This window comes from Podarcis muralis, chromosome 2 (assembly GCF_964188315.1).
Source record: "Podarcis muralis chromosome 2, rPodMur119.hap1.1, whole genome shotgun sequence".
Taxonomy (NCBI): domain Eukaryota; kingdom Metazoa; phylum Chordata; class Lepidosauria; order Squamata; family Lacertidae; genus Podarcis; species Podarcis muralis.
Window position 1 is genome coordinate 94,809,088 of NC_135656.1, and position 144,179 is coordinate 94,953,266.

At 44.2% G+C, this 144,179-nt stretch overlaps 1 protein-coding gene and 1 long non-coding RNA gene across 2 annotated transcripts; one reads left to right on the forward strand and one right to left on the reverse strand.

Moving 5' to 3' along the window:
- Positions 1-16,992: 16,992 nt before the first annotated feature.
- LOC114592770 (uncharacterized) lies at positions 16,993-22,960 on the reverse strand. Its single transcript, XR_003705533.2, has 3 exons — positions 22,707-22,960; positions 20,168-20,318; positions 16,993-19,865 (listed from the first exon to the last, which is right to left on the reverse strand). It is a non-coding gene; the product is annotated as an uncharacterized LOC114592770 (long non-coding RNA).
- Positions 22,961-47,477: 24,517 nt separating this feature from the next.
- On the forward strand, positions 47,478-95,924 carry RYBP (RING1 and YY1 binding protein). The gene is made up of 5 exons (XM_028719383.2): positions 47,478-48,127; positions 49,481-49,606; positions 86,850-87,026; positions 87,471-87,569; positions 91,635-95,924. The coding sequence occupies exons 1-5, from the start codon at positions 48,096-48,098 to the stop codon at positions 91,885-91,887; spliced, it is 687 nt and encodes a 228-aa protein (XP_028575216.2). The 5' UTR covers positions 47,478-48,095; the 3' UTR covers positions 91,888-95,924.
- The last annotated feature ends 48,255 nt before the right edge of the window (positions 95,925-144,179 follow it).

The window sequence follows — 144,179 nt, forward strand, 5'->3', positions numbered from 1 at the left end:
ACAGCAGACAATCATTCAGAAGTAAATTAAATTGATGCATTAAAGAACTTGAGACACATCAAACTAATATTTAGATTATTGCAGGTTCATGTTGATTTGCATGATGACTCCCCTCCCCATGTACCCTTAAGTGCCCTCAACATTTGCGTGCATGTCCCTTTATCACACTTACAGTATGCAAGATTTGTAAAGACAGCTGATAATATTTTCTACCAAAGCTGATTGCAGTTTTCCATAGAGAGTTGTTACTTCCCGCTTACATAACTCTCACATTTTATAGCTGGAAAAAGTAAGTTGGGCAAGCATACCATTGAAGCCTAAGTCTCCTCTGTTTGAACCTGTAAATCTATACCAAGAAACAGGGTGCATAATCCCATATTTGCCTTGGGAGATATTGCACCATGAGATATGGAAATCAAAATCGCAACAGGTTGTGGATATTTACTCAGTCCTGGTAGATATTTACTCTGTCCCCAAGACAGATAGAGCAAGTCCAGAACACCACACGTTCCATCTGTACTGGATCGGTTTCTATCATTGTGGCCTGAGGAGATGGATAAGCAAGTTTGAAGAACCATGGTTGGCCACCTGCCCCCTTAAACCCTGCCCATGTTTTCTTCTTATAGCTAGCCATAGGGGTCTGACCAGGTGGGTCCAGGGAGTGATCAACGCTTCACTGGGGGAGGAAAAAGCTCCATCTGCCTAGAAGGAGGTGGTGGTGCATCTGCTGAAGAAGACCTCCCTAGACCCAGAAGTGTTAAACAGCTATCGTTCTGTGGTGAAAATTCCCTTTGGGGGCAAAGTGTTCAAGAAGTTCTAGCTTCAGGCATGTTTGGAGGAAACTGATTACTTGAAAGCATTCCAGTCTGGCTTCATTCCTGGTCAGGGCACTGAAAATGCCTTGGTTGCCCTGGTATTTTTCTGGAGCATCTTGGGAAGCTGCATTGTACTTCACTGATTCTGCTCCTACCTCCAGGGCTGCTCCCAGAAAGTAGTTATGGGAGCCTACGGTTCTGCACAATTGGAATCGTCCTGTGGTGCCCATCAGGGTTCCATTTTGTCCTCCATGCTACTGAACATTTATGTTTATTGGATACATTTGTATTAATGTCTTTCATAAGTCTTCTCAATGCAGTTTACAGTCCATACAGTCATACTTCGGGTTACAGATGCTTCAGGTTGCGTTTTTTCAGGTTGTGGACCGCCGAAACCCGGAAGTACCAGAACGGGTTACTTCCAGGTTTTGGCAGTCACACATGCACAGAAGTGCTAAATCGCACTTTGCGCATGCGCAGAAGTGTCAAATCGCAACCCATGCGTGCGCAGACTACCTCTGGGGCATAATTAACTGCTATAGGCCATAATGAAGGGGCACTTCACATTGTCCATGGATGACGCCTGCTGAATATCAAGTTGTAATGCATTCCACAGTTTTGAGTCCAGTGCCGAAAATGCCCTGGTCCATGTACCTGCGAGTCGGATTTCCTTTACATCTAAGGACCTCAGTAGAGCTCCAGAAGAGAATCTTAAGGTATGGGAGCAGGTGGTCCTTTAGGTGACCTGGTCCGCAACCATTCAGGACTTTACAGGTGACCAACATAACTTTAAGTTGAGCCCAGAAATGCACTGGCAAGCAGAACAACTGATATAATATTGGTGTAATATGTTCTGACTGGAGCTGAGTGTATGGGGTAGAAAAGATGGAGGTAGTCATCTGGGGCAACCCATTGCTTGCAAATGGAATTTTTCCCAACTTAAGCCATCTTGTCTACAGGTGTTATTATCAGCATACCCAACAGAAGCCAGCACAGCTTCCCGACCACTTGGTGTTGGGCAGAGCTGTGGCAGTGCTTGCAAATTCTGGCCAAAGAGAAAGAGGACCAAGGCAAAGGGGAAAACAACCCTTGCTTCTTATCATAACAGCCATTCCTCTGGGGTATTGTGGGAGGTAAATGAGGATAATGAGGTGGACCCACCCTTTCACTCAGATGAGTGCAGGGCACAGCAGGCTATACATTGTGGCACCTCCGGCATACCGAAAATGTAACAACAACAGCAGCAGCAACAACAATTTCATTATTTATACCCCGCTCATCCTGCTGGGTTTCCCCAGCCACTCTGGGGTAGCTTACAGCATATATAAGAACATAATAAAACATCAAACATTTAAAAAAATCCGATACAGGGCTGCCTTCAGATGTCTTCTAAAAGTTGTGTAGTTCTTTATCTCCTTGACATCTGAAGGGAGGGCATGCCACAGGGAGGGTGCTCTACTGAGAACGTAATAACATTAGAGCCTCCTGGATCAGGCCAATGGCCCCATCTAATCCAGCACCCTGTTCTCACTGCGGCCACCCAGACCTAATGTTATAATGCTGAATGTTATCTTTGGCTCTCTCCACACCCAGAGCCTTTTACATGTATTTGGGATTTTGTGGGGTGTGCTGCTTATATTTGAAGCTGGGAAGTCCTTGCAGTTCTCCTCCCTCCCCCAATTGTCACTTTCAGTCTTGTTGCCTTTGGAATTCTTTCAGGCTGCTTTGGCACAGGCGTGAGTGGCAGGTGTGTTGCCACCTGGGTCACATTGGCACTGCTGGAAACAAAGGAGACAATAGACTTCCAGCCATAAAAAATAATAAAGGCAGCTGCTTAGCAACTCCGGCTTGCACAATCTCAACCCCCACCCCTCCTTCTCCTCCAAGCAAACAAGCAGGCACGAGCAGCGCAATAAAGGGAATGACAGGGGAAGAAAGAGACAAGAACTGGCTCCGGCCTAGAGTTCTCCTTTTTCTCTCTTAGGGTGTGTGAGGCGAAGGGACATGGGAGAGAAGAGATTGGAGGGAATTGAAGATGGTGGCATCATAACAAAACACTCCAGGGCAAAGTAGGCCAGCGTTTTCTGGGAGAGCTTCTCTTTTCAGGAAAAGGGAAGCAACATTATATGAATTACAGTGGTACCTCAGGTTAAGAACTTAATTCGTTCTGGAGGTCCGTTCTTAACCTGAAACTGTTCTTAACCCGAGGTACCACTTTAGCTAATGGGGCCTCCCGCTGCCGCCGTGCGATTTCTGTTGTCATCCTGAAGCAAAGTTCTTAACCTGAAGTACTATTTCTGGGTTAGCGGAAGTGTCTGTAACCCGAGGTACCACTGTAGTAGCAAGAGTATATGGAGTAACACTATATGAATTAGTGCTGTACTGAAATCTACAACCAATATAAGAACATAAATCATAAGAAGAGCCTGTTGAATCAGGCCAATGGCCCATCTAGCTCAGCATCCTGTTCTCACAGTGGCCAAACTGGGAAACATGCAAGTAGGATTTTGAGCACAAGAGCACTGTCTCCTCCTGTGGTTTCCAGCAACTGGTATTCAGAAGCCTGTTCTCAATCTCATTCTGATGGCGCTTTAGAATTTCCTCAGAATTTCGGTGACTGTGAGGTTTTGAGCTAACCTTATCACTGTGAGGTAGTTAGTGTGCGTTTCTTCCCAGTAAACAGTTATCCAGTACTCTGCCATATCCCTGGCTGTCCATACTTCTTGTTCTGAAAAAGGCCCATGGGAGGAGTTACCTCATGATGACTCCCTCTGGGCTTTAAAGTGAAGTCCAGGCACCCAGGAAGGCTGCAGGGTGTAGGGCACTGGAGAGATAATTTGTGGAATGAAAGAAATGGCACCCACAAGTCCCCCTCAGCTAAGTGCATGAAACATACTGTCCAAGTGCCCTAGGAAAAATGGGACACCCTATTTTTTAATTGTGAGATCTCGGTGGCCGTTTTGGGTGCTGTGGTCTTGTGCGCTTGCACACTGTCGTCTCCCCCTGAAAAGTGCTTTAGGGGGGCAGCGATCCTGCATGAGATCTCGTCTCCCCAAAGTGCTTTTGGGGGGGTGAAGGTGAGGTGCAGGTCACGTGACATTTCTGGGAGCACAACCCAGAAGATGTGCATCCCAGGGGTCCAGTGATGAGAGGGAGAGACCAGCTGCAGATGGCATGGTGACCTCCATCCAGCTGAGTCGCTGTAGCATTCTAGGATGCAAAGAGGGAGCAGCAAAGTCAATGCAGTGGAAATGTGTTGGCAGGAGCACTCTCTTGTGCTCCCTGGAAAATGCACAAAGAGCCACCAGAACACAGCCTTTAAACCTTTTAAAGTCATATTGTTCAAGCTGGCGTGGGGAATGGGTAATTCCCACCAGATTTTATGAATAAGTATGGATGGGGAGGGGAAATGGCTGTACAATACAAGCAATGTCTGGAAAAGTGCTGTTGAAGGCAGGAAGGTTATCCCTTAGCAGGAGGCATCATCGCGAACACATTCATGTCCCACTTCATATGCTCTGTACAAAGCCCTAGCATTGAAAGGAAACGCTGGGTCTTAGCCCAGACTCCCTTAAGCATCCTGGCTAACTGTTGCTGATATCTCTATTTTGCACAAACGGGTCTATTCCTGTCTAGAGACCACTAGCACGGTGTTGCGGCTAGCATGTTTTGGTATGGGAGGAGGAAACTCAGTTTGAGATCCCTGCTTGACATATCAGCCTAGCCCTGTTTCCCAGGATTGAAGACTTAAATGATTGGTTTGAGGCTTAAATGTCACTCTGAGCTATGTGGAGGAAGATATGGATGTAGATGCAGTTAAGTTCAACAGCCATGTTACTTTAGTTCCTAGGAACTGAAGAAAAATGGCAGATCTTTGGTTCGCATCCTTGTAGGGATAGACAAATTTGCCACTTTCAGATTCTCTCATCTCCCCCCATTTTTCTAACCTGAAGTTTCTAACCTTAAGAGTGGCTGGAACAACCTAGCCAGATGGGTGGTGTGTGTGTGTGTGTGTGTGTGTGTGTGTGTGTGTGTGTGTACACACACACACACATACACGAGTGCTTTTTTCTGGGGGTACGCATACCCCTAAACACTTTGTGAATCTAAGTTTGGCCTCATTGAGGGGCAGTATTTCAATATGAGTAGGAAAATGAGAGTATCCCTAAACATTTTTACACAATGTTTCCCTTTAAAAAGTCTGCATTAAAATTTGTATACATTGGGGGGGGGGGGCATTTCTCCTACTATATGAATTGCTCTTGTTTGCCTTTTGATTGTCTTACCCTATCAAAAAGAACATAGGTACAGTGGAGTTCATAATCTGAGTTTTGAATTCTTGATCTTTGAAACACTGGGGCATGATCAAGCCATTTTAGGAACATCTCAGACCTGCTGCTTTCTACAGGAGAATGAAACTGGCGCTTATCTTTCTCCTTTTGAATGCAATGGGATTTAGAATTCCTTAAGTTCAGAAGAATTGTGTTCCTAGGGTGTGACTTTTACTGTTTTATTAGGCTGTTCTTATTGTTTTCAGTTGAAAACAAAAGCATTCTGCCACACAATAAATACTATCGCTTATCAACGATCAAACAATGAATACTGTCACATTTCAATTGTGAATAAATATCAGCTGTCCAATGCTGACAAATATCAAATACCAAGTATTGACATCAAAAAGCAAATATTGTCAAATGTTGAATGCTGGTGTTGAATGAGGACTGTTTGGCAGCTGCATGGACACTTGTGCCATGAACATGGTATCCCACATGTTGAAAACCTATAGATATTATGGTGCTGCGCAGAGAAATTTGGGAGAGCATCCCTATGAAAACTGCAGAGTGAGCTACTGTCCATATGTTGACTATTACAGCAGAAAGGGAACATGCCACTTTGATATTCTATACATTGCTTAGCATACTGAAGAAACCAGGGACGCCAACTACAGGGGACTCTGGGTGCCCAAGCACCCAGAAAACACTTTGTTGTGGGTGCTCAGCACCCACACTGCAAGGCCCCGATGCAACTTCTGGTGCCTCGTGAAGAACTGGAAGTCATGTCTGAGACCTCGTGAGACCTCGGAGATGCTTTTTGAGGTCTCGCGAGTTCTCGGAACCTGAGTGCCACTGGAAGTCAGGTGCCAAGGTCTGATGGCGCGCATGAGGTCATGCTCACTGGGCACCCATAACCCGGGGCCCAAGTCAGCTCCCCTGGAAGAAACTGCAGAGTAGGGTAAGTCTACGAAAGCTTTTTCTTCATGGTTCTCTTTCTCTGCAAAATCTAAAGGAATCCAAATGTGCCACTAGCAAAGGGAACAGCTTACAACAGGTAGCTGGTGATGAGCCATTAAGAGCAATTACATTCCAGCTCCCTCAAAGTCTTCAATTAAGCCCCTTGGTTCTACATGAAGTATTTGCCTCATTAAAACACGTGCCTCGTTAAAATTAAAATACCATTTGCAATGTACATTGGAGTTTACAGTGCAATAACCAAACGGCAGTATGCCTTTAATTTGAGATACACCCCTTTTTGAAAGGGAGGGGATGGGTTTTATTAAATGTGTGCAAGGTAGGCACAGCCTAGAAATGGATCATAGAAGAATGGTTTTAGTTTGTTTTCGGCGAGTTTAGCATATACCACTGAAAGAAATGACATGTGCTTATTTCGTTACACTTGAACGAACTGCTGTACTGGGAAATTTTGTAATGTGAGAATTGGCATTGAATGGAAGCGCTCTGTTCTGCCATTCTGGGTGTTTGGAGAGCTAATTGTGGTGTGCTCAAACTGTTAAAAAAGAGTGCTCCTAACATATCTGTGGCATCTGCGAACAATCACAAGGACATAAGAAGTGCCTTGCTATGTTCTTGAGACTGTTTATTGAGAGGCTTTGCTCTACTTGCAGCCCAGGAAGCAACCAAACTGGGGGCCGGGGGAGGAGAGTGATGCCCAAGGATTTGGCAGAGAACCATTTGCCAAACAGCTTGATAAGAGGCTTTCTCTGTATGGACCTCTCATCATACACATGTGGCAATTCAATGTAGCCGGTTCGTTCATTTCTTAAATTTTATCCAGGCCTTCTACCCAAAGGACCGGGCCCGGGGCAGCAGAACTATACAATTAAAAACATTCAGTAAATACCGGGGAAAAACATTTAAAATTTAACTGCATCTAAAACATTTTGAAAGATTTGACCATAGGCAAGAAAAGCACCTATATTACACCCCAGTGAAAACCAGATACAAAGAAGTGCCTTGCTAGATCAGAGCAAAGGTCTACCTAGTTTAGGATCCAGTTTCTCATGAGACCCCTTTGGGAAGTTCACAAACGGGGCAGTGATAGATCTTTCCTCCATGAATTTATCCAACCCCATCTTTTAAGCCATCTAAGCTAGTGACTATGTGTTATGTACTGAGTTGAATAGGATCCAAAATGCAGTAGACTGATTGGTCCTAGAACAATAGGATTCAGAGTACAGCAGTCTGATTGGTCCTAGAACAACAGGATTCAGAGTGCAGCAGTCTGATTGGTCCTAGAACAATAGGTTTCAGAATGCAGCAGTCTGATTGGTCCGCAGGAGCCACCCAATCCAACTCCAGGTGGAAGTGAATCCGCAACCTGATTGGCCTACAGGAGAATCCCAGAATTAGCCAATCACGTGGGGCCCATTGTGTAAATAATGTATAAAAAGCAGATATTTCCATTCCTCACTACTATAAGCTGAATAAAGAGCATGAAATCCACACTCGATTCCGAGTATATTTCACTATGCATAGTCACCGACTGACAATTGCACCATTAACACCAGCTGCTCACGAGAGCAGTTCACAACAAGCTGTGGATCACTTTGTCTACTGAGAACGAAGTTCTATGTGAGGCTTTGTCCCTGGGAAATGTGTTTAGAATTGTGGCCTGCAGGGGCATGTCTTGGCTTCCTCTTTAGCCACGCACAACCTCTCCAGCTGGGAGAGGCTGTGTGCGAGCTTCCCCCGACCCCAGCCCCCAGAACAGGTTTGGGAGCGGAGGCAAGGTTGCGCAGCCTTGCCGCTGCTCCCAGAGCTTGCGGGCTGGGGGAGCGCTCCGAAGGCTTGCGGATAGCTGCCCAAAGCCCGGATACTCCCGCCACGCTCAGAAGGCTTGTGGATACCTCCTTGAAGCCTGGAGATTGAGAGGGGTCGGTGCGCACCGACCCCCTCGCTCTCCAGGCTTCAGCGAAAGCCTGCATTCGCTCCATAGGAAGCACACACATTTCCCCTTCATTTTTGGAGGGGAAAAAGTGCGTCCTATAGAGCGAAAAATACGGTACGTTGAATGTGCATTAAATGCTATGTTTGTGTGTGTTGTGTATGAAAGTGGTTTGCATTTGCAGCATGTCTGTTTTGCAGAGACTTGTAGCCACTGGGACCATATAACACCGGTCCTGAGAGACCTACATTGGCTCCCAGTAGGTTTCCGGGTACAATTCAAAGTGTTGGTGCTGACCTTTAAAACCCTAAATGGCCTTGACCCAGTATACCTGAAGGAGTGTCTCCACCCCCATCATTCAGCGCCGAGGTCCAGTGCCGAGGGCCTTCTGGCGGTTCCCTCACTGCAAGAAGTTAGATTACAGGGAACCAGGCAGAAGGCCTTCTCAGTAGTCACGCCTGCCCTGTGGAACGCCCTACCATCAAATGTCAAGGAGATAAACAACCATATAACTTTTAGAAGACATTTAAAGGCAAGCCCTGTATCAGGAAGTTTTAAATATTTGATGTTTTGGTGTGTTTTTATATTTTGCTGGAAGCTACACAGAGTAGCTCTGGCAATTTGGTCAGATGTGTGGCATAACAACAACCACAACAAGCTGCAGGACCCAGGCTTGCTGGTATCTAGAGGAGGTCAGTACAGGAGGTGGGGGACCCAAATGGCACTCACTCAACCTGCATCTTGCCAACTAAAAATGGCTGTCCGAGTTGTGACCTTTAGATCCCTGAAGAGCACAAAAACATGCCTAACACAACCAATGGCTGATGCACACAACCTTTTGGCAGGTGTTCTGCCCCACAAGGGCCAGTTGTTTAGTAATAGCAGACCTGTGTATTGCAAGATGTCCACGGTCGAGGCAGCATGCCTCTGAATTCTAGCTGGTGGGAATCACAAGTGCAAGTGTGCTGTTGTGCTCAGGTCCTTTTTACGGACTTCCCATGAGCATCTGGGGTTGGCCAGCCTGAGAGCAGGATGCTGAACTAGATGGGCCTTTGGCCTCATCCTGTAGGGCTTTTCTTATCATACCCTTATGTTCTACTCTTCTTCAATAGGCTACAGTCTGGGCTACAGTCATATCCGTTGGCAAGCAATGTGTCGGTTAGCCCTGAGGACTTTGGCCTGGCGCTCTAAGATTCCCATAGACATTTGGGTTTAATTGTTGTGATTCTGCATCCTGCCAGGAGAAACAGAACAGATATTAATTGCTTTTCATATAACATACTCTGCACATATCTTTACTATTTTATTCTTTGACAAGATACAGCAGTGCTGCTTCTTTCCCACTCTCTCTGAATGTTTGCAATAAATCCACCGGCTTTGGTAAGGTTTCTATGGACACAAGGCTTTTTAGAAGAATTTGTTACACTCAAGTAATTATGTTTTATATCACATTATCCATTAGCTGTAACCTGGCAGTTGCATCCATCATAATATGCTGTTTCAGAGAAACGGATGAATGACTTATCCCCCTTTGAGAGGCCTGGCACAATTTCTTGCTACTGAGCTGGGTTTTTTTAAAAAAATTATTATGTAGGACAAGTACAAAATAGTACTTGAGGTCACATTTATGATACAGACGAGTAGAATGACTCCAGTGTGTTTTAATCTGGTTTTTGGCTTATTGCTGATTTTAATTATTTTTGAATGTTTTAAATAAATTGTATTGTTTTTAACAGGGTTTTAAAAAAAATTACTGATATATATATATATATATATATTTGTAAACCACTTTGAGGTGTTATTACAACCAAGCGGCATATAAAGGTTGCTAAACAAACAAACAAACAAACAAACAAACAAACAAACAAACAAACAAATCTGGTCCCAAAACCAGTTTCTCTGACCTAGCTGCCTCCACAGAACCCTGGAATTGTTGCTGCTGTTGTTTTCAAGGGTGCTGAGGATGCTTTGCTTCAGATACTTTTCAGAAAACCATAATTCCAAGTCTCTAAGCAGGAAAATGTGAAATGCAAACCAGTTCGCGTCCAGTTTAATTTTATGGAGTTGGGGAAACAGCAAGCGCAGACGAGTGAGCAGGCTTGTAGTTACATCCCATTCTTGGGTTTGGCCCTGGAAAGAAATCCCCATGGACACCAGTGAGATTCCCACCCCCTTCCCACTGCAAATAGCCACTTTGAAAGAAAGATTTTCATCAGGACCACAGGTGGGGAGGAAAAGGTTAAACTCTTCCTCTTTGGCTGCAGTGCAATTATCAGCATCCTCCAGCAGCTGCTACTTGCATTTTAGTAAATGTGCATGCTGAATGCATATTGCCCTCAACCCCTTAGCTTTTATGCTACACCCCCAGCCTGCTTCCTCCACTTTCCTGCAGCCTACTGTTTGGTGCGCTTGCCGGAGTCTCCTTGGAGCTCATTCTTTGGTGTGCTCATTCCCTGCTCTGTGATTGCGGCTTTAGTTTAGCGGCAGAGCACGCAGTTTGCATGCAAAAGGTTCCAGGTTCAATGCCTGGGAAAGACTCCTGTCTGAAGCCCTAGAGAGGTCCTGCCCGTCAGTGGGTAGGCAATTTTGAACTAATTGGACCACTGTTGTGATCCGGCATGAGGCAGCTCTTTGTGTACCTGTTGTATGGATTGGTTTCCAGGAGGTGGCTGGCTGGACAGATTAACCTGCTTTGCAGCAGAGTTCTGGCCTTGGTGGCCTTACGCTTCTTTCCCTTTCTGTTGTTTTATTTATCTATCTGAAGCATGTTTACTGTACTCTTCAGCCTAAGTGGTGCACAAATGTCACGGAAAGACAGGCCCAGCCCTCAGGCCTTCAGTTTAAAAGTCATGACACAAAAGGAAAACGGAGGGAGGGAGGGCAGGGCAAACTATTTCTCATTTCCAGAGTTATTGTAATAACCAGCCACCATGGAAAGATTTCAAGAAGAGGATAAGTCAAAAGTTGCTGGTCTTTCAGCACAACAGATGGAGAGACCTTTGGTGGTTTGGCTCCTTGGAGGAGAGGGAGGATATAAATCCAATAAGTAAGTGAAATTAAATTTGCAAGTTGGCCATGCAGACCACACAGTCTATATATGCACTGTAGTGTAGATTTCTGGGGATATATGTGAAGAACCAGCATTTCCACACAATTGTGCAGAAAAGTTTAGAAGTACATTAACAGCATTGCTGAACCTTCTCAGAATCTTATGTGCGGGTTTGCCTTTAGCGATACAACAAGGCAGCAATTTTACTTATTTATTGCATTCGCATAGGTGGCTGCACTTAATTATTCCCTTTCTGTTAATGAAAAGAACACGCAAGGTGGCATTATTTATCAGCTATTTCTGTGACACTTTTACTGTGCAGAGTACTTTACAGCCCTTATTCGCAGAGCATCATGCTGCAACGAGATGAATTAAAAAAGATTTATAAGCATAATGCTGCCTGTGCTGCAATAATGATAATCTAGGAAGCCAGGGAGATGGAACGGTGAAAGGAGGGTGCCATTTGAGCAAAGAAACAGCACGAAATGGGGGGGAACAAAAGGAATGCGGAATCCATCCTCATCTGTGTAAACGCAGGGATCTGGAATAACCTGAGCGCGTTCACGAGACTCCCGTAGAGAGCAGAGGTGACAGGATTCGTCCTGCAGGGATATATCGGGGAAAATAGTTTACAGATAGCAGCTGTGATTTCATTTAATGAGCAGCTCCTCCTCCTCCAATGAACTAATGAATAGATGGGATCTATGTGTAATCTTTTCTTACTGTGTCCACCCTGATTATCCCTGGTGAGACACCGCAGCTCAGCCCCAATTGTCAATCAACCCCCCCCCCCATCCCCTATTACTGTTGCCAACTCTATTATGCGGGGCGCAGAGTGAGGCACTGCTAGAAACAGGCACCTGCTATATAGCTTCTTGGGCGAGCTCGGGAAAGCAAATCAGTAAGGATCTGTTCCATATGCGGCGGCTGAGAGTGACAGCACATCCACCGCTTCTCCTCCCCAGCGGAGCCACCTCACAATTACCTCACGCGACCCTGTCAGTTTCCTGCTCTGCTGAGATGCAACAAGGTTATTAAGCAAATATGATTAATGAAGGGGGATAAAAATAAAATAAAAAACTCTGGCGTGCTAGAAATTACCGTAGGTTTCAAGGCCAGCAGGGAACTAGAGAAATTCTCTACGTGTACCTTTGGAAGTTGTGGCAGGCGTCTGCGGTGAACAGGATTTGTATATGCCACCCGAGGGGTCAAAATAATTTCAGGAGCTCTTGCTCAGAAAGGAGAAAAAAAACATCACACACACAGTAGGATGGATCTGGCCCATTAAAATATGATCGCGTTATTAATACAGCCTTTGGAAAATGGAAATAAATGAACGCAACTGCTACTGAATGTATTCCTGTGGTAATTTCAGAGTAACCTGCTTCACAATTCCCCCCCCTCCCTTAACCACAAGCAGCGTTCCAGTGACTTACTTCGATTTGCTCTGTTTTAATAGCATTCCGTATGCAAATGGAGGCTATTCCAGTAGAAGCGAAAATGATCTGGCTACCTCATACTTCATTTTGCTGTTTTTATCTAGGTTTATGTGTCTTTATTTTCAGGTGCTTTCAGGTTTATTAATAGTCCACAGACCTGCATGTTCCAAAACAATTCTTTTTATTCCATACAGTGGAAACATAAGAATACAGAAAGGCTGACTGTAACAATGTGTTTTTCACTGATTTCAAAATGCTGATTAAAAACCCCAGAACCCCTTAGCAATTCTGTGAAAGTTGCTTACATATGTTACAGAGGTGAGAATACTAAGTTTGCAAGTCAATGAGCGGGAAGGCTATCACATACTGTTCTGGAGAACTTCCTAGAAAGTACAGTGCTTCTGCAGGTGCCCCGCTTGCTCACGGAAGCAGTGCTGGAATCAGTGCCGATTTCCGCCTAGATCTTGCAGCAGAGGCAGTGCGGCAGAGTGGAGTGACACTTCCAGTTCCATGCTGCCCCTTGCAAGGGTGTTGCCTTTGCTGAATCTCCCCCTTCCCAACTCGCAGCAAGGCTTCTGGCAAAAATGGGTGGAATTTGCAGGCACTGGGCCCCCTGCAGAGTGGGTTAAGCCTGCCAGATTGGAGACAAATAGGTCCAGAGGCTCTTATGGGGAAAGTAAGAAGGATTCACTCTCATCCCTAATCCATATTAGGCCAATACCTTTATTAGGCCAACTAAAACTCCAAAAAGTCCATATTTGTATCATATTTCAAGAAGGAGAAGAGAGTGGGAATATGTCTCTTTCTTACCTTAAAACAATTTAGAGGTGGCCAACTAGTGTGTATTATTTCTTGTATTTTTTTTTTAAATACACCAGCCAGTTTAGCTTCTCAGCACTTGTTTCTGTTGGGAGGGCATGTCCTTCAACAGGCATTACAAGGCATTCCTGTCCTGGATGTTGCCTGCAGAGTGCTGAAGAGCTCAGGTGGGGTGGAGTTTGAAGCACAGCAGTAGATACTTTTAAAAAATCAAAAATCAAAGGAAGCTTTTTTTGGAGTGTGTGTGTGTGTGTGTGTGTGTGTGTGTGTGTGTGTGTGTGTGTGTGTGGAATCCTCCACTGTTCTGCTTTAAGAATAACAAAACCACCCTAATTCTTGTGTGTTCCTCAGTCATCATTTAAAGAGCCTCACTTCTTGTTTTTGATTTTTTGTTTTTTAAAAAACACATGAACCCAGATACAGGCAGAAAAACATAGGGCTCCAGTGGACAGAAATGAAGACACGGCAGGAAAAACGCAAGACGTTGTGAGAGTCCTGATCTGATTTGAGGTGCTTAGCTGCCTTCTTCACATTTCAACTCAAAGAGGGATAAAATCACCATCCTTTTTTGATAGGCAGTAAAAGTTTGGAACAGGAGCAGATGGAGTAAGGGGCTCCAGGAGCTGGCACAAGGATTGAGCTCAGTATGCAGAAGAGAGAAAGGAGTTAGATAAGGGGAAAGAACAAAGAGTCCCAGAAGGAGAGAGAGAGAGAGAGAGAGAGAGAGAGAGAGAGAGAGATAGAGATTGTTGACAGTGGCAGCATCTCAGGCGGCAGAAGCAATATGGACAATGAGAATCAAGTAGGAGTCTTGGCAAAAGTAACCAGAAGCTTTGCTGAGAACACTTTTAGTAAAAGGAAACCAGCCATTGCTAGTTTGTGGTGAACAGGGAAAGACAAAGACAAAAAGAAAGAGCGAGGGGCATAGAATACTGGTGAGAAGGCAAGAAATGAGAAGAAGGGCAGCTTAAGCCATTTAAAAGCACAAATTAAGTACTGATCACTTTGGTGCAACCCATACATAGGATTCTACTGGTTTTCAAAAGGTCTCAGGCAACCGGGCACTTCTGAAAGTGAGTCCTTGAACACAAAGGCACACACTCACCCCAAATCGAAGAAACGTTCTTGGCCACAGCAACTCAACAGTTCAGCTGAAATAGCACTGATTTCAGTGGGCTTAACCCTACTGCCCCCTGTATGGGGTTGTAGCTAGTATCTGCAGAACAATGATACAAACACTAGGCTGCTATTCTGCACGTCAGCAAAGGGCAATTGCTGACAATTTCTGCAAAATGCAGAAGTTTAAAAGGTAGGTGTGTTTGTGGGAGATATATATATATATATATATATATGCTTTCGTAGATTTTCACGGGTACAGGAATGCAGGTTTTGGTGTCCTCGGGTATCTTCCCGTGTAAAAGTTGGGGTGTCTAGGCGACGTTTCGACGAGGTCTCACTCGTCATCTTCAGGCTGGTATATATATATATATATATATATATATATATATATATATATATGCAGGTTTTGGTGTCCTCGGGTATCTTCCCGTGTAAAAGTTGGGGTGTCTAGGCGACGTTTCGACGAGGTCTCACTCGTCATCTTCAGGCTGGTGCTTTCGGCTTCTTGTTACTGGAACAGAAAAGCATATATATATATATATATATATATATTTTCTAGCTGGCAGGGACCAAGTAGCTACATTCAGAGGGTGCCTTTCCTCAGCCCAGAGGCTCCAGCTACATCCTTGCCTTCTCCTAATGTAGTTGTGAATCTGCTCCAGCTGGGAGGAGGGAAAAAAGTGTCTGTAAAGCAGATCTGAGAACACATTGCACCCATTTGGGAGAGGGTGGGGTGCTTAGGAGTCAGCCTGTCTGACTCTTCTAGCCCTGAGAACGAACATAAAGAATTTTCATGGTTTGGGAAGAGACGACCACGACGCACTTCCTCACAAGAAAGGGCTTGGTGGGGGGGACACATGGCCGATGAATTTGTCACATGGATCATTATTCATAGTTCGTTTTTAGAGAATCTTTAAGGAAATAGCTTTTTATCATTTTCATTTCAATAGCGCTCTCACAAGAGCTCAGGAAAGATTGATTTGGACATGCCTGCCTGTTTAAGGGCAATAAATTTCATCCCTGCAGATTGAGCAGACTTCCTTAGCATTTATTTTTACAGGAATAAAGAGCGTGGGCTGTGGGGAGAATATTGCGCAGCTCATTGCCTTGTAGTGTGGCTTCGGGTGCAAAGCACCAGACATTCTACTGCTGATGCAGAAAGCCTCCGTGATGTCCCTCCCCCCCCAAGGGGGCAGAGTTTCTCACACAAGACCTATTTAAATGAAGGAGGGCTGCGCGGCAGTAGCACTTGGTGGGTTGCCGGTGGTAATCTTAACAGAGTGGCACTTGTGTCCAAACTGAAATTACACACAGGCAGATGAGCAGACACATGGCTTCATCCAGCCCAGCAGAGGCTGTTCATGGTCTCACACAGGAGCCTTTCTCAGGCTTTTGAAATGAAGGGTGCTGGGGACCGGACCTGGAACCTGAATGCAAGCTAAGGACGCTTGCCTTTCTGCATCCCATAATCAGTGGTGTAGCGTGGGTTGCCAGCACCCAGAGCCACGCGGAAGGGTTGGGTGGGAAGGAGGCAAAGAGAGTACGCATGCGCATTGAACTGCCTAACATCACCCAGGAGATAGCAGCTGCAGAGATAAGAAAAGAAGAGTCGTCCCATTGTCTGGAGAAGTCACTTCATGGTTTGCATGGAGAAGCCGTTTTCAACAGAGCCCAGAGACGGAAGTGCGCATCTGTATTGAGACAGAACCTGGTGTTGAAATTTTGCGCTCCTCACAAATTTGTGCCTGGGGCAACCACCCTTGTGCTCCCCCTACGCTACAAGGGCCAAACTAGGCTAGCCATCATTGGCTCTCTTGACATGTCTCCTTTCCCCCCTTGAAAACACTCATAAGCTGGCCCTTCACACACATGCACCTCTGGATCAGGGCTATGGAAGAAGGGCTTAATTCTTTCTCTTGACTCCAAGTCCCATCCCATAAAGCTGCTCTTCAAACCACACCATCACAGGAACAAGGGTTTGCAGCCACTGACTGGTGGTGCCTGCAAATCCCACTCCCTTTACCAGGGTGGTTTGCATTCAAACTACATAGGCAAAGGCACAAGGGTTTTTTAAGGACCCTTGACTGGCCTACAAACTTCTGGCATGGAGCTGTGTCTTCACCTGCAGGTGGGTGTGGCTTAAGGAAAACTGCCACATTGGCCAAATTAGGACAGTCCTAAATTAGGCCTGCAGGCTGGTGGTTCCTCAACACTGCATTACACTGAGGCATTGTGGGAAATGTAAAACGCTGGGTGGCTTGTAACCACCAGCTACAAATCACAGCATGGTGCCATTCTCTGCCATTGTGAATATTAGGAAGATTGCTGTCCCCACTCCATCCTGCAGACATTCAGGGGGGGACTCACAAGATGGTATGGGCCCCCTCCAACCTAACTGGACCATGTTCTCCTTTCTTGCTCTGTGTACTCTGCATAAGCTAGCCTTGTTGCACTCCCTTGGTTTTTTATACCTTTTGCACACTTAGGGCACTTTTGGGCATCCACAATTAAAAAGGACCACATTATCTAAAATAATAAACTAACTTGCTCATTAAAAAACAACAACAACCAGTGTCAAAAGCTTTATATAAATCAAGCAGGGAGTTGGACTCGATGACCTTTGGGATCCCTTCTAGCTCTACAACTCTATGATTCTATGAAGAACCGGTAAGATACAGAGAGGCCATGCTGGAGAGGAGTGATGAAGACCAAGTTGAGGAAGTCAGTAGTACTCTGATGGCAAGAGGTGAGTGGAGAGACCACTCTGAGGTGGGAGTTCTTTGCCTGGAGTAGATAACAAAAGAACCCTCGAGGAAGAGGACATAAGTGAAAAGTTACAGAAGGGCCTGGGACTTCAGGTGCATTAAAACAGAAGTAGCATCTTTCCCATCACCTTCGAGCCACCACCTGCTTTTGTCTAACAACAATCGCCGTTAATTGGGTAGTTAATCTAATTATCTAATTAGGCAGAATTGCTATTAGCAATTAAGGCTCAGCACTGTGCCTGAGCGCGGACGGCACCTTCCCTTCTGGGCCTTCAGAGGAGAAACAAGGCAGCGATACAACCCCATTCTTCTTCATTACTTTTTTGGATTTGTAAATGGAAACACCTGCAAACTGCACATGCATCCATGCAGTCTGCTTGAATGAAGTGGAAGCAGCCAATAGTGAACAGGGAAGAGTTTTCATTCAGAAGATCAACTGGAAGTCTGCTGTCTATTAGCATCCTATGAATGGAAGCTTTCGTCCATCCTAGCTGCTTTCCAACACAGCCAGGGGAAGTGCACTGCAGCCTTTGCACAATGCGCCTAGTGCTGTATCAAAACCTGACTGAAAAGCACTAACCAATTGAAAACAGTGATGACCTGAGAGTTTGTTGGACCTTGGCTGAGAGCCAGGGTGGCTGGCTGGAGTCCTGGGTGCATGGGTGCATGTACTGTAAAAAGAAGAAGAAAGAAAAAAAGCCACACAAACCCCTCTGGTCGTGAGGAAAGGACCTCAGAAGACACACTATTATCCTAGACAAATTTCAAAGGCAACTGGAGGTATGACAGGCTTTTGTTGGAAGGAAGATCCAAAGCCCAGGCAGAAGCCATGGAGAGACCTTCTCCCTGATCCCAACTAAGGCTGTTTCTAGGGGAGGTTAGGACACACAGGGGGCCTCTGAAGATGATCACAACAGGTGGGTAGGCTTAATGAGAAATGACAGTCCTTCCCAGGCCAGAGGTTCCCTGCCACTCAATCACAAGAGCAGCTTTTCTCTCATCTTTACTGTTCCCACATGTGCTTAGATTAAGGTTTGGGGTTAAAACAAGGATGGGATTCAAATGTAAATGCCCAAGCGCATAGAACAGTAAGAGAACCACGCTGAATGTCACCTTCCATGTCAGAGTTTATGACATGTAAATGCTTCTGCAAGGCACTCTCGTTATCTGACATATCTTATTGGGGAGCTTATTAGGTGCAATTAAGCCTAAGTCAGACATATGCACTGTCAGGCCAGAGCCACTTTGGGAGCCCGGCAGCATCAATGTTTTAGAGAGCAGAGCTGCTGAAACTCTTAATTAGCCAGCCCATAAGACGAATCTAACCTTTCTCTAATTCCTGAATTTATAGCGAGGCCTGACTGGGCCCAAATTGTAATTAAAAATGGGTTTATGAAGTTAACTTCGGTGGCTCCAGGTAGATCCTGAAACTTTGCAAACAAAGCAGGTTTGGGGCCTCTGGCAAGTGTGTGACGAAGGCAGAGGGGCTGGAGACTGACCCAGGAGAAGGGGCCAGTGATTTATGGGGTTTGGGGCCACCTGCAAGGCAGGAGTCAGGGAGGGGGAAGGGGAAGGTTCTGGGTAGTCATCTGTGGGAGCACAGAATGTGTCGGAAGCAGAGGAAGACGTTGTTCAGTCAATTGGTTGAATTCCCGCCATCCCCTGCCCTGCCGCATCCTAGAACCAGGAAGGACTTGAAGAGGGAAGCACAGTTGACAACTTCCATACAGGAGACGTCTCAGGTTGTGTATGCACATAACACCAGGTGAGGGTACATAAGCCTGGAGGCAGAGGGTGCAGCGCAGGGTGGCGGCTGGTCCCACTGTTGCTTCAACTGCTCTGCCAGGCACAAACCTGGAAAAGTTAATGCCGTCTCCATAGAAGCTAAAAGCATGTGTGTTTGTGCATCCAGTGCATCTCAGGAGATTGCTGTAAATGCGTGCTTTTGTCAATAAAAAATTAACTATCAGCTGTTTGCCTTACTTGGCTGGGTGTGCACAGGGCAGCAGACATGGTGATGCCCAGGCACAGAACGTTGCACAATGTGGTAGATGGGATGCAAAGGGTAGATGGGAAGGCTGAAGGTGAAGATGCAATGGCTGAAAGGAGATTATAGAACTGTAGAGTTGGATGGGACCCAAAGGGTCATCCAGCCCAACCACCACAGCGAAAGAATCCCTGACAGATGGCCATCCAGCTTCTGTTTTTAAAAGAACAGTTTTGAAGCAGGAAAACCTGAGCTTGCCATTCATTCTCTTCACACTTTACTACAGAAGCTCTTGAGTCGTAGTGCTAACCACCGGAAGCATAACACTTCATCTTTTAAAAAACATGTGTCTGGAATAGGTGGCTGATAAGAGAACACGCCAGAGGAAATTTCTGACTGGCCGACGATCTTTGTAGCTTGTGGACTTTTGAGGAAATCATGCCTTGCTCCTTGGAGCAGTGAACACGGCCCTTAGGTTGTAACTGTGCCAAAGGTTTTCGTTTGCTTACACTTGCCCGCTGTTCCTTGTTATCCACGCACAGCATGCCTTGTGAGCTTTAAAGTCTGTAACTTTGCTTACAGTATATACATATTTCCCTCTGTCCTGATTACCGTGCCATTTCTTCAGATGGGAAGGTGACTGGGCTTAATCAACTCCAGAATCCAGAACTGCAGTATAATGCTATTGTCCTAGGGAGAAAAAGAAGAAAACATACGAATGGGCTTGGAAGTTAAGGGGGGTGCTGGAGAAATTGGCACCTTGGCCATAACTTGAGCAGGCCCTTAGCCTACAGTGGGCCCAGGAGCGATGTAAAAGCCTTTCTTTTTCTTCTCCTCGCTTGCTTGACAACACTTCTGAGATTATATATATATATATATATATATATATATATATATATGCGCAGTATTATGCTGCAAAAATATTTTTGCAGTATTATATTTGGGCTTTGTCTATGTTCTCATCTTAAATCTCATATTAAGGTGTTTATTACCCTGTTGTGAATATTCCTGTCTGGCTGAAACTTGGCAAGCGCCCGCAGGCTTGGCACTGCACTTGTTAATACGAAAATTCAGTTAGACAAGCTGGAAAGGGATCTAGGAAGCGTGTGCCAAATCTTCAACTTCTGCAGCTTCTTCGGTCAACTATGGAAAATAAGAGAAGATGGATATTTCCCTGTGAGGAATGGGAAACAGCAGCAGGAGACATAAAAGAGGAGGGGTTGGAAATTAATAAAGCCAAACCGTCTTTCAGTTAAGCTGTGTGCATATGTGCTTTAAAGCATATCTCGAGCAAGGACATTCTAGCCAAGTACTATTGGTATTAGTCTTGACCTGTAATAACACCCATCCTGCCCCCCCCCCAGCACAAGTTTTGCCAGACTTTTTAACACCTTGCATTTAGCCATCGCTGAATTTCCTTTGAAACGGGTAGCGATCTTCCTTTGCAAGGGGTGAACAGGAACCTCCCACATCATACCTCTTCCAGTCACTCGTGATGTACAGACAGAAGGCTGCTTTGCTGGAACTGGATCAGTGCTAGCTGGTACATTAAAGGGGGAGGGATGCAGATGGAGTGATCTTTGGCTGTGGGAGATGCCTCTCGGAAGGCTAGCTGTGATCCAATGAGTCTTGCTGATTTCCATGGGTTAAACTAATCATTACAGTGTCAGTCATGCATCTGGCTGGCCAGTTATAAACAGAATGGCCAGTCACGCATTGCCAAAAAAGAGAATTTGCATCACCAAAGAGAGAGGATGAGTTGACACCAATTTGCATACAATATGTGCAAATTTAGAAACCACTGCTGCAATTTAAAGAGAAATACAAGATATAGCTCGCCGTAATAGAAAAGACACCAAATGAGTCGTGTGCTTGCTCAGTCTGGCGGTGGAGGGTTGCTAATAGCTGGTGGGCACTTCAGGGCTCCTGCTTTTTTTTTAGTGTTCCTGATTTTCAAACAGGACTTGATTATTATCAATCCTTAAACAATCAATCAATCCTTAAGCAGAAGAAACCTTCAAAATGGAAGGCTGTCCTCTAAAGTAGGACACACGTTGTTGTTGCTGTTTAGTCGTTTAGTTGTGTCCGACTCTTCGTAACCCCATGGACCAGAGCACGCCAGGCACCTCTGTCCTCCACTACCTCCCGCAGTTTGGTCAAACTCATGCTGGTAACCTCGAAAACACTATCCAACCATCTCGTCCTCTGTCGCCCCCTTCTCCTTGTGCCCTCCATCTTTCCCAGCATCAGTGTCTTCTCCAGGGAGTCTTCTCTTCTCATGAGGTGGCCAAAGTACTGGAGCCTCAGCTTCACGATCTGTCCTTCCAGTGAGCACTCAGGGCTGATTTCCTTCAGAGTGGATGCGTTTGATCTTCTTGCAGTCCATGGGCCTCTCAAGAGTCTCCTCCAGCACCATAACTCAAAAGCATCAATTCTTTGGACCCCTTCATGGATCACTGCCTTGCCGTGGCGAAGGGGCTTGAAGAACTCAGAGAAGCTATGAACTACGCCGAGCAGGGCACACAAGATGAACAGGTCATAGTGGAGAGTTTTGACCAAACGTGATCCACCTGGAGGAGGAACCGGCAAGCCACTCCAGTATCCTTGCCAAGAAAACTCCATGGACAAAGGACACACAGCCAACCTTAATTATAAAAGCAGTGAGTATATATATATATATATATATATATATATATATATATATATATATATAAAAGCAGTGAATAGATATGACTTCAATATCTAAAGGCAGCACATTTAGAGGAGTGGAAATATACCCAGCCACTATTTTGTTTTGCTGGAGGATAATTTAGCAACTGCTGTCTGAGGCATGGCCCACACCAGGGGTCAGCAACCTAAGTCCCATGGGCTGGAAGTGGTCCGCAGAGGTCGTTTGACTGGCCCACGAGCCACCCCTGAACTGAGCTGCCCGCTCACGCGCTGCGCTAAACAAGCACAGTGCGGTGCGGGGACTCGCTTCTGCGGTGCCGAAAATCGCATCTGCGCAGACACAGAAAATCTCCTCTGCGCATGCGCAAACACCGGAAATTGTGGGCGTGGACTCTCATGCGCACGCACAATGCGGCCCACAGAGGGATCTCAGTGGAAATGATCTGCCCCAGACAAGAGAAACTTTGCTGACCCCTGGCCCACACCAATAAGATGAAGCAGAATACCAGGGGGTTCATCCTGCAAGCTGCTGCTGAAAGCATTTGCTGAAATTTAGAACTGCAAGTTTGGACACAGCTACTGACATTTCAAAAGCGTTTTAGGAGAGTGCTTCGGCAAGGAGCACTTTACATTGTGAGTAACATCAAAGTTTCATTGAGAGAGCTGAGCGAAGAGCCTCTGCGATTGTGTTCCTGTCTTGTTTTCAGCTGGCTGAACTGTGTGGTGGAGTCCCACAAGGCTCTACCTCGCTCCCCTTTAGTACTGTACTTTATCCAACATTTATTCTGTTTTAGCATTTTTGCTCCCAGGTATCATTGCTATGGAGATATTTCTCAGACCCATTTATCATTTCCCACTTACCCAGTTGCAGCAATCTATATGCTGTCTTGGTGTCGATCTACACTGAGAGCTTGACTGTCCTACAAATTGTTCAGAGCTCAAAGGCCAAGGTAGTTTTTCTTGGTTGCCAGCATCTGCTGGGAGAGGGAGGAGTCAGAGCTCTTTGTTGTTTCTGTGGATAATAATCAATAAGACCCATTAGTGAGACAACTACATACATCACTAAACTTTGACCTATGATCCCCAGAGCAGTCCCAAGGTACCTATTCATATACTGGCGACATCCAGCCTGCACTATTGCAAATCCAGTAAAAAAGAGATCACAAATTTGCATTACTGTGCCTTTAGCATCCACAGAACAGCACAGTCCAAAGTGTATGTGCTTGTACGCTTCTGAGTGCAAAAGATTCATATTTTAACTTATGGAAGTATAACTTAGGCCAAGTCTAAAAACAAGCCATAAAACGTAAGAATTGCCTTGCTGGGTCAGATCAAGGGTCACCTCGTCGGATATTCTATTTCCAGCGATGGCTAGTCAGACGCCTCTGAAGCCCCCAGGCCAAATTATGATGGCAATGGCTTACTTACTTACTCGTCTCTGAACATGGAGTTCTTCTGTCAAATTGCCAACGAAAGACCACTTTCCCATAAACTTGTCTATAGCATTCCTTGCAACATAATCCTGTCCTCGGATTACTCCCTGCTGTTCAACACCTGCATTAAGATGCCAAATGATGACATCCAGACTCTTGGGATGAGATGTCATAAGTAAGCTGATGGTCTCTAGTATGCTAATGAAATAGGCACAATGAGAGGTTCCTTTGGGTGTGGCAAGGTGAGAGCAGTAAAGCAAATCTTCCAGTCAAAAGATTAGATGTGCACAGAGGCTGTTGAACAACCTGGAAAAAATGAGCTCACTGAAGCTCTGTTTAATCAGCTGGCTTTATCAATTGTCAAAAACACTTTGCAACGACCCTGTTAATTATAGTTTGTTCACTGCTTCTGCATTTAAATGGGGGCTATGGCACACTGTGATTCTGTAAGAGTTCCTTTGGAGCATGGCTCCTTCAAAGGGCACTGCCTCCAAGCACACTTACAATTCTGTGAATGGAGAACTTCACCACATGCCCATATTACCGATAAAAAACATTTGGGGTGGAGGTGACTGCTGGTTGGCTTCCGTCCTGTGACACAGACTAAGAATGCACTGCTGGGTGGAGTGAAATTGCCTCTAAACAATGAATTGGACATTCAAAAGAAGCAATTAAAACTACTGGTCTAGAAGGTAGTTTATGAAGGTAGTGCATCCTAAAGAATACCAAGCTTCAAATACTTGGCTCAACTTCAAATTCAAGTTGAAGTGGTTTTATTTGAAATGTGTTCCATAACTGCTTATACTTCTATTATTAATACTATTAACAGTGATTGCTATTAATAATGGCAAAACTTCCCACTTGAATCATGAACCATTATTTGCTGGCAAAAAACAAATAAATCATCACTATAATGTCAGGTTTTGCATTTTAAGGCCTACAGCTGTCAGGAAATGGGCCATTACTCATCAAAATACAAAAATAAATATAGGTTATTTAAAGTTGCTTAGAAATTTTAAGCTGGCCTCAGATAACAGGATAGTGGACATTTTTTTCATCATTCATCTTTCATTATTAATCATAGCTACCATTTTAAACAAGGGGCGCGGGTGGTGCTGTGGGTTAAACCACAGAGCCTAGGACTTGCTGATCAGAAGGTCGGCGGTTCAAATCCCCGCAATGGGGTGAGCTCCTGTTGCTCGGTCCCTGCTCCTGCCAACCTAGCAGTTCGAAAACACGTCAAAGTGCAAGTAGATAAATAGGTACCACTCCAGCGGGAAGGTAAACGGCATTTCCTTGCGCTGCTCTGATTCGCCAGAAGCGGCTTAGTCATGCTGGCCACATGACCCGGAAGCTGTACGCTGGCTCCCTCGGCTAATAAAGCGAGATGAGCGCCACAACCCCAGAGTCGGTCACGACTGGACCTAATGTCCCTTTACATTACCATTTTAAACAATGGAGTCGAACACTAAGGCCCCCACCCCCTGTCTAAATGTCATGCTTATCATGTTTTTTAATCATTAAACAAGTTTTCCTTAAACCCATGACTGTTGGATATCTGCCTAGGCTACATGTAGCTGTGGAGGGGCGAGGGAGGTATGGCGGCGGGGGCAGATGTCATAGGCGAAGGGGATCGAGATACGGATATGCTCGTACCCCTTCCAATCTGCGCCCCATCCCGAGAGACGAGGGTAGGGTGAGCAAGGATTACTCACCTCCGTCACTGGTGTTGTGCAACGCCAGGTCTATAGGCAACAAAACCGCCACCCTGCGAGATTTCTTCATCTCGCAGGGGGTTGACCTGGCTTGTGTGACGGAGACCTGGGTGCGCGAAGGGGATACTATGACCTTACGAGAGATGGCGCCCCCGGGTTTCTCCGTCCTCCACCAGTCGCGGACTGTGGGCCGGGGGGGAGGGGTGGCATTGTTAATCCGGGAAGATTGTTCTTTCAGGGCTCTACCATTGCCATCGATCCCCGGCATTGAATGTGTTGGCCTAGTGTGGGGCTCCGAGGTGAGCTTGGCTGTCTGGCTGGTGTACCGGCCACCTAGCGCACCAGCAGCCACCCTGTCAGGCCTGCTGGAGGCGGTGGCCGGCTGGGCCTTGGAGTTCCCTAACCTATTGGTATTGGGGGACTTCAACATCCATGCTGATGCTACTCCCTCCTCACAGGCTCTGGACCTGGTGTCTTCCATGGCGACACTAGGGCTCTCCCAGTTTGTTTCGGGCCCCACACATCAAGCAGGCCACACGCTGGATTTGATCTTTGGCGTCGGTATAGATGTGATCATGTTTCCTTCGATGAAGGTGCCATGGTCTGATCACTACGCTCTGAAAGCCAGGATTGACGTTCCACCCCCACCCTGCTTAGGTGGCGAGCCGATTTGGGCTCGCCCGCAGAGGCTGATGGACCCTGATAGATTCCGTCAAGCCTTGCGGGACCTTACTCCCCCTGGCGACTCATTGACTGAGCTTGTTGAGGGCTGGAATACCCAGCTCCTGGCAGCCATCAATGAGATCGCACCTAAGCGCCCTCTGCGACCCCGCAGAAACCGGGCTCCCTGGTTTACCGAGGAGCTCCGGAAAATGAAGCGGGACCTCAGACGGCTAGAGCGAGTATGGCGGGGTGCCCGTGACGGAGCTTCAAGAACATCTTATAGGGTCTTTATGAAAACCTACGAGATGGCAGTGAAGGCCGCTAAGAAGTCTTACTTCTCGGCCTCCATTGCATCCGCCAGCTCTCGCCCGGCGCAATTATTTAGTATAATTCGGTCTTTAACGTCCCTCGAAGGACAGCCAAATTTAAATAACAACTTGACACACAGCTGTGAGGCATTTGCGAGCTTTTTTGCGGAGAAGGTCCTGTTGCTCCGCCATGACCTCCCTGCCAACTTGGATACAATAAAGGAACTGGAGGCCCCTCGACTGTCCTCGGGTCCAGTATTGGACCACTTTGACCGGATATCCCCAGCCGATGTGGACAGACTCCTCCGAGCTGGAAAGCCCACCACTTGTCCTCTCGACCCGTGCCCGTCCTGGCTGATTAGAGCGTGTCCAGACGAGGTGCGGGCCCCCCTGGGGGATATCATCAATTTGTCCCTTGGCACCGGGACATTCCCAGGGGAACTGAAGGAGGCAGTGGTGCGCCCGCTTTTAAAGAAAACATCATTAGATCCCTTAGATCTATCCAATTACCGCCCAGTTTCGAACCTTCCATTCCTGGGTAAGGTGATTGAGAGAGCGGTTGCGGAACAGCTTGGTAGGTTTCTGGATGAAACATCGGCTCTGGATCCATTCCAGTCCGGCTTCCGCGCTGGTCATGGGACTGAGACGGCTCTGGTCGCCCTAACAGATGATCTCCGCAGGCAGCTGGATCGAGGCGGGTCGGGGCTGCTGACTCTTCTAGACCTGTCAGCAGCCTTCGACATGGTCGATCACGAACTCCTGGACCACCGCCTTGCCGACGTGGGGATCCAGGGCACAGTCCTTCAATGGCTGCGCTCGTTTCTCTCTGGTCGGGGACAGAGGGTGGCGCTTGGGGGGGAACTGTCATCCCGCCACTCCTTGGTGTGTGGAGTGCCCCAGGGTGCGATACTCTCCCCAATGCTTTTTAACATCTTTATGTGCCCCCTTGCCCAGCTTGTCCGGAGTTTTGGGCTGGGCTGCCATCAGTATGCTGATGACACCCAACTCTATCTGTTGATGGATGGCCATCCTGACTCGGCCCCAGACACACTGATCAGATGCTTGGAAGCTGTGGCTGGATGGTTACGTGGGAGCCGGTTTAAGTTAAATCCCTCGAAGACAGAGGTCCTCTGGCTGGGACGGGACGATATGAGATTGAGGGGGCAACTTCCATCTCTTGCGGGGGTGCAATTAGTGCCAGCACCGTCCGTTAAGAGTTTGGGTGTAATCTTCGATACCTCCCTCTCCATGGAGGCGCAGATTGCAGCTATAACAAAGGCGGCATTTTTTCATCTCCCCCAAGCTAAGCAGTTGGCTCCTTACCTCTCTCGCCCTGACCTAGCCACTGTGATCCACGCGACGGTCACCTCCAGACTGGATTATTGTAACTCGCTCTACGTGGGGCTGCCCTTGAGACTGACCCAGAAACTCCAGCGGGTGCAGAATGCCGCAGCGAGACTCCTTACGGGGTCTTCGCTGCGAGATCACATTCATCCGGTGCTATACCAGCTGCACTGGCTCCCGGTGGAGTACAGGATCAGGTTTAAGGTGCTGGTTTTAACCTTCAAAGCCCTATACGGCCTAGGACCCTCGTACCTACGGGACCGCCTCTCCTGGTATGCCCCACAGAGGAACTTACGGTCTTCAAATAAAAACATCTTGAAGGTCCCAGGCCACAGAGAGGTTAGGCTGGCCTCAACTAGAGCCAGAGCTTTTTCGGTTGCGGCTCCAACCTGGTGGAACGCTCTGTCGCAAGAGACAAGGGCCCTGCAGGACTTGACATCTTTCCGGAGGGCCTGCAAGACAGAGCTGTTCCACCAGGCCTTTGGTCAGGGCGCAGCCTGACTCCCTCCTTTGGCAATCTTTACAAAACTTTAGTTTATGGTTGCCATCAATTTGTATTTTAATTAATTTTTATAATGTTTTTATAATGTTGCATTGTTTTAGTGTTGTTAGCCGCCCTGAGCCCGGCTTCGGCTGGGGAGGGCGGGATATAAATAAAATTTATTATTATTATTATTATTATTATGTGTGGTAAACCTTGGCTGCCAGGTTTCTACTAGAATGGTATGAAGGCATGAGCTAGTGATGCCTAATTTTAACTGTCTGATGTTTTCCCTGAACATCTGACAATAACTCCGAGCCATCTTTCCTTAGCTTTCCCTCAGAATTGTGTGCTATGGTTTCTGGGAACCTTTAATATATCTTGTTTTGGAGATAGCAATTTGTATCAAGGAACAGTCTGTCACATTATTCTCTCTCTCTCTTTTTTATAATAAATTTTTATTAAAAGTTTCAAAAGTTTTTTATCACAACAAAAACAAAACAAAACTATACAGTAAACAAAACAAACATAAAAACATGTATAATTTCAACCCTTAATTTCTTATATCTTACTTTCTCGACTTCCTCATACCTCCCCTTTCTGTATTCCAATTTCTAATTAATTGTTCAGCAAATCCTTCCCTTATTTTTGACTTAATTTTAATCTTACTTTTTCTCTTTAACTTATCCATTACCACTAATAACCACATGTTTTCAAATCCAGCGTCATTTTAACATTCATTGATTTTGCAATATTTCTTTAAATAGTCCTTGAATTTTTTCCAATCTTCTTCCGCTGTTTCTCTTCCCTGGTTTTGGATTCTGCTCGTCATCTCTGCCAGGCCCATGTAGTCTATCACCTTCATCTGCCATTCTTCCAAGGTGGGTAAATCTTGTGTCTTCCAATACTTTGCGATGAGTATTCTTGCTGCTGTTGTAGCATACATGAAAAATGTTCTGTCCTTCTTTAACACCCCTTGGCCAACAATACCCAAGAGAAAGGCCTCTGGTTTCTTCAGGAAGGTATATTTAAATACCTTTTTCAATTCATTATAGATCATTTCCCAGAACTCCTTAATCTTTGGGCACGTCCACCAAAGGTGAAAGAATGTACCTTCATTTTCTTTGCATTTCCAACATTTGTTATCAGGCAGGTGATAAATTTTTGCAAGCTTGACTGGGGTCATGTACCACCTATAAAACATTTTCATAATATTTTCTCTTAGGGCATTACATGCCGTAAATTTCATCCCGGTGGTCCACAACTTTTCCCAGTCAGCAAACATAATGTTATGACCAATATCCTGAGCCCACTTAATCATTGCTGTCACATTATTCTCTCCCCCCAACAAATGAAAATGTTTTGAAGCAATCCAGGATATCTGGGGGTTGTTCTGACTCTGAGGGGGCCACAGGGTTTGACAGAAGCTATGCCAGCAGACACACAGATGTCACAACTGAAAACTCCATGGGGTGTAATTGTGGACAACAGAATGTGGTATGAGGAGGAGAGTGCAGATTGTACACTAGGCCACTCCGGACCACAGTCACACTCCTGTTGAGAACACAATTTTATACCAGCCCTGAAGAAATTCCCTTCCATTGACTTCAATTGGGAGGGGGCGGAACTTAAAAACAGTTGATAACTGTCCTGTCCATGCTGCCATGACAGATCATAAACATAGCTGTCAACTCTTCCCTTTTCTTGTGAGGAATCCTATTCGGAATAAGGGAATTTCCCTTAAAAAAAGGGAAACGTTGATAGCTATGGCATATAATATGGTGCAATGCAGCACCCAATCCTTCACAGGACACCATCACCATTATATAAAGCCCACACAAGAGACTGTGACTCAGATAACAGGGTGTGTGATACACACTCTCTGTCCCCGCTCCCTCACTTTTGAAATCCCAAGGGAGAACGGAATTAAGGAGAAAGGCTATTTTTTGCAAAGTGCTCCACCTCCAACAACGCACAGGAAAAGCTTGCTAACACTTCTCTGCCTAGAACCCTAAGAGGTTCTTTGCCTTGGGATTCCAGGCAAAGACCCACAACAACCCCCACTCCCTTCTTACAGCCGGGGCTGCCAGGACAGACCACCCCATGCAGATAAACAAGGTAAGGGGCGACGGGGCGACACGTGCTGTAATGGATAACTGCTGAAACTGTCTTTTCTTTGCTATATGTTAATATTCTTCCTTGTCGGAATTGTATTGCAAGTAGGGCCTAGACCAGGGGTCTGCAACCCGCGGCTCCGGAGCCGCATGTGGCTCTTTTACACCTTTGCCGCGGCTCCGGGGCGGATACTAGCGAGGGGAGGAGGCGCATTGTGCGCCCTGACACTCCCCGCTGTGGCGGGCGCTGTACTGGCTGTGACGTCGCATGGGGGCAGTGCGTGCGTTAGTCACGCACCGTCCCGTTGTCACCTTCCCGCCCGCCCGCCCGCTACATTGTAAGGGGCATGTACGCTGGTCACTGCATTGAAAGGGGGCATGTACGCTGGTCACTGTTTTGAAGGGGAGTGAAGAACACACACACCAAAAAAAGGTAACTTGTTAATTTAACGTTTATTTCTATGAGGAGGATTAATTCTGAGGGGTCAAACAAAGAAATAATAAAAAAAGTGACAAAAAAGTTATTTTTATAATGACGAGTTTTGCGGCTCCCAGGTTTTTTTTCCTTCGGAAACGGGTCCAAGTGGCTCTTTTTGTCTTAAAGGTTGCAGACCCCTGGCCTAGATGTTGCTCGAGCCTTACGAAAACAAGAGGGCTTCCTCTGAGCAGCTAGCCTGACTGGCTGGAAAGGCGCTGGGATCATGGGCTCCTCCGGCGCTAGGACTCCTGAAGAAGGAATGTCAAGGCTGGCTCTGAGGGCTGGTTCATTAGGCTGGGTGGGGCACTGCCCCACCAACTTCAGTGTGCCCTGAACTGGCTCCCAGCAGCCTGCCTGAAGAAGAAGAAGAGTTTGGATTTGATATCTCGCTTTATCACTATGCAAAGGAGTCTCAAAGCTGCTAGCATTCTCCTTTCCCTTCCTCCCCCACAACAAACACTCTGTGAGGTGAGTGGGGCTGAGAGACTTCAGAGAAGTGTGACCAGCCCAAGGTCACCCAGCAGCTGCATGTGGAGGAGCGGGGAAGCGAACCCGGTTCACCAGATTACTAGTCTACCTTTCTTAACCACTACACCACACTGGCTCTCTGCCTGCTTACTTACAACCAGTCCAGGGGCTGGGATCACTGCTTGTCAGCTTCCCCCTCCTTAGTCCTGATGTTCCCCTTAGAGAACTCAACAGGGAGGAGGATGGGGACAAAACTAGGATTAATTGGCTCTGCCTGTCATTGGTTCTGGCTTCACCTATTGTTCGTCTCCCTGCCTTCTGTCTCAGTGAGCCTCAGGGCCCTTCTTTAGCAAAAAGACCTTTTCCTTTCTAGGTGGGCCTTGAACCTTTATCCCAGGAAAGCTTTCTCTGTGTGTATGTGTGTATGCGCATGCATGCACACACACTTTGCAGAGCTCCTGCTCAGAGAATGACGTGAGTCCTATGTCATGTGGGATGCTCTTCCTTCCCTTTGGCCGTTGTGTTCCAAAACAATGGCTGTGTGAGCAGGCCCGGCTCAAGGCATTTTGGCACCTGAGGTGAACCACCAAATGGTGTCCTCACCACCACACACCACCCCCAACCCCTGGTTAGGGAAGAAGGGGTGAGTGAAGATCTACATCAGCAACAAGAGAGGAATAAAGATCTACATTTAGATCTGATGCCCCTGTGGACCTTGCTGCCTGAGGCAGTTGCATCACCAGGCCTCATGGGTAGGCCGGCCCTGACATAAGGGGATTTCAAACCCCTGCCCTCATATGCTTGGGGACCAGCTGTTGCTGCTGGCAGTGCCACTAGAGCTAATGGGGTGCCGTCATGTGATCTTGTCTGGTGGTGATGTAGGAAGGTTGTCCCTCCTAGCAGTGAATTCGCTAGCTGCCTCTGTGGGTGGGTGGCATTTGAACCTTCTTGCCAGTGCAGTTCCAACAATTGTAGCAATGTTTCCAGGGGCACTGGGGGAATGTCTACCTCCCCCCCCCCCAGTTTTTGTATTTTATGTTTGTCCTCTTCCTATTCCAGCTGAGCTTGCATTAGATGTGGCAGTTCCACCAGCATAGCAGTGGCATAATCTCCGACCCCAGCGTAATGAAAACATAGGATTGCTCTACCTGTTATTGGGATTGCTTTACATATAGGAAAACTTAATGCAATTTATGTTCCTATATTCCACTTCCAAAATATTGAATTAGCCTCTAAAAGGTCATGAATACGGTATAGTCACTTGTTTGTTTTCTACATGGAAGTTAATATAAATCGATGTAAAACCATCTAAAAACACACATAGTTAAAAATGAAATACAGCCACTTTCACTTGCCAAAGTTCCAGCAGAAATTCAGTGCAATGAATGCGGACGTAAAAGCAAAGATAGGGTTTTAGGCTGCAATCCTAATCCTATGCACAGTCACATGAGAGTAAATCCCACTGGACACATACATGTCTGAGTAGATATGTATAGGATTGTGCGGCTAGTTGCAATTAATCTTAGCTAGATCAGGGCTTTTAATATTTGTTGCTAATTAAAAAGCACAATGATATTGATCTCCTATCTTCTAAAATTTCAGCAGCACATTATGTCATCTTAATAATGTTCCTATTTTCAGTCATTAGTATCCACATTTTAGACATGGGTAGCCAAGGCCGTGAAATGCTTGCTAGGAACATAGGAAGCTACTTTATACTGAGTCAGACCATTGGTCCATCTAGCTCAGTATTGTCTAAACTGAATGGCGGCAGCTCTCCAGGGTTCCAGGCAGCTCAACCTGGAGATGCCAAGGATTGAATTTGAGACCTTCCATATTCATTCATCCATTCATTTTATTGCTATGCTGCTTTTACATACCCACTCACCCCTCATACTCAAAGCAGCTCACAACAAAGAAACAGGGATGCATTTCAAGCAGACATTACAAAAACAGCTTCATAATAACATAGCAAAACAATAACATAGCAAAAAAGTGATAACAAAGCTAAACAATAATAACAATGATTTCATAATAACAGAGCAGAACAGTAGCAAATATAACAACACACTGAAAAACCACATTCCAATACTGTAAGAAGATTACTTAAACAACACGCAGCATCCAATAGCAAAAATAACGGCGGAGCGTCACGCTTTCACCTTATATGCAAAGCAGATGTTCTGCCACCAAACTACTTGGGCCCTTCTGCAGTGTGAGATCAACCTATTAAGGAGATGACATGCCTGATATTTGCTTGCCTGAGGTTCCAATTTCCAGAGACTGCTTAGCAGCCTGCTCTCTTGCTTTTTAAATTTTTTTTATTGCTGGATATGCAGGGTCAGTCTTTGAAGAAAGGATCACAATCATTAAGGAGGGCTCTCTGATGCAAGATCTGAACACCTGAAAGGTAGAAGCAGCATAATATCGAGGGAATGTCTGCAGCTCAGTGGCAGAGCTTGTATGCAGAAGGTCCCTATTTTGGAATGGGAAGAGAATCATTTCTCCTGGGTTGGAGACAGTACTGAGCTCAGCGGACCAACGGTCTGGCTCAGTATGAGGCAGATTCCCACGTTCCTAATTGGTGTGATGCCCCTTCCCACTGCTATTTTTATGGAAGATTCCGTTCGTATTTTTAAAAAATAATTGTTATTCATTTTACAAAAGAAATCTCAGATTTAACACACTGATATTCCAAAATTAAACAAGATTCTTCTGTATCCTAGGACTTCCCTCCTCCCCTCTGTGGGTCCTTAGTATATCTAAGTCAACTGCATATTACAATTTCTCTACATACAAAATTCCTCCAAAATATCCAAAGTCTCTGTAACGCTGCAGCAGTTATTAAAAGTCTGCCAAAGGGCTCAAGTGATTACAGTGTTCTTTTAAATACATTTTGTATTTTTCCCATTCCCTACTGAAGTTTTGACCCTCCTGATTTCTGATTTTCCTGGTGAATCTCGCCTTCTCTGCATAGTCTAATAGTTTCATCTGCCAGTCTGCTTTTGTCGGCATCTTCTCCTCTTTCCATCACTGGGCAAGTAACATCCTTGCAGCTGTAGTCGCGTACATGAATATTCTTCTCGTGTCCTTTGGTATGTCTGCACCTAAAATTCCTAAAAAGGAAAGCTCCTAGTGTTTCAACAAATGTTATTTTAAACATTTTTTTAAAGTTCATTATATATCATTTCCCAGAATTCCTTAATCTTTGTACAATTCCACCACATATGGTAAAAAGTGCCCTCTTTTTCCTTACATTTCCAACATACATTCGAATTAGTCCTATACGTTTTCGCTAAACTACTGGGTGTTAGATACCAGCGGTACGTCATCTTCATATAGTTTTCTTTCAGCATATGTTGCTGTTAGTCCTATACGTTTTCGCTAAACTACTGGGTGTTAGATACCAGCGGTACGTCATCTTCATATAGTTTTATTTCAGCATATGTTGCTGTTGTTTAGTCGTTTAGTCGTGTCTGACTCTTCGTGACCCCATGGACCAGAGCACGCCAGGCACTCCTGTCTTCCACTGCCTCCCGCAGTTTGGTCAAACTCATGCTGGTAGCTTCGAGAACACTATCCAACCATCTCGTCCTTTGTTGTCCCCTTCTCCTTGTGCCCTCAATCTTTCCCAACATCAGGGCCTTTTCCAGGAAGTCTTCTCTTCTCATGAGGTGGCCAAAGTATTGGAGCCTCAGCTTCAGGATCTGTCCTTCCAGTGAGCACTCAGGGCTGATTTCCTTAAGAATGGAGAGGTTTGATCTTCTTGCAGTCCATGGGACTCTCGAGAGTCTCAGCATATAGCACTCTGTAAATTTTAGATCGTCTTTCCATAATTTTCCCCATGCTGCTAACTGTATATGGAAGATTACATTCATATCCCACCTTTTCCCCAAGGACCTTATGACAGTGTACTAGCCATTATGGCTATGCTCTGCCTCCATAGCTGGAGGCAGTAAGCCTTCCAAATACCAGTTCCTGGAAACTGCAGGGGGGGGAGAATGTTCTTGTGATCAGATCCGGCTTCTGGGTTTCCCACAGGCATCTTGTTGGCCACTGAGAGAACAGGATGTGGGCTAGATAGACTGTTGGCCTGATCCATCAGGCTCCTCTTGCGCTCTTACATTCTTTATATTGTAAATTGCCCTGTGATTATCAGATGAAGGGTGCTATGAAAATTTAATAATTAAGATAAATAAAAATAAATAAATGCTCTTGTGTCTTTATGCAATGTATGCGATTCTCCCTCTCGTTTTATCCTTGCTACAATCCTATGAAGATGATTAGACTCAGAGATGGTGTCAGACCCCCAAGGTTATCCAAGCCGTTTCACAGCTGAATGGGGAACTGAACCCAGGTCTCACTGGGCTTAGTCCAGCACTTCGCCACGCTGGCTGTCCAGTGATGAGGAAAACCAAGTTCCTGGATGGATCCTCAAATTTCATTTAAGCAAACGCTTAGTGAGAATACTCACCTGCCAAATCCCTCATTAGCAGCTAGAAAGATGGTGTTTCTAAGAACGCGTGACAGTCTAAGGCAAACATGGAAGCGGGGCTTATATTAACCACATTGGCCAATGAAGCAAAGTGTTCCAAGCTAACATTTATAGTTGGCATCAAACTGCTTGCACAAATACTGGCATTGATTCCTTATATTTCATAGGAGTTTAAAATAGCCTGTGTGGGCAGTCCAGGTGCAGGTAAATAATCCTCGGATCTCTGCAGTCCTGTGCTGGTGAGAATCCAGACACAACACAGAAGCAATTAGCTTGATGTTTGCTTTGAGGAAAGCATGTTTTGAAGGCAAAGAGAAGCCCCCTGCCAGCTGCATTTTCCAGAGCCACATACATTAGACTTGGGTTTTATTCCATCTACTTAGAAGCTGTAGCAAGTGCTATTAGGTGAAGGGACATGAAAACCATGCATTAAATTCTGGGGTGGTGGTGAGGGAGAATCTCAGTGGTCACTATCTTCACATGCTCAAGTAACATTTCCATAATACTGTCCACATGGATCATTACTAAATGTTAGTTAGTCGTTTAGTCGTGTCCGACTCTTCGTGACCCCATGGACCAGAGCACGCCAGGCACGCCTGTCTTCCACTGTCTCCCGCAGTTTGGTCAGACTCATGTTTGTAGCTTCGAGAACACTGTCCAACCATCTCGTCCTCTGTCGTCCCCTTCTTCTTGTGCCCTCAATCTTTCCCAACATCAGGGTCTTTTCCAGGGAGTCTTCTCTTCTCATGAGGTAGCCAAAGTATTGGAGCCTCAGCTTCACGATCTGTCCTTCCAGTGAGCACTCAGGGCTAATTTCCTTAAGAATGGATGTGTTTGATCTTCTTGCAGTCCATGGGACTCTCAAGAGTCTCCTCCAGCACCATAATTCAAAAGCATCAATTCTTCGGCGATCAGCCTTCTTTATGGTCCAGCTCTCACTTCCATACATCACTACTGGGAAAACCATGGCTTTAACTATACGGACCTTTGTTGGCAAGGTGATGTCTCTGCTTTTTAAGATGCTGTCTAGGTTTGCCATCGCCTTTCTCCCAAGGAGCAGGCGTCTTTTAATTTCTTGACTGCTGTCACCATCTGCAGTGATCATGGAGCCCAAGAAAATAAAATCTCTCACTGCCTCCATTTCTTCCCCTTCTATTTGCCAGGAGGTGATGGGCCCAGTGGCCATGATCTTAATTTTTTTGATGTTGAGCTTCAGACCATATTTTGCGCTCTCCTCTTTCACCCTCATTAAAAGGTTCTTTAATCCCTCCTCACTTTCTGCCATCAAGGTTGTGTCATCTGCATATCTGAGGTTGTTGATATTTCTTCCGGCAATCTTAATTCCGGCTTGGGATTCATCCAGCCCAGCCTTTCGCATGATGAATTCTGCATATAAGTTAAATAAGCAGGGAGACAATATACAGCCTTGCCGTACTCCTTTCCCAATTTTGAACCAATCAGTTGTTCCATATCCAGTTCTAACTGTAGTTTCTTGTCCCACATAGAGATTTCTCAGGAGACAGATGAGGTGATCAGGCACTCCCATTTCTTTAAGAACTTGCCATAGTTTGCTGTGGTCGACACAGTCAAAGGCTTTTGCATAGTCAATGAAGCAGAAGTAGATGTCTTTCTGGAATTCTCCAGCTTTCTCCATAATCCAGCGCATGTTTGCAATTTGGTCTCTGGTTCCTCTGCCTCTTCTAAACATTACTAAATACTAACTTGTAAATGTGTCAGATGCTGCCCTTCTAGTTTGTCTGGAAGGTTGTTATGGCATAAGTAATAGCAATATATAATCACAATGATCTGAAGAGAAGTGAGATTCATTAAAGCAATCCCTGACTGTTAGGTCCAGTCGCAGATGACTCTGGGGTTGCGGCACTCATCTCGCTTTACTGGCTGAGGGAGCCAGCGTACAGCTTCCAGGTCATGTGGCCAGCATGACTAAGCCGCTTCTGGCGAACCAGAGCAGCACACGGAAACGCCGTTTACCTTCCTGCCAGAGCAGTACCTCTTTATCTACTTGCACTGGTGTGCTTTTGAACTCCTAGGTTGGCAGGAGCAGGGACTGAACAATGGGAGCTCAGCCTGTTGCGGGGATTCGAACCACCGACCTTCTGATCAGCAAGCCCTAGGCTCTGTGGTTTAACCCACAGCGCCACCCGCGTCCCATTACTAATTGTTAAACTCCTAAGCCTAGCAAACATGCTCCTGCCAGTAGAAATTTGACTGATGAAACACATCACATGCTCACTTATTTTGTAGGACTAACAACACGTTACATAGATAAATTTCAGTTCTGGTGTGTGCTTAATGTTCCTATTTCTTTGCCTTTGTGGAGAAATCATTTTCTTTTAAAAAAAATCTCTTTATTGGAGCTGGGTTTTGTTTCGATACAATGTGTGGAAATGAGGGTGGGGGCATTGTAAGAATTAAATTATCAGTTGGTGCCTGACATTTGGCTGCTAATTACACAGAAGTCTGGTCTGGAAAACCTGGGTTCTTTTAAATACGTACTGAGATAGCGGGTTGCAAAATCACACTTTTGATTGGTTTCCGGGTAGAAATTGTTGGTCACTCATTGGATGGGGAAAGTGGTCTGTGGGGGGAATTCTATACCACTCAACTCTGATTGGTTGAAGGATAGGCTGGCTGGGATATAAATAAGCCTCTTCTGCTACTGTTAGGAGAGACCAGGGGATAGAGGGAGCCAGAGTTGACAAAGTAGAGTGAGCATGGCTAGGAATAAGGTGAGGGAGAAGATTGGTGCTGGAGAAGAAGCAAGATGGGCAAAAGGCTATTTGAGGCTAGGGAAAAGCCTTTCAGTATAGCCTGCCCAAAAGAGCTAAATTGCTGTTTTAAGCTCCAGATTAGTAGTGAAGCCATATAAGGGTGTTGAGCAGTGAGGAGAATTCACTAAGAAGCCTCTGGAGCTGACATGAGTGAGAATTGCCTGGAAGTTTAGCTCCAAGAAAACCAGCTGAGCTCCACAGTACTTGGTAGTGAGATTATCATAGAATTGTAGAGTTAGAAGAGACCCTAAGGGTTGTCTAGTCCAACCCCCTGCAATGCAGAAATCTCAACGAAAGCATCCATGACAGATGGCCATCCAATCTCTGCTTTAAAACCTCCACGGAAGGAGAGTCCACAATCCCCTGAGAGAGACCATTCCACTGGGAAGAAGGACTAAGGATAACTGGCATATAAATCAAATAGGGTTAGGGACTACGTTTTATCAGCCAACCTTATATAAATGTTTGTGACTATTGTTTAAAGTTACAGTAACCTTATCGTAGTAAATCCAAGTAAGGCTCAAATAATCAGTAAAAAATGGAAGTATAGTATTCCCCTTATCGTACCCTTATTGTTTATAATTAAGAATATATTGCTAACTTTAATTATAGAAGCTTTGCTGGCTGCCTAAATTGCAGCAGCTACTCGGATATAGCTAAATACATTGGTAAACAAAAAAGTACTTTATTTGGTGGTAGTAGTTAGAAGGTGAATCAGCTGTGATAAATAAATGCTGGCTCTCCATGTATAAAATAAAAGGTGGACTTGCTGCAGCCCTAGATGTGGCAGAAATCTTACAAGCAGTGACCAGGGTGTCTAGATTTCAAAAATAATCTTTGATAGGTAGCCCAGTGAGTAAGAAAAATATGAGACTCCTGTACCTTTAATACACATGTAAATAGGAAATTTCAGCATGTATAGCTTATGTGATACGCAACACTTGCTGAAATTACTTCTTCTACACATATATTTAAAGGTGAGGGAACTCTGTCATTTTTCATCTGGTCATTTTACTTGGGGCAGTATTCACTAATTGATTGATTTATAACCTATCTCATCCCCATATGTTAATTGTTGAAATTAACTATATCTGAATGTTAAAACCTTCCATTGCACTGATTATGCCCAACTTCCCCTATATGTCTGGCCACTGAAAGCCCATTTAAATATAAATATATTACACTGCTTTCAGAGTAAGGGTTGGAGGGTAGCGATTAAGAATGCCACTCTGTTGCCCACTTGTCCTGACTAGGTACAAAAATAATAAACGTACGTAAGCAACTGTTCCATATCAGTCATAACAGATCATATGTGCTTTGAACAATACATGCTGAAACAGGGGGTTCCTCTTTGGCTAGGAAGACAAGAAAGGAGATTCTGACTAAACATCAGGAAGAACTTTCTGATGGAAAGAGCTGTTCAACAGTGGAACAGACTTCCTTGGAAAATGGTGGACTCTCCTTCATGGGAGGTTTTAAAGCAGAGTTTGGATGGCCAACTTTCATGGGTGCTTTAGTTGAGATACCCATATTTCAGGGGGTCCCTTCAAACTCTACAATTTTATGATTATTGGGTCAGTGGTGTTGTGAACTGACCCAGAAGTGCAGGTGCACTTTGGGACAGACAAAAAAGAAGCTGTTGTAGAGGTAAGCCTGGAGAAAGCTCACTTCTGATACATTCTGAAAGCATTTTGGTGACTGCCAGGAATCTCCTAGGAGGGCGCAGTCTATGGACCCAATACTGTAACATCTGAGATCATGTATGGGTGGATTCACACTAAACATAGATGCTAGTATCCATAACAGTGCAAGCTATTCCATTAAGCATATCTTTAGGATTTAGGTGCCCAACCAAGATCTTGTCGGTCCTTCTTCATGCTTGTATGATTCCATCACACCCTGTTAGTATCCTTGTATTTATTTTTTTCATTAATATTGCCCTCAGCAAGTAAGGAAAAGCACTTGCATGAACTTTGGCAGAATAGGGGAAGGGTTTAAAAGGTCAGCATAAATCAGCAGGAATGGCAGCACTTTATAGTATCCTGTAGTAACTGAAAACCACTGATGCAGAAGTGTGACCTTTGATAACAGCCACATGAGATCACAACAGACCACCTTATACCAGTCTTAGGTCTGTTCTACGATTGCTGGACTTAAACTTACCTGATCAAGCTACCAGTTAAGAAAACAATACCCAGATGGAATGTGCTAATTACACATTTAAAAAGAGCAATTCATAAACAGGAAAATTGCCTTGTTCTGTGCATGTTTTAACATTACACGAAATCAGACTGGTGGGGTGGCTTGGCAAGCTTTCTGTGTGTGACATTATAGTATTTGCTAAGAAACCAAGAGGTCCAGGGAAACTACATAATTCATCTTGCAGATTCAGGGGAGGAATGAGAAAACTGTGAATTTTGTAGGCGAAAACATCAACTTTTGAGAGAATAAAATTTTCTGCAAAGCATCTTTCCAGGCATCTTAGAGCTTATTGCAGTTGCATTGTTTTTGTACAGACTGTCATTGAATATGAAGGAGAGTGTGAGTTACATTTTTAGCTAGCTTCCACCCCCTCATTTGAACAAACAACTTGACATTTTTATTGTTAGAGTGATTCTGTCCAGATCAATTACGGGCTGTGCATTCTCATTGGCGTTTTTCTCTGTACTATTTAGGGAATTTCTTCCTTCTGGTGAGAAAGTCAGTGGACCTTATCGGAGGTCAGTATTCTCCAGAGGACAGACCTGTGGTGTCTTGTGAAAATATGTTTGTTTGTTTTTTACATCTTTATGGGCCACTGAAAATAACATTGGGGTAGCAACCAAAGTGCTATCTCCAAAGCAGAATCAGTACATGCCTTGGATCGTTCCAAGGTCTGTTTATTTCAAACTCCAAATTCTGTTTCGTACAGTGGCTTGGCCACCCAGATGCCCATGAAAATCTTATAAGCAGGACACAATCAACCGTCTCCTGTTATTGGTTGCAAGTACTGACGGGCTGAAGTGTCCTGTCTCCGAATGTGGCTTGAATAGTTTGCTAGAAGTTCTGCATGTTTCTTCTAATGCACTATTAGTCCTAACTCCAGAATTTGTGGGGTGGGTGGGGGTGGGAATAGAAGTGCTAGACTCGGTGCAAATCATATTGCAAGTGATGCCTTCTATTTGCTCATTTATGGCAACCACTGCTTCAATACTATCCAGGTAAAAGATCTCTTTCAAGGTTCATCTTCATCTTTTCCACTTCTAGCACTTTCTCTGCTTCTCCTTCCCGACTGCTCTGGCAAACAACCCTCACCCCACCCCACTCAAAGCAGCTTGAAAAAGATAATTAGCTGCATAGATACGAATAATAACTTAGCATCATACACATAGCAGGAACATTGTGCTTCCAAATGATTTAAAACATTTGATTTACAGTGCAAACTACTTGCAGTGTTTCTAGTTGAGGTCTCCAATGAGTTTTTACTGCTGGGCCAATCCACCAGAATTGTTCCAGGCACTGTTCTCCATAGCTGTCAACTTACAGATTTGAAAATAAGGGGCCAGCAGCCTCGAAAATAAGGGATCAGCAGCCAAAATAAGGGATTTTAGTCAACCAGCTGAAATACGAAGTTAAAAGGGACCAGATAATTTTGGAAAGCAGCGCCGGTTTTTAGCCCTTCGTTTCCATAGGTTGCCGCTCAAGACACCAGCTGATGAAACACTGCAATTAAATAACTACAAGCAGCAACCAATTTTCGCGCAAAACAAAGTCCAAGCTACGAAGATGCTGCTGCAGTTCTGTATCTTTTCTCTCATACTTCATCTGCAGCTCTCAGTTCCATCAGGCGGGGCAGGAGGAAGAGAGGGGGTGGGAAATAGCATCCGAAGTAAACCTGCAGATCAGACCATCTATGCTAGTCTACCACTACAAATCTATGGGAGAAGCGCTTGCGGTCCTTCCTCCGCTTTCCCCCTCTATGGTTAGCCCTTGGAATACCTGCCCGTGCCACCGCCGCCCCCCCCCCCCTCTGAACTGCTTTCTCTATGGTTGCCCTCACTCTCCTCTCAAGGCTTCTCAGTCCTGGCGGGGAGGGGCTCCCAGGGGCCGAGGCTGGTGAGAGGAGGCCAAAGGGGGGGCGGGCCGGGCAGCCAAGCAACCCAGTTGGAGCCTCCCTCCTCCCTGGGCGGTAGGAAGGGAGGGAGAGGAGCTGCTTCCTTTGAAACCCGGGAAATTTAAGGGACATCATCAATAAGGGACAGCAGCGGGACATGGCGTTGGGATAAGGGCGTTTCCCGCCAAATAAGGGACGGTTGACAGCTATGCTGTTCTCCCATCTTGGCTCCCTCTCTTGTCTTGGATGACCCAACCCCTCTCTTACCCCGTCTTCCTTTTTCTTGCCCCACACCATCTCCTCTTTCATAGGTCTTCTACCTTTACTTTTTCTTTCATCACTATGATGACGCTGTTCCAAGACTCTGGGAGCCCACGTGAGAAATCAGGTCCTCTGAGGATCAGTCAGAAGAACTAGCTATATTTAGCCTGGAGAAAAGAAGATAAAGGGCTCTTTGTTGCCCCAGAGGAGCAGAACTAAAACCAATGGGTAAAAATCACAAGGGGAAAGCTTTGGGGTTGAATTTTAGGAGAAAATTCCTAACTTCCCAAGAAATGCCTGACAGGGAAACAGAGTGCTTTGGGAGGTGGTGGGCTTTCCTTTGCTATAGGTACGTAAGCAGAAACTGGATGTCCATCTGCCAGGAATGCTGCAGTTGCAAGATTCCTGCACCGAGAGCAGGTGAATGGACCAGATGACCTCCAGTGTCCCTTCCCTAAAATTAATTAATTAATTTTAGAATGAATGATTTTAGAGTGTTGTTTATGTTGTACTTTTGTACTGTTTTATTGTTGTTAGCCGCCCTGAGCCCGGCTAAGGCTGGGGAGGGCGGGATATAAATAAAATTTATTATTATTATTATTATTCCAACTCTAAAATGGTGTGAATCTAGGACTTTGACTTGCCTGCACTAGTCTGCAGCATAAGTGAGCAAGCAGACCAAGGGCTGCCTGGTATGTTTCTTACAAGCAGGTGCGGTGAATGAGTAAACAGGTTTTGCTCTTCCTCATGCTCACTTTCTCTCTCTCTCTCTCCTCCCCCCATCTTACTATACCTCTCTTCTCTCGTTCCTCCTTACTCATCACCATGAAGACACTTGAGTTATTGCATGCCAGGGCTGTGGCAAGCCAAGCAGCCTCCAGAATTTTGCTAGAAACCAAATAACATTTTATCACGGGAGGCTCAGAAGAGAGGCTTTGTTTCGTACTCAGGATCTAGCTGGTTCTCATTTTTGTGGGTAGGAATAAAATTTCTCACAGATCAAATAGGTTAGTGTGTGGTTTGTTCCATTTCTTTGCATCACGAGGCCTATTATTAAATTTGAATCAGGAAGGTACTTCTAATATGAGGCATAATTGTTTACTCTTTCTCTGTGCTAGGAAAGTGCATGCGGCTTTTGAGAAATGTAAGTGCACAAACTGAGTCATTTCAGATTCAGATGCAAGCTTGTTTTCGAAGGCAGGTATAGAGCTTATTAGCCAGCAACTGCCCTATACTTATTTATTACATTTCTGAGTCACATTTTCCAAATCTTTTCCAAGAGTGCTCAAGGCAACCTGGGCATCTTAAGATGGAAAGGGATAAATGCAATGAAGCTAACTACCTTATTTCTTCCATACGTTCATTTTAAAAATTAGGAAAAGCAAGATAGTACAGCTGTAAAATCTGAGCTTGGGTCTGCCTTTCTTCCTGACTGGTTACATTAACTATTGCAAGAGGAAGGGGAGGAAATGATTGAAGCTTCTTCTTAAAGAAGTTATTGAAACATCCTTTGAAAAATGGGATCATTCAGTTTTGGGACAAGAGTGGCTCCTGTCCTGTTAGCACTTCAAACGGGATGCCTTTTTCCCATATTTGAGCTGTTCCACTTCAAAATTCTGTAGGTAGAGGGTGGGTCCAGTGGAGAGCAAGAGTTCATTGGTAGGTGTCACCTGCCCCACTTCCCCTCGCTTCCTGTCACTGTCCTCATCACTACTGTATTATCCTCCCCAACCCCAGGAGCAGCCCCTCCATTCCTTGACACTATCAGGCGTGAGAAGGAGGCAGTCAGCCCAAAATGGTGGCTGGGTCACTGTTGGTGTGTCTGATGAGGAGCCCAGTCCAGTGTGAGTGACAATAGTGAGAAAGGGGAAGAAGCAACTCCCTCTCTTTCCCTCACCATCTCCTTCCTTCTCTCTTCTCGCTGGTGCTCCTCCTCAGTCGTCGCTGCTGCTGGTCTAGCATGGTGAGGGTCCACCACTGCTTGAGCCCCTCCGCCACCCTGACCTGACCTCTCCTCCCTCCTCCTCCACGCTTGAGTCTCTTCTGCCACCAGCATGGTGAGTCAAGGGGACTATGTGAGTCAAGGGGAAGAGTAGGGCTGGGGTGGTGAGGGAGGCTGGATGTGGGGAACCCCCCTCCACAAACTGGGGGGGGGGGGAGATTTGGTGTCATGGGAGTGTGTGTGCCCTCCAATCTCCAACCCTTCCGACCTGTCCTGTATTTTGCCCGACCAAAGGTGGCAACCCTAATTCACTACTCTTTTTTTGACCTGGTTGAGAAGCCCAGTTTAGGCATCTTTCATAAATTTAGTTTCTTAGTTTGGAGTCCTACACACAACTATTTTGTAGTAAGTCCCACTGAATTCTGTGATATCATGTTTAGCATTGGGATGCATTGAGTTTTTTGGGAGGGAGGGAGATTCACTTGCATTTGTTTTACTTGAGGGGAGTAGGTGAAAGGTATAGATAGACCTGAAAAATAATAAAATGATTATTTCTCCCTTGGTCATCCAAGTAGCCATTTTTCTTTTTCTTTCCAAAAGATGTGAGTCAGTGAGGGAGACATGTCTGCCTGTACATGTCTGCTACTGAATCCCACTTAAAGCAACATTTGGCTGTGGATCTGTGGTCTCAGCCTGCAGCAGAAGCAGACTGAAACCTGAACTAGCCACTCAAACCAAAGCCAAAGGGTTCTTTGGCAACCTCAGAAGGTTACCATGGTGTAGGCCAAATCAGATATGCACAGAAGCCACATATACTGGAATGATGTTGCGCTGGCACAGGAGGCTGTGGGCAGCCTACAGCAATGAGAGCTCCTGCAACACAGTGGGATATGGCAATTTCTGGATATGCTGCTGCTGAAACTCTGACATTTGGTGGGCTTACAGGTGCCCTTTGGATTAATCAAGCCTTTGTGCAGCAGGGGTATGGAGCCATGTGGTTCCTCCCACCTCCTACTGATTTGTGGCAGAGTATCAACCATTGCTTTGTGTAAGTTGTGTACGGACAAGACATATTTTCTTCTCCACAGGAAGAGGATTGTCTCCAGGGTGCTTCAATATGTCTCCAGTGGGCCTGTGCTTCTCTTCTTCTAGAGGGGAATAATGAAAACCGTATTAACATTGCAATGGGAAGCGTATTCCTCAGTCACTGGGACTTTCAGAGGATGAATGCACTTTTCAAAATGTGGAAAGAGCAGTGATGCTCATTATTTCAGCTTCTGGTGATTGAATCAACCTACATATCTAAAAGGAACACAGGCTAGCAGAGCAATCATGTGCTACACCTTTCACTGTCTTTTGCTAAAGGGAAAAACAATTTTAGGATGTAAAAAGGAAGTGCACTGGGGGAGTGGGTATGCGCACGGGGAGAATGTCTGGAATAGTATTTTCTTCTGGGGATGTGTAGCTCACTAAGAAAACATGACACCTGGTGATAATGCTCATTTCCTGTTAGGTATGAAATATACCCAGTGAGTATATCACATTCTCCACTTGCATGTACTGGCAGAAAGGCAGTATATAAATGTGGTAAATAAATACCCATGTATATATTTAAGAGAAGTGGCCCAAGTGCTCTGGTAAACCGAGAAGCATGCTGTTCATATGAGATGCTAGCTTGATGACACACTTTTTATTTCATGTGTGATTTTATGAGGGTTAATTAAGGAATGCATGTAAGTGGCATATTCCTCCTGCAATAGGTGGCAGACTAAAGGGGTTCTGCAAGATTATATTTTGGGCATGGGGCAAGTCTCTCACTTACACCTACTTGGTGTAAAGAGACATTTCCTATGTCCAAAGTGTTAACAAGTCTATAATAATTACTGCAGCCTGGTACCATCTTCAAAATCACTAGTCATGGTGAGAATCCACTCTTCACCTATAGGCATTAGTCTGAGTAGGCACATGTGATCTCCTTGCTTGGGGCAATCCTATTTTGGGGGCCCAAAATAGCTCCCTGGTCATGACGACAAGGTTGTTTGACTTGTTTGTCCAGAATAGGGCTTGTAATTTTGAACGCCACCACACAACCTTCATTTGAAGCAGCTTGCAGTGGTGTGTAAAAGTGCAGGTTTTGCTCAGGATGATGTCCACAGGTTTTGCAGGCAGAAAGAATACTCCTGTTAAGCAAACTGAAGTTGGGAAGGGTGGAGATTTATAACCCTTTAACCACTTCGGGAGTGTGACAAGATGCTTCAGTGGTAATTATTCCACATGTCTGGCACACAATCCTGGGAGGGTTTATTTAGAAGCGAGTTCCGCGGTATTCCATAAGAGTTTGCTCCCAAAGTGTGTTCAGGATTGCAGCCCAAGTAACCTTGAGTGTGCGGCCTCCTGAGAGTGACACACGGAAGGGCAAATGTTGACACGTTCTTCTTGCACTTGATAAGTGGCTGAAGAGACATAAGCTGCCCCTGTGGGTGGTTAATAGACCCCCCTACACCTGAGCATCGTTACCTCTCTCCCACTTCTTTGTGGGCGACTGTCTGAGGGGAGGAAGCAAGAGGCCTGCAGGCGGACCCAAGTTTCACATCGCACACCCTCCCCATAGCCTGTGTTCTCTTTCCCTCTCCGAAAGGGAGCTGGGAGAGGGAGGCACTTAAATGTACACGGGCCATTTCCTACTGCAGTGTGGGTGACGTTATTCTCTTTATTGGACCCCCCCCCCCCCGCCTCGCTGTTCAGGGGGCGACTTTGTTCCCCCAGAAAAACAACCAGGGGGTGAAACACTGTGCGGTTGACAAGGGCGAAGCAGACACGGGGCCACCCTGAGAGGCGGGCGACACATTTCGCACTCCACGCGAGTGGGCGAGCGGCAACTCGGGCGGCGCGTCATGCTTCTCGCGCGCCCACCGCACCCCACCCCCGCGTGACTAATCCACTTATATGCGTGTGTGTGTACACGCACACGTCTGAAAGGGGGGCCGCGCTCGACGCGAGCGGCTACGACCGAGGCGGGGTCACACGCTGGCCTTGTGGGTGGCCAGGCGCCGCCCAGCGACGGCGACACGCTTCCCTCGCTCGCTGGCTTCTTCCACCGCCAAGCCTTGGGAGGGAGCGGCGTCCCTGCAGCATTGCCCTCGTCGCCGAGGGAGCCGTTCCTCCTCCCGGGACGGAGCGGGGTGTGCGTGCGCTGTGTGCACCGAGGGGCTCAGGGGTGGTGGGTGCTTGGAGGGAGTGTGTGCGTGTTTTGGTTGTGGGGTGTGGGGGGGGGGGGGAGAGAAGCTGCACGTTCCCCTTCCCTCGCCCCAGCGGAGCCCAAGGCCGGGCTGCCCGGATTGGCCGCGGAGGGCCGCCAGCTCCGCCCGCTGTAGCCGTGCTCGCCTTGGCTGGGAGGAGGAGGAGCAGCGGCGGCGGCGGCGGGGGGAAGAGGAGCCGAGGAGCCGAGGCTGCGCTCCGTGCGCTGCCTAGTCTGGAGCGGGGGAGCCTGGCAGCGGCAGGAGCGGCGGCGGCGGCGGCTCAGGAGCAGCAGCGGCGGCGGCGGCAGCAGGAGCAACCCGGATCCTGCTGGTCTTGAGGAGGAGCCAGCCCTGCGAACCCTCCGCTTCTTGCGCGCGAGGCAGAAGAGGGGGCCGCCACCCCCGCCGGCGCCCCAACCGATCCATGACCATGGGCGACAAGAAGAGCCCGACCAGGTAGGAGAAAGCGGGGCCAGCGAAGGGGGGGGGGAGTCGGCAGAGGAGCCGAGAGGAGGTGTGTGGGGGGGGGAGAGGCTCCCTTCCCTAAGATGGAGACGAGGGTGGCGGTGGGGACAGGAAGGAGCGCGCCGCGCGGGTGCCAGCCGAAAGCACCCACCACCACCCACCCCGCTTTCTTAGGCTCAGGGGAGGGGGGTGGGGACGGCTAGGCCCCGGGGTGGCGGAGGAGGTGGTGGTTGTAGTAGTGGTGGGAGTCGTGGTGGAGGGAGGGGGCTTTTTAAGATGGAGGAAGTAGGTAAAGAAGGGGAGAGAGAGCAAGCTTGTTTGCCTTGCCTGCCTCCCAGCCAGGTACAGAAAACTCCTTGTTTTTCCAATTGTGCTGGGAGGCGAAGCTGTAGGGGCAGGAAAGCCAGAGAGAGCTCCTTGTGTGGCTAACTGCTGAAAGGAAGGGGGGGGGGACGGGAGGTTTGTGTGTGTGTGTGTTTTTGTGTGTGTGTTTGCTCTGTTTTGTGCCCAGGGTGGCTCTTAAGATGGAGGGAGTGTGTAGAAGCAAAAAGGAGGAGGAGGAGGAGGGCGAAGTGTTTGTGTTTCTCTCTCTGTTGGTGCCAGGGCTAATCTGGTGTTAGAGCAGCTATGGCGGCTGCTTCTCTCTCTCTCTCTCTCTCTCTCTCTCTCTCTCTCTCTCTCACACACACACACACACACACACACACACACACACACACAGCTCCTCGTCTCCTCACACTGACTTCTTCCAGACAAAGGGAGATTTAACAAGGTAAAGGAGACAGACAGACAGACGAAGGGGGCGCATGGAGGGACACGCCTACAATCCTTTAAAGTACAATCAAGCGCGCACACACACACACACACACGCACACCCCAAGAGGGAGGGTAACAAGCTCGGATACCTTCCACCATCGCCTTTTCCCTGCCCTTCCAGATTCAGTGGGTAGTCGTTGTTGTGTGAAAATTGATTGCCTTGAGATTGAAGGTTGGAGGGGGAAATGTTCCCCTTTCCTCTCTTGCTACTACGGGGGGTATGGCATGGTATGGTGTTGGGGGAAGGTTGCGGGGTAAGGCATGAGAAACGTGTGTGGTGAGAAGAGAGAACAAAGTCGTATTTTTGGCTTGATGGGTGCTTTGTACGCTTTCCTCACTGCTCCATCGAAAATTTGATTACTTTTTAGGCAAGGAGCAAAAAAATAAATAAATAAAAGGCAGGCAAAGCAAAGCAGAGCATAGTATGAAACAGCTTTGCTTTATGATCTCGTTTCTAACATGTTTTATTCTTTCTTTTCCTCCTCCTTCTCTCCCCCCTCCCCTTTCTTCCTACACATACTTCTCAAGGCCAAAAAGGCAAGCAAAACCTGCAGCCGACGAAGGTTTTTGGGATTGTAGTGTCTGCACCTTTAGGAACAGTGCTGAAGCCTTTAAATGCAGCATATGTGATGTCAGGAAAGGCACCTCTACAAGGTACATTGTTCATATTCTAATGTGCTAGTCGTCCCTTTTCCTCCTGTAACTAACTGTAATGCTGCTGACTTGTTGATTTACCATGGTGGTGGGAACGAGAAATGACTCCCTTTGAAAGAATGTTTAAACCTGTGTTTTGTGTTACAAGTGTTCATGTACACATTAAAAACAAGTGTTTGTAGGTACTGTATCCTGTATAATAATTATTTGATGCTATTTGCTGTATGTCATGTTTGTAGGTAAAAAGAGGCCTCTGGGACTTTCAGATCAGTCAGGTTTGATTGGAAGCTGGTTTTTTTCTATGACATAGCCTTTTGGCTATAGTCTGAGGAGTGCCTTTTTTGTTTTCTGAAGGTTGATAAAGAGGCACAACAGAAGCGCAACTTCAAAGTCCTGCTTTGTTCTAATAATAATGACTTATTTTATGTAAAATAAAGGAACTTTGGAAAACCAGTTTCCTGAAGAATACTATGGGTTATGCATACTTGCAGAGATGTTCAAGTTATGTGTAGGAGTGCTGCCATATGACATCTAACACTTGGATTTATGTCACAGAAACATAGCAATAATGCAGATTTATGAGATCCTGAGATAGCTTTTTTGATTAACTTGTATGTATTAGTGATGGATTCCCCCCCCCCCCCCAAAATGTTCAAAGTGTTAAGTATGAGTTAGGTAATTCTTTCAAAGTTTTAGGCTGACAAGTTGTCTTAACTGAATTGGGTGTTCTATTTTGTATGCTCTCCTTAGTACTTTTGGAAAGTTAATCAGCTTTGTCATATGTTGCATGCTTTTTATGTTAGAAAAATCACAGAATTTTACCATGAATAGACTTTCTAATGTGAAGACTCTGCAGAATGGCAGACAGCAGGTTGTGTTGTTGATTGGGAGCAGTTGGTAATGTATTCGTTAAGTATTTTGAGCATGGCAGAGTGAAAGCTGAAAATGCATGCTTCCAGTGAGAAAAACTTTCTGGATCATTGAGGCTTCTTGTGACATGAGCGAGTTAAGTAGGTGTCAAATGTCCACTCGTGTATGTACTGTGCATGTCTTTTGAGTATTTCTACACTTTGTACTGTTTTGGAGGACACTGATTTTAAGTCTAATATATATCACGGTCTAGAACGTGTGTGTGTGTGTGTGTGTGTGTGTGTATGTATGTGTGTGTAGACTTCAGTCACGTTCATTTAGGCTTTAGTATTGTCAGTGAATCCACCTGTGGCTCTTTCATACAAACCTGTTGATTTCTTTTGGGGTTGAATTGTTCTATACCTACTTGCAGTATCAGCATATTGTAGATTGTGTTTAATAAGGATGGGCAACTGGAAGTTTGTGGGCTAGATGTACTTCCTGTGTCAAATTTAATTTAAGGTGTAGTAAAATGTTTCCCACCAGTTTCATTCTTACAGACTAGAACAATGTTTTTAAGTTGCATGAAGTAAGCTTTGAACTTCAGTATTTGATCTCTTTCTGATTTGTGTATATATATAAATTTGTTGTATATAATGCTTGAGATCTGTAATTGGGAAGGCCTGACTGTTAAGAGTAGACTTTATTGGGGAGCTGTTGTAGTGCTCATGAGGGACTCTGTTTTGTGAGGCAAAATTTACTCCAAGCCTTCATTGTACAGTTTGCAGAACAGTCCTCACAATGGATACAGATGCTGTGCATCCCCTTTGTGTAGCGTAATTTGATTAGTATCCTTATTTGTTAAAAAGCATATTTTTGTCTCTTAAGGAAAAACAACCTGGGGAGGGGAAGAGACAATAATCTTAATATAGAAACCTTATCCCATTTAATTACATATTAAATTAAATTATTCAATTAATAATGGAAAACTTTCAGCTTAGGCATAGTTGTCAAGTGAGCATTAGAATTAGAAAAATGTTTCGTTACTTTATTATTATGTGTTCCCTGCAGCAGAAAGCTTATGTTGACCTCTTGTTAGGTTTCTAGCTATATTTCTGCCTCTATGAGTGCAGTTTCACCAAAGTCAGTATGATTGCATTCACTTAAGATATAAATGGGAAACTTGTTGCTCTTCAGTATGTTGGAGTTGGACCATGAAGGCCAGCCAGGGAGAGGGGAGTTTAAATTCAACAACATATGGAGGGCTACTAGTTCCCCACCCCATATTTAAAGTACGCTTTCAGTATGTCACTATATGCTTTTAAAGTAAGTGCTTATCAATGATATTTCATAATAAAATGTAATAAAAATGCATATTTAAGTATTATTTATAAACCAACTCAGTATTGGACATAAATTTGTAAATAACTCAAATGATAGTAACTGAACACTAACTAAACTCAGCAGTGAGTTTTGGTTGTGGCTTGGGAGTTACTGTATATGATGCATGTTGGTGTTTCAGGAAACCTCCTGCATTTTTTTCATTGACACTTAATGTACAACAATTCTATGGTTTATGGTTTGCTATTACTCAGAATATTTGTATCTGATGATACGATCAGTGTGCATGCTTGTATTGTAGAAAATCTCAGTTGCGAATATCTACTAGGATTGCTTAAGGACCAGTAAGTCAGTCCTCCAGAGTATCAGCAGCAAGATACCTGTTTTTGAGTGATACTGTTAGGGATAGAGACATGAGCTGGAATGTCCAACAACGGAAAGCATTTATTATTTATCTAAATACTTGAATAGGGAAGGTAAGCTTTCTTAAAGATGATTTGCACCACCTTCTATATTCCCTCGTCTTACCTGCTCAGTCCAGGGCATCTAAATATTCTAAGAGTATTGAAGGATTTAAGCACTCATTCTGCATCATGTTCTAAGCTAACCGTATGAAATTGTTAGGATAGGATGGTAGCAGTGGTCTTGGTGGTTAGGTTTATTTTTGATCTGGGGTTCAGAATATGTCTTTTGTGCACCAGCTAATAGATTTTGGGTTCAGTTATAAAGGTTAATGTGGATTGTGAGCTGATTAATCTTTGAGATATTGTGTTTTGGGGAAGGAGGTAGGTGGTCATGACCAAAAGTGAAAGTCTCACTTGGTTTTCTCACTCAAGAAATGATTCTGCTGTTTCTGAGTTATTTTCACATGAAATAGTGAATGATGTGGCAGAGGAATAAAATTTACTTGAAACTGCACCTGGAAATGGTTTACTGAATGTACCTGATGCACTTTAAATTTCAGAAGCATGGCTTGGCATGTGAAAAGTATCTTGGGATTGTAGTCAAGCACAACCTGAACATGAGTCAGCAGTGTGGTGCAGCTGCAATAAAAGCTAATGCAATTTTAGTCTGCATTAATAGACTCAGTTTTCAAGTCATGGGAAGAAATAGTTCCATTTTGTTTATTAATGACACTTATATGCTATCCCATAACATAACATAAAGCAGTGTTCCCCAACCTTGGATCTCCAGCTGTTTTTGGACTACAACTCCCATCATCCCTCACTAGCAAGACCAGTGGTCAAGGATGATGGGAATTGTAGTCCGAAAACAGCTGGAGACCCAAGGTTGGGGAACACTGACATAAAGGTATCTGGGCTGTTTACAATAATTAAGAATAAAAACAAATTATATACAAAACCCCCATAAAATCAAAAGTAATGTTATTTTGCACTAGTCAGATCTCATATGGAGTGCTGCCCAGTTCTGCACATTGTTTAGGCAAATAGGAATGAGTAAAGAGGAGTCAAGATGGTAAGTGGTATGGAAAGTAAGTCCGATGAGGCAAAATCAAAGGAACTGAAGGGTGATGCAAAGAACTTTTCAAATACCTAATGGTCTGTCTCACAGAACAGGGCAAAAACTTTTTTTCTGCTCTTCCAGAGGGCAGGACTGTATGTTAACAGGCTCAAGTTGCAGGGGGGTAGATTTTGGTTCAACATTGGGAGAAACATTGGGTAAGAGCATTTCGAACAATAGTAGAACCAGTTACAGTGGTGTGGTAGGCTCTGAATAGCTGAGTCAAGGAGCAAATTCTTAAAAAACTAAAATAAGCAACCTTAAAGGTGTGACTTGCGTAAACTCAACAACTCAGTCAGTTTTAACAACAGTTCACATCATTCAAGGAAAAGTAGGCTCTCTATGGAGTTACCCCAATAATTTTATTGTTTTTCATGTATTTTGTTTTGCCTTTTCATATAGCATTTTCTATACAGCTACATACAGTTCAGAAAAGTTATACTGCAGTTCTGTACCACAGATTTGGAAAGAAGCTCCACTGATTTCAGCGGAACTTATTTCTGAGTAAACTCATACAGGAGTGCTACTTATGACTAAACTTTTGCTTCTATCTTTTCAGCATTCAGTTCTTGTTTTCTTTAAACTCCTTTATTGACCACATTCCTATTGTTAACGAGAACTGCAAATTGTTTTCTGTGATTAGTTTTAATAGCGTCGGCTTGCTTTTTGTGCAGTGTGCATGTTCTTGCTTTTTGTGTGATGTGCGTGCTCTTGCTGTCATATTGTCTTTTTCCTTGCAATCTTATCTTTTGAGCTATCTTGTTTGTAAATTCAGCTCCGTGGTTCTCTGTTGACACCATCAGTGTAAAACTGAATAGGATTCTTGTGTTCATAATTAGTTTCGTATTGCTATAACTATACGTACCGGGAAAAGTGGCACTTTGCAGTTGTTTTTAACTCTGTAGTCCAAACCAGATGCAACATCAGTGGACATGTTTATTTAAATCAGGGGTCGGCAAGGTTTACCTCGCCTGGGCTGGTTCACTACCCCTGATTTAAATCCAGGTCTGCCCCAGCCATATAAAAAAACAAGGGGCAAGAGCTGAAATTCTTTGAAAAATCATGTGTTTGAGAGAGAGACAGTATGTGTGTTTATCCATCTGCTGTCTGCAGCTTGCCTTTCCATAGTCTTCTCTTTCTCACCACATCCCCCCCCCCATACCAAAACTGAACTTCAATTCCAAGTGTGAATTCAGGACAGACAAAAGTGCTTGGGGGAAGAGAGGTGGCTGTGAATAGGTGAGCAGTGTACTTTAGAAGGGGTCACCTCCACTCATCTGTGTCATGCTTTTGCTCTAGAAGTCAGATTTCCCACCCATGATTGAGGCAGATAATTTAACTAAAGCAGGAGTAAGGGACCTCTAGTCTGCTGGCAAATTGCTGCCTTCTAGGTCTAACTGTTTGTTCCTTAGGATTCTCCCCAGTCAATGCCCCTCATCATTCTGCACTCGCCTGAAGTGCTTTTCCCTAGCCCGCAAAACTGGGCAGAGCAACAGATGTGATTCTTACCTTTTACATTCCAGCCATGCAGAAGCTACAATTTTCTATACATCCCCCTCCATTTTTCCATCTTTCTTAAAGAGAAGCAAACAGACAGAATAAAAATTCGAGGGCACATTCCAGTTTGTAACAAATGAGACCTATTTCCCATTTTCCTTCTTCTACATCTTAACCACCTTTTGTCTTTGACCTGGAATGGTTAGGCATTAATTTCCATTGAGTGAATTAAGATTTTTTTGGAAGCTGATTGAATATGCTGAGGGACCTGTCCTTAAAATGGTTGTGACCAACTTCCTTGGTAAGCACAATGTAAGTAAAAGTACAGTACAGTGCTACTTTAACAATCCTTTCCTTTTTATATAATACTACAGTGGTACCTCGGGTTAAGTACTTAATTCGTTCCGAAGTCCGTTCTTAACCTGAAACTGTTCTTAACCTGAAGCACCACTTTAGCTAATGGGGCCTCCCTCTGCTGCTGCGCCGCCGGAGCACGATTTCTGTTCTCATCCTGAAGTTCTTAACCTGAGGTACTATTTCTGGGTTAGCGGATTCTGTAACCTGAAGCGTATGTAACCCGAGGTACCACTGTATAATTGATTGCAGCACAGTTTGCCAATACAGTTGAAAGCACAGAACTCAAGTTATTCCCATGTTCTTGGTGTGTCTTGCATTTTTTATCTCTATAATCAAGACTTCCAGATTATCTTATGTGCACATAAGATAGTTATGCGAACAACTATCTTGGAAATAAAAATTCAAAGGTGGAAAAGCATGAAAGAGTAAAGAATTGGATTTTTAAGCGTGTGGATTTCCCCCCGGAATAATCCTTCTATATGCTTAATAATCAGTAGGCAAGAATGTCCTTTTTGTTTACAGCCTATCTCTGCAAAGATTGCAAAGCTTGCATGCTTCCCCCCCCCCCCCAATAGTAAAATTTAAGCGCATTCCTCTGTGGGGGGAAAAAATACTTTTTAGAATTGGGCCATAACTTGACTTAGGGAAAATAGGCAGAAAACCTTTTGCCTATTTCTAGAATCCTTATGCCTCTTTTATGGGTTTCTTTTTCTAATGAATTTCCCTACACCTTAGATCAGTGTTAGAAACTTCCATTGTTCTAGGGGCATTTTGCAACAGAGAATTTAATAAGCGTGAGCAGTTTTTGAGCTCTGGGCGCAGTATTGCGCTTAAGATTTCAGGTTAAAACTGCAAAGTGGAAGGAAAAAGGAGCACCTTTTTCTGCCTCCCCACTTCCAGCTACTGTCTGAAGACTGGAGAATAGACTTTCTGAAGAATATTATGGGGGTGGGCAGGGGAAGGACTAGACCATGTAAAAAATGAACATAATATTTTAGCTGCCGTTCATTCATTTTCAGCTTTGTATTCTATTCTTGTTATTAATCTGTTGTTTGCGCCTGTAACCTAGGTTTGATTTAGCTCCTAGCTTTCATATCCCATTTTCTAACACTGCCTTAGATGGGGCAGTGTTGGAAAGGGGAGGGGGAACTACCTCAAACAACACCTTGGTGTCCAACGAGGCTGCACTGTCTTGCACAGGAGGTTGGCAGAATGAGTATCCAGAACTACATAGCTCTCTTGGAAGTTATAAAGGGGTGTGTGCTTGACATTTTGCCCCTTCAGGTAGCTTTGGAAATAAACCCCAAATGCCTTGGCTGAAAGCTGTCATGGATGAAATAAAGGATTTCAAAGTTGGAAAGTCTTGAGTGCTGTAGGAGTGGTGTTTTCTTTTATGGACATAAAGTACGGGCAGTTCATCCTTTTTGCTGGTAGTCCTTGTTGGTAGGCCCCTAAATGAAAACAAACTCCTGTGTGTACCTTCCTTTCACTGTTCTGACAGTTTCATTGTTCAGTAGGCTAGTCAGAAAGCCATAAAATTCACCTGTGGAGAACTTAGGTCTAAATAGTCTTTCACTTCAATCCTTTTTTAAAAAAGGAAAATGGAAGCCAGTCATGTGACTTAAAAGATAATAGCTTTTTGTTATGCAATTTGGTTAAAAAACTGCTATATCACTGCATGTGGAGATCCCCTGTGATGTGCGTTTGTCTTTAGATTTAGTCACTGTGTGTCTCTTTCAAAGTGTAATGCTTAAAAACAGTGAAGCCCAGTGACCTACTTTATGAGCTTTCATATGGTTCTGTAGGTCAGTGGGTCTCTTTGCAGAATGTAGGTCATTTGGAAAGGTGTGCGTTTCTTCCATAACAAGTAGCTTTTGACCTGCCGTTGAATTTACACAGGTTAGATGTGCAGCTTCAGGGTTCTCTCCCCCTCCCCCCATAGAGATATTTTTGACTGTCTGGTCCTGACATGTTACTCTGCTGTATGGCAAATAGTTTGGATGTAATCGGATGTATTTTTAAAAGGTGACATGTTCTAGACAAACCAAGAGAACCTTTATGTGTCTATATTTTGCTCAGTAATAAACAGAAAACATATAGGGTCTGTTATACAATACCCTAAGCAAATGCCCAATGTATCTTAGAAGCGGGGGATCAATGATTTTTGTATTGTTAGGTTTTCAAACTTCCTGAACAAATAAACATTGAATCAAATTTATTATAATCTTCAAAGCAGTTTTCAAGAAAGCATAAAAATGTTAATTCAGTTTAAACAAAACCTGATCGGTAAAACAGCAATAAAAATTAACAATAAAACTTCAGAGCGGTAAATAATCAAGGAACAGATGACCAACTTCTAACGAGATTTAGGAATGCCTGAAAAAAATGTTTTCCTTGGTGCTGAAAAGATACAGAATGGGCCTCACTGAAAGGGATTTTCCAAAAACAGAGCACCACATCGGAAAAAGGCTTCTTCCTTCAAGTCTCATGTCTAATATCTGAAGGAGGGTACCAAAATCTTGACATATAGGCAGGCTCTTTAGTTCAGCTTCTTGAAAAGCTTATTTTGCATTGGAAAAATGATCACCTACCAACCTTTCTAGTGGTTTAAAGAAGTTGAAGAAACATGATCTTGTTTCTTTATGATTATTTGGTGTCTTCATCCTTCAGGGATCTGGAATTATACCATGTCAGGTGAAGAAAGACAGGACATGAATGCAAGCACGGTATAGTTTAGTTATCAAAGAAAAGCTCCTGTTGAACTTTGCTGCAGTTCTTATTTGACTGGAATCCGCCCCCCCCCCCCCCGGTATATTTGTGTCCTGTGTTTCTGGGCTAAGTTTCATAAGTTCCTGTATAATATTTGATAAGACCTGGAGAAGTCTAGTCAATAGGCCTTAATTTTGCTTACTACAGTCATAGGTTTCATGTAAGAGACACCAGGACTTAAACTGGAAAACTTAACCTTGGCGGTGTTTGGTAGCTCCATTGCAGGTTAGGTTTGACTCTAGCAAGAGGGTCTAATGTGGCGACTTTTATAATTCGCATGGCTCTGCCGCCAAAGCAAGCAACCGGTCCTTGCTATCACTCTTGCTAGATATAAACTTCAGCAACAGCAGTTTGGAGATCCTTGCCTAAACAGTACAGTAACTTGGCTTCTGACTGCCACTGTTTCTTGCCTTTTTGCACCAATCTCAGTCCATCTTCTGATTGTGTTTTTGGCTTATCTATGCCTGCCTCCCAATTCCTTGTTTCATCCTGCTTTTTGACAGATTATATATCTATGCTTTCATTTTTTTATTCTTGCTTCACCTCCCAAATGAACCTATGGCTATGGGTTTTGGTTCACCCCAACAGTCTCCTAATCTGTTTTTAACAGACCGTTTGGCATCTGACTCCTAACTGCATGGATCACATCTTGCTCCTCTCCTCAGGTGTTCTAGAACAGCTCAGTTCTCAGACTTTTGTTGACAAGCATGTAATAGGTTTTAGTAGCATTTAGTGCCATGGATTCAGTCTGAGAAATTCAATGGGACAGACTAATGTTACCTTTTAAAGATATATCTGCATTGTCCCCTCCCAAATACTTAGTTGTATTCAGCATAGTGCTAACCATGTAATTCTGCTTGCCCAACAGAGCTTCCCCTCTTCCACTTGCAGGTCTTCTGAATCTGTTCCAGGGACTCCTCCAAGTTAACTTGGAACATAGTACAGTATAGATTGAATAGTTTGAGTGATAGCCATTGGTGGTCATACCGAGATTTCAGTGAGTAAATGTGATGAAACATTGGATGTCACCCTTTGTGTTGTTCGTTTGAGGGCTACTTGTAATTCTGTAAAGCTCAGGGGTCCAAAAACGTAGACGCATTGTTCTTAGATTGAATGTACAGTTGTACCTTGGCTCCTGAACGCCTTGGGAGTCGAACGTTCCGGCTCCCAAACGATCGAAAACTGGGAGTGAGTGTTCCTGTTTTTGAACGTTCTTTTGGAAGCCAAATGTCCGGTGGGGCTTCTGCGGCTTCCGATTGGCTGCAGGAGTTTCCTGCAGTCAATCAGAAGCCACACTTTGGTTTCTGAATGTTTTGGAAGTCGAGCGGATTCCGTTCAGCTTCTGTGGTACAACTGTACATGACTTCTGTGCATGGCTGCCAAAGGTAAGTTTTCTGTTTATTCACTTATTCTGTTTATTCTGCTTATGTTGTTTGACCAGCTGCATTGTGACATTATTAATTTTGAAAGTGCTTGCCTAGCTGAGGACTTTCTCTTCCTAAGATTTCAATAGAAGAGGCAATACATTGATGGACGATGGCCCTGTGATGGAGTCAATCAGCCGGCACAGTCTCTTGTCCCTTGGGCATACTTGTATGGAGTACATCATTAGCTGAAGAAAGGGAGGCTTTCCTCTGTAATGTTAATGCTGTGTATTAGCTCTCTTGTCCCTGTGCTACTATTACAGAGCCATTGCAGCTCCATTGGGGACAGGGAAGGAGAGCAAGTACATAACTTCATCTGGTGTCATGATTATTTTTAGTGTTTTATTTAGCAAACCTTATATAAGTTGCTGTTATCTTCCAGACTCCTAAGCAGAACGGAACAAAGTGAAAAATTTAAATTAATATTAATCAGAGATGTTGCTGCGTGGTAGGCAACATTTGCATGTTTCAGCGTGTTTAAGTGGCATTGTGAGCAATATTTTATTTGTCCAAATGTTGCAGGATAAAATAAAAGTGTAAGCCAAGGAAGAGAAATGTTGCCAGCACACTTGTGTGCATTGAATGTTGTCTTGAGAGGCGAGACTGGCAAGCTATTTGCCTGGAAGGACTTGTTATACATTAATTAAGTTGGCAAGGTGCTAGCTAGCTGCAAGACTCAACTGGGCTGTTTTTTAAGAGTAACCACTGCCTTTTAATTTTTTATACTCAAAATGATTTTTTTTTTTAAAAAACCCCTACCTAATTCATTTAAGAGCAAGAGAGTAAATGTCCTGATTATTTAGAATCGGTTGGCAGCCTCATAAGTAAATAGGTTAAAATTTATATGAAAACCCCTTTATTGCATAAGATGATAGGTTTTTCTATTATCTAACTTGCTGAAATGACTATAGATTAAGGATTCAAATTGACCTTGTATGAATGTATTAAATCAGGTTATCTGCCAAAATGGGTTAACTACCATGTACCCACTACCAGAGTTTGAAATTAGCCAATTGCCATACAATTGCTACTGGTGCAGTCCAATTGCACATGGAGGTTTCTGGATGCTAGGTTGGTGACCACAGTTCAAAAATGTCTGCCTTACTCCATAGTTAATAGCATCTCCATTTCCTCTATGTGGGTTTCTTCTTCCTGCGTATTGGGACATGTGAATTGTTGTAAGAGCAAGCTACAGTTAACCAATGTAGTTAAGGTCATAGAATTGTAGCTTTGAAATTGGAGCTCCTGAGGGTCATTTAGTCCAACCCCTTGAATTCCATTGTGGCAACCTAGAACCAAGGAGCCATTTGGTGCCTAGCATATATACCTGAGTTTCTAACACTGCCCACTACAAAATTTCAGTATACCTTCCAGGTGTGTGTAGACAGCAACAGAATAAACCAGTTTGGTGAGTGGTAACAGCAAGGAAGTTTGGTGGATAGGAATTCAGTCATTCACTTAATGAGGAAACAGTTGCTTGAGAACAAATGCTGCTTAGCCCGTAGCTGTTTGGTTGTGGATGAACTTGCCAGACCAGGCTGATGACAGATTTGGCATTTATCCTGAGGAAAAGTTGGTTTCAGATAATACATGCCAAGTTTTTCCTCATTTTTTTAATTTAAAACCTGGGTTTCTAAAAAGCAAAACATTTAAAAATACATTAATCTAAAGCAGCTGTTGTGAATCTGTGACTTTCTGGTCACAGTTGGGACTACAGCACTCATAAACCCTGATGACTGAACATGCTGACTAGGGCTGTGGGGAGCTGGAACCCAACATTTGGAGGGCCATGGAGTCTTGCATCCCAGATAAAGAATGATTTTTACTGTTCTGAACTGTTTTTTGAAATGCAACCCAAATACCGAGGCATTTTAAAATGTAGTATTAAGTCACACAACAAATAGTAATCTTTATGATGGTTTTGCTTGCTGCTCTCTGAAGTGTGAAGGAGCTCACTTTTAAATTTGCCCACCCACCTGTATCATAGCACTTTAAATAGTCATGGCTCCCCACACAGCCGTATCATAGCACTTTAAATAGTCATGGCTCCCCACACAGAATCCTGGGAACCGCAGTGCATGCATGGAGGGTGCTGAGAGTTGTTAGGAGACACACACAGCAACTATTTTCAGGGTTCCCTGGTAAAATGGAATGACCACCAAACCAGCGTTAGAAATTAGCCAGGCTCATTTTGCTACTAGCGCAGGTCCAGTTGCGACCACGTGGAGATCTCTGGATGCTAGGTTGGCCAACCAACATCTCCATCTGGCTGGCCCCTCCAGCTTTCTTAAGCTTTCTTTTGCATTTCTATCCCACCCTTTTTCCAAAGAGTACATGGAGTTCACCCCCCTCCTCAGTTAATCCCTACAAGTGACCCTGTGAGATAAGTTAAGAGGCTGTCACTGGCCCAAGGTCACCCAGTGGGCTTCATGACGGAGTGGTGGTTTGAACCGTGATCTCCCAGGCCCTACCTAGTCCGACACTCTAACCACTACACCACACTGGCTTCTTAGAGTACTTCTTCTGTGAAGCAGCTGTATAAATTAAGTAGGTAAATAAATAGGGGGAAAGCAAAATGTCACTTAGAGAAGGATCTGAAATATTTTCCTTGAAGCTTGAATTTTCTTTATTCTGGATTGTTTTATTTGATGTTTTAATTTGTTGTAAACAGCTTGCTGAGATTTCTTCCTTTAAACTATAAAACAGTATAGAAAGGAAATTGATAATAATAATACAGTCTTACCTTTGATCCCGAACACCTTGCAAGTCGAACGTTTTGGCTTCTGAACGTCGCAAACCTGGAAGTGAGTGATCCGGTTTGTGAACACTCTTTGGAACCCGAACGTCCAACAGGGATTCCGCTGCTTCTGACTGGCTGCAGGAGCTTCCTACAGCCAGTTGGAAGCATTGCCTTGGTTTTGGAACGTTTTGGAAGTCGAACGGGCTTCTTGAATAGATTCCGTTCAATTTCTGAAGTACCACTATAGTAATAAATTCCACTGCAAAAAGGCGCTTGAATATTTGATTGTAGTGCTCGTAACCTAGGTTTAAGGTGGCATTTGGCGATTAGCTTATACAGTATATCTATATTTTAACACTGCCTTAAACCTCCCTGGCTTAATGTACCTCTGTGGCAGGAACATGAGTCTCCTGTTGAAACTACCCAGACAAAATGGAGGGGCTGCAATTGTGTGGTTATTGCAGGTGGGATTTGGGAAGTCATCCTATTCCAGAAGAGGTTGCACTACACTTGCAGAAGCAGGTTCCTAGCTTCAGAATACTTCTGGAGTCACTCACTTGAACCCCAAGTGTCTTCAGTGTATGGGAGAGCTTATAGTGATAGATAAAACCCTTATAGTGATAGATAAAGCCCTTGGGCTCCAAATATCTGAAAGAGTGCCTCTTCCTGAACAACTTGCCCATGCATTAAGATCTGCCGAAGGGACCCTTTTTGTGGTTGTCCCACTGTAATGGGGGGGGGGGCGTCTTGTGAGAGGGTCTTCTCTGCTATGGCTCCAGGCCTGACCTCCCTTCAGATGTGTGACATGCTTTATCCTTACTTTCATTTCAGGCAAGCACACTATAGATTGAGACACTTGTGTTGTGTCCTGCTACCAAGTTAACTTCATTGACAGCAAATATGTGTATTCATATGCTCTTAGTTTTGAATATTGTTAAACAGTTGATTTGAATATTTTGGTATTTACTTCCCTGGGAGCGCTGAGGGAAAATGGTTTATAAATATCATTAAAAATAATAATGAGTGACTGATAATCCCATTTTTATATGTAGGAAGTGGGACTTGAGACAGTGACTTGTTCAGAGCTATGCAGTGAGTCCTTTGAAGAGGTGGGGCTTGAATATGTCTCTCTCACTTTATTTTGTGCTACTTTCATAATTAGTGTATGATGCTTTTAATTTTTCTTGAAAATACTAAGGTCCCAAACTAGGGCTAATTAGCTTTTCCTTTTGGGAAAACATAATTAATGACTCTAGCTGTGATAGCCAGTTCTGCCTCTATTGTTGTTATCAGTATACCTCCCAAAATAAGTTGCTGGGAATCACAAGTGGGGAAAGTGCTGTTGCACTCAGGTTCTGCTTGTGGAATTATTGCTATCTTTATTGTTTTCATTTAAATTTGTATACTGCCATTCATCTGAGGATTGCAGGGTGAGTTACCAATATAAAAACACAAAAATACATAACATAGTAACAAACAGAAACACCCCCCCCCCCCCAGTTTAAAAGGCTATTGGTTATTTAATTAGCCAAAGGCCTGGGAGAAGAGGAATGTTTTTGCCTGCCGCCTAAAGGAGGAGGCTCATGAAGAAGGCTCTCAAATTATCATTGCAGGGTCTGGGATAATTTGTATGGAAAAAGGAGGTCATTGAAGTAATTAGCAGCCAGTTCCAGAATTGGCAGTATATATGCAAACTATCTTGCACCGGTGAGCAACCTGGCCACTGAATTCTTCACCTGCTGAAGTTTCTTGAGAGGCAGCCCCACATATATATAGCGCACAGCAGTAATTTAACCTAGAGGTGGCCAGAGCTTAGGTGACAGATGTAACTTATCCCTTTCCCATAGGCACTTGTTTGGCCACTGTGAGAACAGGATGCTGGACTAGGTGGGCTTTTGGCCTGACCCTGTAGGGTTCCTCTTGCATTCTTAATATAAAGCAAGGGTGGTGAGCCTCCAGCCTGCAGGTAAATTTTGGCCTGCCAGGAGGTGTAGTCTAGCTTGTAATGAAATTTTCCTAAACCCTTCTCACCTGTCCCATCAGCTGTTGTCAGCACAATGGATAAATGATATTAGCTGATGGGTAGGGTTAATTTTTTTGTTGGCTGTGCCCTCCCCATGGGGAACTGGTACATGCAGCCAAAGTAGCAGAATTTAACTCAACGGTTCAATCCAGTGGTTTCCATTATTACCCCCTTCCCCACATCTCAAATTTCACAGGTGGGTGGGATTCCCTGCACACCTATCAGTGTCACAACATTATGATGCCCAAAGGTTGACAGGTGAGTGGCCCTGCCCGTGTATCAGAGTAGGCCTGTGCGGAAGGGGGAGTGTCATGCCAATGCAGTGATGCCTCCTTTATTTCTGCAGCCAGTGGGAGGCTGCTTAGCCGGTGGAGTTGAGTGGAAGGAGACCTCTGCTCAAACAAACACCCCCTCCCCAGTACAGGGTTGTTGTTTTTTTGATTGCTCCTTTAGCTTTATTATTTTTTCATTTTATAAAATGTATATTCAGTGTCAATTGGCATTCATGGGGTAGCTAAAAATATATACAAGAAGGTGGTAAGCGTATTGCTTCAAGCAATTATTTAATTATTTATTTTGGCACAAACCGTTAGCACATCTGCATTCATTGTCTGTGGAAACTTCTTTAAAGTATTAGGACAATTGTTCTGTGAGAAACGATGCAGTCAGCTGGTGTTGATTTATATTATAATTGCTACTCAAGTCTAACAGTTGAGTGGTAGAGAAACTTACAGTGACAGATTGTGGCATAGCGTAATTCATTGGTCCCCTTCCCCCAACAAATGCTGGAGAAAATCATGCACAGAATTACTGTTCTTCATGTGGTTGGTTCTCAGAGTTGCAGCCAAGTCTCTATTGCAGTTGTGATGCATTCTGTAACCATTATGTCAGGATAGGTGTAGGGTTGTCAGTTCTTGTCAAAAGCCTCTGTTCTCGTTACATGATAGGAAAACATCATGTCATGTCATATAGTGTGATGTGAAACAATCGTGTCACAGTATGACACCTTCTATAGCTAATCTATTATAGTACAATATCGGCTAAAGCTCTTGACACCAATTTCTTCCTTGTAATACTTCAAAAGAGATTTCTAAATATTTTCTCATGAGGTGCAAGCCCCCCCCCCCAAATTCAATACCTGTGAAACCCTCTTTTTTTGTTTACTTTAGAGAGTCCAAGAGAGTTTCCTATGTCACACTGCACTTTTTGTGCAGGCTTCCTGGCTCATTCTGCTTTTCTCTCCTCCCACCCATTCAAAGAGGGGAATTTCATATTGAACTAGACTTTGAAGCAGGCATGTTCTTGCTTCAAAGTTCAGAGCAACAGGACACACACACTACTAGGTATGCACAAAGGACAAGGGGAAGGAAGGTCTTAACAGCAACCACAAAACTGTTACTAGCTAGTAAGCCAAGCCAAATTTTTGTGGACCACTCTTTGCAAATAGTGATAGAAAGTTAAACATGTGCTATTCACACAGGTAAATTGGATGTCTTAAGAATCCTTCGCAAAATAGCTCCCAAGTATGTATGCAGATCCTTTACTGGATAATATAAGGTCATGATACTTGATTAGTATATAATTTGCAATTCTAAAAAATATATATTAAAATTTCTGTTAATTACATGCTTTTTAGCTTTTGGGCTGGCTACAAAAAGATAATAAACAGCATTGACCACTGCTATTGGTATTCTATAGAACTGAATAAAATCATTTTGAATCTTGAACTATGAGCTATTGCACCATCACTTAGCTTAATTCCAGAGAGAACCATGCTATTTTTAGCCTGCTTATGTCTGTAGGCTAAAATCCTACCAGCTTTCTCTTCTGGCTCCTAGTAATTTTGAACATGAAGTAAATTACTGTCATACTCCCCCCCCCCCGGTCAATCTCTGTGGTACAATCTAAACAACAACTACTGGATGCCTTTGCAGCTTCTTCTCTGCTGAGCTTGTTTGATTCTACCTTTGGGTGAGATATATAGGCAGTATGAACAAGCAAGAGGCAAGGCCCAGCTGATGAAGTGTTTCTGCCCCACTGACAAAGAGTCAAGGTAACAAGGAATGGAGTGAGTTCAGTGGGATGCCAGGGCAAACTGCTTTGCCCCTCCCTTTAGTTTATTTTGGACCTTGGAATTTGTTAGGTCACCACTTCAATAAACTACAGAGATGCATGGAGCAAGCTAGAAGGGGTGTGGGCACTATTCAGTGTACTTCCTGGAATGTCACTCGTACAGTTATCTACCACTCGGACGGAAGTTGTGAGTGTGTGTTCATGGCATTGAGCTCCTGGAACAAGGAAGAAGACCTTAGGCTCATAGTGGATAGCTTAATGAAGATGTTGACCCAGTGTGTGATAGCTGTAAAAAAGATGAATTTCATGTTAGAGGGAGCCTTAAGGGTTGGATTGAAAACAACTGCCAATATCATAATGCCATTATGCCATATTGAGTGTGATTCCATGTTTGGAATACTGTATACAGTTCTGGACACCTCCCTGTGAAAAGGGCATTGTAGAGCTGGGGGAAATTCAGAAATGGGAAACTAGTTATAGCTAGTTTATAAAGCCCCGAACTTTAATAAATGATAGTCTATTTGGTTTCTGATACATGAACAGTAGGAATACAGTGAAGATTTAGAAAGCCTTTGGTTTAGACATCTGGTTGGCCACTGTGAGTACAGGATGCTGGACTAAAAGGACCTTTGGCCTGGTCCGGCAAGATTTCGCTTGGGTTCTTATCGCTGCAAGAAGACATTTTATGCGTGGCCTGAATGGAAGAAACAGCTGGTTGATCTTTATTTATTTGTTGTATAGCACAGTATGGTCTAGATTTTGTTTATCATGAAAACTTCTACTTTACCTTCCTTTCTTTACAAACAATGAAAACATAATGAGTAATGTGGTATTAAAGCAGTCATGCCAATAAGTCCGCACAGGCTACACCCTTACCTGGGAGTGAGTTTCACTGAACTCAGGGGAACTTAACTTCTGCACATAATATTTATGATCACCCCAAAATATTTATTAGTTCATCATTTGTGGTCTGCTATAAAATACCATATTCTTTTGTAGAACTTGCTTGCCTGCCTGCTTAAAGGCAATTCTCAGCTCACTTCAGGCAAGTGGCTATTTTTCATAATGAGCTCCAAAAAACTTGGTGTTTGTGCAAAACTAACAGTTGTGCAAATCTAACAATACTTAATCAGCATGTGCATTTGTATAGTAGGAAATATAGAAGTGTTAGGATCTAGAAATCCCTCTTTTGTTCTTGCCTTTTGGCAGAATCAAGTTGTTTAATAGATTACAGTAGAACATCAACTTACCACCACCCCTACTCGTGAACAATCTGACCTGCGACCGCAGCAAACCTGGAAGTAAATACCGGGTTTGCCGCAATTTGAGCACGCACAGAAGAGGCTTCTGCTGACTGCACATGCGCAGAATGGCGCTGTCGCCAAATGCTCAGAATGGCGCTTTTCCCAGCGACCCGGATAGACTCACGAACGGACCTCCGGAACGGAATCCATATGTGAGGAGAGGTTCCACTGTATTCTATATTCTGTATATGTGTGAAATGGACATAGCGTTTCTTTCAGGCTGATGTGTAGAATACCACTTGAATGGAGAAGCCTGTTTAACATTTTAACTCTCTGGAACAGAGTTCAACAATTTTGGTTGGTTGTGGTTGCTTCCTCTAAAAAAAGGTCAACAAGTTCTGGCAAAAGGGAAGCAAAAAATAACTTTAGAATTTAGAACTTTAGAATACTATCATTTTTCTGAAGAAAATATTAATACTTAAATATAAATTGTTTTCCTGTGAACTTGTAACACACAGAGTGAAGTTACAGTTAACCTAGATATATTTGTAAAAAATTAAAATTTAGACTGCTTATAAGGACTCGTAATGTTTTAGCCTGCTGAAATAAAATGGGATCAAACAGCTTTCATTTATTTACTTAAGTTATGATTTTGCAGGAGACTTGGAAAAATATTTTGTTTCTCATTGTGTTTTGTGCTAAAGCCACTTTTTAAAAATTCTAAACTGCCCTTCTGAACACCCCCCCAAAAGGTGCACAGCATGGTTTGCAAGTAACTTTTAAAATTGTGTTTCCTCATACCATCAATGCAATAAAAATGTTTCAGCCTCAGTTAAGTGTCCAATAAACAGAATTTTAACAGGACATCAGAAGCCAAGGAGAGCTAGGCTGTCTTGGATGGAGGGCAAGGAGCAAGGTCTGATGCTGTTGCACTATTGGTGAACCTTTGAGTGAACATGCTTAGGATTATGCTGCACCAGTCCTTAATTTTAATAGCTAGCCAGATCTGCCTTTTATTTTATTGGTCCAATTTTTTTCTATTAAAAAAACCAAAAATATTGTAGCCCCAAATGCTGTCCAACCCACACCTCTGGTCTGTATGGGCTTGCCCATGTGGGCCATTGTTTCCATTCCTCCTGGTTTGTTGAACTGTAGCATGGCTAATTTGGCTGTAAGGCATGGGTAGAGCATGTGGGTTGCATGCAGAAGATCCCTAATTCAATTACTGGGATCTCCTATTCAAATGATCAGGTACTAGGTCAGGCACCCCCAAACTCGGCCCTCCAGATGTTTTGGGACTACAACTCCCATGATCCCTAGCTAACAAGACCAGTGGTCAGGGATGATGGGAAGTGTAGTCCCAAAACATCTGGAGGGCCAAGTTTGCCTATGCCTGTACTAAGTGTTAGAAAAGATCTGCTGCTTGTGATTTGGGAAAGCCGGTCAGAGTAGACCATGAGCTATGCTTACCAGATTATAATTTGTGATTTTCCTGTTTCAGAAAAGTCTACTAAAGTAACCATTGATAGTTTTATCATTTCTGTATTCTCTAGTTAAATGCTGTATCCATTCTTTGTATATAAATAAAAACCTAAAAAAACCCCACGCAAAACATATAAAAAAAAGTCCTATGAGTGGGAAAATTAGAGTATAAGAGGGACTTCAGTTTTTTTGCATTCTTTTTAACCTGCTTTTTGCAAATAGTAAGAAATCACATTCTTCCTGACTTTTCATCTGTTGCATAACACAGGAGGGAAAATTCATGTTTACTCACATTTAAAAAAAAAACCAAACAAACTAATTTTAATGGAACTTACAAAAACTGCAAAGTTTGTAAGCCTGGAGCTCTTGCTAAGACGGCAACATTTAGTTACGCTTCCCATCAAGGCTCTCCAGATGACATATTTAGGCTGACAATTCCACACGTGTTGTGGGTCAGGCACACTGCCAAGTGCTTAGCACTTAGCCAGCAGGAGAGGAAAAAATAGGAATCCCAATAATCCACACATCAGCCTGTGTTATATTCCTTGGTCAGTGGAGAGGCAGAGCAAGTGAACTGCGGAGAGATTGTGGGTATTAAGTGGGTTGGATAATGAAAGGCTACACTGGCATTGATGTGAGAGTCTTTAAATAGAAAATGTCTATAACTGATGGTGCCAGGATGGTTGGCATGAATTTACAGTTGGCACAGCCTCACAGCAGAACTGCGAGTTCTTAGCGAGAACTCCTCAACTTGGTTTCTAACACTCGTATTGTTAGAACGGAAGAGTTCCTCTGGTATGGTTTTCCATTAGGTTTTTACATATACTGTACAGTACCTTGTTGGAAAAGGTTTTCAAAAAGTGCTAATGTAACAGAAATAAAGCATTTTATGTGCTAAGCTGTTCTGCAGATTAGAGGACAGGAACTGAGAAGTTCCAGATGATATATTCAATTAAGAAGGAAATTCAGTTCATGTTGTGTTAATGGCTTTTTGTGTTCACTTGAGCTCCAAAATGCTGGGAGATTTGCAACTGTTAAGTGCCCATGCCCCTAATAGATGTATTATTTAGGCGGTATGTGTAAGATATGGTATCTTATGTTGAAGTTAGTTCAGTCTTCACCGTTACCTCAAGAGATTGATGGATGTCACTGGCAGAAGGGTAAATTGGTCTGTCTGCTGGAATAGACGTATGGAGTCTATGCAACTGAAACTACCATTCTGCATGACCAGTGCCCAAATGGCAATCAAACCACCCAAATGGGAAATGGAAGGCACCTTGAAGGTCAAATAGTTCAACCCCCTGATAAAGCACTGAAATTCTGGTTTTATTGTTTAACTATAATGATTTGAAATTGTTTTATTGACTGTTTTTTTTAAAAAAAAAAATTAAGGATGCTTTGATGCCTGAATGTAATTGCTGTTTTTCTCCTAAATGTGTCACCAGAACACTCAGTGGAGTAAGTTTTCATTTTAAAGCTTTGTACCTCCTTGCAAGGTTCCCAGTCCCCAAAAGTCCCTGCTGTTTTAGAGAGCAGATTTGCTAATTAAGTATAGAGAATCAATTCTGGTGGACTGCTGTTCATTTCTCATACCTTGTCATATAATTTCTTCCTCTCTGAACTCTATTGCCCCTTCCTCAGGCTTTTTCCTTCTCCCAATGAGGGCAACATTTTGATGGGAGTTCAGGTTTACAACAAAAGTTACGGAAAGGGAAATACTATATAATATAATATAAAGTATGTGCAGTTGTTCAACGTTCTATCCCCAGTCCTTACACATGGCTTGCATTTTACTAAGTTTGCATATAGTTACAGTGCACTTCAGTAACCTAAAACTTAAATCCTTCCTGTGGCATAAACATAGTACTTCAAAGTAACTGACAGTACAGGATTTTACCCTGTGTGAAATGTACAGATGGAGTTAAGAGGAATGTTTCACTTGTGGCCCTGCACTAGGCAGGAGGCTGTGCTAGGTGACCTTGAAGACCCTTCCCATTCTTGCCAATCTGTTTGCCAGTTGGGTGCTTTTAGTGTGGAATTGTAGTTTCTGTTGTGTAGACTCCATAAGTCTATTCACACCAATTTAGGACTTAAGTCTAGCTCTCTTTGACACTGACAGGCATCTACCCCCAAAGTAGTGGTGAAGCTTGAACTAACCACAACACAGGATGTTGTGTCACATCCATATTGCGTAAACAATTTGTAGAATTTCTGCCTGGATTACCCTTACATGTTGCTGTGGTGAAAGAGCACGATGTTCTTCAGATGCATCAGACTGATATTTTTAGCGAAAACTCTGTATTTTATGGGTATGTCAGGCAGAAATCCTTAGTTGTTTACATTTTGAATGTTTCTGAAAGCTGCACCTGTAGAATTATGGGTTTCCTGTTAAATACAAATTTTAGTTGTGCGGGTATTCTGATTCAGCTCCTCATTTTAGAAAGAATTTGTGGTCTAAACAAAGAGGGCATTTTGTTTTATATTTTTCTCTTACCCTCTGCCTCTCAAACCACTTTTACTCATCTCCTGCCATTTCCCTTACCCTTATCATTTTATGCTTATCTCCTTCCCCTAAATTGCAATTTTCTGTCATCCGTCCTATTACATTCACTACAGTTTACTTAAAAAACCCCAACATTTTATTTATCTGTCTAATTCCCTTCAACACCTCCCCTGGTGACTTTCCCTCAGAGGGAGGGAGCCCCCCTCCCCAACCTCTCTGTCTCTTTGCTGGTCATGGCACTGGGTCAGAACCAATAGGCTACTGCTTAGCCAGAAAGTTCTATTCGTTTATCTCCTTCCCCTACTTAACTTTATCTCAAAACAGGTTCATACTGAGCTTGTGCAGGGGACACCCTCATGAACTGTCACCGATTATCAATCATAAAAATCAATTTTCAGTAAAAAAACTCCAAACATGCTACACTATTAGACAAAAGTGCATACTAGGTATTTCTTTTGCCCTAACACAACTTGTTTCTCACAGCATGCAGCACAAACGGAGAGGTCTATCCAGAAAAACCACTCTAACAAAGTCTTACGAAGGCGCACCACCTGTCAGCTTCCAGAGTCTCTCATCAAACATAATAGCTCATTCAAAACAAGCCATTTCTTACCCTTTCTGCCCCAAATTTGGCATGACCATGCCATCGTCAAGAATACTGTCGCCTACTCTGCCAAAATTCAGATCAGTCTATTGAACTGATTACTAACTACAGTGGAACCTCGGGTCACATACCGTCCTCCTTAAGAACGCTTTGGGTAACAAGCTCCACTAACCCAGAAGTAGGTCTCCTAGTAGCGAACTTTGCCCTGGGATGCGAGCGGAAGTCGTGCAACAATGGCATGGCAGCAGCGGGAGGCCCCATTAGCGAAAGCGCCTCAGGTTAAGAACAGTTTTGGGTTAAGAATGGACCTCCTGAACGATTAAATCTGCAAAAAAATTGAGTCAGAAGTCTCCCAGACTTGCACATTTTGAGAACATATTGCAACTTTCTGTTCTGTTAACTTTTCCTAGCATGTGCTCTGTAGTTTATGTTCTGTATATTTGAGCCTGTTTGAATATCACTCCCCCTAACTTCTCCCCACTGACATACCCCCAACTGCCGTGGACTACAATTGCATTCCCTTTTTGCTCATTTTCAACCCAATCTCTTAACTGAGGAAAAACATGAGTGCAAGGTCTGTTCCCAGATTTCTCCCTTGAATAATCCATATGAAGTGTGGATTGGGGTTGACAGGTCTTGTTGCTGAAGATATTTATATCAGCATTCTCACAAATTGATTTGAGAATCTTGTTAAGAAGCAATATATAAATTTAAGACTTATTTTTTAAAAACCTACTATAGAAAACTTGAGATGCAAAGAATGCAGGAGAAATTGAATGTTACACTATATGCATAGGAGACCTGCCTTTATACTTGTTTCCCTTCTATTTGGCAATTGTTGAAGCTTTGCTTTTATATTTAAGGATCATGCTACTGATTATAATTGGTTGTGAATTGCATTACCTAAATTGCTTGAAAAGAAATGTCTTCGTAGCATGATTTGCAAGTGGCGTCCCAAGAGATTTAGACTTTGTCTTTTCTGAAAAGGTAGATTCCTCAGTCTTTCATCTTAATAATGAATTTAGCCACCAACAATGAAAAACAGAGGAAAGGCAAGCATTGTCTCTGCATATCTCTGCAGGCATTGTCCTCATGTTTTGTAATCACAATAATACTGGTGGGATCCGCCTGTGCATTACAGTATGACTCAATCTGCAGGTTTCATTTATTAGTCAGGTAAAGCAAAGGAGGTGGGCTTGTAGTGACATAACATGTTTGCTGTATGTAGCAACACTGGTATGTGAAATGTTCAAGGAGAAGATTTTAGTGGCAGATAAATGGTAATTCAGTAGCCTAGTTTGGCGGGAATTCCCAGAACGTATATGAAGCAGTAGTGGCCAGTGAGGAGAGCAGCTGTTGCACACCTTGTCTTCTGCCAGCAAAGTTTCTACAGTTACCAAGAGACAGAGAGGTGAGCCAGTGGGAAGGTTGGCACAGGCCTTCTGGCCACCTGGCCCCTGCCCTGTCAGTAAGTGGCAGCAGCTCTGCTGACAGGAGGCTGGTGGGTGGTGTTGCCTCCCCCCCCCCCAATGCTTTGCAGATACTGACTTTCCTCTTTAAAAGGTAAAGGGACCCCTGACCATTAGGTCCAGTCACGGACGACTTTGGGGTTGCGACGCTCATCTTGCTTTATTGGCCAAGGGACATCTTCCGGGTCATGTGGCCAGCATGACTAAGCCTCTTCTGGCGAACCAGAGCAGCGCACGGAAATGCCGTTTACCTTCCCGCCGGAGTGGTACCTATTTATCTACTTGCACCTTGACGTGCTTTCGAACTGCTAGGTTGGCAGGAGCAGGGACCGAGCAACGGGAGCTCACCCCATCGCGGGGATTCGAATGTGGGTGGCACTGTGGGTTAAACCACAGAGCCTAGGGCTTGCTGACCTTCCTCTTTACTTTGGCTTAATTTGGTTGCTCATACAACAACTGGAGGCTCCTGGATTCTGAGAGGTGACATGTTCTTTCCCCTGCACACCAACCGTTGCTACCCTTGTGATGAAACAGAACTTTTCTGGCAGATCACCTTTAAGAGATTTAGGCTGAAGCACAGGTCCACCACTCTCTCCACAAAGTGGGCTTTCAAGAAAACTAGTTAATGTCTAATTTAACCATTTGCATTAGAATGGCATTCTGTTGCATTGCCTTGAGTTATAGCAAAACTGTTGGTAAGAATGATGGGGTATGGAGTGCTGCCAGTTGTTTGCAACCCGATTCATAAATCAGTTAAAGGCTATCACCTCCTTTCTTGATTTGCTGGTAGTGCTTGCGGGGAACAACGGTGGCAGTACGCAGTGAGCGTGTGGATACCTAAGGAAGAGTGAATGAATTTTACCCTATTCTCTCAATGAAAACCTGGCTTTGGAAGACAGCAGCCTGCTTGGGAGTAGGGCTACTGCGCATGAACACACATCTGTGTAATTGCTGCGTAGGCGACTGGGTGCCCTTTACACCACAGTTTGTAGGCATTTCTTTTGGATCAGTACCCTCTGTTTGCTTTTATGAATTGAGAAGAGTGAATAATTATTGAGCTTGTGGGTCAGGGGAGAGTGAATGTAACAATGTTTAGCTGGTGTTTTGTTAGTATTGTTTTATTGAAGATTTAGGAATCGTGTTGTTTAACCTTCAATTATTATGATCTGTTATTTTGTCGTTGTTGTTTGCAGTAGAAGCATAACATTTCTAAACATTTCCTCCTCAGAATCTCAAAGCCATACACTCTTTCCTGTCCTACACACTTATAAACTGTGGATCACTCAGCAGATCCTAATGCAGTAGTATAGCTATCGCAGAGAAGTTCGGTTTCTGTGCTTGGCTGAATATGTCTCCACTTCTTTCACCAAACCTGGAAGATAGTCTCCCAAAACTCAGACATAATGGAGGTTGACTATGTTTATTTAGTCTGGTGTGATGAACTCTGCACATGAGCAGAGATTATTATTTCACATTTTCAGGACTGAACCAAGCATTGCAGATATGTTCTGCTGTGCTCTGGTGTACCCTGGCTCAGATGAAGAAAAAACAAAACAAAACATTTTTTGTCTGTTGGTTGGAATACTCTGTTCTTTTAATTTAGAGAAAATTTGTTCTGGATAATGAATAATTAAATTGATTTTTTGTGGGAGGAAAATTGTATGTAACTGGAAGCAAGTTTTACTCACATTTTAAAAGTTTTCAGTTTTTTTGCAATGGATGTGTAGATGTAAACAATACATGAATTCAGAAGCTTACGTCATGTGGTATGACTTAATTTCTAAATAAGAGGTATGGAGTCAGTTTTGTCTGAAAATCATACTTAGGCCCTCTCTAAATGGCAGCTTTTTCCCTGCCCACAGATGAGAACAATTGTGTTGTTTGTTCTTTAGAGAGGAGGAGACAATGACATTTTGCACATGTGCTATGCAAATCATATTGTGATGAAAACAACAAGGTTTTTGTTTTTGTTTCTATCCCGCCCATCTGGCTGGGTTTCTCTAGCCACTCTGGGCGGCTTACAACACATCAGACATGAAAAAACAAAATATCCTATACAAGCAACAAATAAATCAATAGAAACCACCAACAACAAACAGTTTACAGTTATACCCAAATTAAAGTAACTACCAACCCCAACTAAACATTTATCCAACACCAACCTGACAAAAACAGAGGAACCAAAATTAGAACCTTTTAAAACATTTTAGCCAGTTGCCTCAACCCAAGAGTTGTTCCAGCAACGTCCGAGTGGCCTCCCAGGAGCCTCTTTTAGCTGTTCAAAGTGAGTGTGGGCCCTGCCCCCTAGGCCAGGTAAAAAGGGAGCGGTCTTTCTTCCAAGACTCAGGCAGCAGCAGGTTAAAAACTTCTCACCCTACCAAGTCAAAATGTTACCAGCTGCCACTTGTAAACCACTTTGGGATTCACTTGAATGGAAAGTGGCACAGAAATACACTTAATCTGAAATACTAAATAAATGTGAGTGTTGGAAGATTCAGGCCAAAAGTATTTCTTTACACAGTGCACAGTTAAATCATGGGATTAGTTCCTGCAAGAGGTGCTGATGACCACCAACTTGGACGGCTTTAACATAGGATTAGACACATTCATGAAGCATGAAGCTATGTATGGCTGCTAGCCATGATGGCCGTGTTCTTACCTCCAAATGTAGTATGCTTCTCAATACCAGTTGCTGGGAATTGCAGGTGGGGAGAGCCCTCTTGGTCTCGGGTTATGCCTGTGGCTGGTTGGCCATTGTGAGAACAGAGTACTGGACTAGAAGGGCTTTTGGCGCCTGATTCAGCAGGGTCTTCCTGTATTTTTGCTCTGCTTGGCAATGAAAAGGGTTTCCCAGAATGATTTGGAACCCGCTAAGCAAAGGAATGAGAGGGCAAGAGATGCGGGATAAAGCAAACTGTTCTCAAGAGTTCCCTCTTTTTATGTTCTGGTTTAGTTGCCATTAACTGTTTACTCCTTTCTCTCCTCCTCTCACACCTGCTGCCGCTGCGTCTAGCTAGACATAGACAGCCACTTACTGCTCGGTTGCAGAGAACTGGCAGTGTTCATTGGTGGCAGTTTGGGCAGGGCTGCATGTGCTGTAATGACTGTGATGAATGCTGTGGGAGCAGAGAAGAAAAGCTTGGCAGGCTGCTGTCAGAGCCTGTGGCGCACATGTGAAATTCTCCAGCAGCAGTCTGTATTGGAGCAGCTGTGAAATCATGGAGAGAAGCCAGACAGCTTGGAAACAGCCATTCACCACTTAACCCTCAGCCGTGGGAGCCCATTTACAGAGGGGATAAATAAGGCAACATGCTACTCCTACCCCCTGCAATGTCTCCCTCCTGTTTCTAAGCCTCTCTTTCCTGATCTATCGAAGCCCCTTGAAGCACCCTTGGAACACTTGAGGAACCTAAAGCAAAGTAATCCAGTTAATAAAATGGACTTAGTTTTCTTATAGAAATGGCTAGAATTTCTGTTACATGCCTTCAGAAGATGACTGTTCAAAAGAAAAATATGCGACAATCCAATTAAAACTGCTTCCTTTTAACTTGATGCATTTTCAAGCTCTGAATTCTCATCATAGAAATTATTGTCCTAATTGTGGTAATAGTGCTAATTATTTCATTGATTGTGGCATCTACACAGTCTCTGTTTGAGTCAGCTCTACCTGTAGCTTTCATTCTGCGTGAGAGCTATAGCTGCAGAGCTGGAATTAGCCTACAGATGGAATTACTTATTTTTCACTAATTTTTAGCTGATAGTAGAAATGTGAGGTGCTATTGAACACATCTGTATTTGCTTGTAGCAATGACGTCTGTGACGGGTTGGCTGAGCTGAAATGTTCATTTGATGAGTTAATAAAGCAGTTCAACATCTGGGAAAGAAGGAAAAGTTCAATTGAAACACACAAGGTGGGGTCTGGAAAGAGAGAATAGGGTTTCCGAGGATCGGAGAGCCCAAAGAAAATGAGGCTTAAAAAATGTGCAGAGTAGGCAGTAGATGGAAGAAGCTTGGGGGAAAGAGGTATACAGCTAAGTGGGGCTAGGTACACAATTAACAGCACTCCCAATAACTTTAAGGAAAAAAGTGAGACAAACACGACTACTTTGAGAGTGGGTGATTTAGAGTAGCAAGGGAAAGGGCATTTGATTATTTCCACTGTTGCATCACACTGTTGACTTATGTGGTCCACCAAGACCCCTAGATCCTTTTCACATGTACTGCTAGTAAGCCAGATGTCCCCCATCCTATATTTGTGCACTGGTTCTTCCTACCTAAGTGCATAACTTTACATTTGTCCTTATTGAAATTCATTTTGTTAAGGTCATTTTGAATTCTGATTCCATCTTCCTCATAAGGTTTTTCTAAATTGTCATGCAGACTAGACTGTAGGTATAATACTAGCAGCATATAAGTCAGGATTCGTGCATTTTTGAAACTTTTGGTCATCTTCCTTTTTTTGAATATCACAGCTGTGGGGGAAATGTACTTTTTGTACAGGGTATTTGTAATACAAGATGCTTGGCCAATTACAAGCGGGTAAGGGGGTGGCTCACCAGGGCCTAGTGCTACTTTTTGCCACGTGCATTTTCTTGGAGCAATCCTGGTTTGTTTCTTGTGGGAGAGGATGATCGCTGAGGCTCCCATTTTGACCAGTAGGGTAATTTTGCATAAATTACAAAAAATATAAATAAAACATGTTCTATTTGCAAACAAAACATTTAAATGACTACTTTTTTACTGGTAGGACGGGGGCATGGATGTATCCAGGATTTTTGTTAGCGGGGATAGGCTTTGGGGGGGGCAGAACCTCAGATTTGTATTGATTTGTATTGATTTTTACTTATTTGGGGGATGGCAGCTGCCCCCCTGCCCTCCCTTGGCTACGTCCATTGGGGAGGGGCACAGGAAGGAAACCAGGTCGGAAGGGGGCCATGGTTGGAAAAAGGTTGGGAAACACTCGGCTAATCTATATTGTGTCCCAAGATGAGAAGTGAATGTAGAATTTCGGTTTTTCAAGATTGGGCTAGAGCTGTAGAATGTACAGTTCTTTACTCATGCTTAAATCAGTGTTTGCTGGAGCTCTGTCCACTATTACTAAGCAGGCTTTGTGTTGTCTCTTTTGTAAAACATATACAAAATAGTATGTGTTTAATTGGCATATATGACAAATGTTAGCTTTTTCTCTATTGTGCAAAATATCCTAACAGTTTTGAGACCACAGTAAGCAAGACCCAAGTGCATGCTTCATAATAACCGCTCTGTAAACTTCTGATGAAAGGTGGGCTACAAATTTAATAAATAAAATAAAAACTACTACTACTCTTGAGTTTGTGACATGTATCTATTTTCTTTTTTTCTGGAAAGCTTCAAATATATATGTATCTGCTCCTGAAGTATACAAAATTGATTTTATTTTGTGCATAACAGAGGTGTAGGAAGAGGGAGTACTTCCTTTCAAAGAAGGAAAAGTTGAAAAACTAGGTCAAAGATTCAGTTTGAGAGGCATGAGGCTTCCATCCCTCCACTCTTCCCTGTTTCCTATCTATGAAACTCTTTCCTCACCCTCACCTGGTTCACTTGATTTTATATACCAGTGAGTGAGAAGCTGCTAATAATAATAATAATAATAATAATAATAATAATAATAATAATAATAATTTATTTATACCCTGTCCATTTGGCTGAGTTTTCCCAAATAACTCATTTGCTCAAAGGTAAAGGACCCCTGACAGTTACGTCCAGTCGCAGACAACTCTGGGGTTGTGGCGCTCATCTCGCTTTACAGGCCGAGGGAGCCGGCGTTTGTCCGCAGGCAGTTTTTCCGGGTCATGCGGCTAGCATGACTAAGCCGCTTCTGGTGCAACGGAACACCGAAACCAGAGCAGTGCACGGAAACCCTGTTTACCCTCCCGCCGGAGCGGTACCTATTTATCTACTTTCACTTTATGGCATGCTTTCAAACTGCTAGGTTGGCAGGAGCGGGAACCGAGCAATGGGAGCTCACCCCATCGCGGGGATTCGAACCGCCGACCTTCTGTTCGGCAAGCCCAAGAGGCCCAGTGGTTTAGACCATAGTGCTACTCGCGTCCAACTCATTTGCCCAGTTTTATCTAAATCACACCTGAGAGAAAGCAAAGCCCCTTTACACAAGAAAGCAGTTTCCTATAAAGAATGAACTATTTTTTACTGAGATTTTCCTGTGTAAGCAACGCTAAGTTTTTCTGCACTCTTATGATGTACTGGAAAAGGCTGGCTGGTGGGGTCAGAGGACTCGCACAGGAGAATAGCATACTATTTGGTCTGGTGTAATTAAACTCTTTTGAGTGGAATCAGTTTGCTTTTTTAAAAGGTTTAGAATCCTATTTGTTGAATTGACAAGTATTTTTCTGTGTTGAATGTGTATCAATTTAGATTTTGTGAGTTTAGCTCAGTTTTTTCAAGAAGATGACATGATTAATTGGGCTCTAAATAATCTAATACAGATCATTAATTGGGCTTTAAATAATCCAATACAGATCATGTTTATCATTCTCAGTACTTAATGCAGCTAGTAATTCTGTCAAATTTTCATTGACATGGGAAGGAAGTTGAAATCTGCAGACTGGTACACATTTAACTGTAGAGATCCTGTCGGGTATGCCTTTCTGTTAGAATCTGTTATTTCTTAATGCTTTTAGACTATCAACTTTTTTGAGCATTTGAATAATGCTAAATTATTGCTGGTGCTCATTCCATTCTGTCAGATATATGTGAATTTCTGCATATCATGATTTTTCTGGGTTTTGTTTTAAAAACAGGGTTTTGCATGAAATGGCAGATGAAGACAAAATTTTGACAAGAAATGCCCATATTGTATAGCAGTATTTAAAGTAGCACTTGCTAAGCATTCTTCAGTGGCACTACTTGCATCAAAGATAGAATGAAGTGAAGTTTAGAATCTCATATCAAAGCATGATTGTATCCATAGGTTTTGGAATTAATACTAATTTATATTATCTAATGTGCTGTACAGTTTTTGAAACAAGCAGCATTAAAAAATTACACTGATTTTTTTCTGAGCAACTGATTCATTTTGACAGCAGCAATTGAAAGATAAACAAAATACTGTATTTCTTATGGTAGATGAGTGTCTTTATGTTAGGGAGGGGGTGGAACTCTCAAAATTGCTTTGTTTCATTCTGGTTTGGCTTTTACAGAGTATTTTATTGAACATGCTTTGTCTGGTAATTTTTATTAGGCCATTCATAACTACAAATAATACATAAAGTTTACTTTTCAAGCACATGGCAAAAGTTTATCTGGTTGTGTAGTACACAATTGCATTGTAACAGAGTTCTTCATGTGGAGCACAAAGTTGGGCGAATGTAGTTCAATTTTCCAAAGTCAATAGGTAAACTTGTGATTTGCTTTGTGCTTTGCGTTACAGGAAGAGAATCGCATTCATAAATGTTTAGGGACCCTTCTTACTAAAATATCTTCATAAGTAGCACTTTGGCAGCTCTGTGTTTTCATGTTTTGTTGCTTCATCTCCGAGGAAGGTTATATCTGTAACATTGCCATTCTGTCTGGTTAAACCCTGTTTGGTGGCTTTTGAACTCTTAGATGAGTGCTGGAATTCTCCAGATCTGTGAAAAGAAAAAATTATAACCATACTTTAAAACATACAGAAGTTAAAATACTAAAACAAGTCCCTTTTAGATTAAGCTAAGCAGAAGCCAGAGGGTTTTCCTCTGACTCTCAGAAATGGCTCCTAGGGTTCTCTGTGATGTTCTTTATAACATACCTAGGAGATGCTGCTGGACTCCAACCCATATCAGTCGCAGCCAGCATGGCAAATAGGGATTATGGCAGTTGCAGCCCAACAACACCTGGAAGGTACCAGGTTAACCTTTCCTAGAGGAGATTGAATAATAATAATAATAATAATAATAATAATAATAATAATAGATTATTTATACCCTGCCCATCTGGCTGGGTTTCCCCAGCCACTCTGGGCGGCTTCCAACAAAATATTAAAATACAATGGTCTGTTAAACATTAAAAGCTTCCCTAAACAGGGCTGCCTTCAGATGTCTTCTAAAAGTCTGGTAGTTGTTCTTCTCTTGTGACATCTGGTGGGTGGGCGTTCCACATGCCGGGTGCCACTACCGAAAAGGCCCTCTGCCTGGTTCCCTGTAACTTGGCTTCTTGCAGTGAGGGAACTGCCAGAAGGCCCTCAGCGCTGTACCTCAGTGTCCAGGCAGAACGATGGGGGGTGGAATATGGTCTGAAATGAGTTGGGCGGCAGCAGCAGCAGCAGCGATTCCCTTTGCAATCTAATAGGCACTCCAGGAAAGAGGCATCAACAGCCCTCAAACAAAATGCTCTTTATAATTAATTCATTATCAGCACTATTATTTATACTGTTCGATGCCAAAACAAACCTCCAAACAGATTTCAAGTAGTAGACATACGTGTTTACATAAGGCAACTAAATTGATAAAGCCTACCTGTTTAATGTGAGGGCAGCGTAATGAACTTGGGGAAGTGTGTACATACATTCAAAATATGGCAGGAGTTATTCTAAAATTAAACATATGGGGAAAGAGGCAAAAGACCTGGTAAATTGTATAGGTTGAAAGTATGCCTGCATTGTATAGGGTGGAATATAATAGAGGGTTATTATGAGATGGTGTCCGGCCCCATTATGAAGAGCATCTGGTTTGGAACAAATTATCCCCCGGGGATGCAGGAGAAATGTATATTATTGCTCAAATGAGGAGGATAGAATTTGGCATTGAGAGTTCAGGGACACATAATAGTAATTCAGAGAGGTCATAGCACCATAGGGTAAAACGTGTGCCAAAGACATTTAGAGAGATACAACATGTACAAGTTATCTATATGCTAATGCTAGAAGCTTCTGAGTCAAGATGGATTTTTGGTCTTAGAGGACTGCACAGATACAGTGGGCATAATGGAAACCTTGTCGACGGAGTGGGGATGAAAGCCCTTTGAAGCAGCTCACTATTCTCCTTTCAGCCTCAAGCTAGTTGGGGAGACAACTCTCCTGTACTCCTCCTCTGCCTCTTCATTTAAAGGACAGGTACAAGCTGCTTCAAGCAAGGCTTTTGCAAAGCACATTAAGGGAGCCTCCAGCACTAAGCAGAACACAGACACCCCAATTGGCCAGTGCAATGGAAGGGGGAGCCAGCTTGTTCTGGGCACGTGCCTGAGCTTACTGCATGGAGGTCTCTGGCACACCCAAACCCAGCACTCAGCAGTCCCCCTGGGCACCAGCTGATGTGACAAGGATCCTGCTAGGTGCAAGTGTATAAGAGAGCTTTCTACAGGGAGTTCTCTCTCACGCACATGAACCCGGCCAGTTTGGAAGAAAGTAAGGCACTACCAATGGGAAGGTTTCTTCCTTTGAAAGGAAGTGGGGGGAGTTCCCATTAGTAGCACCTTGCTGCCTGCTACCTGCCTTGAAGTCCTGACTTTGGGACTTCAAAGCACCAAATCCCCTGAATTCATATGTGACCCACTCCTGTCAGATTTGGCCCGTGACTTTTTTACATTTTGTGGCTAAAACTTGAATTTACATTTACTTTGCATAATAAGGATTTTTATGCAGTGTATTCACTTGGAATTGTTTTCTTCTTTGGAACTTTGCTAGAAATTTGGGTTAGGTTTTTAAACCTTTACTTAATTTTCTAGAGGGGGTCATAGTACTGCCATTTCATTTTAAAATCTACTTTTCTAGTAAAGTGCCCTAGTAGAACCATGATGCACAAAGCAGAAGTAGGGGAGACCAGAGCCTGACTCTATCCTGTGAGTATCTCAATTGGTAGACCATGAGACTCTTCATCTCAGGATCATGGGTTTGAGCCTCACGTCGGGCAAAAGATTCCTGCCTTCTAAGGGATTGGACTAGATGGCCCTCATGGTTCCTCCCAATTCTAGGGTTCCTCAGTGCTGAAGTAGTTTTCAGGTAGTATTTAATGTAGTTTCTTTTGCCAGAAAGTAATGTTTGCAAATAAATCCATAGATGTTATTAGCCCGTGAAATTATCAAGAACGGTTTTCCATGCTAAGTAAATATCTATTTTCGGTGTTTTCTCCAGTAAGCATTGGCCTCATATTGTTGTTGCATATTGTTTCTCTCTGTCAAGTTTTGATGTTTAAAAAGAAAGCACATGTTCTGCTAGGCATTCTGTAGACCTAAGCAGATTAGACTGGTTTCAAATTATATAGCAAGAGCATTGCAAACTGGGTAACACCAGCAAAAGGAAATCAAGGTCCCGTGAAGTGATGAAAATGTTTTGGTCAGCGAGGGAGTGGAAGATTGACACCTTACTTTTCTGCTGATACTTTCACAGTTCATATCTGCATCCTTTACTGGAAGCTCCCATTTTAAATAAGTACTAAAAATAGCCAAGGCTCTGTAAGTTTGGGTAGGATAAGCTAAAAAATGTGGTGTCAGTTCTGCAAGGATATAGTGTTTTGTGGGTGATTTCTCCTTTATTATACAATACTTTATTGTAAAGAACAAGGCTGTGAAAGATCAAACTAGTAATGTCCAGTTAATCCATTTTGCAAAATATGAGGAATATTGCAAATCCTGAGAGCAAATGAGATATTTTCATACTGTTATTTCTTTGACGATGGAAATCTATATGCTTATACATGGCACTTCAGGTGATAAATGCTTAGCAAGGCTCCTAATGCAGCGGCAAGTGAAACCTCATCCAGGACTCAGGAAATCAGTAGCAGTAGTCTTCTCTTAATTGTAATTGGGCCTGTCATTTTTGAATATCAAGCAAATGAAGTGGCTTATTATTAGCTCTTGTTCCAGCTGAGAGCCAGTGTGGTGTAGTGGTTAAGAGTGGTAGACTCGTAATCTGGTGAACCGGGTTCGCTTCCCCGCTCCTCACATACAGCTGCTGGCTGACCTTGGGCTAGTCACACGTCTCTGAAGTCTTTCAGCCTCACTCACCTCACAGAGTGTTTGTTGTGGGGGAGGAAGGGAAAGGAGATTGTTAGCTGCTTTGAGACTCCTTAGGGTAGTGATAAAGTGGGATATCAAATCCAAACTCTTCTTCTTTTTACTTAGAAGAGTAACTGGGGTTTTTTTACTGTTTATTTAAGTGGAATGTACTTATTTAATTTGAGGGGAAGAGGTCACTCCAGGTTTGAGGATACACCCTCTCCAAATGACCATGCCCCTAGTAGACATATCAGAAGAAGAGCAGAAGGAGAAGTGCTGATACAGGTGAGGAAGATGCTACTTCAATTCCCTCAGTGTCCCTCACATTGTTTAGCTCCACGTTAGAAAAGGATTAAACAGAGTGTTATTTTGTTGTTCAGCTTGGAACATCTCAGCACCAAGTGAAGAAGAAAAGCATTCTGAAAGGGGCCCATCCAGTGTACTGCAGCTGCCTTCGTAGTTGGGTGGGACCTTTAAAATTATTTTTTTCCTTCTGCTTGGCACTGTGAAAAGAGCTGTGAGGCACTGCTGCAAGCAAGGGAGTCTTCACCAATGCTCCCACCCTTGTAGTGTTGCTCTTCAGTGACTCTTCTCAGAGGCATTGCTTACTCAGGCGTCTGAGCTTCTCTGGGTGCTCTGCCCTTGCTGCCTGGCGCCTAAGAGTAGTGCTAGATGCAGTGTTGCTCTGGAGAGAGGCTGCACTGAGGAATTTGGGAATGGGTTTGACTGCTTCCTTTGCTGCTGCAAGCTTCTTTGCAGCCCTCTCAACACAATTATAAACAAATTTTTGAGATTTGGTACCCTGTTTTAGTTGCTTAATATATTAACTTATGTATAAATCTGATAAATCACCTAAAGGACATGTGCCAGGTCATGCGATCTTCATTTTCATCCAGGAAAACTAAAAAACTTACAAAGACAGTTCTAGGGTTAGTTTTCTACCCCAGGATACCTTCCAGTGTATCTTGAAGTAGTAGAATCCGCCAAACAGAGCTCATGTGTGTTGTGTCAGGAGAATAGCACTTTAATCTTCTCCCCTGAATCAATTTCAGAGATATTTTTCTACCCAAGCATAATTCAAATGTGTCTCGGGTCTAGTAAAATGTCCCAAAATAAAGCCATGTACAGAATATCAGAAGAAGGACCTTCTGGTTGGGTTTTGGTTGAAAAAACACATGGTATCATTTTTTTTAAAAAAACCACATTATGTTATCAATGAGGAAGAATACCTATTTCTATGTAAATCCTGCAATGAAAAGTGCATCTGAGGTGGATTTTAACCCATTCTTTTTTTTTACATACAAAGGCAAAGTTGTATGCCATTCACCAGATCAATTTCCATTCTCTGAATGCACACTGCCAGAATGATATCTCACACTGCTTTACCTACTGGAGTCTGTAGATGCCTGTGGTTGCAAATAAAAACCACACCATCACCTCCAAGTACTTTGGCTTGAAAATGTGTTGGATCTATAGACTGAAAGATTGCTAGCTGTTATTACAGCAGCTACTTATTAGTCAGTACAACAACAGGCTCCTATCAACTTCAGTACATCTTTTATGTGCAGAACTTGCTAAAAATGCCTTTCATATTTGTTGCTTTCTTGTTGGCCATGCAGGTTTACATGTCAATATGTTATAATGATCATGGAAGTTTGCAGGAAATAATGTTAAGACACAGTGCCAGTTGGAGGCTGGCAGAGACAAGACTGCTAATGGCACACTCAATGTACCATTTGTTTTAGATTTGCTCTGATTGACAATCGCTGTGTTGTAGTTGTCAGGCTTGTAGCTTTAGGGAAGAAGGATTTATTCTGAATAATTACAGTTGAATGAGACATTACTAACTCTGCTTTATATGTTTAACAATTTGCTAGTGTCCATTTAATGAAACAATACAAGCAGTCTGAAAGCTGTCTGTTGGCATAGCACTTCAAAGTGTAGACTGAATGAGTGTGATTTCTTGGCCTTCGGTAATCAGTGTGGCACATCTTCATCCCCAAACTTCTGAAGTGGCAGTTTTTCAGAAACCATGATGGCTAGAAATTTCCTAAAGAAGGAATACAGTGTGGCAGGTTCAAGTTCCAGGGCTGCTTCTGTTTGGGCACATAATGGGCAGGGTTTCATTCATTTATATTCTGTTAAGATCTGTAGAGGGATTTTCACTAAAATCAATGATGACAAGGATCCTCAATTTTATATACAGGGAATATTCAGAAAGTTCTTAAGTACCATGAACCATTCCTTTAACATGTGATTGTACCACTTAGAAATACTGCTTGTTTTGATAGGTTTGTTTTATTGATGTTTGGTTACAGTCACACACACCCATTTTATAAATAAAGTCACTGACTTTTTTCTCCCCATCTCACCTCTTAGGAAACCTAGGATAAATTCTCAGCTTGTTGCACAACAAGTTGCTCAGCAATATGCTACACCACCGCCTCCTAAAAAGGAGAAGAAAGAGAAGGTGGAAAAGCAGGAAGAGAAAAAACCAGACAAAGAAAAAGAAATTAGTCAAAGTGTTATAAAGAAGAGTACCAGCAAGAAGACCAAGTACGTTTCTGGACCTTCCTTTCCCCCCTCTGTATCCTCATGCAAATGATCTCATCAAATACGTTATGCTTAATTCCTAGAAATGTACACTTTTGTTCTCTCAGCCTTGAAATATCACTCAGATCCAGAATACCTTTAATTTCCAGGCACATTTCCACTGACGCTCAGATGATTTTATTCATTCTTCCCTTGCCCGTGTCACCACAATCTCTTGATTCACTTGACATGTTTTGTCCTTTTCCAGGGTGGGTGGAGAGGAAAGTATATTATTATTGTCTGTAACTGTAGCCTGTAGCTTTATTGACTAGTGGGAGGGTTGCATGCGTTCATTGTATCGTGGCTGGGTGTGTGAAGGCACACTCTGGCACAAGTTGTCAAAGTTTCAGAGTTGATATTTTTACAGTATAAAGCCCTTTAGCATTTCTTCTTGTCTCCTTCTTTCAGGCCAAAGTCCGATATTGTGAAAGATCCCCCAAGTGAAGCAAACAGCATACAGTCTGGGAATATGACAACAAAGACCAGTGACTCAAATCATACCTCAAGGTAACTGTTTTAAAGTAAAGAACTGCGTGATTATAGGCTTGCTGAATTAGCGTTTCTATTTGGAGTGGGAAAATATTTAGGTTCCATGCTACTGAACGGGGAGTGGGGTGGTAATTTTTCCCTGCAACCCATGCATTAGCTTACTTCCTTGAATCACTAGGTTCAGGGAATGGAGTGTGACAAGGGGTTGTGCCTCAAATTATTATTACTTTGCACTGCCATTGTCTGGTAGTTGTGGTGTTATAATTAGGGATAATTTCAGCTCACCAATTCAGATACTGTATACTAGATTGTGGACACTGAATGTTGGGTCTTTCTATAACTTGTGTGTGCTGGGACCTGCAGGCTGTCAGGCAGGCTAAAACCTATATAGTGGTAATTGCAGTTTCCCTTTCACAAGATCACCCCCACAGTAGAGGCTGCAGCCTCCTTTGCGAGGTCTGATTCCATTGCCCATCAATAAGCCTCTCATCAAAATGGGAAAGAAAGGATAGTTCCTTTGAGGCTTGGGTGTCAATACCCTAGAACAAAATGTACATGTGGTAAAACAAATAGGAAGCTTAACACCATTCCTTCTTAAAAGAGCTGCCACAGGTGACTCGGATTGTCAATCCTTTTTTCAGTCCATCCTTTGCCTTCCACCCCCCCCATCCACTACTTGCTTATTCATTAGCATAATACCCGCTTTCCCCAGAAAAAAATAAGAAAATTACCACAATGTCTAGTTTTCTTTTAATTGCTCTTGCATGCAGTTGAGAGTGGGGGTGGGGTGGGGGAATCATTGCCAAGGAAGCAAATCCAGATTCTATAGCAACTTCTTTTTCTGGCAGTACTTATGAGTTACCTTGTTGAGATAACATGTGAAATGACCATTAATGCTAACTAAATGCTGTTTCTTTCATTATAAAACATGCAGACAGACTGTCTTCCAGACAGTTGTAGCACCTTAACCGATGTGATTTGAACCATTTAAAGCTTTATTTCAGTTGGTAAACCGAGTTTTACTTTCTCTAATTTGTTCTTTGGGTGGAGGGGCAACTACCAGCAAGTTTGGCTTTAATGGAAAGCTACTGTGCTGGCAATTGTAGAGTAATAGGATGAAAATGTTTTTAGTGCTATGCAGCACTGGATATTCCTTCTGTTTTTAATCCTTTTAAAACTGAGTAACTCCCTCAAGTTCTTCAAGCTCTACTCATCTAGAAACGGTATTTGCATTTTTTTCACAATATTTTGATTCCTTGTTTTGGGTTGTGGCTACTACTTTATGGCATATTTTTAACTTTGACTTTTAAATACCCTATGAGCTTAAAGTAGGTAGCAAGCAAAATTACTGAGAGATGTTAAACCTAGATTTGAGCTATTCAAACCCTGACTTGAAATTCCTTTTCCTCTGCATGAGTAAAAGTAGGGCGCCATGAGGGTGTTCCTCAGCGTGGTGCATCATCAAGCGTAAGCACATTGAAATTAGGAAAGATGGGCTGTGGAAAGATGAGATGTGGCTCTCTGCTTTATTAAAGCATCCCAGCCTGTCTGAAATTATATGGCAGGGTGCGGAACATCCTACCTGCAAGCCAAATTTGGCTCGCCAGGCTCCTCATTTTGCCTGCTAGGCTGTTCAGGGCAAGCCACACCCACCTACAGGTGGCAGGTAAGAGTGGGTCTTGGCTAAAAGGGGCTTAGCAAACACTCCTAATTGGCAGCATCTGCAAAGCCCCTTTTGCAGCACTTCCCAAGCATCCAACAACTAACTGATTTCTGGGTGGTTTGCAAATGTTGTGCAAGGGGCTTTGCAAGCCCTATGCTTGATGCTTTGGTTTGCCTGACAACCAGCTGAGTCCCACCAGTTTAAGCCCTGTGCAAGGACTTCTGCTTGAGCAGCAGGGCTTTCCCCCGGCACCCCATTGGCTTGAGGTGGGCAGGTGAGAAGAACCTCCAGAACAGGCCAGTGGAGAGGAGACAAAACTATTTCCCTATGCATTTGCTTTATTGTTGGAGACTGGGGGTCTAGGAGATGGTTTCCTGTAGAGTTGAGAATTTCAGGAAGGGGGAAGCGACCACTTAGTTACCTTGGCACAAAAAAGGAATCTTTTTGTTCCCTTGGCACTAGGAACAAGGCTTAGTTGAAGAAGACATATTTCCCCCTTCATCTCAGTGACTTCTTTGTATTATTAATTTTATTGTATAATAAGATACAGTGGTGCCTCGCAAGACGAAATTAATTCATTCCGCGAGTTTTGTCGTCTTTTTTTTCGTCTTGCGAAGCACGGTGTCGGAAAAGTTTTGGAAAAGCTTCAAAAATCACCAAAGTCTTCAAAAACCTCAAAAAAGGCTACCACACCGCGTGCTATGAGTTGCTCCTCGAAGTCAAGTCGCAACTGTATTAACGGTGTTAAGAAAAAGGAAACAAACTTGCAAGACTTTTCCGTCTTGCGAAGCAAGCCCATAGGGAAAATCATCTTGCGAAGCAGCTCAAAAAACAAAAAACCCTTTCGTCTAGCGAGTTTTCCGTCTTGCGAGGCATTCGTCTTGCGAGGTACCACTGTACTCATTTTTGAATCACTTCCTATGAAGCATCTCAAAGCAATTTAGCAGTACAATAAAAAGAATTTTAGAGCAATTGCATATATACAAACAATTTCAAATCCAATACAGATATGAACTGGGATTACTAAGAATTGATAAGGGTGAAAGGAGGTTCAGGGTCAGTATTCTTATTGCTGCTGGCATGGTTAGCTAAGGTACTCAAAACTGCGGGCTATACCTAATATTAATCTTACTTGGAGTAGATCCATTGAAATTCCTGACCGTGGCTTAGATCAATTAATTTCAAAGGGTCTACTCTGAGTAGAACTTAGTTGTATACAAACCTTCATTTGCAGAATAAAGTTTGGTGGTGCTGACTGTGTTCATATGTGTATTAAAGATTGATTAAGGATTATTGTCCACAACCCATACTTCCCAGGAAGAGATTGACCTCATATCTTTAGCTGAAGTGGTCATATATTTAAATTAAGGTCTGGGTGTTGCAGAATCGCCAAACTAGGAGAAGAGTCTGCATTGGACTAAATTTGGCATCCCTATAAAAATAACTCCTTTTAAAACTGCTACTGGTTCTAGTTGTATTAACCCTTCTTACCTTGAGTCAGCTATTTAAGATTTGAACTCCTCCCAAATCTCCCCATAGAGTACCTTTTTTTAGCTGCTGCAAAGCAGCCACTCACGGTTTCTTAAAATCTTAATTACAGTAGTTACAAACGCAGGACTGCCTTCAAATGAATCCACTTCTTTGTACTGAGTTGTTGTTACAGGATGAATGTACATGTAATATAAGTGGGTGCCTTATGAGTTGGCATGTTGATTGCGTGATAGCGTGAACTCTCTTAAGAGGTTCATGAGCTATAAACTGCAACTTTCTATTTCTAGACTGTGAATTTTTCAAACCTTGTTTTCTCCAGGCATATTCAGAAGGGACTATTGAGCAATTTTCTACATGGCTTATTTGGGTTGCTTCTCTGTATAAATTCCCAGCAGGTGGAAAGGAATGCCAAGTTGTGCTGGTGCCTGTGGTGTTTGTAGCGGCAGAGATCCCCTTTGCAAATGACATCACCACTCGCAGGTGCTTTCTTGTGGTTTTGTATTGCAAAATCACGGCTTTGGGGCACTTGACAAGATAACAAATTCCAAGCACAGAATCCTTGTATTCCGGAAGGGACCCTGAGGCTTTCTTGATACCTAGATTGCTCTTGTCATATTTCCGTTCTTTCTGGCTAAGCTCCCAAAATTGATTCCCCAGCTACGTGTGCTCACTGGGGATTGAGCATGCTTTGGCGAAGCCTTTCTGGACTCATCATTTAGAGAGAGCAAAAGGTCAGGTGTTGAGTGGGGGGAGGGGCAGCAGTAGATTCCTTTAATGCATAGCCATTCATCAGTGGGCTGATACCTCTGCTGTCTTTTGACCTGTTCCTTGTAAGTTAGCCGAGAAAAAAACAACACATTTTAACAGAAGGCTCATCTGTTGTCTGTAATTGGTATTCTTTTTTATGATTCTTCTTTATTATTGTTAAGGCCCAGACTGAAAAATGTGGACAGAAGTACCGCCCAGCAGCTGGCAGTCACAGTGGGAAACGTCACAGTAATTATCACAGACTTTAAAGAAAAGACTCGCTCCTCCTCCACATCTTCATCGACAGTGACCTCCAGTGCAGGATCAGAACAGCAGAATCAGAGCAGCTCGGGCTCAGAGAGCACAGACAAGGGCTCGTCCCGCTCCTCCACGCCAAAGGGCGACATGTCCGTAGTCAACGATGAATCCTTCTGAGAATTGCACATGGAATTGTGGGGAACTCGATGAAATCAGGGTATGAAATTCAAATATTCCATCTGTCCACTAGGCTGTAGTCCTGGGAAAGCTGCCAGTGCCACTTTTTCTCTTCCTCTTCCTGTGCTTCAACGTACTTTATGGACATCGTCCCCTTGAACTGATGACACCAGGATCGTTTGAGAAGGCTACCGGCATCCGGCCACCGACGAATTTCGCACCCTGACAATTACTTTTTGACACTTACGTATTCCATTGTTTTATATGATTTTCCTAACAATCATTTATAATTGGATGTGCTCCTGACTCTACTTTTTTATAAATCTGCTGTGCACAGTCGTCCCGTCCCGTCCCCCCTCCCGCCCCCATGAATATTGCAAGCTTTGTTTTGTTTTGTTTTGGGTGAGGGGATATGATGCGGGTGGGAAGGGAGGGCTGCCGGAGGATTTTTATTTATTGTATTCACAAACTACATCCTCTCATTCTTCTCCCCCACCCCCCACCCCAGCATATCCTGTTGAGTTCAGTTCTCCCTATTCTTCCAGTTATACTGTGTACTATCAGTTTTGATATAAATTATATATAAATATAAATATAAATAAATATATATATATAAATAAAATATATATATAGGGTTATTTGAAACCAATACATGGAAACGCTGGTGCTTGAAACACTGTGAAGTGAAACAATTTAAGATCTGGGACGGTGAGTGCCCTTTGGAAAGTGCTTAAACAAAACCGGAACCAGTTTTAGATTAACGAGAGTGTTCCTGGAGGTTCAAATGGAGATAGGACCTGGCTTTCTTCTTGTGCTTTGGCTGAAGAGTACTGGACAAAGATAGATGTCTATTTTCTTATTTTCTGTTCCTTTTTTTAATCCAAAAGGTGCTCCAGGTAACTTGCATTCCCAGTAGGATATCTACAAAACAATAAAATTCCAGCCTTTTCCTACAGTAGTGTACAAATTTTAAAAACTGCAGTCTACACTGTTTTCAGAATACCTAGTATTAATGTACATGATGGCTGCACATTAACGTTGCCTAGTTCTCGCATAACTGATCTCACTTTAACTGTTTCACAACTTTTTATCTAGCCATTTTCCAGCTCTGTATCGGTTATGGGGGGGTAACATTGAATATCTACGGGGCAGGGGATATCTGCTAGCATTTGTGATTTAAGGCAGCCAACAGCCTAATATTGAGGGTGCCACCCTTGCCCCTGCTATCATAACTAGGCCACTAGGCCACACAGCTTATTCTCAATGCAAATATTTTATGTCTGACTCTGCTCTTTCATTTCTAATTAATTCATTGTGTATCCTGAGAGATCTCTTTTTTAAAAACAACAACAGTCCGTCATCGAATGATGATGTCTTTGGGTTTACTGGTGTTTAGACATGTCTAGATAAAATAAACTGCTATGGGGGCTAAAGTTGAGAAGAACTTGCATACCGGCAAGCTAGGAGCAGAATGGCCGAATAGCTTCTTATTCTTTTCTAGAAAGGTTTTTCTGAGTGTATGCTGCTTTCCAGTTTGAAGTTGTGTTGCAGTTTTTTCCTAGCTCACATGTTACCCTACTTAAAACACTAGAATGAAGTGATGGAACACTGTTTTAGAAAATTCATGGTGTGTGTGCTTTTTTAGGCGACCCAGAGTGCTTCGCTGTAATTTCAGTAGCCCCTTTCCCAATTACCAAAATGGATACCTGGTGGGCCACTTGGCAGAACTCGGTGCTAGAAAAATTACTGTACTAATTTCTTGCTTGAAATAAATTATTTCTGTTGTATAGAGTTGCATTTTTATCAGATTAGTTTTAAGTAGCAACAAAACAAGCTCCTCTCATATCAATCTTAAATTTTAACCTATGCTTAACTGAATAAAAGCCGCTCTGCTCAAAGAGGTAAGATTAGCAGAGCAGTGCCTTGGCAGCTGCAGTTCAATTCTGAACATGGTGGGTTTCTCACTGTTCATATATCGAATTATTCTTTCTTGAACTCTTATTCTTAAAAGTATTTATTAAAAAGAAAAAAAGAAACAAGAACCAAAGGAAAACCAGATGATTCTCGTAAGCTCTGAAATACAATAGGTGTAGTTTTTAATAGTCCACATCAATCCACATTTTTTAGCATTGGTATGATATTGTAAAGACATTCCTTTTCCAAGTTTTCCTATTCCTTTAAAGGATCTCAGGGAGGTAAATTGGTCAGCCATAATTTATTTTTGGAGAGAGAAAAATAATAATTTTTAAAGAGATGTTTTGAACTTAAGTCCCAGATGTGTGTATTTTGCACAGCTTTTTTTAAATGAATGAACCAGAAAGAATTAGGCCTGTATGCATTTGGCCCCTTCCCAGCAAAAACCTGATCTATGGGCATGGGCAATAGGAGTGCATCTTCGGTGGCTTCCTAGATTAAGGCCTTTGGAGTAGGAAAAAAACTGTGTGTGTTGAATAAAATTGCTTAATATGGTGAGCACCACCCACCAAGCGCTGCTGCTCCAGTCATTTTAGTGCGGCTTTTTGTGGGCCGTCATTCAAATAGTGCGTAGCAGCAGGGGTTGGCGGGTTCTGCCTGGTGGAATATGCCCTTTAGGTTAGGTAACAAAAGCTTTAACAGTAACAAACTGCTCACTGGCTTACCAATTCAATGAAATCCTCTTTGGGTTTTCTTTAGTTTTCTCCCTTTTTTAAAAAAAATAATAATATGTGCCTCTGGCATGTTAACCTGTTAGAATAAAGTATGCAAATCTGTCTTTGGCACAAGTGGTGTGACTGCTGAAACTGCATTTGGCTGAAATTGTCAGCTAAGCATTCAAACTTCTTTTGGGCCGCATTTTTAGCTGTTGCGTTGCGAACTCTGCAATCGATAACAACAACCCCTCCCTTTTCTTTTAAAGAAAAGCATGTTTAAAAATGGAATTTCCTTCACCTTTCTGCATTTCAGTTAGCCATACAGTAGTTTTGAGAGCATGTTTTTAAAATACTAGTGTAGAAGAAGGGCCAGAAATGCTTCGTAGCAAGTGGCACAGAAAGCAGGCGAGGACAAAGCACAGTGTTAACATTTGCAAGTTTCAATTTTTACACTTTATATACACACACAGACAAACACACACACACACACACACACACACACACACACACACACACACGTGCACACCATACGCACAACAGCTTGCTTGACTTGCTCAGTTTGAAATAGTCATGCAAAGGGAACAATAAGAATAAGAAGAAAACCAATTGGATAGGCAGTTTTAATTGAAAATCTTTTGCTTGTTAAAAATCAGTTAGATTTAAAAATTGGGCAGTAGTTGTACTCATTGAGACACTTCCATCTGCCTTATCAGTACCATTTTCAGTCTACTTTTTTAAAAACGACAACAACCGTAAACGTAAATTATTGAAAATTTATTACTTGCTGACTATAATAACCTTTGCTTGTATGTAACCGGAAAAAAATGGTTTTAAGAGCCAACATTTAGAATATGACAATGGAGCTGAACAGTTTTTAATGCGCAAGCAGTTCTGTTCTTGTGTATGACTTGTAACCTTAATTTACTGTGTAAAGATGGTTACATTATTTCTTTAGCTTTGTTTGTTTGGAGACAAATAGAGAATGCTTGTTTAAGTATGTCAAGACATAATTTTATCTTGTGGATTTTTACGTTAATGTATTATACGAGCTATATTTTTCATTTGCCCAGAAAGACAGCTTGTATAACGCTTTTGAAAGTTTTCTGCTCTGTAAAGTCTTTAGAGCTGACAGTCCTGTTAAGTTTGTTTAATCTTCATGCTAAAAGTGTCAATGGTGGTTTTGTGAACTGGTCAGAAAAATTCACAGGTCTTAAATGTTTTCGGAAAATTTATATTGGACACTGCTCTTTGTCTAGCAAATAAAAGATGTTAATATATTCCTGTTACCGGCATGTGCACGACTGTTATTAGAAGCCACTTTATCATTTTCCTGCTTTAAATAGAAATGTCTATTTATGAATTCTGCTTGTAGTTTTTTCACAAATAAAATAGTAACATTTAATTAAACCTGAATTTCTATTCTTTGGTGTTGAGGAAAGGACTAGTCAGTTTGCTGTTCTAGCATTTTTCTAGACCGTGTTAGATTTTGGTATCGCTTAATTTACTTTGTTTGCAAGGAAAAGTGTATATTTATTGATATTTCAATTAAGCAAATCTGTGTAGACAGCTGATCTTGTTAGATTGGATTGTGTGTCAAGCTTAGTGAAACTATGTTTTAGTGTGAACACATAAGCTTGTGAACTACTAGTATGTAGGTTTCCTGCACTGTACTGAATTAAGCCACAGCTTGGCTTAGTTTGCTGGATGATGGCTGTTATGCCAACCAAGGCTCATGGTTTTGCACTCTCGAGACTTATCACAAGTTGTGATGAAGGATTATTTTTGGTTTTAGGCTCATTCTTAGTCTGGAACGAGCTAAACCATGAGCCCTGGTTCAGTCTATGTGCTAAGCCAAGTGTGGCTTAGTATGATGCAACAGCAAATTGACCCAGGAGAAGAGAAGCAAGATGGTTGTGTTCTCTGTCCTGTGAGCTCACATGTTTGTCCTAAGCCTTGGTTTAGCTTAGCCTGATGTCCAAACCAGGTGACTTTGTTTCCTGTACTTAATCCTTCGAGTGACAGTCTGTACTCAGAATCCCAAAGACCTTGAGACAGTTAGATAGCTGATCATTTGAAACGTTTTAAGGTAGCATCGTGATATGCTGACAGTTTCGTTCTCTGAAATACTGCTTTGTGGCCATGTAGTACATCAATTTTTGTTTTTTGTTTTTGTTTTTTAAATTCTTTGTGCTTTTCTGGCTCTTTCAGTAGTGGAAACAGGTTTAAACAGCAGCAGTAAAAGCTAGCTTTAAACACTTGTGACTGGAAGAGCAAAGCCACATATTGGTTAGGCAATTTTTTCCTGCCCATTAGTACCTATCAAAGGTGGCAATTCAACCTTTCTGTTGAAAGGGAATTGCTATGTCTCCATTATTCAGTAGTAGAGTCGTGTTATCTTTTCAGCAACCAGAGTTTGAGTGTGGGTATAGAGTACTATTATACGACATATCTGCATCTGGCATGCAATAAACTCTCCATGCCATGTGGCAAGTTTATGAAACTGACCAGCAGCACAATCCTATACAAGTGCATCATAGATACACTTTCTGAGCACAATTCAAAGTGTTGGTGCTGACCTTTAAAGCCCTAAACAGCCTCGGTCCAGTATACCTGAAGGAGCGTCTCCACCTCCATCATTCTGCCTGGACACTGAGGTTCGGCGCCAAGGGCCTTCTGGCGGTTCCCTCACTGTGAGAAGTGAAGCTACAAGGAACCAGACAAAGGACCTTCTCGGTAGTGGCGCCCGCCCTGTGGAATGCCCTCCCACCAGATGTCAAAGAGAAAAATAACTACCAAACTTTTAGAAGACATCTAAAGGCAGCCCTGTTTAGGGAAGCTTTTAATGTTTAATAGTTTATTGTATTTTAGTGTTTTGTTGGAAGTCGCCCAGAGTGGCTGGGGGGACCCAGCCAGATGGGCAGGGTATGAATAAATAATAATAATAATAATAATAATAATAATAATAATAATAATAATAATAATAATAATAAATTATTTATTTTATTATAGAATTGTAGAGCTGGAAGAGATTACCAGAGCCATCTAGCCCAACTCCCTGCAGTGCAGCAATCTTTTGCCCAATGTGGGGCTCAGACCCACAGCACTGAGATTAAGGAGTCTCATACTCTACTGACTGAGCTATCCCATTGAGGAACTTACTCCTGTTTAAGAGAAATCACCCATAGTTTGGTCTTTCTATATGGGCTAAGGCAGGCGTAGGCAAACTCGGCACTCCAGATGTTTTGAGACTACAATTCCCATCATCCCTGACCACTGGGCCTGTTAGCTAGGGATGGTGGGAGTTGTAGTCCCAAAACATCTGGAGGGCCGAGTTTGCCTATGCCTGGGCTAAGGTAACCAGTATCAAGTAGTTACATGTAAATTACTGTTGGGTAAAATGGTTGTCTGAATCCAACCTGAACCTGCTTTTTTATATATATAGAGAGAAAAGCCACAGAACCAGGGCTGCTCTCCCAGGCTACATAACCCAGGCAGACTTTAATCATTACGACTGGGTGAAGTTTCTATGAACAGCCTTGTATTAAATGAGCAAGATCTTAGCAATACGTTTTTTCTTGAGATCATACTTTTACTACAGAAATGTTCAGGTTCTCACAAACTTTTGTTGCACACATGATAAAAAGGTAAAGGGACCTCTGACCATTAGGTCCAGTTGTGGCCGACTCTGGGGTAGCGGCACTCATCGCGCTTTATACTCCCACCTAACTTAGTTATATATATTTTTAGCTGGGAAGCAACAGGAGGCAAAGTGACTTCTAGATGAAAGTTATCGCTCCCATTGCAGCAAATGTGAGTTCCTATTTGTGTGTCCCATGGACTGCCTAGAAAGGGATAGGAAAGCTATGGCCCTCCAGATGTTACAATTCCCATCATCCCTCACAGTTCACCTTGCTGACTGGGACTGTTGGGAGTTGGGGTCCAGTCGCATCCGGAGAGCCACAGGTTCCCCACTCCCAGTCTAGCTTAGTGGGAGACTGGTTTCTGTAGAAACTGCAGGCTTTGGAATTGCTCTCCAAGCTAATAGTGAAGAGGGTCACAAGACCAGTTATTCTCTGCGACTTCATACAGTGTGTATGTGCAGTGTTTTGCCTTTCCAACCCTACAGACATATTTTTTGGGTAGGGCACTAAAATAGCCAGTTTTCTAAAATTACTGCCCCATAAATTCTTCTAAATGGAAATATTCTAACTAGTCCTACGATTCCTTCAAAAATGAGCAACTACATTTTGGATGAACTTGGTGATTTTGATTATCTGTTGATATTTACAGGTCTCCTATATGTGCATTAGAATCATAGAATCATAGAGTTGGAATAGACCACAAGGGCCATCGAGTCCAACCCCCTGCCAAGCAGGAAACACCATCAGAGCACTCCTGACATATGGTTGTCAAGCCTCTGCTTAAAGACCTCCAAAGAAGGAGACTCCACCACACTCCTTGGCAGCAAATTCCACTGTCGAACAGCTCTTACTGTCAGGAAGTTCTTCCTAATGTTTAGGTGGAATCTTTTTTCTTGTAGTTTGGATCCATTGCTCCGTGTCCGCTTCTCTGGAGCAGCAGAAAACAACCTTTCTCCCTCCTCTATATGACATCCTTTTATATATTTGAACATGGCTATCATATCACCCCTTAACCTCCTCTTCTCCAAGCTAAACATGCCCAGCTCCCTTAGCCGTTCCTCATAAGGCATCGTTTCCAGGCCTTTGACCATTTTGGTTGCCCTCCTCTGGACACGTTCCAGTTTGTCAGTGTCCTTCTTGAACTGTGGTGCCCAGAACTGGACACAGTACTCCAGGTGAGGTCTGACCAGAGCAGAATACAGTGGCACTATTACTTCCCTTGATCTAGATGCTATACTCCTATTGATGCAGCCCAGAATTGCATTGGCTTTTTTAGCTGCCGCGTCACACTGTTGGCTCATGTCAAGTTTGTGGTCAACCAAGACTCCTAGATCCTTTTTACATGTACTGCTCTCAAGCCAGGTGTCACCCATCTTGTATTTGTGCCTCTCATTTTTTTTTTTTTTTGCCCAAGTGCAATACTTTACATTTCTCCCTGTTAAAGTTCATCTTTTTTTTTTTGGCCCAGTTCTCTAATCTGTCAAGGTCGTTTTGAAGTGTGATCCTGTCCTCTGGGGTGTTAGCCACCCCTCCCAGTTTGGTGTCATCTGCAAATTTGATCAGGATGCCCTTGAGTCCATCATCCAAGTCGTTGATAATGATGTTGAATAAGACCGGGCCCAAGACAGAACCCTGTGGCACCCCACTAGTCACTCTTCTCCAGGATGAAGAGGAACCATTGATGAGCACCCTTTGGGTGCTCATTAAAGTTAGGTATTGATGAGCTGCGACCCACAGAGTCACAATAGATTTTCAATTTAGCGTCTTGCTGTGAACAACTTGCTCGTCTATTCATTCAGAGGATTATAAATGCAGCCCCCAACTGTATTTTGAAGAAACATGCCCATAGATTTCCTGAACATGAAAACACTCCCGAGAGATGCTTAACAAAATGATCCGGTCAGCAAAGCCAGGGAACGGAAAACCCTGATCATTCTGCAAGCTCTGTGCTTGCTTGGCCTTCATTTCCTCCTGCAGGCAGGTGAGTCACAAATATCTGAAGCGTGTAATGTGACAGATTTCACTAAAGTACTATGAAATTCCCTGTGTAATACACATTTGTGTGCCACACAACCGGTAGCATTTAGGAAGTATTAATTGGCTGCAGCTACCGGAGCTGGCTGGGATGTTGAGACAGGAAAGCTGCAAACTAGTGGAATCCCAAGTTTACGCCAGAGAAAGCTAGAAGGCAAAAAAGTGGTTAGTTTTTTATTTGGCTTTGAAAATGCAGTTCATTCTGAAGAAAAGTTCGTGTTACAGAGCTGAAAATGGCCATACCCTTATTGAAGGGTGGAGTTAATTTGAAATGTGTTGTTGCTGTTGCTCCATGTTCTTCACCTTGCCTACTGAGAGAGATGGTTGTGCGGTCAACCATTTTAATTCCTTTAGATGAATGCACTCAATTGGGTCCATGTAAACGTGGCTGAAACACCTTCCCTTCTTTATTTTTACAACTGTCCAATGCCGGGGGTGGGGAAAATATCTTTATTGCGCTGCACGTAACAGTGAAGTTTGTAACCTCTGTTCACTGAGCTGGGGTGATGGCGGAAGGATGTTCACAAACATTTCAATGACTCGGATAAGGAATGTTCGACAACGGCTCCTTCACAGAAGCTAGATTGCCATTTATCTGAGCCCTAGGGACAGAAGTAGCATTGATGGGGAAAGGGAAGTTGTGAAAAGGCCATGGTCTCATGTTCTGCATTGTCGGGGGAGTTACATTGTTCCTTATTTCACAATTGTGTACCTGAACTGCAAGACAAGACAAAATTTTTTTTTAATTTCCTGGCAAGTGCAACTCTTTAAATCAGGGGTCAGCAAATTTTTTTAGCAGCGGGCTGGTCCACTGTCCTTCAGACCTTGTGGCAGGCCAGAGAAGCAGCACCGGGGGGGGGGGGGTTTGGAGCTGGAAGAAGAGGCGAGGGGGGCAAGTAGTCCTCCCCAGCCCCAGCCGCTGCTCTTACCTTCCCAGGGGCTGCCGCTGCTGCTTCTCATGGGTAAGCAGAGCGAGCTTGTCCACTCCGCTCTCTGGCCCATAGGAGCACCAGGGTGGGGACGGGGACAGGAGGAAGAGGCCGAGCGGCAACAGGAGGAAGAGGCTGAGCGGCGACGGCTCTACCAATCAAAGGCCGCACCTGGTTTACCTCAGCGCAGCGCGGGGACGTCTCTGCCAATCAGGTGTGGCGTTTGAGTGGCAGAGCCGCCGTCACTTGGCCTCTTCCTCCTCTCGCCATCGCCAGGAGTCTTGGCTTCGTGGCGGGTTCTGACTTCGTGGCACAGGCCAGATTTAGGGCCCAGGTGGGTCTGATCCGGCCCGGGGGCCGTAGTTTGCCAACTCGTGCTTTAAATGGTGGTGAGAGATTGCCAGAACTGCTTCTCTAGATGGAGTTGGTTATGCTCAATCTGGAGGCATGAAGCTGACATTTTGTGAGCTGCAGCTCTGAAGCAAGGTTGTGAGGCCTAGTTTCTTTTTCACCTGGGCTTTTTCACCACCTACAGCCATAGCGCTGGTGTGCTCATCGTTCCAGTTCTGCATGCTCTGCCAACGGCCTCTTCTGATGTTACCCAGTTGGCATCAGTGCTACTGTAGTGTGATCTCCTCACACGCCACTCATGTAATGTGTGAAGCCTAATGCTAGTACAGGAAAGGCTTCTGACTTGGCTACTCACGCAAGCATAATCCCAGATCCCACTGAGTGAATAATTTGTGGGTTGGTTGGATTCAGAACTTCCTTCAGAAGAGAGAACTTAAGCACTTGTATGCATGAAAAGGTTACACTTCATTATTTGCACTTTCCAGACACATGGGTATTTTTATTTCAGCAAGCTTTTTCGGCTAGATGACAAGGGGTTCACTTTGTATTTTTTTTTGAAACCTACATATCTTCAATTGTGTTGTGCCTTTTTAAAAACTACTTTTAGCTGTCCAAATGGCTTGTTTGTAAATCCCCTTGAGATATAAGTAAAAGGTCTTTCATGACTCAATAGTAACACACATTGTGATCCTGTCCTTGTCTACTGAGAAGCAAGTCCCACTGCGTTTAAGGGGGTTTACTCTTAGGTAAGTGGGCTACGAGAATGTGGCTCAAATCGCCTGTTTTATGAATGCAGCTGGTGGGACATGCCATTAGCCAAGGTCTAAAGAGCTGTTGCACATGCTCACAGCTGGGTGTGTGGATGAGGATGTGTTTGTTTGTTAACAGAGCCTGGAGCTGTGTTTGTACCAGCTCCTTCTTGCAATATTTCTTTCATCAGCTCTTCCTCAGGTGAGGCCCTCACGTAGCACGTAGCAATGCCATATTGAAGCATTGTTGAAACAAACAAAAAGTCACGTGTTTTCAGAGTTCACTGAACAGCTGTTTCTGTTCCTGATCTCTATCAGGAAGAGAGTACAAGGCCTTTGCATTTTAGTAAACTGCATTTGCAAATAGACTTCTGCTCCAGGCAGTGACAATTGCCACATTTTGTATTGGGCTGTCAGCAGTGCTGTCCCCCCCCTAAAAATAGCTTTAAAAGCTCAACAACTTTGACCAAAAAATAGAGAAAAGCTCAACTTTTCCATCTGGATCTTCACTTTGAAATATGGCAACCCTGGTTAAGAAGGGATCATAGGGGCCAACTCCTAGGGGCTGGGATCCTTTTGTGGGGGGCCCTAAAATATTTGAGGGGGCCAGGGCCTCCTAAATTTGATGGGCACTGCCATTCAAATGGTTTCCATATGTCTTGTGGTCGATTATGTGTGATGGCACTTACACGAGCTCCGCCAAATTTTTATCTAATTTGGCATCCCTTGAAGGGATGGTCCCATTTTGTCCTTTCAACACTTTAAATCTGGCAGGACTGAATTATATTAAACTGCCCAAGGTCACATACTGAGCATCATGGCTGCGGAGAGATTTGGACTCATACTCTTCAGTTCCAATACTGATCTACTGTTTATACACAGGGCTAGTCATATTTGTTCATTCCATGCATGTAAAATTCAATGTGCAGCCCTGTACCCAAAAAAATGAATTTGGGTTCCTTGCAGTTATGGAAGATGTGCAGTCCAAATTGTGCAAAACCTCACACACAGGGGGCTCCGAAGAAAGCAGGAGAATAGTGCATATCTTTGCAAGTGTGCACCATTTATTGGGATTGTGGGATCTGTGTTTTTCTTGGCAAAGAGTTCAGGTTTGGAAGGTTTGTTTTGCAGAGTATTATGGCTGCAGCCTTACCATTCCTTTGCTGGCAACCAGCCCAGGGGGTATTGATTGATGTTTCGCCAGTGGGAGATAATGAGAAGGAGGTTGCCCCTTGATAAGTGGGGAATCTCTCTCTCAAGTGTTTGGAATGAGAGACCCTTCAGAGCCTTGAAAGGATAACACTCCTCCAGCTGAGAGGAGGAAGCTAGAGAGAAATGGCAAAGAGGAGTTGTGAGAGGGAGGGAGGGAGGGAGGGAGGGGGATAGCGTGCACTAAGGCTGCACACACACACACACCATGCATTTAGAGCACATGACTTTCCCCCAATAATCCTGTAGCCGACCCCTCACAAAGCTGCAGTTCCCAGCATCCTAACAAACTAATTTCGAGGATTCTTTAGAAGACATGTGCTTTTAATGTATGTTGTATATTCAGCCTCAGGGTTTACGGCTGCAATGAAGTAGAAATTGGGGTGTAGTCCAATAGTATGGCTAGGTTCTTACAAGACTCGGGGCACAGATCCATGACACAATTTTTTTGGGGGGGAGGGAACCCTGCATAAGTTGTAAATTTAGGCAAACTTTCAGAGAGAAAGCTGTCCTGTAAACAATGTATGTTTAAAAAATAGAAGGGATGGGAGATCTGGGGGCCGGTGCAAAAGACCTAGTGCTCAGGTATAGCTTGACGAAGGTGTGCTTTTTTGCTTCCTTTGCTAGGATATTTGTTAACCAAGCACATACTGCACTCAGTATGTGCTACATGCCTCAAGTGTGCCCTCGTCCAAAGGAAATGAAACCTGATAATGCAGGCTTTGAAACTTATCACCGCTTGCAGATCTGGAGCATGGACAAAATGAAGAAAACTGGTCATAGGACAAAGGGCAATAGGACAAGAGGAGAAAGGAGATGTGCCAGAGGGGCTTGAAGAACGAGGAATAACTAGAATACACCCAGATGAGAGAACTCCTCCATCGTGGTAATTTCAGGCTAAGGCTCGGCTGTCATACTGAAGATCTGGTGCCTTTATCACAGTGTGATTCCTCCTGTTATGGTGGGATGGTGGATTAGTGGCCATGAAGGGACTGTTTGCGGCAGCATCTTCATGGCAGGCGTGGTGCATTCTCAGGTCCAAAGTCAGCTGATCTACACATTCAGAATTACAATATACTATTGACCTCCAGCACCTGGACCAATTCAGACTGTGTGAACAGTGTGAAAATTGACTTGTGAATAGAAAACGACCAACCCAGCTGCAAGAAGGCTATAGCAGATAACTTTTATTCTAAATGTACTAGTATTTTACTTGCATGGTAGTTTTAATATTAGGGGTGGAGGACTGACCCTTCAGGGGTGTGATTCCTGTTCTTGGTCTGATACAGTCTGAGCACATTATTATTCCAAAGTCTAAGTCTGGAGCAGATAGGAATTCATAGTTGTGCTGTGTAAAATGCAGATCTCCCCTTTCTTTTACAAATTTGACAAGTGGGTTAGCTTCTTTCAGTGCTTTTTTTTTAAAGCCTCATATCATGGGAGAAGGGGGGTGGGTGTCCACAAAAGCTTTGGCAGGAGGGTACTCCTCCAGCTGAGAGGGGCCACCAAAGAGACAGCCTAGGCCAGGAATGGGCACCTTGTCAGCTTCCCAGATGTTGGTTTACCAGCTGGGGCTGATGGAAGTTGGAGTTCAACAACATGCAGAGGGTCCCTGATCTAGGCCATTGCCTCCACTGTTTGGCTCTGAAGTTGACACCCTGGTGCCTGTGGGTACCATGTTGTCCATAAAGAGTAAAGGTAAAGGGACCCCTGACAATTAAGTCCAGTTGCGAACGACTCTGGGGTTGCGGTGCTCATCTCACTTTACAGGCTGAAGGAGCTGATGTTTGTCTGCGGACAGTTTTTCCGGGTCATGTGGCCAGCATGACTAAGGTACTTCTGGCACAACGGAACACCAACACCAGAGCAGCACATGGAAACACCGTTTACCTTCCTGCCAGAGCAGTACTTATTTATCTACTTGCACTTTGATGTGCTTTCCAACTGCTAGGTGAGCAGGAGCTGGGACCGAGCAACGGGAGCTCACCCCATCGCGGGGATTCGAACCGCCGACCTTCCGATCGGCAAGCCCAAGGTTCAGTGGTTTAGACCACAGCACCACCCGCATCATAAAGGTCTCCAATTGTGCCCCCAGCAGATGCTTCAGGCTCTGGGTTTTCATTTATAAAAAGTAAGTCTCTAGCCCTCCTAGAAAGAAAGTTATGCGTTGGAGTCAAAACGTCTCTAAATGTCCAGACTGGTGCTGCTCAGTCTTTTCACAGGAAGAATTAATAACTTACAGCTCAAACCTCTATTGAGTTCTCTTTTTTTAACAAGGCTTTCAAAGTACGTTACGAAGCAAAATATGCAGGTCTCTTTCTAAAAGATTTCTTTGCAATGAGCCAGCCTAGCTGCTCCCACCATTCAGTGTTTTCAACCAATAAGTGAAGTGAGAGCTGTGATTGATAAGTGATAGCAATAAGAACCCCTGGTGTATATATAACTTTGGCGAACACAATAATATTGATGGCGCTCACTGCAAAAAGACATGTTCTGATGCCTCATTCATTATTTGCTGCTGGATTCCATTCATTCCATGGAAAACCCACATGTTACTATGAATTTGCAAGCAAGAAGCAGAGCTGGAATCTAAAATGTGCTTTGTGTGAAACAAGGATAGGCTTTAGAAAGAACTGCTGTGCTGTGCTTGCCAATCCAAAGGGAGGGTTTCATAGTCATAGAGATGTCAAGTGTGATGGGTGCCTGACATGCATGCTGTGACAATAATGTAATTTGCAGACATTGGAGTACAATAGCAAGGAAAGTGGGGAATTACTGATGTGAAATGTTCGTGATAGCAAATGATCCTGAAATTGTGGCATTTGGGGAAAGAAAAAGATAGGCAGGCAAGACACAGATGGCAAGATTACGATCGGCAAAGCATGCTCTTTTCTGGATGCTTAAAAAAACCATTTCTATCTTTCTATGGCTGTATGCAAAGCATCAATCTTGGTTTTATTATAACTGAGTGTGGGTGGGATCGTTACAGCATGGAAGTGAACCACAGTGGTGCCACATTGACCGACTGGTAGTAGAGAAAACCCTGGGCACCTAGGCTTGTTTCTTTCCTACCTAGAACAAGATATTAACATGTTTAACCAAAAAATCACAATCCACAAATGTAGGTCTTTTAAATATGGAAGCAGGATCAGAAACAGTTCTAACAGCACAGGTTTTCTTTCCCCACAGGTTTGCCTGTTAACCCACAAACTTCCACACTCATTAAGTGACTGTTAAAACACAAATACCAAATAGCAGTAATTACTATATCATTTGGAAGATCTGGGTTCTATTTTCATCAGCTGTTGCTCTGAACTATTTTTCGCCGTTCCAAAAAAAGATCCAAACACCCCACATTGATACCTCTGATATTAAACAAAAAGGAAAAAGGAGTTCGGGGTCCTTAAATTGTTGCATTTCTTGTGTCCGAAAATAAAATGAAAATTCTTCACGTACTAGAATGTGCATCCAGTTCAGTATGCTTCTCTTCTGGATTTTGGCTGTCATGGGAAAACGTCCAGACATTCTTATGAGGAAAAAAGATCTGGTTCAGCCTCAGCAGGAAACGGGAGCTCCAGGACCTGTTGAAGTATATTATAATGGTGAGTGTTGTCAGTAGCCTACAGCACTACAGAGCACTATCAGCTTCTCTGTGATAATGTGTTTTGTGTGCATTGCTTTGCCAAAGGGGGGGGGGCTGGAGTGAGCCTATCTTTTATGTTCAGGCCACAGAAGAAAACAGGAAATCATCTTAACCAGCAAAAGTGAGTTCTCTTGTGCTGGAGGGCTTTTTCGATGGCGCATTTAGCACTCCTCTGGTGCTAGATAAGCATTAAGCAATAGGGGGATTCTTCACTTCTGTTATGCATGGGAGGTTTCAAAGCCCCACTCTAACTGACACATGCTGTTGTGTGAAGAACATGCTTCCAATACCCCCTCCTTAGAAACCATCCTTTAATGAGTCAGTTTTCTTGAAATGTATTGCATTTTCCATCTTTGGGACAAGGTTGAGTGGAGGGACAGAGCTGTTCTCTTGAGTTGAGCAAACTGCAAACTGTGATCTGTCTCCTAAATATTAAGAGTTAGACTGCTTTATTATTTTTGCATGGTTGATGCTGGCCTTTAACGTTATTTTTAAGGAAATGGTTGCTTTAAATGGGTTTATTGTGTATGTCTCAAAGCAACAGACAAGGTCGCAGGAACCAAAAACAACAACTCATAATAAAATGAGTATAAATGGTGACTTATGAATAGGTGGACAAGACGACATGCAAATTGGATGGATATCTATCATCTATTTATCTACATACACATGAATAATAGCCATTGTTGTGTGACAATTAAAACAATTTCTCAAAATTTCTCAGTTTTTTCCCACTCCTGTACCAGCAGCATGTTTGGCACCAGCTTGGTTGCAGGAGTTGCCAGAAGGAGGCATTCAAGGCACCAGCCAACAGTCTTAGGGACTCCACTGCGGATTTGTGCAGGCTTTTCTTCTTGAAGATATCATGGAATGCTGAGAAGGTTTAGGATCAGAGTTTTCCATTTTCCCCTCACCTCCCTCTACAGCACATGCAAAAACCGCCTTCTTGATCATTGGACCCACTATCGGTCTTATCTGATCAATCCACTGGAGCTTATCTTCACTAAGGGTTTGAGACCCATCAGCTACCCTCACCTGGTTTAGCCAGCCAGTCAAAGCCATTCCCAGGGTGTGGCTGCCGTTGCATGCTGACAGCTTCTAGGAACCACCCAGCTGAGTGCAGGGTGATGACCAATGGTTGGTCATCATTGGCTCCCAGTACAGTGGTACCTCGGGTTACATACGCTTCAGGTTACAGACTCTGCTAACCCAGAAATAGTGCTTCAGGTTAAGAACTTTGCTTCAGGATTGTTGGTATTAAAGGGTTAAAAGGCTCTAATCAAGACGCTCTAATCACTGAGCAGCTGAAAGTCGTTAAGCTTCCAGGAATGTGAGTTTGTATAAATAGTCAGCTCACTCCTGTGTTTGTCCCTTCCTCCCCTCCTTTCTTTTGGGCGTGTTTGCTGATATGTGTGGTTTGTCACCAGGGTTTTTTTGTTTTTGTGTAAATAAACCTTTTATTTGAGTTTCAAACCGCTTGCTCCAAGATTCCTTTATTGAAGGGATGCTGACTCTCCAGCCCTTCTTGGGCCGCTGCGCGAAATGCTCTGCTGTAATGGGACATTGTGGCGGCAGAAGCGCACTGGACATTGCGCTTAGCATTAAACTAATTAAAGTTTAATGGGACAGGTTATGGATGTTTGTACGTCAAGAAGGAGATAAGGAGTGCAGTTCAGAGTGATTTATGAAAGGACTGGAGCGAAGACAGAAGCGGTTGCCGACAATGAAAGCCTTCAAAGCAGCTTGAGTCCTGCAACGTGCCTAGAAAAAAGTTTTAAACAGGCACTGCGCAGTTTGTACTCGCTGGAAGACGTCTTATTCCTCAAGGAGCCACCTCAGCAGCTGGGAGACGGTCTACAGGTGTGTGAGTATCGTTCCTAAGCCCCAGGGAGGATGGCAGAGTCCCAGGAAAGTTTTACTGTCCCATTTACGCGACTCAATGGGAAAAATTGGCAAGATTGGAAGGCTAGAGTAAGGGTTTGGTTGCAAGCAAAAGAGTTGTGGAGTTGTACTGAAGCACCGCCTTTACAGGCAGCTGCAGACGCGTCTGCAGAAGACAAAGCAGCAGCGGCAGCTTCACAGAAACGCGACAGGAAAGCCCAAGGTCTACTAGTTTTGGCAGTGGGACCAGAGCAAATGCCTTATGTTTCTGAGTTAAAGAACACGCATGAGGTCTGGACGGTTCTGCAGCGGCTAAATTCCAGAAACACTGCAGGGGCCAAGATCCATGCTACAAGATGTTTGTTTGATTTACGTCTCCAACCGGGAGCGTGTGTGAAAGAACATATTGCCAAAATGGTGTCTGCCTTTAATCAACTAAGACAGCTGGGCATTCCTTTCTCTATGGAGCAGCAGTCATACGTATTGTTGTCTTCTCTTGATAAAAGCTATGAGACTCTAGCTTTAACTTTGGAAGCTATGCCTTCAACTGAATTAACCCTTGAATACATTTCTTCTCGACTTGCAGATGAACAGGATAAAAGGCAAAGAGAGAGAGGTTTGTCTTCAAAGGGGAGTTATGCTGTGCCTAAGAGTGGGGATGCTGAGTTTGAGAACACAGTAAATGCTTTTGCAGCTAGACACTGTTTTCGCTGTGGTTCCTCTTCCCATTTAATCAGGAATTGTACATGTGAACCTGGTCAAGACAGCACCAAGGCCATTACCCCTAGTTACCAGACAAGGAGTTCCAGGGGACGTCGAAGAAGAGGAGGAGGTCGTGGCTACTCCCACAGCACACAGCACATGGCTTCAGCAATGGCGTTGATGCAAGGGCGTGGCCAAGGCAGCAATCTACGCTGGTTGATCGACAGTGGTGCATCTCACCACCTGGTGGCGCCATCTAGTGTCCGTTTGCAGAATTGCAGACATTTGCAAACCCCTAAAGTTGTGACAATGGCAGATTCAACTAAACGTTCCTTAGAGAACGTAGGCACAGTGTTCCTGAATTGTTTGCAAACAGAAATTGATGCCTACGTGCTAAAGGGAATGAAGGGGTGTATTTTGTCTGTGTCAGAACTTGATAGAAATGGGTTTAAAACTGTGTTTGAAAATGGGGTTTGCACTATTTCAAAGAATAACGTATCTCTTTTGCAGGTGGAATGCAGAAATGGGTTATATTATTTTGAGACAAGTCCAGATGAAGTTGAACAGGTTCATGCTGGTTGTGTGAACTCGCCTACCCATAATTCTTGTGTTCATTTATGGCACCGCCGTTTGGGACATATTAATTTTCAGTATGTTAAAAGGCAACCTGAATTATCAGAAGGGTGCAAATTGAACAAATGTACTAAGTATTTGGATTGTACTGCATGCAAAAGTGCGAAGGTTCATAGATGCAGCTATCCCAGTTCAAATAGGAAGTCTGACAAAGTATTCCAACTTGTGCATATGGACCTATGTGGCCCAATGCCTGTTGCTAGCATGGGAGGTTCGAAGTATGCACTGTGTCTCTCGGATGACAAAACAAAGGTTACATGGTTTTTTCCTCTCAAAACAAAAGCAGATACTGCAGAAACAGTTAAAAATTGGGTTCATGCAGTAGAACTTGAATTCGGTACTAGAGTACTTGCTTTTCAGACAGACAGAGGGTCAGAATTTACCGGGTCTGTGTTGCAGAATTTCTTTAAGAAAAAGGGAATTAAGCATCGTCTGTCTACACCTTATTCCCCCCAAGAAGGAGGTGTGGCCGAACGTAAAAACAGGGTTCTGCAAGAGTTGGCAAACTCCATGTTGTTTGATGCTAAACTCCCTCAAAGTTACTGGGCGGAAGCCTGGCAGGCGGCTACTCATGTTCTGAACCGAGTATATAATTCGGTAATTGATACTACGCCATATTTTGCATTATATGGGAAGAAGCCCAAAGTTAATTACTTTCGGGTGTTTGGATCTCAAGCCTATGTACTTATCCCAAAAGCGTTAAGGAAAAAGGGAGGTCCAAGGGCTAGGAAACTCATCTTTTGCGGGTACGAACCACATGCCAAATCTTGGAGGTTCGTGAACCCAGATGGGGATACTACAAGAGTGGTCCTCAGTAGGAGCGCTGAATTTTGTGAGCAATCCGGATGGACTCACTTACATGCTAACCCTGACATTTTGAGAGACGATTTAGGCCTTTATGCTGAGAATGAAAGTCCAGAGGGTGGTGAGCCAGAAGGGGACGGTGCACATGGTTCAGATGCAGATTCTGACCAGGCACAAGGTTCTTCTCCTAAGGTAGAAAAGCCAGAATCTAGGAGTGTTCCAACATCGCCAGTCAGTAGGCCTAGCAGACAGCAAAAGCGAAGCAGGTCGCCTGCAACACCAAGCCCAAGGGAGGTATCTAAACGGAGGTCTTTATCCCTAGAGGCACGTCCAGACATAAAGTCTGAGACAGATTCTGACAGCCAACGGTCAGAGGGGGCACAAGAGGAGCAATTGCGCAGGTCAAAACGCGCCACGAAGGGCAAGCCGCCAGAGCGGTTTAAGGTGACAAGTGTATACGTAAATATGGCACAGTGTGAGCCAGATAGCTATATGGAAGTACAACAGCTTCCAAGCTCAGAAGCCGTAAAGTGGCAGGAAGCAATGGAAAAAGAGATGGCTTCAATGAAGTCTCTCGGTGTGTTTACAAGTACAGAGCTTCCAAAAGGGCAACAAGCTGTAGGTTGTCGATGGGTATATCGTTTAAAGCCCACAACTAATGAGGAGTTGCAATATAAAGCCCGACTAGTTGCAAAAGGGTTTTCGCAGCGCAAAGGAGTTCACTATTCTCAAATTTATGCCCCTACTTCAAGATCGGAGTCATTAAGAATGCTTTTAGCCTCTTCAGCTAAGAAGGGAAATAAGCTGTTTCATTTTGATGTCAATGTGGCTTATTTAAATGCAGACTTACAGGAGGAAGTCTATATGACACCACCACCAGGTTTTGAAGGAGACAAGCCAAACCAGGTCTGGCGCCTACACAAATCCATTTATGGGTTGAAACAGTCCGCCCGTAATTGGAATTCCTGCTTAAACGATGCTCTAGAGAGCATGGGGTTCAGAAAGAGCGCAGCAGATGCGTGTCTTTATCTAAAAGGCTCGGGATGTGAACAAGAAGCAGTCTTGATATTTGTTGACGATTTATTATACAGTGGAAAGGACGATAAACTTGCACAACAATTTGCCACAAAGCTTGGAGAAAGGTTTCAGATAAAATCACTAGGCAATGTATCTGTTTATTTAGGAGTTAAAATTCAGCAAGATGAAAATGGTAACTATTGGCTCAGCCAAGAAGCTAAAATCCAGCAGTTGCTGGAAAGGTTTAAAATGGACAACTGTGCTGGTGTTAAAACCCCAATGGAGTTAAGTTACATAAAGGATGCTCAAGCTGAGCAACAGGCAGAGTTCTGTAATCCCGGGGTTTACCAGTCAGCGATAGGCAGTCTACTCCACATTGCACAGTGGACTCGGCCCGATATAACATATGCTGTCAACATGCTGTGTAGACAAGCTGAAAAACCATCAACGCATGCTTGGCAAGGAGTAAAAAGAGTTTTAAGGTATCTCCAAACTACCAAAAGGTTTCGCTTAAAACTATCAGCAGAGGGCAGCACACAACTTGAATGTTGGGCCGACAGCAGTTGGGCAGATGCTGGACCAGATAGAAAATCAGTGTCAGGAATGGCGATAAAATTTGGAAATGCACTAATTGGTTGGAGATCAAGAAAACAATCACTTATAGCTTTAAGTTCAACTGAATCTGAGTTCAATGCATTATCAGATGTATGTAGAGAACTGGAATCTTATAAGCAACTGGTACAAGAATTGTTTGGAGAATGTTCCCTACCTATCAGAGTGTGGGAAGACAATCAACCTTGTATTAAACTAGCTAAATCAGGTCAATTCAAGACACACACAAAACACTTGGATATCCGTTATCAAAATGTATGCCAAAGTGTAAAACAAGGTTTAATTGAACTAAAGTATTGTCCAAGCCAAGAAAATCTCGCAGACGGTTTTACAAAAGCTTTGAGTCCGCAATCTCATAAATGTTTCTGTTCAGGTTTAAATTTGAATTAAGGTTGGTACAGCTCAGTGTTACGAGCGAGAGGGGGTGTTGGTATTAAAGGGTTAAAAGGCTCTAATCAAGACGCTCTAATCACTGAGCAGCTGAAAGTCGTTAAGCTTCCAGGAATGTGAGTTTGTATAAATAGTCAGCTCACTCCTGTGTTTGTCCCTTCCTCCCCTCCTTTCTTTTGGGCGTGTTTGCTGATATGTGTGGTTTGTCACCAGGGTTTTTTTGTTTTTGTGTAAATAAACCTTTTATTTGAGTTTCAAACCGCTTGCTCCAAGATTCCTTTATTGAAGGGATGCTGACTCTCCAGCCCTTCTTGGGCCGCTGCGCGAAATGCTCTGCTGTAATGGGACATTGTGGCGGCAGAAGCGCACTGGACATTGCGCTTAGCATTAAACTAATTAAAGTTTAATGGGACAAGGATGAGAACAGAAATCATGTTCCGGCGGCGCGGCGGCAGCAGGAGGCCCCATTAGCTAAAGTGGTGCTTCAGGTTAAGAACAGTTTCAGGTTAAGTACGGACCTCGGGATCAAATTAAGTACTTAACCCGAGGTACCATTGTATGTTTCCAAGCACAATTCAAACTGTTTGTGCTGACCTTTAAAGCTCTAAACGGCCTCGGTCCAGTATACCTGAAGGAGCGTCTCCGTCCCCATCATTCAACCCGGACACTGAGGTCCAGTGCTGAGGGCCTTCTGGCGGTTCCCTCACTGCAAGAAGAGAAGTTACAGGGAACCAGGCAGAGGGCCTTCTTGGTAGTGGTGCCTGCACTGTGGAACGCCCTCCCACCAGATGTCAAGAAAATCTGACATTTAGAAGACATCTGAAGGCAGCCCTATTTAGGAAAGTTTTTAATGACTGATGTTTTAATGTATTTTTAAGATTCTGTTGGAAGCTGCCCAGAGTGGCTGGGGAAACCCAGCCAGATGTGTGGGGTATAAATAATTTATTATTATTATTATTATTATTATTATTATTATTATTATTATTATTTAGAAATCAATGTGGGACTGGACTTTGCTGCTGCCTGCAAACTTATCTTTCCAAGCATTGATGCTACTTGCTTTGGTAGACATTTGTAGCACCATGACAGGAATAAAATCCCAGCTGCCTCTTGCATATGTCAGCAGATGTCCACAACAGTCATCCTGCACAGCTGTCGATCAGCCTGGGGCTGCCTTATTCTTACAAGGGATCATAGTTTCTAAGAATGCCACTGCATTTTGGTCGTCTTGCTCCAGCAAACTAAAGGTGTGATCCTTTACACCACAGGTGGCAAAATGCAATGTAGGGATGGATCCACTCCCTAACACAATTTTTTTTCTCTGGCTTCCTGAAGTTTGGGAAGTTGTGATAAAAGTGGGAGGGTGGGAAAGCAAACACGATGCTGGGATGAGTGCCCCATCCTTGGTAATTAGACAAATGGTCTGATGAGTGGGGAAAGAGGTCATAAGTCCTTGCCTCAGCTGATCTACATGGATCAGATGAAGAGGTGTGTGCGGTGTGTGTGTGTGTGTGTGTGAGAGAGAGAGAGAGAGAGAGAGAGAGAGTGTGTGTAAAGGGACCCCTGACCGTTAGGTCCACTCGCGGATGACTCCGGGGTTGCAGCACTCATCTCGCTTTACAGGCCAATGGAGCCGGCATTTGCCCGCCGACAGTTTTTCTGGGTCATGTGGCCAGCATGACTAAGCCACTTCTGGCGAACCAGAGCAGCGCACGGAAATGCCATTTACCTTTCTGCCAGAGCAGCATCTATTTATCTACTTGCACTTTGATGTGCTTTCAAACTTCTAGGTTGGCAGGAGCTGGGACCGAGCAACGGGAGCTCACCCCGTCACGGGGATTCGAACCGCCGACCTTCCGATCGGCAAGCCCTAGGCTCTGTGGTTTAGACCACAGCGCCACACACACACACACACACACACAGAGAGAGAGAGAGAGAGAGAGAGAGAGAGAGAGAGAGAGATGCTTATACCAACCACTGGCATGCTTCACTGGGAGGATTGGTGAAGGAGTGACTGCATCCCTTGGGTCAAAAAAAGTGAGTCATCCCTGCTATACACACTTTACCTGGGCAATAAGTCCTGTGGAGCTTAATAGGACTTCTCTGAGTTGACCTGTGTAGGCTCATGCTGAGTATCAGCTGCTTCTCAGGAAGATGCAAGAGCAGCTTTCTGTCCATCCTCAAGTTGACAAAATGTCGCAAGCAGCAAGGGGCAGCTCCCTCCCTCGCATAGCTAAACGACAGTCCATTAAGATTAATGGTGTGACTCAGACTGAGCACCAATAAACTGGAAGAGAAAGGAAAGCCGATTCCTTAGTGAAATGGAATTCAATTCTGTGTGGATCGGTTTTCAAGTAATATGCCTCTGAGAATGTTACAAAGCAAATGAGAGACTGTCAGAGTGACGCTAGTGTGGGGGGTCAGCTCAGCATCTGGAGCCATCAAGGAGGGGTTGCTGAACAGACCTAGCACATCTGGCATTGCTGAAGCCAAATCAGGACCAAGGACTCCTAACTGTACGTCCAGCATTCTCGTTTCATTTCCATTTTATTCATGTCCCTCCCCCACCCCCACTGCTAGTATAAAGAAGGAAGGGGGAAGGGGAGACGGTGGCCGCAATGGTGTAAGATTTCTGCCTTACACCTCTTTAATAAGGTTAAAGCTTAGTCACATTATTCTGCCCATTCCCTCACATACTGTTGAATTTCGGATTTTATGAAAAACAAGGAATAAAATTCTGCCTAGTATTTTAAATATTTGCAAGTTGCTCTGGAGCCTTTGTTTTAGTAGAAAATGATAAATAAATGCTTATTATTATTATTATTATTATTGTTGTTGCAATTTTCTCCCACCCCATTTCTGATACCAGAAGTCACTCTAGGATGGGAGAAAAATGTTTAAAAGGGCCAAGCACAGCGAAGTAAGACGGAGGAGAGGGACAGGAATCGCTCCCCTTCTCCACAGACTCCATTTCATGAGAAGGGTAGAGCACCCCTGTGTCGAGGCTGAGCCAAGAAACACACCAGAGTCAGGAAGACTTTGTTGCTCAGGCAAGGTCCCATCCCAAACACGAAGCCATTTGGCTGGCCTCTCTGTCCAAGAGGACCCAATGTTTGCTGTTGGCATCCATCTGTCTCAGGAGACTTCAGGAGTGAGGTCAAACCATTGGAGAGTTACAGCGCCTGCTGTGGCTGTAGAGACTGATACGAGAGAGACATGTTTTGTTGCAGCTGGGACATATAAAGGCATCCAGTTGTGCTACTACAGATGCACCATAGAGTTTCTTCTCACTGCACTCCTCCCAGCAGACATTCCTCCTCTAGTCACTGCTGTGGATGCACAACCTGACTGTCTGTCTCCAGGCAGTGCAGTCATCTATTCCCACACAGCAGGGTTAATCTTCCACATCTGTGGATATGTATCTTTGTAACACAGACCCATGGGTCTGGTGCCTGAAGCCAGCTCCCTGCAGAGCATGTCCTGGGGGATCCTGCCCCTTTCCATTCTACATACATGATGAAGCCAGCATAGACGTCGCGGAGACAGAACTGCTGGGAATGTGAGCATGGGAGAGCACATCTTAGTTTGAGATTCTGTCCTGCCATGTGATGCCCAAAACCTTCCTGATGCAGCACATATAGAAGGCATTGAGGCGTCAATCCTAGCAGGTATAAGTTGCCCATGACTCACTTCCATAAAGCAGCGTGCTCAACATTAGTCTGCATTAATGTGGCCAGTCCTGACCCAAGGAACTATCCCAACCTTGTCATAACTTATCACCTGGGGCAGCTGTATGGTTTTAGCCTCGGCAGCTCCTGATAGGCTGCTCCATCATATCTACTTTGGCTGTGTACAAATGAAGGAAGTGCATTTTGCCACCACTTTGCCTAGGTAAAATCCCAACTTTCCGTCCATGGGATGATGCTGGTGTACAGCACCTAACCTGGCTTTTCACTTCTTCACTGGTCATTAGGGGACAGGAATCACACTGGAATGGAAAGCAGAGGGAGCTGGGAGAAAGGAATAGAATGGAACGGGGTTTGAGAGAGAGAGAAAGTAGGGCAGGGATAAGAATCCTCAGGACTGGGGGGATAAATTGTAACCCCCCCATCTTTGCTTCTGGCCCCACCCACGACTGGCATGTGATGGGTACAACCCCAGAGGTTAGTCTAGAAGGGAATGTAGCCACTGGGCTGGAAAAGGTCCCCTGCCTCTTTTCAAGAATGAGAAACCTTGATCCATGAATTATTATTTTTTTATAAATCCCAGAGTGGACCATCTCTCCTGAGCCAAGCTTGCCTAGGGCGAGAGGGCAGTTCAAATGTGGTTTGCCCCAGTGAGCCAACCTCTCCTGCAGCTCTGCAAAAATTCAGGAGATGGCAATTCAGCAAGAGCCCCCACTACTCTTAAAAAAAAGTCATGCGGGGGAGTCTTATTGATTTCCCATTGAAATACTTAAGAGGTTTCACTCTCCAGTGGAAACCTTTGGTCTAGAAGGGAGGCGGCATCTTTTTTGAGCAATGCAGACTGACAGGCCCTTTCAGATGTGTGCTTTAGCCTGCCATAACTGCCAGCTCTGCCAGCAGCTTATCCTGCAGCTGTTACTGTCTGAATCTTTTTCTTTTTCCCCTCTGAAAAGTAGAAATTCCACAGAGGCCTTGAGTCAGCACGGGAGTGCCACACATTAACCTCTCTTTTCAATAGGCTTTTAGGAGAGGAGGCAGAAGGAAGTCTAGTCACACTGGCAAAGTGTCTGGGGCAGATGCCGGGAACTCGCAGAGTTGTTTATGAGGGAAAATCAACCGATTTGGCAAGCCCTGCTTAATAAGATGAAAGAGTGAAAACACTGTGGCAGAGAGGATTATTCTCCGATCTGGTGTGGCATAGTGGCCAAAGGCTGCAACCTCTGTTTGCACTTTTCTGAAATTAAGCTACATTTCTCAAAAAAGGCACAAGATTATGCTGAGCTAGAGAGTCTCCAATTCAAGTTTCACCTTAGCCATTAACTCACTGGGTGGACTTAGGGTACCACCCTTGGTTTACTTTCTCCCTGCCCCTCATAACTGAGGGGTAATACTTTATTGTGCATTACAAAGGTTGGTTATAAGAGTTACATGCATTTTAAGTCCTTTGAATGTGTTGACCACAAGTCAACTGAAGTTAATTATGACCAAGCCTCCACAGGAAGCAAGGTGACTGTATATATTTCATGTCGTTGCTGTTTAGTTGTGTCCGACTCTTCATGACCCCATGGACCAGAGTACGCCAGGCACTCTTGTCTTCCACTGCCTCCCGCAGTTTGGTCAAACTCATGGTGGTAGCTTTGAGAACACTGTCCAACTATCTCATCCTCTGTTGTCTCCTTCTCCTTGTGCCCTCCATCTTTCCCAACATCAGGGTCTTTTCCAGGGAGTCTTCTCTTCTCATGAGGTGGCCAAAGTATTGGAGCCTCAGCTTCATGATCTGTCCTTCCAGTGAGCACTCAGGGCTGATTTCCTTCAGAATGGATAGGTTTTATCTTCTTGCAGTCCATGGGACTCTCAAGATATTTCATATTTAAATTTAAATTAATGTTTTATGTTTTTAAAAAAAGTGAAAGGGAGGATAAGCCACAAGGGGACTTGGGCAGACTTGCTCTATTCATTTGTTTCAGTGAGACTTATAGGACATGCTGTACCTTTAAAACACATTTTTCTCTCAAAGAATTATGGGCACTGTAGTTTACCCCTCACAGAATTACAATTCCCAGCTGCCCTTAACAAACTACAGAGCCCAGAATTCTTTGAGGGGAAATGTACTTTGAATGTGCTTTAAAGGTATAGTGTATCTGTACCCTGATTGGATTATAGATGTAAGTAGTAGAAGTAATAAGAATATTATTATTTAGTAAACTGAAATATAATACATTTATTTCTACTAGGCTTCGTCACCACGAGCTCTCCCTCTCCTGCCCACCCACAAGTCGGCCGCCACCTCATTTGTGCATAGCCTCAACATGAATGGGAACATGTGGAGACCAAATGCTAGAGTTTCCACTGCAGTAGTAATATTAAAAAGAGAGGGAGAACCTCTCCTGAATTTCCTCCTTCACAGGACTTCACAGACAGCCCAGGTAAGTGGAAGGGCAGAAGCTGAGGAAAAACCGGTAAGCATCTGATTTGAATTATTGCGACTGATAGCAATCAGGCGAGAGAGAGAGAGCTCCAGCTGGAGAGCCTGTGCGTCATTCATTCAGTTATTTATTTATTTAGATTGGCTTGATTTATGGCACTCCAATTGCCTAGGTGGCGGCTGGAGCAATCGCTCACTTCTGCTTTCTGATTTACATCCTGCCGCTGGAATGAAGCTTGGAAAGGGCTCTGAGGCTAAAAGGGAGGCAGTATTGTTCTCTGTGTGGTTAAAATGAAAAAGCCGAAGATCAAAGGTTGCAGCCCATGTGCTCGCCCAGAGGCTCTGATCCTGAGTCTGGGCAGGGTCTCAAAAGGCAGAGCGAACTCCCACAAGACATCTGCATAGCTTCCGTTGAGCTCTAATAATGCCTGTTTTAGAATCTCGCCCCTTGAGGCTCCCAGTTGTGAACCCTCAAATGTTGCAGGCTCCCATTTACAACCAGAATAATTACATACGGACACTTTTCTTACATTTTAGTGTCTGCAGAAGACAGAGAGCATAGCATCACCTTTCTGTCTTTCCTCTGTGTGTGACCATTACTCATTTCATGACATGCCTTGCAGCGTGACCTCTCCATTCTGTAGCTCTGTGGACCCTTTTAAATCTTCCTAAGAACCTGTGTTGCTCTTCAGCTGTGTCAACCCATGGCAAGACTATGGTATGAACCTGCATACGTATACAGGAATCTCCCAGGCTTTGACACTTGGCATGCTGCCATTACAAATATTATAGAAGGAAGGGGTACGAAGGTTTGCAAAGGCAACCTGTGCAGTGGCAGGCCAAAAGTCCAAAGCTGGGTTGATTTCTGCACATGCCAAGAGTTTCAACAAGCAGCCACCACCTTGTAATTTTTACACCCGAAAAGTCAGCCTGGATTGGCCTGATTCCATAGCCTCATAGACTGAAGTGAAGGATTCCTAAGATGGTCTGGTGGTTGGCTCCCCCCCCCCCACACACACACATAGACTGATCTATGGCTTCCTTGATGCTAACTGCATTGAACTACTGCAATGCACTGTATGTGGGGCTACCTTTGAAGGTGACCTGGAAACTACAACTAATCCAGAATGCGGCAGCTAGACTGGTGACTGGGAGTGGCCGCCAAGACCATATAACACCAGTCTTGAAAGACCTACATTGGCTCCCAGTACGTTTCTGAGCACAATTCAAAGTGTTGGTGCTGACCTTTAAAGCCCTAAACAGCCTTGGCCCAGTATACCTGAAGGAGCATCTCCAACCCCATTGTTTAGCCCAGACACTGAGGTCCAGCTCTGAGGGCCTTCTAGCAGTTCCCTCACTGTGAGAAGTGAGGTTACAGGGAACCAGGCACAGGGCCTTCTCAGTAGTTGCGCCCGCCCTGTGAACAGCCCTCCCATCAGATGTCAAGAAAATAAACAACAATCTGACCTTTAGAAGACATCTGAAGGTAGCCCTGTTTAGAGAAGTTTTTAATGTTTGATGTTTTATCACATTTTTAATATTCTGTTTTGAGCCACCCAGAGTGGCTGGGGAAACCCAGCCAGATGGGCAGGGTATAAATAATAAATTATTATTATTACTATTATTTGGACTTAGGACCACCTGATCCTTGTCCATCCTACCTGCTAGTTTTTAAAGGCTGTTATGCAAGCATGGCATGTGAAGCTGTCGCTACTTCTGCCCAGTGCTGCTCTTCCAACTGTTGTGGCCAAGAGGGCTGTTTATGGAAATTAAATGGCTGCCCAAGGGGATTAGTGGGAAAGTGGAGCAGAAGGTGTAGTAGCTGCATGCATCATTTTGAAACATTTAACTCATTCTCTCAATCAGTCGCCTCATTCCTAGACTTAAAATAATAATAATAATAATAATAATAATAATAATAATAATAATAATAATAATAATAATGATGATGTATCAGTGCTGATTTGAATGGGAAATCATTTTATTCTATTCAAATTTAAGATTGGTTATTGGCTAACAGCAAGGCTGAGTTTGAAAAACATGGTTGAATGGCGAAAACACAAAAAATAGGGCTTTTTCCAAGGCAAATCTGGCCAGCTGGCACCTAAGTTGTCTTCCAGGGTATGTTTAATCATCACAACCATTCTTTAAAGTTGGTTCCTTCCCAAAGTACTTTCATTCTGTTGGTGATTTGAAGGCTTTAGTTCAAGCCTTTTATTGAGTCCTCCATTCAGTTTTCAGATATTCTTTTGTAGACATGCCAAATCCATCTCTCTCTCTCTCTCCCTCTCTCCTCTGAGTCTGTTTATTTGTTATCTGTCTATCATCTATCTATCTGTCTATCATCTATCTATCTATCTATCTATCTATCTATCTATCATCTATCTATCTATCTATCTATCTATCTATCATCTATCTATCTATCATCAATCTCTATTATCCATCTAGCTATCATCTAGCTATCTGGAATATAAAACAATGTGGGATGCTGTAGTATTCAAGCAGGACACAGTTTCATGTACAATATTTCAACTTTGCTTTTTCAGGCCAAAACAGAAGTGAAGTGTATCATCTCTGTGATCTCCCACTTTGTAAAATAAAACAACAGTAACTTTTTAAAAAAAACATGAGGTGGCCATTGACACAATTGCACCTGAGTGGAAACTTGATACAGTGTCTGTTGAGGTGTCCCAATATACTATCCTGACTGATTTTATGGGATCAATTTCAGTTCTTGATAGGGCTTCTTCTTCTTCTTTTCAGCTGGAGCTCACCAGAACTCAACTCTGACACCTCTCAGGTGGGTATCCTTGCCATTCTAAGAGAACATGGGGGAAGTTCACGGTGAGCTCAGGCACCTCTTTTTCCAGAAAAATAGTGCTGGTTATTGATGATGTGAAGTAGACATGAAGTTGTCTACTGCATGCTCTCTCCCTCCATCTGGAGGGCCACAGCTTTGTTCCCCAAGAACAATACCAAATTTGCATGGTTCTGTAAGGTGGCATCCTGCATGCCTATGTTCTGGCCATTTTCATTAGGCACCTGGAAATGATGGATTGCAACCAGCGCAAGGGTAAGTAAAATTCTGCCTTGAGTATATGATTTTGTCTTGAGCTAATGATTCTGACTTGATGTTATTACATGTACAGTGGTGCCCCGCAAGACGAATGCCTCGCAAGACGAAAAACTCGCTAGACGAAAGGGTTTTCCGTTTTTTGAGTCGTTCCACAAGACGAATTTCCCTATGGGCTTGCTTCGCAAGACGAAACGTCTTGCGAGTTCTTGCGAGTTTGTTTCCTTTTTCTTAAAGCCGCTAAGCCGCTAAGCCGTTAATAGCCACTAAGCCGCTAATAGCCGCTAAGCCGTTAATAGCTGCTAAGCCGCTAAGCCGCTAATAGCCACTAAGCCGCTAATAGCCGTGCTTCGCAAGACGAAAAAACCGCAAGACGAAGAGACTCGCGGAACGGATTAATTTTGTCTTGCGAGGCACCACTGTAAGTGACTTAGGAGAGCCAGAAGATATATCTGAAAATGTGGGACCTTAAGGTAGCAAAACATGTAGATCAGCCAACAGATGAGTAGGCTGGGCACTTTTCTTTCCAGATTGGCTCCATGGGACCATGAAGACTACAGTCTAGGCTTATCAAAGCCAGGCATCTCATCAGACCCAGGCGGTATGTGCGGGGAAAGTGGGGATTTTAACTAAAAAGAATCTCGAAGGCCACAGGTTCCCCACCTTGGGTCTAAGCCAATGGAGGTGTAGCTCCATAATAGGTAGAGTTGAAGACCTCCAGGAGAATGTGGAAAGAGCTGGGATTTCACTCATTAGTGACTGTGATGGGTTGCTGTGTCCATCTTTTCTTAACCCTAATTATTTCTGTAATTTTCTTCAAAGGAACCCAGCTAGGCCTTAGGCGTTGAGTAATGTAGAAAGTTATTACTGCTATTATAATATATGGCAGAGCGGTAACTCTTTGCTTCTCTGGTGCTGGGAGTGTGTCACAATTAACCTTAACAACTGGGTTTGGCTGTTTTGTAGTGGAGCTGATACGGTGAGGGAATGTCATCTCATTAAGAGCTGTGTTGGAGACAAGCGCCTTCCTGTTCTTCAGTGCATGAGAGGAGGACGTTTGCAGTTGCCCTCCTACTTGCAATTAGAGAAAAACCCCTGCTGTTTGCTGGGATGCTTGTGGGTTTAAGGCAGACTATTAACATTCCTTAATCATTGCATTATTTTTAGCAGCTTTTAAAGCAAGGGCAGCGCGAAGAAAGGCTCCGAGTTGTAGGTGAAGCATTCCATGATGAATGACTGCGCACGTGAACGTTTAATTGAGAGACTGCCAGAACGCAAATGATTGTCACCCTGGAAAGGCCAGACATGAGGCATGCGTTTTGTAGCCAAAAGATAAAATGTACCAGCCTTGGATCTGAGCTGCACAACATCACAGTGAAGACGTAAGAAGAGTCCTGCTACATCAGACCAAAGGCTCATCTAGCATCGCATTCCTCATTTCCCACAGTGGCTAAAAAAACAGATGCCTCTGGAAAGCCCATATTTCAAGCAGCTTGTGAAAGAAGCACATAGATAAACAGTGACATTTGCTCCTGCAGGAGGCAGTGACGGCCACCAACTTTGATGAGGAGGAGGATGGTAACAACAATTTTTATTATTATTTACATGCCGTCCATGTTCCCACTCTGGGAAGCTCCCAGCAAAATATTTAAAACACAGTAAAACATCAAACATTAAAGACTTCCCTATCAGATGTTTTCTAAAAGCCAAACAGTTGTTTACTTCCTTGACATCTGATGGGAGGGCAAGGTTGTCTTAAAAGAGGATTGGATAAATTCATGGAGGATAACGCTGCCAATGTCTTCTAGCCACCATGGCTGTGCTCTGCCTCCATGAACAGAGGCAGCAATGCTTCTGCATACCAGTTGCTGGAAGCCACAGGAGAGGAAGAGAGCATTCTTTTGCTCAGTTCCTGCTTGTGGATTCCCCACAGACCTCTGGATGGTCATTGTGAGAACAGGATGCTGGACTGAATGCATTGGCCTGATCCAGCAGAGTGTGATGGCCTGGGACTCGGGCTCGGACTCGGAACCAGAGGTGTCTCAGTCCGTACCAGGTCCTTTGCCTCAGGCGGCAGCTGAACCAAGTCTGGGGCCTGATTCTGAAGAGCCGCAGTCTGCCCAGGTTCCCCTGCAACAAGCACCAGCTGGGCCAAGTCAGGGTCCTGAGCCAGCCCTGGCTCCAGATGCAGGGATTATCTCATTGCCTTCAGCTGGGCAATCACTTACAGCTGCTCCACTACCTGTTGGTGGAGAGGCTGAGGCGGCCTCTGGGACTAGTAACCCACCGACATCTCCTGAGCTGCAGAGACTAAGGGCTGAGAGAAGGAGAGACCTGAGTACTCGCAGGAGGAGTGCTCGCCTTCAGGTGAGACAGGGAGGTGAGTGACCGGGGGATCAGGACTGGCCGTTACCCCGACAAAGATAAAAGGCTGTTGGACCCCGCCCCAGGTTGCAATGTTGGGAGCAATGTTGCTGTTTGCCAGAACCTGCCTGAGATCCGGTGCCTGACCTTGCCTGGTTTTCTGCCTTGTGTCCTGCCTTGGCCCTGCCGGACTGACTCCTCACAGAACCCTTGAATTCGGGACTGGACCTGGACCGCGTTATCTGGGTTACCCCCGGGCCCAGCACACAGAGCTCTTCTTATGTTCAATAGCCCTCACCTATAGTTCCCCCATCAAGTTACACACTGCTTCTGAATTTGGAGGCTACCTATAGCCTTCATAACCAGTTACCATAGCTAAGATGACCCTCTATAGATATGCCACTTTCAAAGGCATCACTAACAATTATGTGCTGGGTGTCTTGAATCTGCTGCCATTCAGCTTCAGTCCATTCACCCATCATGATAAACCATGGCTAATGGTTTACCAACCACACAGATCACTCCTACTTCCCTTCTTCCTACTTGTGAACAGGAGAAACAAAGCACAGTATTGGCTTTGTATTACATTCGTCCTGGGAACCGTGCTTGGTTTCACTCCAAGCTAACCACGGTCCAAAGTCAAGGTTTGTCCTTCGCCTGCCAATTGTGGTTCCCCATTTTGTGCACGATGTTCAGCCAAGGATTGGTCCTGTTCACTCATGGGAGAGATCTGCCTGTTCACGGTAAAGCATTAATCATGGTTTACTGTGATGTGCAAACACAACCATGGGATGACCTCAAGCAGGAATGGGGGAGTCCTTCAGAGCTGCTGTGTGAGGTGGTCAGAAGAGACCCCGAGTCACTGCAGTTTGCCACAGTGGCTAAAAACGCTGTTTTAAACTTATATTAAAACACACACATTTTAAAGCCTTAAAAAAACAAACCACTAAGTTGAAAACAGCCTTTCTAGTCATTGTGGCAAACTGCTGTGGTGGCTCAGGCAATCTCTTAGCCAGAAGATGATGCTCTGAAGGCCCCTCCTTGACCCTTTCTTGAGCTGAGGCAAGACCAAAGAGGGGAGAGGGTGGGCAATTGAGCAGGGCCTTGCTTCCCTTGGTGGGCAATTGACTGGCAAGAGGCAAGGCCTAGGGAGGGGTGCTGATCCTTGGTTCCCAGCTCATGAGACAATTGTCCCAGCCTGCCTCATTGGCACTGATCTGACGCATATCCACGTGACCTTCAGCAGTGGTACTGTATCATGTTCCTCCAGACCTTTCTCAGGAGCCACGTGAGGTGATCTCTGCCCCATCTTGCAGCGCTAAACTCAGGTGTTTGGTGGTGGCAAGGTTATGCCCTGTGATTATTCTCTATATTAATTTTAATAATAATAATAATAAATTTTATTTATATCCCGTCCTCCCCAGCCGAAGCCGGGCTCAGGGCGGCTAACAACAGTCAAATAGTCAAACAGTCAAATTCTAAAAACATTTCATTATAAAATTAATTAAAATCAAATTGTTGGCAACCGATTAGGCAAAATTCTGTGCAGGTTGCCAGAGGAGGGAGTCAGGCTGCGCCCTGACCAAAGGCCTGGTGGAACAACTCTGTCTTGCAGGCCCTGCGGAAAGATGTCAGGTCCCGCAGGGCCCTAGTCTCTTGTGACAGAGCATTCCACCAGATTGGAGCCGCAGCCGAGAAGGCCCTGGCTCTAGTTGAGGCCAGCCTAACCTCTCTGAGGCCTGGGACCTTGAGGATGTTGTTATTTGCAGACCGTAGGTTTCTCTGTGGGGCATACCAGGAGAGGCGGTCCCGTAGGTACGAGGGTCCTAGGCCGTATAGGGCTTTAAAGGTTAAAACCAGCACCTTAAACCTGATCCTGTACTCCACCGGGAGCCAGTGCAGCTGGTATAGTACCGGATGAATGTGATCTCGCAGCGAAGACCCCATAAGGAGTCTCGCCGCGGCATTCTGCACCCGCTGGAGTTTCTGGGTCAGTTTCAAGGGCAGCCCCACGTAGAGCGAGTTACAATAATCCAGTCTGGAGGTGACCGTCACATGGATCACAGTGGCTAGATCAGGGCGAGAGAGATAAGGGGCCAACTGCTTAGCTTGGCGGAGATGAAAAAATGCCGCCTTTGTTATAGCTGTAATCTGCGCCTCCATAGAGAGGGAGGTATCGAAGATTACACCCAAACTCTTAACGGACGGTGCTGGCACTAATTGCACCCTCGCAAGAGATGGGAGTTGCCCCCTCGATCCCATATCGTCCCGCCCCAGCCAGAGGACCTCTGTCTTCGAAGGATTTAACTTCAACCGGCTCCCACGTAACCATCCAGCCACAGCTTCCAGACATCTGGTCAGTGTGTCTGGGGCCGAGTCAGGATGGCCATCCATCAACAGATAGAGTTGGGTGTCACCAGCATACTGATGGCAACCCAGCCCAGAACTCCGGACAAGCTGGGCGAGGGGGCGCATAAAGATGTTAAAAAGCATTGGGGAGAGAATCGCACCCTGAGGCACTCCACACACCAAGGAGTGACGCGATGACAATTCCCCCCCAAGTGCCACCCTCTGTCCCCGACCAGAGAGAAACGAGCGCAGCCATTGAAGGACTGTGCCCTGGATCCCCACGTCGGCAAGGTGGTGGTCCAGGAGTTCGTGATCGACCATGTCAAAGGCTGCTGACAGATCAAGAAGAATCAGCAGCCCCGACCCGCCTCGATCCAGCTGCCTGCGGAGATCATCTGTTAGGGCGACCAGAGCCGTCTCGGTCCCATGCCCAGCGTGGAAGCCGGACTGGAATGGATCCAGAGCAGATGTTTCATCCAGAAACCTACCGAGCTGTTCAGCAACTGCTCTCTCAATCACCTTACCCAGGAATGGAAGATTTGAGACCGGGCGGTAATTGGATAGATCTAAGGGATCTAATGATGTTTTCTTTAAGAGCGGACGCACCACCGCCTCCTTCAGTTCCCCTGGGAATATCCCGGTGCCAAGGGACAAATTGATGATATCCCCCAGGGGGGCCCGCACCTCGTCTGGACACGCTCTAATTAGCCATGACGGGCACGGGTCAAGAGGACAGGTGGTGGGCTTTCCAGCTTGGAGGAATCTGTCCACATCAGCTGGAGATATCCGGTCAAAGTGGTCCAATACTGGACCCGAGGACAGTCGAGGGGCCTCCAGTTCCTTTATTGTATCCAAATTGGCAGGGAGGTCATGGCGGAGCAACAGGACCTTCTCCGCAAAAAAGCTCGCAAATGCCTCACAGCTGTGTGTCAGATTGTTATTTAAATTTGGCTGTCCTTCAAGGGACGTTAAAGACCGAATTATACTAAATAATTGCGCCGGGCGAGAGCTAGCGGATGCAATGGAGGCCGAGAAGTAAGACTTCTTAGCGGCCTTCACTGCCATCTCATAGGTTTTCATAAAAACCCTATAAGATGTTCTTGAGGCTCCGTCACGGGCACCCCGCCATACTCGCTCTAGCCGTCTGAGGTCCCGCTTCATTTTCCGAAGCTCCTCGGTAAACCAGGGAGCCCGGTTTCTGCGGGGTCGCAGAGGGCGCTTAGGTGCGATCTCATCGATGGCTGCCAGGAGCTGGGTATTCCAGCCCTCAACAAGCTCAATCAATGAGTCGCCAGGGGGAGCAAGGTCCCGCAAGGCTTGACGGAATCTATCAGGGTCCATCAGCCTCTGCGGGCGAGCCCAAATCGGCTCACCACCTAAGCAGGGTGGGGGTGGAAAGTCAATCCTGGCTTTCAGAGCGTAGTGATCAGACCATGGCACCTTCATCGAAGGAGACATGATCACATCTATACCGGCGCCAAAGATCAAATCCAGCGTGTGGCCTGCTTGATGTGTGGGGCCCGAAACAAACTGGGAGAGCCCTAGTGTCGCCATGGAAGACACCAGGTCCAGAGCCTGTGAGGAGGGAGTGGCATCAGCATGGAAGTTGAAGTCTCCCAATACCAGTAGGTTAGGGAACTCCAAGGCCCAGCCAGCCACCGCCTCTAGCAGGCCTGACAGGGTGGCTGCTGGTGCACTAGGTGGCCGGTACACCAGCCAGACAGCCAAGCTCTCCTTGGAGCCCCACACTAGGCCAACACATTCAATGCCGGTGATCGATGGCGATGGTAGAGCCCTGAAAGGACAATCTTCCCGGATTAATACTGCCACCCCTCCCCCCCGGCCCACAGTCCGTTACTGGTGGAGGACGGAGAAACCCGGGGGCGCCATCTCTCGTAAGGTAACAGTTACCCCTTCGCGCACCCAGGTCTCCGTCACACAAGCCAGGTCGACCCCCAGCGAGATAAAGAAATATCACAGGGTGGCGGTTTTGTTGCCTATAGACCTGGCATTGCACAACACCAGTGAAGGAGGTGAGTAATCCTTGCTCACCCTACCCTCGTCTCTCGGGATGGGGCGCAGATTGGAAGGGGTACGAGCATATCCGTATCTCGATCCCCTTCGCCTATAACATCTGCCCCCACCGCCATACCTCCCTCGCCCCATCACGGTAGCAATCCCAAGCCTCATACTAACCTCCATTTACAAGGTAGAAAACAAAACAAAACAAAACAACCAAGAACAATTATGCTCAAACAAAACCAATCCCCACCCCACTCAGTGTCCGACCCCAAAACAAAACAAAACGGAACAAAACAAAAATACATAGATAAAAACCACCATTCACGGTGGTACAACAAAGTAAACAATTTTATGCTAATTGCCTCACTGCCTCTTAAATAGTTGCTTGCTGCTTTATTATTTACAGGTCTCTGGTTTTAATATTATATATCAGAAACAAAGAAAGTGTCATCTGTTTCCTCCCCTTCACATTTCATAGTGCTTAGCCGTAACAAGTTAACTTCATTACCCTGGCCCACTCCATCTTTCAAATAAGCATTGCATTGGGGGGGGTGATATTTAAATCCCCCCGGTGAATTAGAAACAAGCTGGTCCTAACTTCCTATTCCAAAGTAGACCAAAAGCACACTACGCTGTTGCTAACCAATACGCTGACTTTCTCTGAGCAGCTGCGCATTCACAGAGACTTAGCGCATCTAATCGCACCTCCATCACAAAGGAGAATTTCTGTGCCCACTTAGGATGCTTCCAAAAACGTTCTGCTCTAGAGCTGGCATTTACACATTGCCTCCCGAGGCTCTGGCTGCTTGCTTTGCATCACTCGGTGTGGTCTCGCTACTTTATATGGCTAGTTTAAATGCAGGCAGGTGGTAATCTTGATTGACCTGATTGCTGTGGGTTATTGTTGCCCTCTTAGCTCCACAGTCGTGTATTTTCCCCTAGCCTAATTCTACCCGTGAGCTGCTGTCAATTCTCACAGTCGGGTAAATCATAAGAATCAAGCACACTGTGCCGTAAAAGCTTACGAGCCAGGGAGTATGTCAAATGTTTCCTCCATATTAAAGGATCTTCTGCCTTTAAGCTTCTTTTATGTTGGTTGGTTATGTGTGTGTGTGTGTGTGTGTGTGTGTGGCAGATTCGTGGCCATATGTGGTGGGTGGTATTAAAACAGATGCAGAGGATTTTGTCCTGCAAATGCTTTGTCCCACTCTTGAATGATATGTTGGTGACATTCTTATTGTGAACTTTTAAATGGAAAGAGGCAAACGCCTGCTTCTTCCATTAGAAATAACAGCTCTGCATGAGTTTGAAACAGCAGCCTGTACGTGCATGCATTTGCTTCTTTGGGCGTCTCAGCGGGATCTTCATGAACTCTGCTGCTCGCAACAGACATTCTCTCCCAAAGTGTCCTTTGCATTTTTGATGCTCCCAAGCTCTCGCCGACTGTGCATTTATTTCTTTGAAACAGTTCTATTTTGTGTGAGAGAGTGAAGGGAGGCTGCATTCAAACCAGACATTTAAAGGACTATGATGCCACCTTAAACAGTCATGACGCCCCACAAATAATTCTGGGAGCTGCAGTTTGTTAAGGGTGCAGAGAATTGTTAGGAGACCACTGTTCCCCTCCCAGAGCTGCAATTCCCATACTGGTTTAACAACCAGTCTCTCTTCACAGGGAACTCTGGGAATGCATAACTTTGCCTTCAATTGTCTTAAATCAGAGTCCTGCATAAGCTAGCTCAGGAGCAAAATGCCTTAGAACCTTTCCTGCATTCTGAGCTCTCTAATTTTGCAACCCTGCTCTGAGTTGTCAAAAGGGGAAGACTTGAACAGCACGGAGATGATGTGAGCAGCGTACTGAAAACGGTGATCTGTGTTCTGAAGGGTTGCCATCCATACCTGAGAATAAACCAAGGTGCATTTGGAACACTCCAGCATATAACAAGCCAGTGTCCAAGGAAATCAGCCTTTTGGACTGCAGGAATATGGCTGCTTTATATATTAATTTTTGTGGGGGTTAAAATAACATCCATGAAGGGTGACATTAGACTTTGACTCATCACAGATCAGGCAACCAATGCTTGGCCTGAAAATTAGTGGCTTGAGAATTTGTGTTGCCACTTTTTTATGCACAACAATGTAAATATTGGTTCTACTTCCCTGTTTACACACACACACCCACCCACCCACCCACACACACACACCCTGTTACATAAATATATATATATATATTGGAGAATATTACACACACCTCCTGTGTCAGGAGGGACTAGCGTGATGGTGTGTCTGTCTGCTCCAGGACAAAGCTGTGGGGCATATTTTTATCAGCTATAGGACAGCTATAACTTCACATTTTAATGTTTGCACTTCCTGAGCTAATCTGCAAACTGCAGTTCACCTATCCTTCAAAATCTGCAATGCATTTCTCCAACCAAAAGATGTGTACAAAAAGGCAAATATTAGGGGAGTGTGGCAAAAAATGCATATTTTAGTGAAAACGACATGCATAGCTTTATTGTGTTAGGAAACGTCTGCTGTAAGCAATATGTATGTTAGGACAAAATTATATATAAAATTTTGTAGATCTAGAGAAATGTGTGCTAAAATACTGGTTAATTTTCAGGGGAGGACCTTTTTATAAAATAAAAATCTCAAACTGAGGGCTGCAGGAGTGTTTGTGTGCACCAAATTTTGGCCTCGCACAGTATGCCATATTATCAAGGTCCATTCCAGATGGGATGCTGCAGTAGATGGGCCATTGGCCTGATACAGCAAATTCTTCTTCTGTTCTTTTTTTTTTTTATAAAATATTTATTGGCATTTTTTAAACAACAAGTATAACATCAAACACATAAGAAACAAGAAAATCAAAGTAAGATTATAAGAAAAAGTAAAAATATAGAAAGAAAATGCAGATAAAATAAAAATATTCATAAATCATATTTTCATAAACTTTGGACTTCCTCACATCACCCTTCCCTGCATTCCCGACCATGTAGTTATATGCAGCAATTTGTTACCTTACTTCCATTCTTATTTTATAAATCTCAAATATTCAATTTCGGCTTTAGAATATATTGGTCATAAATTAAACTGCTTATATTGAACAAAATATTGCTTCAAATTTCAGCATTGCCTTAGACGTCACATATTCTCATATATCTTACAATAATTTTACTGCTGCCATGTTTCTTTCAATCGTGCATTCTCCTAGCATTCATACAATTTGTAGTGTTTTTGTAAATAATCTTTAAATTTTTCCCAATCCTCTTTCACCGTCTCTTCTCCCAGGTCTCGAATTCTGTCAGTCATTTCAGCCAGTTCCATGTAGTCTATCAGTTGCGTCTGCCATTCTTCCAGAGTGGGCAAATCCTGTGTCTTCCAGTACTTTGCGATGAGTATTCTTGCTGCTGTTGTTGCGTACATAAAGAAAGTTCTATCCCTCTTTAGCACCCCTTGGCCGACAATGCCCAGAAGGAAGGCCTCTGGTTTCTTAAGGAAGGTATACTTAAATACTTTTTTTAATTCATTATAAATCATTTCCCAGAAAGCCTTAACCCTTGGGCACGTCCACCAAAGGTGAAAGAATGTTCCTTCAGCTTCTTTACATTTCCAGCATTTGTTATCGGGCAAATGATATATTTTTGCCAGCTTGACTGGGGTCATGTACCACCTATATATCATTTTCATAATGTTTTCTTTCAAGACATTACATGCCGTGAACCTCACTCCGGTGGTCCAAATTCTTCTTCTGTTCTTAATACAGCCAGGTCCAGGGTACAAGGTCCTTCAGGTCGATTGCTGTTCTTGGAGCATGGGAACTGAGCTGGATCTGAGCCTGGATTCCATTCGCCAGATGAGGATAAAATTCTGGGCTTCCATCTAGCCACCACAATCCAGAGGTGTCGGATACCTGCTGGTCACAAGCCTGGTGTTGCACATGCCTATTTCTCTCCCATGCTTCCAGGGGGTGAAGTAACATAGTCTGCAGGGACACATTAGTCTAAGTTCCAACCTGCAACCATAAGCAATTGGCTTTCTGGATGCAAAGCATGTCTCCAGAAAGCTCCTGAATTCATTTCAATCTCTGATTTTGTGTCAGTGAACTTTTCAGGGAGTAAAACAGGAGTTGGAAATGAGCTGCAGGACACTCGTCGTCATCCCTTCCTGTATACGTGACAGGTTGTTTTAATGATTAACTGTGTACTTTGACAACTTGCATCTTGCTTATCTGATCATGGTTCTTGACCTGCGGTTTTGTAAGGACAAGTCTTCTGTTCAGCTTTGTGCCTCTTTCATCTCTGTTATGGCTCGTGAACATATAATACTTGCTTACTAGCAAGATTATTAATTTGTGCTTCTTGCATCGTGGGATACGAAATCATGTTAACAGGATCAGAGCTTTCGTTGACTGCAGTGGGTGCCATGTTCAGTTTTATATCAGAACGAGCTATCATTTGTGAGTGATCTGAAGGCACATGAACGTGGGTGAAACCTTTCAGAAGTCCTTCCTCTTCTTGATGACTAAAGTATAAGAACCTAGAGATGAAACAGGAGATAACTCAATCTTGATTATTAGGTCTGCCTTATACTGAGGCAAATGTGGGTAGAACAACCAATTTACATGTTTACCTTTATTACAGTGGGCTCGTTTCTACAAACACTCGTACACTGCTCTCAATTCTTCGTCCAGAGAAGTAAGAGACATTGTTAGAGTAAAAAGTCTAAAAACCTGATTATTATTTTTTTAAAAAAAGGTATTGGCATGTGGCCAGAAAGAGACCAGAGTGGGTACCAGGCGAGCCTCTCTGGAGAAAGCCAGTGTCAGAAACTCAGGTATATAATCTAATTGCCAAATGACACCTTAAACCTAACTTATTGTCACCACAATGGAATGTCTAGGCACCGCTTTTCTTGTTGTTCTTTGTGATTATTATTCATTTCATTTCTATACCACTTTATATTTCAAGGAAGCATTTTGCAACACATTAAAACATCAAATAAAAAAAACCCTGAATAAAACAAATTCAAGCTTCGAGGGAAATATTTCAGATGCTTCTTTAAGTGGCGTTTTGCTTTCCGCAGTCGCCAGTCTGGCACCCAGAGATCTCCACGTGGTTGCATGTGGACCCGTGCCACTTGCAAAAATGTGCCTGGTGCGTGGCTAATTTGTAACACTGGAGAGAGCCTTCCTAAGCCAGGGTACCACCCCTGAAATGGCCATTCCCCCAGTAACCACTCATTGTACCTGAGATGGCAAGGGAACTCAGAGGATCTGAAAACTCCTTGCAAGGGGTGTAGCCTCCCAGGGGCCCTAGCTCTCTGGGCTGATGGCAGAAGCCAGAGTGTACTTCTCTTCTGCTCTCCACTGCTGGGGCAACTGTCAACTCAACCACTTACTGGGCAGTTGTTGCTTTACCCCAGGCGTGGGGAGTCTTTTTTAGCCTGGGCAACCTGGCATGCCAGCGGGGGGCACAGCCAGAGGCAAAAAGGGGGCAGAGGGATGGATGGGACTCCCTATGTAATGCAGTACTCTACATTCCAGCCATGCAGAAGCCAGAGTTTTCTGCATCCCCATCTCTCCATCTTCTATTCAGGAAAGTGAGAGGCATGATCATAGCTCAGAGGCACATTCCAGCAGGGCAAAATCACTTAAGGAGTGTTCAGAGCATGTCTGGGGAGGGAAATCACCTGGGGCGGAGGCACAGCTTGGGGAAGAGTCCCAAGAGTCAGAGACAGAAATCTGGAGGGGAACACATTTGACTCCGGGCCTGAGCTTCCCCCGACCCCTGCTTTATACAGCTGAGTGAAGAGAAAAGGGGAGAAAACCTTCGCCTTTGGGCTGGTGGTTATGTCCCAAGACAGATGTCTGTTTTGTGCCAATTAATTACTCCAAACAACAGGGAAACTTCGCATTCAGCTTTCCATGGTGCAGCCAAGGCTCCGCTTTGAGGACAGCATGGGAAATCTGGTGCGAATCCACACCCGTGGGGAACAGAACAGTTAACAGCAGAGCTGAACCGTTGTCTCTCTGCACTGCCGGCGGCAATACCAGAAGTGAAGCGAAGCATCGTCTGCCAGCAAAGCCCACAAATGCTGCTGCGAGGAAGAAGATGGGGGAAGGGCGGTTGTCGATTTGCTAATGAAGATTAATGTGATAGCTGATAAGGAAGGTTCCGCTCCAAATTGCTATTATCCTGCAAAATCCCTCCTGTAAAACAGCCAGAAAGCATTTTCGTTGTGGCACTGGAGAGTGTGTGTGTGCGTGCGCACGCGAGTCCACGTACATGGCGTTTTACAAAGAATGATGACAGGTCCCTGCTCTGAGAGGCTTACAATCCAGCCAAAGATATAAGTGGGGTAATGCAGAGAAAACAAGGTAAATAGAGGCAGGGAGGATATGCAATTATTTCATCCATATGCATCTTGGCACAGTTGACAGAGGGGTATTGAAACTAGCGGGTTTCCATGTTGGATGCTTGGCCACTGGTTAGATATTTAATAACGGAATCTGCCATTCTTTTCAAGTATGATTGCCTTTTCCATTGGTGGTTAGTCTCTAACTACTGGTATGCAAGCATCAAATTGTCCCCACTAAAATATGGCGATAGAGCTATTGTCAGGGTGCTGTCAGCAGCTCCTGATTGGTTGCCCAGGAAAGGAAAAATTTCTTACAGTCCTTTCTTATTTCAAACTTTACAGGTAGAGGCTATAGAACTCAACCTCTTGGATAATGGCATTGTCCCAAGTGAATCTCCACCCCCCTTTCTCTCCCACTTCCTAATTCATCATCAACACCATCTCCTCTATGGATGCCGGCTAAGTGCCCTCTGTCTTTGAGCTCTTTGCTCTCCTACTTTTAAGGCTTGCCAGGTTCTGGGAGATGGTGGGTCTGGAATGCTTTCTAGTGACAACGGGTCAGCCAGCTGCTGCTCCTCCTCTCCCATTATTTCCCAACTTCTCCCCTCATCTGCCTCTGAGCTGTGACCTCCTGCAAACCACTGTTGTAAATCTATACTGTCTTCCTCTTCCTCCTCCCTGGAAGGGTCAGGATGGGGAGGCAGTCTCCACCACTCCTCCTCTTCCTCTGCCCAGTCCCAGCTATTGAGAATAAGTCTCTCTTGAGACTTATCTTCAAATCTTCAAAACATGTTGGGAATTCTGTAGCATCTTTGAAAGTGATAGTTTTCTGTGGGCGGAAATCTAGAGAGGGGGAAATTAATTCAGCGTGCGGCCCGTGGCTTCTGTGTCAAAGTACTCTTATGGCCCACTTGATCTGAGAGGCTGGACTGCCCTACTCTAGGTGTTGTTGGACTCCAACTCCCATCAGCCCCAGCTGGCACAGCCAACGGCTAGGGGTGATGGGAGTTATAGTCTAACAGTGCCTGGAGGGCTACAGGGCCTCCACTCCTGCTTTTTAGAACATATGGGGCAGGGAGCCTGGTGGGGAAACAGCTGTAACCTTCAGGTAGTCTGTTATTCACCTGGGTAGATGGGAAGTCAAAATGAGGAAGTGAGAGGCTAGGACCTGAACCAGTGGCTTCAAGTTACAAGAAAGGACTACTAAAATCAGGAATAACTTTCTGACAGTAAGAGCTGTCGGGCAGCGGAACAGACACCCTCGGGAAGTTGTGGACTCTCCTTCCTTGGAAGTTTTAAAGCAGAGGTTGGATGGCCAAATCTGTTATGGATGCTTTAGTTGAGATTCCTGCATCACAGAGGGTTCAACTAGATGACCCTTGGGGCCCTTTCCATTTCTATGAGAGAACCTTGTGTCAAGAAGGTGCTTTAGGGTCATCTACCATGTCTGGAATGGATTTCAGACAGGAGAGGAGATGTGGGCCTGTAAACGCCAACACCAAACCGGCTCAGTTGTACAAGCTGTCCAGATATCTGGGGAACACTTATTGCTTCTGAACTTAATTCTATAGCAGACAGTGCTGAAGTCACTGGGGATCTGGAAACAGATGAGTTGCTGTGTTCGGCAGCAAAGCACTGTGGTGACAAATGACTGTGGAGGATAAACGGGGCATGTGGCGAAAGGAAAGCTCTCTGTTGAGTTCCGACTGAAGCAGATGCAATTTGACAGGGCATAGGTGTGATATGTATAGGGGCTTGACTGTATCCTTAATACACGCTCCCTCAAAGGGCCATAAATCCTTCCCTCGAATCAACTGTGTTCAGCGTGAGAAATGAGAGCAATTTACAGGTGGCTGCAGGGAGCTGCCCCCCTCCCCATACACAGGTAAATGCAGTTAGTCAATAAGGATATCAAGGCCCTGCAAGGAACATAGTTCAGGCTGCATCTCCCCCAGTGTTGTCTACTTTGACTGGCAGTGGCCCTCCAGGGTGTAAGGAAGGGGTCTTTCACAGCACGTGCTACCTGATTCCAGGGCAGCTGAGTCCCTACCTGCCTGCGCACTGTCTCTCCAGAGTGGTACATGCTCTGGTTATCTCCCCCTTGGACTACTGCAATGCACTCTACATGGGGCTACCTTTGAAGGTGGGCTTTCAGATAGGATGTACCTAAGCCATATACGGCTTTATAGCTCATAACTGGCACTTTGACTTGTGCCCAGAAACAGACCAGTGTAGCTGGCACAACTGATATGTGCCCCTTGCACGATGCTCAGCTGGGATGCAGTAGTCCTTACCTGTCACATTCAAAATCAGCCTACATTAAAGATGCTCATGGTCTGCCCATCTACATGTTACCTCCAGCATGCAGGACCAACAACACCTGCTAAAGCACAGCTTCTTCTGCCTTCATTCCAACCTTTTCCTTTTTACTTCCTTTTAGAGCCACCTTATTTTACTCGTGCATCCCAAATTCAGGCTGATTATGTGTGCCTGAATTCTCTCTTTCTCTTTCTCTTTCTCCCTCTCTCTCATTTTTCCTCCTATCAACAAGTTGGCCCAATAAAAGCAATCCTTTCTGGCTGCGTTGTATTCCTGTTAACACTAAACCAGCTCATGGGGAACTAAAGCAGTTTGTTTTTTCTTTGTAGCCAATTTTTATGCCGCCCATGGATATTCCTGGAATGTTTTGGAGAACAATGGGCCATTTTTAGATCTTGCCAATTTTACAGCATCACATTCAAGAATTACTACTACTATTATTTCCAAGGAAACCAGGGCTGAGACATCGTACCTTTTTATGCACTTTCTCCCACCCTGAGGATGGTCACGTGGCGCATTCTGCCTATTTTTAGTTCCACAAACATATCAGCAGGACGGAGCCATTAAAAGAAAAGGGTGGGATAACAAAATAGGGATGTTATGTTGCTGCTCCAGATCAGGCTTGCCTCAATAAAAAGTCATTTGGGAAACAGGCAGCCAAAGCCATGGCAATCTCTTCGGAATAATGCATAAACCAATTGGACGCGGCGAGACATACATTTTGTCGCTTTGCATTTTCCTATCATTCCATAAAACATGGGAAAGCAGTGCTGAAAATATTTGCATTTTACAATGGTGTCCATCCATCATCCATTTGCAAGCCTGTTCTCCGTACGTTCCCCGAGTAATAAAAGTCTTACATTTTAGAGAAGTCCCCCTCCTTGTCAGCTTCCCGTACACCATTTCATCGATGCACACAGAGGTACAGAATGCAGATCAGAAAAGTGGCTAGAGCATTGATGTGCTGCTGTGTATGTTCCCTGGGTGGAGAGACCTACATCTTCCAGGGCTTGGGAGAAAGGTTAGTGCAGATCAGCCAATGAGGCTCAGTGCAACAGGAGGCCTCTCTGTTCTAGGGCTTCGTCTCACGCTAACATGGCAGCTGTGTTTTCCACCACAGTGCCTGTGGAAGTACAAAAAGTCAGTCTGGTGGGGAGACCCGAGTTCAAATGCCAGCTCCGCTATAAAGCTCACTGGTTAATCTGGACTGGCCACACACACACTCTCAGCAGAGCCTACATCACAGGGTTGTTGTGGATGATTAAAAATACAAGGAGGGCGAGATCCCTGTACAACACTACCATAAACTCCTTGGAGGAATTTTTTTTAAAAAACCAACAACACACAAATAACATAATACAAATACAGAGGACCTTCAAATTATCTTCTGATGTTCATCCTTGATTTGGCTGTGATTTTGCATCTCAGGGGGTTAGACTGGCCGACCCTTTGGGTCCCTTCCAACTCTACAGTTCTAACAGAGATATTTGTACCCTGATTTGTTTTTCTGGAAACATGTGGAAGACAGAAGAAACACGCCCAGCACCATGGCCGTCTTTACCCAGGGGCGCAAGGGGTGTGGGGCACCTTGGTGCCAAATTCTGGGGGGTGACAGATGGCTGGAGGGCACACATCTTCCCTCCCAAGCCTCTCCGGGAGATGCTCTCTGTGACGTTAACATATGAGAGTGCTGGAGGTGAAATAGTTAAATAGGTTACCCAATCAGAACCCAGGGGGTGGAGTCAGAGGGACTATAAAACCAGCTCTGGGAGGGGTGAAGCGAGGGAGTTCGTTGGGAGTTGGGTGGTTGGTTGGAGTGGGAGTGAATTGGGATAGAGTCTGTGGGTAGGTTGAGTTAGTGTAGTGAAATAAGCTGAGTCAGGAACAGTTAGGAACTAGGAAGACAAGTAAATAGCTGAGAGGTGGTTTAATGAGTGAGAGCAGGTAGTGGAAGTTAAAGGTCTGGATAGGCAACCCATGATTGTAATGGACTGATACCGTTTATGAAACCACACGCTTGTTAAACTGCAATAAATAAACAGAAGTTTATGTCCCAATTTAGCAATACTGACTGGACTCAGTATTGTACCAGGTAGGGCCTGGGTGGTGGCAGCGAGAAATAAAGTGGTGGCACAGGGATCAATAGATATGGGGTAGCTCTCCTCCTGCAGCGGCATGCACCCTGGCGCCGCATATGCTAAAGATGGCCCTGCCCAGCACGACCCCCCTTGCCTCCAGCACTATTTGTCCATGAAGTCAGGGAGGGGGGCATAGTTTGTCCTGAATCCAGCTGGTGAGGGTGTCGGGTCTGCCTGCTGCCCAGCCCAAATTGCTCAATACTGTCATTCGCAGCATCCTCTCCGAGATTCAGAACTAGGCCTTTCTAAGCTCCGGAAGCTTCATTCCAAACATGTGTCATCTTAAATGGTTATTGTTTTTGCACAATATTGTTATTGGCCCTCAGGCCTTCGTGGAGCTAAGTCTGGCAGGGTATAAATTGTAAAGTAAACAAAGCCTTGACAACTGAGCAATATCTTCCCTCATTAAACATCTAGGGTTCTGTGATCAGTGACCTCTTGCACTGCAAGAAAGGTTTCTTTCCAGCAACCATCCGTGCTGGCCAGCTGCCACTCTGAAAACACTTTTTTAAAAGGCCCTTCAGAAATAAAGCGAAAATCAGCATCTGCTTGCCATACATAACACCTGCAGCAGAGTTATCTCCGGGTCACCTAACAACACACTGTTGCTCATCTGCAGTTCTGCTTAATTGCCTCACGCTCTGCGCAACTTGTGCATGTTAAGGTCCATGTGCTATTCATTCATTTAAGATATTTTCAGGCTGCCCTTCACCCTCACAGATACCAGGGTGGTGTACAATAAGCATGGTTTTAATTAACCGCACCACAACATATAAACAGTAAAACAGCAAGACAAAACCTTCAGGAAAAAAGCAACCCACGGCTAATTTAGAGGCAGATAAAACAATAGAGTAGATCAAGGGAGCTTGTGGGATCTGCTTTGTTCCTAGAACCCCAAAGTCCAGCAGCTGGAGCCAAAGTGGCTTAGAAAGAGAGGTGGACATAGAATGAAGGAACAGGACTCCCCTGAGTACATCTCAGCCCAGGAATTTGTTTTCAGTGTGAGAATTGTGCATACAGTCATTTCATGCAAAAATCAATTCCTAGTTTCTCCTTAGGCTTGCTTCATTTCAGCAGTGTAATTTGGGGTGGGGGGGAGGTGTTGTTGCTATGGTTAAATATTTGGGAGTCAGAAATCCTTGGTGATCCACTGCAAATTACACATAGATCTGCCAGAAGATCTAACTTCTGCCTGCCCCAGGAATTAAGGCTCCATCTGCCCTATACATTTAAAGTAGTATCATAATACTTTAAACAATCATGGATCACTCCCAACCCCACCCCACAAGAATCCTGGCAACTGTAGTTTGTTAAGGGTGCTGAGAGATGCTAGGAGCCCTCTATTCCCTCACAGAGATACAATTCCCATAGCGCTTTAACACTCAACTCCTCTTCCCAAGGAGCTCTGAGAATTGTGGCTTTGTGAGAGGGATGGAGGTCTCTCTCAGCATCCTTAACATGGCTCTTTAAAGTGGTGTGGTGCAGTGTTAAATGTATTGTGCAGTTGGGGCCAAACCTACAAAACAATCTGTACAAATAGAAATGAATTGACGAGGTGCTGAAAAGCTGATGAAGTCCAGCACCAGTCATGCCCCAATACCTCCCATGGAGAAGAGACTCAGGCAGAGATCTTAAGACACGAACAAGTTCCCCCCCCCCAACCCTGATATTTGGTCCTGACCCCTTTGGGGCTTTAAAGGGAAGCCCCAGTACCTTGAATTAGACTCAGAAGTTGACAGGAAACTTTCAGAAGCAGAGTAATACATGACCTGTTTAGAGAGGTTCAGAGACTGGTAGTTCAGCACTAGTTGAAGCTTCTAATTCTTCAAGGGCAGCCCCATGTATAATTCACTAAAGTAATCCAGTTGGAAAGGGGGCAACTAATGCAGACATCATCATGACCAGAATGTCCCTGTCCAGGAGCATTTGTAGCTCATGAACTAGCTGAAGCTTGTGTGTGATTGCATTTTCATGAAACAAGGGAAATGGCATTTGGTACTTGTGCAAATATATTACTTCAGTAGTGTGTGTGTGTGTGTGTGTGTGTGTGTGTGTGTGTGTGTGTGTGTGTACATGAACACACTCACTATTCCTCTCCCCCCCCCCCCCATTCATGAACTGAAATTTGTTCCCGCCACGATAATTTGAGGATGCTGCAGGCTTCTGCATTAGAGACACTAAAAATACTTTGCTATAGGGAGGAGAGGACAGTAATAGGAGTAAGCGTTGCTCTCAGCCTATGCTCCTGCACATTTTCATTAACTCCACAACCAGAAGAGGAGCAAAGACAGATTAGCCATTTGTTAACCTGAAACTACTAGTCCTGTGAACACGGCCTCTGTCAGAATTGGGCGAGTTTCAATATGCCTTTGGGAATGTTGTATGAATCTTGCTCTCTCATTTTCCAGACGGCAACCTGATTGACGGTATGAGACAACAGAGCACTTGTTGTCCGGGCTGCAGTCTCTTTAAAGAAGCATACAAGGACATGCCTCCCTCCAAGCTGGCCAGAAGACGGCCTTGCTGTAAAGTTGTGTTGTGAAGAGAACCGGGCCGGCTACTTCCCTGGAGATTAAAACACCTCACCGATTGGTTGTGTAATAAAGTGTAGTCAAGCAGCTGTTTTAAGTCTGTGCCATATAAGTTTTTTAAAATCCCTCCTGCTCTTCAAGAAGAACTTTAGACAGTTACAAGTGGGGGCCTATGACAAAATGATGATGACGCCGACGATTATTTCTGCAGACATTGAGTTTATATTGATCAGAAGGGCTGCAGCTTAGTAGAAGAACAGCTGCTTTGCTGCCAGTCAGTGTTTTCACTACTGAGCTAGACAGACCAACGGTAGAAGGCAGCTTCCTATGTTGGCATGCACATTGCATCCGCTGACACCTGTCTCTTGTGTGTGGCTGCTGTTGTCCTTTTGGCTACTTAAGCAATGGCACGAAGAGAAAGGAATCAGAATACCGGATTGTGATTCCTTCTACCAGAGTGATGCATCCTTTTACTACAGAAAGGCAGGGCTGTTGCCTTCATGGCCTGCTTTCAGCTTCCTGAAAGGAACTTACCACCGCAGTGGTAAGTTTCTGACTTCACCCAGCAGGTCTTGCCTCATGTCTCTTCCTTCTTTTGTCTTCCCTTATCCTACCTCTCTCCTTCCCTTTGTAGACTCCCGGAAGACTTTGATTCTGTGCAGTGCTGTCCTGTGCTTTAGGGGCTTAATGATATAATTACAACTCTTTCCAAGCAGGGTTGCCCAGTTGCAATCCAAACATCTGCCAGGTTTGGCAGGCACAGAGGTGGCTCTCTGGCTGCTCCCACCCAGCAGTGGAGGAAGCCGCTCGGGTGCCTGGGGTGGTGCACCCAGGGGTGGGTGAGCCGCCCATAGTGGTGGGGTGCTCCATGGGGCTTCCGGAGTCTGCCTGCCTCCTCCCACTCAGCTGCCCTCCAGCTGGTGGTGAGGCAGTGGGTGGACCATTTGGGCAGCGCAGAGACTTGGCTCGCCCAAGCCACCGCGTCTCTCCCAGGAGAGATGTGTGGCTCGGGTGCACTGCAGGCCCCATGGTGTGTGCCGCTCGACATTTTGGTGACACCTTGGGTGGCCTGCACCCACTGCACCCCCTTTCCTCCACCCCTGCTCCTACCCTTTCATTCTACAGTCTTGTCACCCATCTCCTGTGTGGTGTAGTGCTTAAGAGCGGTAGACTTGTAATCTGGTGAACCGGGTTCACTTCCCTGCTCCTCCACATGCAGCCGCTGGGTGACCTTGGGCCAGTCACACTTCTCTGAAGTCTCTCAGCCTCACTCACCTCACAGTGTTTGTTGTGGGGGAAGAAGGGAAAGGAGATTGTTAGCCAATTTGAGATTCCTTGAGGGGAGTGAAAGGCGGGATATCAAGTCCAAACTCCTCCTCCTCCTCCTCCTCCTCCTCCTCCTCCAGTGGTCAGTAGGGTACTTGGAGGCTAGGCTTCTTCTTCTTCCATTGTAGCAGAGGATTTAAGGGTACACAACAGGCCTTCCCTGAGCCCAACGTATTTCTGAATCCATGGATGACCTTGGGTGGCTATATTTTGCTCACCCATATAGCCAATTTACAGCTGGAAACATCACGGCAAAGAGGGGGGGAAATTATATGATTCCCCACCCGCTTCCTGATTATATATTTCTTATCTTTGGACACTAATCCTTGACCAATTCTTCTATTTCCTACACATAAATAGTGCAAGGAACCACTCGCAGATAACTCTTTTGTAGCCCATGGCTGGCTGCCAGATGAACGTGGTGTTTGGGATCATTTTCCTGTTAGCCAAAAAGTGTAAAAATGGTGAAGGGGG

Excerpts from the sequence above, each read along its gene's own strand:
- RYBP (XM_028719383.2), top strand. The coding sequence starts at position 48,096 with ATGACCATGGGCGACAAGAAGAGCCCGACCAG. Across the intron at positions 49,607-86,849 it reads AGGAAAGGCACCTCTACAAG|GAAACCTAGGATAAATTCTC; the intron begins GTACATTGTTCA and ends CTCACCTCTTAG. Across the intron at positions 87,027-87,470 it reads AGTACCAGCAAGAAGACCAA|GCCAAAGTCCGATATTGTGA; the intron begins GTACGTTTCTGG and ends TCCTTCTTTCAG.